This window comes from Gambusia affinis, linkage group LG09 (genome assembly GCF_019740435.1).
Source record: "Gambusia affinis linkage group LG09, SWU_Gaff_1.0, whole genome shotgun sequence".
Classification (NCBI taxonomy): domain Eukaryota; kingdom Metazoa; phylum Chordata; class Actinopteri; order Cyprinodontiformes; family Poeciliidae; genus Gambusia; species Gambusia affinis.
The window spans coordinates 1,061,947-1,195,000 of record NC_057876.1 but is presented as its reverse complement, the minus strand read 5'-3'; the positions used below and the strand labels follow the sequence as shown (position 1 = coordinate 1,195,000).

Genomic DNA, 133,054 nt, shown 5'->3' with positions numbered 1-133,054 from the left:
CTGTGAGATTTTCTCAGAGCCTTGTGGACTATTCCACCAGTAGGTTTCCCCTCAAAGCGGTTCCGGCGTTCTGTAACTCAGAAAAATGATGTAACTTACCGGCCGGCTTTCCGTCTTCTTTCAGTTTTACAGAGAGAAGAAGCCGCGTGAAGGGGAACATTAGAAAGTTTTAGCTGAATTAAATAACTCAGTTTTGTCAAAAATAGTGAAAAGACGAAAGGCTTTTTTAGTGCAGCTCCCGACAGTTCAGAATGAATTCAGCTCGTCGTTATTCCGCTTTGTTCAGCCAAATATGCGTTTCATCAGTGGGGGGACAACCAGCCCGGACACCGCTTCCCCCGGCTGGGTCAGACACTACTGGAACCCGCTGTTGTCACATTGGCCCCAGAGGAAGGGGAGTCAGAAGAACCGGTGGCCCGCTGAAGCCGGGTGCCGCAGCCAGCACCATAACAGCACCAGGTACCACTCTCTGTTTTCAGTAACATGTCACCAAGAAACTTTGACCTATCAACACGCCGCGACGTGGCGTCTTCATGAGTCAAACTGTGGGTTCCGGGTTGGTGGTACCCCGCGAGGCCCCCGACGTGTCACCTCCTTCTCTATGTTACTATGGCAACCGAACTGAGAACTTGCTGTCTACTTCGCCTCATTAGAGACGAGCAAATTAAAACTACAATCTAAAAACCAACAAGACTTTCATCTTTTTTAGTGTCAATCTGGTATATTTATTTCTTGTTCCAGATGATCATTATGGCCAAAGTGAGTAGAATGGGAAAGTAACGTCTTCAAGCCATACATTGTGGCTTGAAAACCGCTTCGTTGTAAATATTCTAACATATCTGCCTTCAACAGAACCTAATTATTTCAAACATATTTAAGTAATATTTTGCTATGAAGTTCACAGACCTGTTCCCTGTTTACTGATACTTTTTATAGCTGTAGCAGACCACATAAAGTGTGCTGAACTGATAAGAAATCAGCAAAAAAAGTGAAAATACAGAGTACCCTGCCTGTACATTTTCTTGCTCTTTGTTTGCTCTGACATCCACATATTTACTTTTAGCATTGTCAAATACTTCTGACCTTATTTTATGAACATTTAACAAGCTTATTATCTTCTTTGAGTTGTACATACTTTAGACCCAAAAACATCAATCAACCAATAAAGTTTAATTATAAAACACATTTCAGCAACAAGGCAGTTTAAATTCGCATCATAAAAAAACATACAGTGGACAATTGAAAAACCAGGGACAAACATTACATTTTGATGATAGCCATCATCAAAATCATCAGTACATGCCGAAAATATTGGTCAATGTTCCATTTATTAAGGTTCAAAAGAAACTCTATACAGGTGGGGCTTTAGCCTTAAGTTAAAAGAACTCAGTGTTTCAGCTGTTTTGCAGTTTTCTGGAAGTTTGCTCCAGATTGGTGGTGCATAAGCTGAATGCCGCTTCTCCATGTTTGGTTCTGGTTCTGAGAATCCATAGACTCTTCTGAAATATTTACACAAATAACAGGTGTGGGATGTATGGTAAACCCCAAAATTATTCATGAGCCTGGTGGATTAAGATTTAAGATTAATTTTATTTAAGCAAATGTGTCTGCCAGGAAATGAAAAATGACCATCTGTCATGATTTTTTTATTAAATAATTTTTTAATACTCTGTAAAACAAAAAAATGTCAAAAACTACTTTTACCTTTCTCAAAAGTCAATCACTAAATCTTTATTGGCTTACCGGCATTCAGACCCTGCTTACAACAGTGTAGGGGCATTTTGAAGATTTAGCCAAAGGGATTAGCTTCAAGATTAGAAAACCTTCTTGCCATTACCCTAATCTTTTACTTCCCCTGCAGATTCTCTGTCAGACTTGAGTTGAGGCAAAACATTAAAATTACTTCCCGTCATAAGAAATGCGTACATAAAATTAAAAAACTTCTTAAAATCCTAATATTCCAGCAGTAGGAGGCATTTTGTGCCTGACTGCATGGTGTGTCATTGTTCTTGCCAAGTCATCTCTATTCCTGCCACCACTAAAACTCTGAGAGCGGATGAACCTTAACCCTGATCCTGATGATCCTCCGGCAGATACCTGAGCCCAATAATCTCCTCCGGCTCATTCTCTCTTTACTTCCGTCTGAATTCCATGACTCTCCACTTCTCTTCTCAGAGTAGCAGTGAATCAGAGCTGCTGACAAATGGCCAGGTCTTCAAATGGTTAAACCAATTCTCCTGGATCCTCCCCTGTAAATGGTTCAAAACTAATACCTTTACTTTTTTTATTTGGGCCTTAGTGTTTTAAAACTGAAATTGTTCAAACATTTCATGCTGATCTTTGCGTTAATAGTCTCAATGTGGCTTATTGTGTAACTGATTTAGGACTTCAGTCAACAGACGATTTACACATGGTGAACTAGATCTAGGTCTGCCTCAGTTTCTGTTCTGATATGTTGAGTGAACTAGATGGGATTGAAGAGCTGAAATCAACAATATGAATAGAAACAATGCATGAAGACAGTCAATGCCCTGCTGATTATGGATCGACAGGGCATGTACTTTGTCCCCTATGCATAAAAATATTTAACTGGCACACAGTACAAATTTACTACAGTAGTGCTGATGAAGGTTTTTACTAGCAATATTTGCCTTATTTGTTGAGTCACCAGGAGCTTGTTGGAAAGTACAGACACCTTGGAGTGGTGGAAGCTAACAGCTGGTTAGTCCAACACTGTTTTAGCTGACTTTTTAGTCTTTTTGTATGACTGCTAATTTCCATATCAAGAGGGCATAACATCCAATGTGGAGATCCACTATCCACACAACCTGAGGGTAAAGATCTGGTCCACTGTTGTGAGACATAAGCTGTATTGCTTCTGAATTCAGTTTATGGCGATGAGTTTAAATCTCCTCTTCAGCGAGCTTTTTCATAGAGTTGGAACACCCTCTCCAATCTTCTTCTTTTTTTTTTTTTTTTAATAAATAAAAAAAAGAGCTCAGATTAAGTTCTGTTAATTTTCTATCAGTCCATTGCACTTCTTCCATGTCTCATTAGAAACCTTGGATCCTATCATTTATGTTGAGTCCTGTGCTATTGGTCCAATGGGATTTACAATGGTTTCTTTTAACAGGATCATTGTCCCTGCCTCAATATCCAAGAGAGTCTGGGTTACCCAGTACCATCTATTCGTTGTTCTATCAGATTCTCTTCCAATAAAAAATATTCCAGCTTTTGCTCCTCATTATTGGAACCTTCAGTGCTCATAGCTGCTAATGGTTCTGTAATTAGTTCCTCGGTGACTCTGTATAAAGCTTTGCTTTTGTTTTCCATCACATGATCTACTGTCATTTCTTTCACATTCCGTATAAGTGAATCTAATTTGTGTTCCCGGTAATTCAGTTAGGGGGGGCATGTGATTGGTGCTGCTGTGGGTTCTCATTCTTCTACAGCTGAATGTGTGCCATCAGGCTGTTCTGGAGTAAATCTGTACTGTCCTGAGACTTCATGCTTAAAATACCAGAAAAAAAGAGGTAATAATGTTCTTTGAGTGATTTGGTTTAGTTGTGTTCCAGTTGGGATGTTGAACTTCTTGTTGTTAGTGACAGTAATATAAACTGCTAGCTATGTTGTGCAGGTTCTGCGTCAGTTCCATATGTTGCACAGTTGGACTGAATATGATAGATGGCTTCAGAATAGTAAAACTATTAGAGTCAAAAGGACAGAGATTAAATTGAGTCATGGGAGTTCAGATTTATCAGGCCTGTTGCCTTTCCACCATGTAGCCTGACGTTCCAGTTGACTGAGCTTCTCATTGCACTTCCTGCTTGGCCTGGTTTGTGTGTGTGCCTGTTTGAGGGAAAACAAGACCATTCTTGTGAGTGAGTCATCGCTTTGTGTCATGATGACTCTGTGCCGTCACTCTGCGACACTCAGAGGAGAAAGACTGGGATGACTGAAGGTCCAACGGAGAGGACGGGTGTAGACAGACAGTTGTTCCGTGGAGATCCTTCAGACTGACTGGAACCGGGTCCACGTGGAATGTAGGTGGTGTAAGTATCAGTTTGTGTTTCTGGTAGAGGCAGGGGATCAGTGGAAAAGAGTTTGACTCTAGCTTTCCCCTGCCACATGTCAAAGCGCCTTTGGACTAGACGGTAAACCTGTAGATACTGCCACCTGTCAGTGTGTGGATTTGTTTAGATGGATAGAAAATACTACACAGGTTCAACCCATTTGGTTTTACAGAGCAGACTAAAGAACTTTGTCTTTAGAACAGACCTGATGTGGTTCCGAGTTCTGGTTTTGAGGGATTGTGATTCAAAACCCTGTGATTATCTGCATGTTTCCTAGATCTCAGCAGTATTTTGCTTCCATACTAGCATTTCTGAAGGTCGTGTAAATCCATCCAACATGACCATCTGTGACAGAATACCTCCAAGACTGAGCTCCATTCATCGTTTAAGGGCACATCTGTCAGTTAGTGTGGTAACTATTCTGGTTGATCTGACTGGTTTTCAGCTCAAATCAGGTGAGAGTCTACACCGGACTTGGCCTAACCGGAGGAGAAGAAGAATGAGAGGTAATGCAAAAGGAAAGCTTTTTTTCTTATTCCAGGGTGGAGTTATTATGTTTTACCTCTCACAGTGCTTACTTTAATGGGCTCACGGATAGATGGAACTGTATCATTACCTGCATTGTCAGGGTTAATGGCAGTAATGTGATGTGAAGGAGTGGTTCAGACCTGAGTCTTCTGTATTTCTGCTCTGTAGTTTCATTTTGGTTTCAAAGATACTGTGGCTGTTTTCACATCCAGACCTCCTAGAAAAAGATGTTGATTAGATCTTATGTTAATTTCACAGCTGGAGGCTCACACCATCACATGTTGGTCACTCCAGTTTGACGTAGATAAACTTTATTCTGAAAGAGATAAAGTTCTAAGGTCTGAGTGTAGAAGTTCTAACGTACACTTTCTATTTCAGCAATAAATAATTTCTTGAGAAAAGCGTTAACATGGTTCTGAACTGTGAGCCTCTGTCTAAACGCACGCAGCTCCTTTCATCTGTTCATCAACCCTCATCTTCATCTCAATTAAAGAGCTGTTCTGGTCTGAGCCTGGCTTAGTGCGTCTCCCAGAGGTTACTCTGTCACCCAGCCAGCAGGAAGGGGAGGGGCCTGATGAGTCAGGGAGGATGAGACGCTAAGCTGAGTCACAGCAGACAGGAAGAAGGGCCGTTCTAGTGCAGGACTATCAGAGAAGGAACTGACAGACTGAGGGACCGTCCTGCTCTGTGGATTCAGATCTGACCAAAGATGGAGGCCTTGGGTAAGACCTTCCTTCCTCCACCTGGTGGTTAGCTGTTGTAGATCACAGATGCTGACTCTCACTACAGCTTAGGAGATTCCCTCAAAGCTGTTTAGTGTAAGACCTGGCAGGGGAGCAGAATCGCCCTTCTCTCAGCTTACTGAAGTCTTGTTTACTGATGTGCTGGTAATTACACTTTGTGGTGCACTTGACCCTGAATGGTCATTTTGTCTTTAGACAACCACATTACCCTACTAGAATTATAGATCAATTTCTGGCCCAGTACATTTATGTACTGTACCTCTGGTGCAGTAGCAGATGTTCACATTTGGGTTCCCAGCTGCAGGAATGTTCTAGATGTTGGGACCGTTGGTACCTGGCTTCCTCCTCTGTTGGATCCATGTGATCCAATTTCTTTAAATCTGTTCTTTTCAAATAGTGAGGTGGTGAGTTGTCTGCCTCTCACTCCCTTTGGTATTCATGTCTTTTATTCATGGGCTGCACAGTGGTGCAGTTGGTAGCATTGTTGCCTTGCAGCAAGAAGGTCCTAGGTTTGAATCCTGGCTCAGGGTCTTTCTTCATGTATGGAGTTTGCATGTTCTCCCTGTGCATACATGGGTTCAAAACCTGACTGTCAAGTTGATTGGTCTCTAAATTTTCCTTAGTTATGCGTGCCTGATGTTGTTCTGTCTGTCTCTGTGTTGCCCTGTGATGGACTGGTGACATGTCCATGGTCACACCCACACACACACCCCTACCCCCCATCCTCCACCCCCTGCCCCCATCCTTAATCCAAGTAGGATTAAGGATGAAAGATGATGGATGGATGGATCTTTTATTCATGTTTGAACCATAAACCAGCCTCTAGTCACTAGGTGGCAGCAGTGCTCAATAGGCTGCTGGTTCAGACAGCAGAAGTAGTTTTCTACTCAGACTGGTGGGGTCATTTAACTTCAACTATTAAGAACTGAGCACAGATCATTTGCACATTTTCACTTTTGAGAATCACTGAGCAGTCTGGATTAAATGTTACAAATTGAATTAATAAACTGAACTGCAATAAATTAATATGTAAACTGTTGCAGCTTATTTATGAGGGGATAAGATGATGTTCACAGCTGCCTTAGATTCAGAACTGAACATTGATCAATATATTTGATGTATGTTTTCTTGATTTTGATGATGACATTTGACAAAATGTAATGTTTATTGTTTGTTTCATAATTATTGACTGTATGATGTTTTATGATGTACATCTGCCTTGTTGCTGAAATGTTCTCTACAAATAAACTGGACTTGACCTTAATTAACAGAACCACGGCTTTACAGGCTGAAGCAAGTCAACGTCAGTGCGGTTCACCGCCACCGTGTTTCACCTTTGACCCCAGCTTCTTGTGACTAATGTGTCTCTGTCCTCCCCCACCACCCCCACCCCCACACAGTTTGTCCAATGGGCAGCAGCAGTAGCAGGTTGTTTGGGACGATGGCCCAGGCGTTGAACAGTTCCTCTCTGGTCCAGCCCGACCCGGACCTGGATCAGGACCAGGACCTGGTGGAGGTGGAGCCAGAGCAGCTGCTCAGAGAGTGTGAGGAGGCGCTGCGGCGGCGCCCGGCCCGGCCTCACCGGGACCTGGTCCTGCCCAGGCTGCTGGCGCCCTGCAGCCACCAGCACAACCCGTCCATACGGGTCCTGCAGTGGAACATCCTGGCCCAAGGTAAGGCTCTGAGTGCTGAGAGGAGCTGTGTTCTGTCAGCTACTGTTTGTTCATGGTGTGAGTTCATGCTGTGTGTGTGTGTGCAGCTCTCGGTGAGGGGAAGGACAGCTTCATCCGCTGCCCCCTAGAGGCTCTCAGCTGGCATGAGAGGAAGTACCAGATCCTGGAGGAGATCCTCACCTACCGACCAGACATCGTGTGTCTCCAGGAAGTTGACCACTACTATGACACTTTCCAGCCCATTATGGCCCGTCTCGGTTACCATGGCAACTTCCTACCCAAACCCTGGTCTCCCTGTCTGGATGTGGAGCACAACAACGGCCCTGACGGCTGTGCGCTGTTCTACCGCCGCTCACGCTTCCACCTGCACTCCACAGTCCACCTGCGACTGTCGGCCATGATGCTGCCCACCAACCAGGTGGCCATCGCCCAGACACTGCGCTGCCTGGCCACGGGCCGCCAGCTGTGTGTGGCCGTCACACACTTGAAGGCCCGCAGCGGCTGGGAGAGGCTGCGGAGCGCGCAAGGCGCCGACCTGCTGCAGAACCTGCAGGGCATCACGGCCCCTGGCTCGGAGGCTGGACCGGGGCCCGTCCCTCTGGTGGTGTGTGGGGACTTCAACGCCGAGCCCTCAGAGGACGTCTACAGGCGCTTTAGCTCCTCCCCTCTGGGCCTGAGCTCGGCCTACAAGCTACTGAGCGGTGATGGGCAGACGGAGCCGGCGTACACCAGCTGGAAGATCCGCCCATCTGGAGAGAGCTGCAGCACTCTGGACTACATCTGGTACAGCGAACGCGCCCTGAGGGTGGAGGCGCTGCTGGACATCCCCACAGAGCAGCAGATCGGACCCGACCGCCTGCCCTCATACCACTACCCCTCAGACCACCTGGCCCTGCTCTGTGACATCAGCTTCAAGGAGGGGCCTCACAGGCTGCTGTAGGCTGTAGGCAGCCAATCACAGCTCCAGCTGAAACTAGGACGGCCACATCAGAGGAACCTGACCTTTGACCTGATGTTGAGCTTGTCTTAAACCTTCCTGTTTGTTTGAAGCTGACTGCTGTAGAATCTCTTCTGGTGGAACTCTGATGGTGAGACTGAACAGCCAGGAAGGGGCCGTAGTGGAGGGGGGAGGGGCTCCTGGGTGTTCTGGCTCTATGAGGACCTGAGGGTTTCATTTTCTGACATTTGATCACTGCAGTTATTTATAAATAGCCTGACTGTCTTAAATTATTCCTTATACTCTGTGAGGTTCTACTGTACTGGGTAGTGATGTGAGTGGAAACTGGGGGGTCGTGTTGTTGTCATGACGACAACAGGACTTCATGATTACTATTGGTAATAAAGTGATTGTTTTTACTCTGAATGGTGTCTACCTGATCCTGCCTTCAATCACTTTCTGTCTCAATCTGCTGGCAGTAAGATTAAAAAAAATGTTTCAATGCAGCAGTAGTGCTTCATTAAGTTACTTATGAACCAGCATTAAATATATATTTAAATAAATATTTGTTGAATTCTTGCAATACTGCAATTTTTGGTGTAAATCCAATACCAGTAGTGCCAGTACCGTTGATACCAACACTTTAGATTTAAGTTTAATATGTCATCAAACTTCTGAACTTAAGGTGTTTTTGTGTTTTTTCCTTTGAATTATTTTGTTGAAATTTGGACAAACATATTAACATAAAAGAAATGTAAAAATTAGAAAAATTGATCATGAAAGCAAATCAAGACAAAGTCTTTTCTGAGGTAGAGTTAAGAGACTACAGTACAAAAACAAAATTACAAGAGAAAATTTAAACTCAAGTATTGACCCAATACTGATACTGATGTGGTATCAATATTTTCCATTCACCTCTGCTCAGCAGATGGATGAAACATTCTTGAGCTCCTTGAGACTCTGAGAATCTTGGAGAATCTGCTCCCTGGATTCCAGCTTAGTTTAATAGTTATAGACAGAACATGTCCAGGCAAGACAAGTCATATTAATTTCTAAAGAAATTCTCAGCAATGGATCCAATATGTAAACCAGTGAGCTGTGAAGAGGAGGTGCTGGAACACGCAGGAGGGAAAATGTGGAGCTGGTTCAACTTTGTGAGTGTAAAGAGGTGGAACGAAGGTGAAGTCAGTCTGACGGGTTAGAAACTGAACACAGAATGCTCTGAAATGAAGACAATGGGACTTATCACTAAGAGGTAAAGCATCAGCAACAGCCAGAGGACAAACAAAGGTTCTGGTGGGTTAAAGAGGAGCGGACATGTCCTGTTTGATTGGATCAAAGGCTTGTTCAGCTGATGAATCATTAATGTACATTAGAGAAGTTGACTCCTAAGTCCTTAGAGATTTCAGCACATTAAGTCTAAACTCAGTTTGACTGAAGTCTAAATCAAGGTGATTATGACTTATTCTTTTGTTGTAGCCATTGTTTCTTCTACTCATCTGTTATTCTCTTACACACATGTGAAAACTTTTCAGGTGAAGCAAACATCAGTCAGTGCATCTCTGACTCAGTTCATGCTGACATCATTCTGTCCTTCTGTTTGTCCAAGCAGACCCACATTCCTTCTCTGTGATCCACGATGAAACCAAAGAAAGTTCTGCTGATTATTTCAGCATCATCGCTGCAGGAGCAACAGAAGTCAACTCTGTCACTTCAGAGGAGGACACAGGGAGACGTTTCATTCTGAGAGACAAGATCTGAAAGTGGACTTCTGAAATTCAGATCTGTAGTCTCATCATCTATAGAATTCTCTTAAATATTGCAGAATTATACAGTTCAGGTGTTTTGGAACCAGCAGGTGGCACAAACCATCACTGATGGACTTCATTTCTGTGCCTCTCCACTCTTCCTGAGGACTGTGGCATCTTGATCTCCAAATGAAATAAAAAATTTACTTTTGTCTGAAATTAAGAGACTTCTGTGTCACATGACCTTGATATGAGTGACTGGGACTTGAAAATCTCCACCAAACTCTTAAACAGCCTTTGCTCTTCTTTTTTTTTTTAACCATACTTTTTTCTTCCATTCAACTTTCCATCAATGTGCTTTTGTCGATCACCATGAACAATCAGCTTCTTTAGCCTTCTGTTCTTTACTCTCCTTGTGGGAGGTATCCGACCTGCTGTTTGACTTTGGGACAATGGTGGTGACAGTGGGAGGAGTTCATCCCTCAATCAATGGGTTGTCAGTTTAATTCCTGCTCTGTCTGCCTGCATCTGTTGTCGTTTACTTGGGCAAGCCAACTTCACCCACCTAGCCTGCTGGTGAAGGTCAGAGGGCCTGGTGGTGTTGGAGCCTGGCAGCTGGCCTCTGGGAGCTGGACAAGTACAAATTCCGTTTTCTTAAACTGACTTTGGGTTTTCACTGACTATAAGCCAGAAGAAATAAAATGAATGAAGATCATCTTCTTTTGGCTTTTTCCTTCATTTGATTTGTTTCAATAAATAACTTCTCCTCAAAGCAGACAGAAGTCACACGTTCTCTACATTACGATGTCACCAAGTGAGTCTGAAGCACCAACCAGATGCTTAGAACAGATACATGTCCGGATGTGCCATAACTTTCTCCAGCTAAACAGAAACAAAACTGAAGTTCTAATTTTTGGACCTAAAGAGGAACAATCTAAAGTCAACACACAGCTGGAATTAACCTGATATGCATGTCTTTGAACTGTTGGAAGGAGCCAGGGTACCTGGAGAGAACCCATGCATGCACAAGAACATGCAAGCTCCATGGCCTCGGCTGGGATTCAAACCCAGGACCTTTTTGTTGCAAGGCAGTAGAGCCTGTACTGTATAGAGCATCCCTTCTCCAAAACACCTGAATAAAACAAACTGCTTCAGCTGCTGGAATGAGGAAGCATCTCAAAGTCTCAGGACAGGAGGGGCTGGATTTGGTCATCCTGGAATAGACTATTACCAGTGGCGCCATCTTCTGGGGAAACCCTGATCGTGCAAAGAAAACCATATGTTCCTGTCACCTATGTACGCCTACAAAGGTTTGTAAAACATTTGATTTTAAGAAAACCAAAAGGCAAAAAACAAAAAAAAACAAAAAAAAAACTTTCAAACCAATTCTGAAAATCTGCAACATTAAGCAAGACTTGCGGTGCTAAAAGGGATAAATTATATCCTACGTTACTGACATTACGTACAGCAGTTGGTAAAGATGCTCCATCTTTTCATTGCTCACAACTAAAGGCTGTGGAGTCATTTCTACACACCTGAATAAAAGAATCACACTGTTTTCTTTCACATTTGTATTTTTTATAATACATATTTCAGTAAAATCTACTTCAATACACTGATAGTACAAGAAAAAAATAGTATATTATGCTTCAAACGCAGGGCTTACTTAGTTCACTGACATGGATGCAGACATCCTATTGTTCCCTTTTAAGGAAGAGTAAAAAAAGAGAAGAAGAGAGACCGACGGCGCTGAGAAAAACCATGGACTGCAGAAGCTGATGTAGCCTCTGATTGGACAATAAAGAGATGAATCCCACAAACCTGTGTTTATGGCCAGCAGGGGGCAGAGTCAGATGAGTTTTTTTCTTCAGTTTGGTCTCTGCTCAGAGTGAGATAAACCTCTCTTCAGGCTTTGCATAGTGTTCTCTGCTCATCACTCTGAAGTCAAGCAGCTGAAGCAGAGGGGCTGTGTGTGTGTGTGTGTGTGTGTGTGTGACCCAGAGGGACGTCTGGAGACTGAACCAACGTCTGATTCCACATTTAAGTTGCTGAGTATCAAAAATGTTTTTACATCACAAAGTCTTTATATCAGGGCTTATTACAAAAAGACAGATTTTCATTTACAATCTAAGGCTGCTTATGTTGTTTGAGCGCTGAGGGAACTGTGTGTTGTGTGTGTGTGTGTGTGTACACAATCGTCCCTTTGATCCTCTGGGGGAGCGCTGTGACGACAGCCAATCATAAAGCAGCTCTCATCTGAAGGTGTAGAGAGAGGATGTGTCCTTCATTTCCTGACAATTCCTACAGTCACTTCCTGCAGTACCCCCATTCCATTGCCCAACCCCCCCAGCTCAGGTCAGGTTTTCAGGACGATGCCTCTGCTGCTGCTGCTGCTGGGCTGGAGAGGGGTGGAGGCTCCGCCCCCTCTGATTGTGCTGCTTGGGGCTGGGGGTGCTGCTGTGTGGGGGTTGTAGGGGGTGCAGGACGAGGCTGGCCCACCTGCAACGAGAGCTGCGGCAGAGCCTGGGCGACTGCGGCCGGTTTGGCCAGGATGAGCTGCGGCGCGGTCCGGCCGGGCGCCAGCTGGACGCCGGCCGGCTTGATGGCGGTTGGAGGCAGCTGGGTGGCCACCGGCTTGGCCTGGATGATCTGAGCCACCTGGCCTGGGGGGTTAGTCTGCATTAGCGTGGCCAGCTGGTTGGCTGGGATGGTGATGATGGTGATCTTTTCTCCGGCCTTGGAGCCGGCGGGCAGCATGGTGGGCAGCGCCTGGATCACCAGCTTGGGCGGAGCGCTGGTGGAGGCCTTCGCTACGGTCACTGGGACGCCTGTGGTGGTGAGGATGGGGGAGGAGTTTAGCGTCATATGGCCTAGAGAGTTGGTCATGACCAGTGGCATGGCTCGGATGGGTCTGTGGGAGAAGAACAGGAGAGGTCAGGGGTCATGAAGCTGAAGCACATCAGCTTCTATCATGTAAGTGAGAAGCATCAGGCAGACTGAGACACACGGTCAGGTCACTTTGGGTCATTGTGGCACCACTAGAGTTACTACTGAGACCCGTTTATACTGAGCCGGTTTTCATTCAGACTGGAACATTTTTGTTGATTTCATACGTCGTTCATATGTCTGCTGGTCAAAGTCTCTGACATGGTCACTGTTTGAAACCAGGACAGAGTGGAACTTTTAAGGACGTCCCACATGGAGATGTGAAAGCAAACAGAACACACAGCTGTAGGGTTTGTTCTAGTCATGAACAAAAACAATTGTGGGCAGCATTGTACTGTGTGCTACTTAACCTGTTCAGTTTAATAACCTCTGATATGGAGCATGTGAGTTATATGAGCACCTGGTTCATCTGAGACTTATTACTGTGTTCTAAATGAGGCGGAAGCTAAAGATCAAAAAGCATTCACCTTTCACTGATGTGCTAAATCACAGTGCCAACTAGTGGCCTGACATGATAACTCAATGTTTTGTCTAAAAACATGAAACTTTTCACCAATCAGCATCTAAAAATACCAGCAGTTCCCAGTCTCATGTAGGAATAGTCTAACGTTCCTTCCTTGTTATGCAGAGTCACTCCAGATTGCTAACATCTTATTAGCTTCTATCCCCGTTGGTTGTTTCTCCACTGGCAGTGTGTTCCTCACTATGTGGCTGTAAGTATGGCAGATCTTGACAGGGTTTGAAAACAGTGGTGGAGATGCTGTTTGTTGACTTATTGGCCAATCAAATAATAATTTATATTATAGATTAGTCAAATTTTCTTTTTCTGAAGATTTCAGATTTGGAACATTGTGATTGTTTTTCACCAATGTACTCCTTGTGCTCCATGTTGTTTTGCCTTAATGTTTTTCAGCTTGTGTTTATTTTGACTTGGTATTCAGATCAAGCCAACATTTCTAAAATCTTTTTAAGAAAATAAAAATTGATTAAATTGATTAAAATCAGAATTCAAATGAAAAAATATATATATTATGGCTATTGCCACACAAGGGTATTGTGGCCACGCCCTAAAGTGAGACAGTGCTGTGTGTCTGACCTGGTGGAGGCGTTGGTGGGGATGACTGTGACGTAGGTCTGCTGGGGCTGGGTGCTAACAGGGGTGCTTAGGCTGGCAGGGCTCTGCTGGTGAACCGGGAGCTGGCCAGACACAATGACCTCGCTGTCCTCCATCTTTATGTCCATGCCTCCCTCGTCGTCGTCGATCACACGGATGTTTTTGGGCATTTCTTTAAACTGGTAGGCAAGTCGCTGACCCTCGACCTTTGCGAGGATCCCTCGCTGGTAGTAATACCTACAACAAAAAGGTCAAATCTAGATTATCAAGAAAATAGATAATTCCAACCAATTAATAAATAAAAAGAAAACGGAAGCAACTTCGTATCAGCCAGTCATAAGTGCCTTGTGTGTGTGTGTGTGTGTGTGTGTGTGTGTGTGTGTGTGTGCGTGTGTGCGTGCGTGTGTGCGTGTGTGTAGCAGGAGCTGACCTCAGGGCGCGGCCCATGGTCTCATAGTTCATGTCGGGCTTGTTCTTGTGCTTCCCCCACAGCCTGGACACGGCCTTGGAGTCCACTAGCTTGAAGATGCCTTTGTCTCTCTGCATCCACTTGATGTACCTGGGACAGGTGTTTTTATCCTGCAGCAGCTCCAGCAGGAACTCCCACAGATATGTGGTGTTTCCTGGAGAGCGCGCGCACACACACACACACACACACACACACACACACACACACACAGAACAGCATGAAAACCAGATGAAAGGAGCATTCCTGCAGAATGAGGCTTAGGATGTGAAACTAGAGCCAACCTTTTCCTTCCCTCGGCCTCTTCTTGATCCCCAGGTCATAGGAGCCGTTGGAGGCAGGCTGCTGCGTTTTGGGTTTACGTCCACCTGCGGTCAACGCACAGTAATATCAGTTTTTATTTCCTCTCTTCTCTCCTCCTGCTGTTGAATGGGGCCTTGAGCAGAATTTGATTTAGGGGCCCTTCTTATTGCTAAGTACATCAGCACCACTAAGAGCATCTCAACATGGATCTAGTGAAATCTTGGAGAAGAGGGCCTAGTTTAATTGGCTGAACAGTCAAATATAATTGTAGTTTACTACGATATATTTGTGAATATATTTGTATTTTTAAAACTCAAAGATTAAACTCACAGTATCAGATTATAGCTGTGGTAGTAAAATAATCTAACTGAAGGTTGTTCTTTGAACCTTTACAAAGTAAACTTGCCAGCTCCTTAAAATATAAAATTTAAATGTTAAACAATTTAAAATTGTTTAACTCAGTGGTTCCCAAATTGAGGGGAACGCAGAAGGATTTAAAAACATCATGTTTTTAAAAACATGATGTAAAACGTCTGGTTTCCTGGAGCTAAACATCCAGAACATTCACACACTGACCTCCTCTCTTCTTCTTGGCTGCAGGCTCACAGTCAGGAGGGATGGGGAAGGAGTCCTCCTCGATGGGCCCACACTCAGTGGAAACCTCCACCACAGTCTCCATCATCACATCCTCTACTGAACACATGAGACACATTCACATGCTTTACCTGCTGCACACCACACACTTCACATTATGACTAGCTCTCAACTCTGATTATTCAAGCAATGTGAGACAAACAACAAAATACAATACTATTTCTGTTTGGAACAATTCAGATAAAACAACCTCTGATTCAACGCAAACCGAGAAAACAACAAAAGACAGAAAGATAGTACAATTTATTTTCCAAACTTCTGCTAATGGATATAATATCGGTGCAATTCTTTGTGAAATGTTTGAATCTATCCTGTAGCAGGATATTCAGACAGCTGGCAGGGTTTACCTGTGCTGCGGTCATTGTGAAGGCCTCCAGGTGATTCCATGTGCAGCAGAGCTTCAGCTGCTTCAAAGGTTTTGTCAAAGCACACCATGTCATGGCCTGACATCTCCACTGCAAACAGAGTAAATAAGAGGAGGTCAAAGCAACAACCCCTTGCTCACTGAACAGAGTCGCTCAGGTCAGACCTGGGCCATCCAGAACCCACTTCCTGACCTATTTGCTGTGGAAACAGCTGAATTCAGGAGCTGCAGCGATGCCAGCCACTATTTTGTAATGTTTACTTCCTGGTCTGAGGTTTGCAGAAGCAGTCTGCTCCTCCCTTCCTGTTTCCTGTAAGTGGGTCTGAATGGCGACACCTGCTTCCTGCCAGCAGAGGGCAGCCTAGGCCAGCAGTCAGAGAGTGGAGGACTCACCGGACTCGGCCGCCTCCGTCACCACCTCCTGCTCCTCAGCCACGTCCTGCATCAGGTATGTCCCGTCGTCGTACACCAGGACCTGGGCCGAGTAGCACTCCTCCACCTGGGCGCTGGGCACCTCCTCCACGATGACGGCCGGAGATCCCTCCTCCTCTTGCAGGATCACTCCCTCCTCCTCCTCTTCCTCCTCCTCCTCCACCATGATCACAGCCTCTCCATCCTGCTGCACCACCTCCTCGTCCTCCTCAGCAGCCTGCTGCACCAGGTTAGACAAAGAAGAGAGCAATGAGAGTCTCCAGAGTTATAATTTCCTTTGGCATGAAGTCCTGACTTCCTGCCGTCCGTCGTGTTTCAGATGCAGGCGATAGATTGTGGAGCTAATCTGGGATCAGCATTTCCTTCCTCTGTGTCAAAGTAAAAAAAGTCTCAACATAAACATATCAGTGTCGCCATGAATATTTACAAGCCACTGTCATCTTAATTTAGGATCGCTTGGAAATCCATGAAAACTTAAAATCTCATTATATTTGGGAGACAACAATGTTCATAGTATTGCTTTACTTGCTGCTGAAATACAACTTTGTCCTTTCTAGCTGTCATGTTAACTCAAAGCGGAAGCAAGAAAGCTGCTTTTCGCTCATACAATTACATCAATGTTCAAGTTTTATGAAAAATCAAAGGTGAATGATATCTGATGACTACCACTGTGAAGCTGCAGCTGACAGAACCAGCAGGAATCTGCAGAAATGCAGATTTTTAGATGAACCTGGGTAAGGATAATAATAACTCCATATTGATGCAGTGATTGGACATAACAGAGACATGTGAGACTGTATTCATCTAGCTGAACACACAACCATTTTCAAAACACACAGAATTTATGTTCTGATGGGTCTCATTTGTCAGAATAAGCAAGTATTAAACATAATGTTAATTAAGGCCAAATTTCTGTTCTTAAAACCAGGTTGTTTTATTGATCTGCTATAATTGGGGCCTGCCCCATAGCAATGCATAAGGAGAGCAGTGACTGACTTGCGAAGCAAGTCAGTCACTGCCTCCATGCATTGCATGGCAGGCACCTATTGTTCTACACCCAATAGAACGCCTCTTTATTATTGGGGCCTGCCCCATAGCAATGCATAAGGAGAGCAGTGACTGACTTGCGAAGCAAGTCAGTCACTGCCTCCATGCATTGCATGGCAGGCACCTATTGTTCTACACCCAATAGAACGCCTCTTTATTGGGGCCTGCCCATAGCAATGCATAAGGAGAGCAGTGACTGACTTGACAAGTCAGTCACTGCCTCCATGCATTGCATGGCAGGCACCTATTGTTCTACACCCAATAGAATGTCTCTTTATTGGGGCCTGCCCCATAGCAATGCATAAGGAGAGCAGTGACTGACTTGCGAAGCAAGTCAGTCACTGCCTCCATGCATTGCATGGCAGGCACCTATTGTTCTACACCCAATAGAACGCCTCTTTATTATATATTTCTTCATCCGTTACCGTTAATGCGGCTCGCACCGCTGCGAGCCCAGCCACAAAAGTGGTATCAAAACGTGCGGCTCGGTCCCGGGAGGGGTGCTATTATTTTTATAAGGAATCGGACTTACGATGGCGACGTAAAAAGCGAAAAACGAGCAAAATTTCCAACCGTCAAACGCAGAGCATAACTGAAACCAACTGACGCTCCAGTAGAGTGAGAATTTAAGCAGATTTTTGACCCCAAAGCGATTTTGAAATCGCTGTCACGCCCACAAATATCGCCCGATTGGTATCAAACTCGGTCATGACATTGATACGCATGCCTGCTCCGGTAAAATGTGTTCGATATTTCTCTAGCATTTACGGTTTTCTGTCAAGGTGCTTCTGAGCGAAATCATGGGACAGGGTAACTGACGCTCTCCCTGATTCACTTCCATGTATTTCTGAAAAGTTTCTGCACAACTTTTTGTCTCATCACTGCAATTACTGTGAATGAGGTAAAAATATGAATTGCGGTACTATCGGAGAAGACAAATAGCCCTCTCATACGCTTCAAACGGTTTTCAAATATGTATTACGGTTCCTGAACGGCAAAGGTTTGTTCGGAGTGCTTTTTCCATATTAATTGGCTGGGTGTCTCACAAAGATAGAATTTTTTTCCCCCCTTTCTGTCTCAAACACACTGACAGTTAGCAGCTGATCCATTACCATAGCAACGGAACACATGAGGCCAGAGCAGCTGACTTATGGGAGGACACTCTGGAATGAGCTGGCCTTTAGAACTACTTGTGTTTTGGGCATTTTATAACAGATTTTAACAAACCATTGTTACACACAGGATTAATGTGTCAATTTTAAATAAAGCTTAATGGAAATTTCCCAATAAAAGCCCCAATATCTCTGTCAGGTGAGTGCAGCGCCGTAAGGCGCTGCAAAAATCTCTGCCTATATTATCTTTTCCTCTCAGGTTATGGCACTGGCTTGCGCAGCAAGCCAGTGCAATGGCATTAACCTTTGACCTAATGATATTAAATAGGACAATCAGAACAATAATGCATCGCCGTAAGGCGATGCAATAATATTAGAATGCTTTATTAGTCTTATCTTAAATAAACTATTAGCTATTTTTCTTACTTATTAGTCATTTTTAATATACTGAATGGAGTAAATCAATTACAGAAAACATTCTAATGATGCAATGGCATTAACCTTTGACCTAATGATAATAAATAGGACGACCAAAACGCCATAGTGTGGGCATTTAATATGATGCTTATGTTTATTTTAAAAAAAAAAAGCCTTCATATTGCCCTCAGGTTAATGCATCGCCGTAAGGCGATGCAATAATATTAGAATGCTTTATATTCTTCTCTCAGGTTAGGGATCTGCCTTGCGCAGCAAGGCAGTCAATTAAGATAAGACTTTTACCTTAAATAAACTATTAGCTATTTTTCTTACTTATTAGTCATTTTAAATATACTGAATTGAGTAAGTCAATTACAGAAAACATTCTAATGATACCCCAAATGCTATTGGCAGCATTTAGGTAAAGATATGTTTGGCCTGCTTTGATCAGAAAAACTAACTGCTTAAAACTATTAGGATTCCATCTCTCCCTGTGTTTCACTCTCATGACAGTTGAGCTGCTCTTTAGAACTACAAAGACTGAAGGTTAGAACTACAACATGGTGGAACTGTCAGTTACTACAGAGGAGGTCTGAGCTGGCCTTTAGAACTACTTGTGTTTTGAGCATTATAGAAACGATTTAACACATTCACTGTTACACATGGGATGAGTTTGACCATTTCTTATGATGCTTACTGAAAATTTCAAAATAAAAGCCTTGGCAATTTTTACATCATATATTTGCTCATTTTTGCTTGACGTGATTGGTTTATCCAAAGCACTCTTAGACACTGGATTAGTGTGGGCATTTAATATGAAGCTTACTGCAAATTTCAAAATAAAAGCCTGAATATGACCCTCAGGTTAATGCATCGCCGTAAGGCGATGCAATAATATTAGAATGCTTTATATTCTTCTCTCAGGTTAGGGAACTGCCTTGCGCAGCAAGGCAGTTCATTAGCATTAGCATTTTATCTTAAATAAGCTATTGGGTATTTTTTTGTCTTTTTAGCCATGTTTAGTATACTTAATGGTGTAAGTCAAGTATAGACAACATGCTAGTGAGCTGATTATCATGCTTAATCGTGCATGTCCATGTTAGTCAACATTCTTGTGATTCTCCACATGGTTCTTTGGAAGTTTTTAAGCTTAGCATTGATGCTAATTGTTAGCATCAGAACGCTGGGTCCAAACCGACGGGCACACTTTGGCAGGCCCCAGTTAAATTTCTTCAGGAATTTTCTAGTTGGGGCCTGCCCCATAGCAATGCATAAGGAGAGCAGTGACTGACTTGCGAAGCAAGTCAGTCACTGCCTCCATGCATTGCATGGCAGGCACCTATTGTTCTACACCCAATAGAACGCCTCTTTATATATTATTATTTATTATTCTTCCGTCAACCGGAATGCGGCTCGCACCGCTGCGAGCCCACCCACAAAAGTGGTATCAAAACGTGCGGCCCGATCCCGGCAGGTGTGCTATTATTTTTATAAGGAATCGGACTTACGATGGCGACGTAAAAAGCGAAAAACGAGCAAAATTTCCAACTGCCGAAACGCAGAGCATAACTGACACCAACTGCCGCTTTTTTAGAGTGAGAATTTAAGCAGATTTTTGACCCCAAAGTGATTTTGAAATCGCTGTCACGCCCACAAATATCGCCCGATTGGTATCAAACTCGGTCATGACATTGATACGCGTGCCTGCTCCGGTAAAATGTGTTCGATATTTCTCTAGCATTTACGGTTTTCTGTCAAGGTGCTTCAGAGTGAAATTATGGGACAGGGTAACTGACGCTCTCCCAGATTGACTTCCATGTATTTCTCAAAAGTTTCTGCACAATTTTTTGTCTCATCACTGCAATTACTGTGAATGAGGTAAAAATATGAATTGCGGTACTATCGGAGAAGACAAATAGCCCTCTTATACGCTTCAAACGGTTTTCAAATATGTATTACGGTTCCTGAACGGCAAAGGTTTGTTCGGAGTGCTTTTTCCATATTAATTGGCTGGGTGTCTCACAAAGATAGAATTTTTTCTCCCCCTTTCTGTCTCACACACACTGACAGTTAGCAGCTGATCCATTACCATAGCAACGGAACACATGAGGCCAGAGCAGCTGATTTATGGGAGGACACTCTGGAATGAGCTGGCCTTTAGAACTACTTGTGTTTTGGGCATTTTATAACTGATTTTAACAAACCATTCTTACACATAGGATTAGTGTGTAATTTTTAAATAAAGCTTAATGGAAATTTCCCAATAAAAGCCCCAATATCTCTGTCAGGTGAGTGCAGCGCCGTAAGGCGCTGAAAAAATCTCTGCCTATATTATCTTTTCCTCTCAGGTTATGGCACTGGCTTGCGCAGCAAGCCAGTGCAATGGCATTAACCTTTGACCTAATGATAATAAATAGGACTATCAGAACACCATATCTGTAGTTCTAACTAACACTCAGTTAAAACAGAGCTTCCAATTAGAACTACTGGCTGTTTAGGCCAGTAAATAAGAGATTTAACTCAAACACTGTTAGCCATTGGATTAGTGTGGGCATTTAATATGAAGCTTATGTTTATATTTCAAAATAAAAGCCTTCTTATTTCCCTCAGGTTAATGCATCGCCGCAAGGCGATGCAATAATATTAGAATGCTTTATATTCTTCTCTCAGGTTAGGGATCTGCCTTGCGCAGCAAGGCAGATCATTAAGATAAGATTTTTACCTTAAATAAACTATTAGCTATTTTACTTACTTATTAGTCATTTTAAATATACTGAATGGAGTAAGTCAATTACAGAAAACATTCTAATGATACCCCACATGCTATTGGCAACACTTAGGTAAAGATGTGTTTGGCCTGCTTTGATCAGAAAACCTAACTGCTTCAAACTATTAGGATTCCATCTCTCCCTGTGTGTTTCATTCTCATGACAGTTGAGCTGCTCTTTAGAACTACAAAGACTGAAGGTTAGAACTACAACATGGTGGAACTGTCAGTTACTACAGAGGAGGACTGAGCTGGCCTTTAGAACTACTTGTGTTTTGAGCATTAAGGAAACGATTTAACACATTCACTGTTACACATGGGATGAGTTTGACCATTTCTTATGATGCTTACTGCAAATTTCAAAATAAAAGCCTCAATATGCCCTTCTGAATAGTGCACCGCTGCAGGCGGTGCAATGATATCATTCTGCATTATCTGGTTCTCTCAGGTTAGGGAGCTGCCTTGCGCAGCAAGGCAGTTCATTAGCATTAGCCTTTTAGCTTAAATAAGCTATAACGTATTTTTCTTACTTATCTGCCATAGTTAGTATTCTGAAGGAATTAAGTAAATTACAGAGAACATTCTAATAATATCCCACATGCTACTGACAGCATTCATGCTAACATTAGCATTTTTGCTCATTTTAGCTAATACACTTAATTTATCATACTGAATGGTGCATGTCCTGTTTACTTAACATTCTTGTGATTGTATTGATTACATTGCAGATTTCTTTAGCATTGATGCTAATTTTTAGTATCAGAACGCTGGGTCCAAACCGACGGGCACACTTTGGCAGGCCCCAGTTAAATTTCTTCAGGAATTTTCTAGTATATTATTTATTATTCTTCCGCCAACCGGAATGCGGCTCAAGACCGCTGCAGCCCACCCACAAAAGTGGTATCAAAACGTGCGGCCCGATCCCGCAGGTGTGCTATTATTTTTATAAGGAATCGGACGTAAAAAGCTTAAAAAGCGAGCAAAATTTCCAACTGCCGAAACGCAGAGCATAACTGACACCAACTGACGCTTTTTTAGAGTGAGAATTTAAGCAGATTTCTGACCCCAAAGCAATTTTTAAATCGCCGTCACTTCCACAAATATCGCCCGATTGGTATCAAACTCGGTCATGACATTGATACGCGTGCCTGCTCCGGTAAAATGTGTTCAATATTTCTCTAGCATTTACGGTTTTCTGTCAAGGTGCTTCAGAGTGAAATTATGGGACAGGGTAACTGACGCTCTCCCTGATTCACTTCCATGTATTTCTGAAAAGTTTCTGCACAATATTTTGTCTCATCACTGCAATTACTGTGAATGAGGTAAAAATATGAATTGCGGTACTATCGGAGAAGACAAATAGCCCTCTTATACGCTTCAAACGGTTTTTGAATATGTATTACGGTTCCTGAACGGCAAAGGTTTGTTCGGAGTGCTTTTTCCATATTAATTGGCTGGGTGTCTCACAAAGATAGAATTTTTTTCCCCCCTTTCTGTCTCACACACATATGACAGTAAGCAGCTGATCCATTACCATAGCAACGGAACACATGAGGCCAGAGCAGCTGATTTATGGGAGGACACTCTGGAATGAGCTGGCCTTTATAACTACTTGTGTTTTGGGCATTTTATAACTGGTTTTAACAAACCATTGTTACACAAAGGATTAGTGTGTAATTTTTAAATAAAGCTTAATGGAAATTTCCCAATAAAAGCCCCAATATCTCTGTCAGGTGAGTGAGATATCTCTGCCTATATTATCTTTTCCTCTCAGGTTATGGCACTGGCTTGCGCAGCAAGCCAGTGCAATGGCATTAACCTTTGACCTAATGATAATAAATAGGACAATCAGAACAATAATGCATCGCCGTAAGGCGATGCAATAATATTAGAATGGTTTATTAGTCTTATCTTAAATAAACTATTAGCTATTTTTCTTACTTATTAGTCATTTTAAATATACTGAATGGAGTAAATCAATTACAGAAAACATTCTAATGATGCAATGGCATTAACCTTTGACCTAATGATAATAAATAGGACGACCAAAACGCCATAGTGTGGGCATTTAATATGATGCTTATGTTTATTTTTTTAAAAAAAAGCCTTCATATTGCCCTCAGGTTAATGCATCGCCGTAAGGCGATGCAATAATATTAGAATGCTTTATATTCTTCTCTCAGGTTAGGGATCTGCCTTGCGCAGCAAGGCAGTCAATTAAGATAAGACTTTTACCTTAAATAAACTATTAGCTATTTTTCTTACTTATTAGTCATTTTAAATATACTGAATTGAGTAAGTCAGTTACAGACAACATTCAAATGATACCCCACATGCTATTGGCAACACTTAGGTAAAGATATGTTTGGCCTGCTTTGATCAGAAAAACTAACTGCTTCAAACTATTAGGATTCCATCTCTCCCTGTGTGTTTCACTCTCATGACAGTTGAGCTGCTCTTTAGAACTACAAAGACTGAAGGTTAGAACTACAACATGGTGGAACTGTCAGTTACTACAGAGGAGGACTGAGCTGGCCTTTAGAACTACTTGTGTTTTGAGCATTATAGAAACGATTTAACACATTCACTGTTACACATGGGATGAGTTTGACCATTTCTTATGATGCTTACTGAAAATTTCAAAATAAAAGCCTTGGCAATTTTTACATCATATATTTGCTCATTTTTGCTTGACGTGATTGGTTTATCCAAAGCACTCTTAGACACTGGATTAGTGTGGGCATTTAATATGAAGCTTACTGCAAATTTCAAAATAAAAGCCTCAATATGACCCTCAGGTTAATGCATCGCCGTAAGGCGATGCAATAATATTAGAATGCTTTATATTCTTCTCTCAGGTTAGGGAACTGCCTTGCGCAGCAAGGCAGATCATTAGCATTAGCATTTTATCTTAAATAAGCTATTGGGTATTTTTTTGTCTTTTTAGCCATGTTTAGTATACTTAATGGTGTAAGTCAAGTATAGACAACATGCTAGTGAGCTGATTATCATGCTGAATCGTGCATGTCCATGTTAGTCAACATTCTTGTGATTCTCCACATGGTTCTTTGGAAGTTTTTAAGCTTAGCATTGATGCTAATTGTTACCATCAGAACGCTGGGTCCAAACCGACGGGCACACTTTGGCAGGCCCCAGTTAAATTTCTTCAGGAATTTTCTAGTCTAGTATTTATTATTCTTCCGTTACCGTTAATGCGGCTCGTACCGCTACGAGCCCACCCACAAAAGTGGTATCAAAACGTGCGGCTCGATCCCGGGAGGGGTGCTATTACTTTTATAAGGAATCGGACTTACGATGGCGACGTAAAAAGCGAAAAACGAGCAAAATTTCCAACTGCCGAAACGCAGAGCATAACTGACACCAACTGACGCTCCAGTAGAGTGAGAATTGAAGCAGATTTTTGACCCCAAAGCGATTTTGAAATCGCCGTCACGCCCACAAATATCGCCCGATTGGTATCAAACTCTGTCATGACATTGATACGCGTGCCTGCTCCGGTAAAATGTGTTCGATATTTCTCTAGCATTTACGGTTTTCTGTCAGGGTGCTTCAGAGCAAAATCATGGGACAGGGTAACTGACGCTCTCCCTGATTCACTTCCATGTATTTCTGAAAAGTTTCTGCACAATTTTTTGTCTCATCACTGCAATTACTGTGAATGAGGTAAAAATATGAATTGCGGTACTATCGGAGAAGACAAATAGCCCTCTTATACGCTTCAAACGGTTTTTGAATATGTATTACGGTTCCTGAACGGCAAAGGTTTGTTCGGAGTGCTTTTTCCATATTAATTGGCTGGGTGTCTCACAAAGATAGAATTTTTTTCCCCCCTTTCTGTCTCACACACAGATGACAGTAAGCAGCTGATCCATTACCATAGCAACGGAACACATGGGGCCAGAGCAGCTGATTTATGGGAGGACACTCTGGAATGAGCTGGCCTTTATAACTACTTGTGTTTTGGGCATTTTATAACATATTTTAACAAACCATTGTTACACATAGGATTATGTGTAATTTTTAAATAAAGCTTAATGGAAATTTCCCAATAAAAGCCCCAATATCTCTGTCAGGTGAGTGCAGCGCCGTAAGGCGCTGCAAAAATCTCTGCCTATATTATCTTTTCCTCTCAGGTTATGGCACTGGCTTGCTGTGCAAGCCAGTGCAATGGCATTAACCTTTGACCTTATGATATTAAATAGGACAACCAAAACACCATATCTGTAGTTCTAACTAACACTCAGTTAAAACAGAGCTTCCATTTAGAACTACTGGCTGTTTAGGCCAGTAAATAAGGAATTTAACCCAAACACTGTTAGGCATTGGATTAGTGTGAGCATTTAATATGATGCTTATGTTTATTTTTCAAAATAAAAGCCTTCATATTGCCCTCAGGTTAATGCATCGCCGCAAGGCGATGCAATAATATTAGAATGCTTTATATTCTTCTCTCAGGTTAGGGATCTGCCTTGCGCAGCAAGGCAGATCATTAAGATAAGACTTTTACCTTAAATAAACTATTAGCTATTTTACTTACTTATTAGTCATTTTAAATATACTGAATTGAGTAAGTAAATTACAGAAAACATTCTAATGATACAGTGCAATGGCATTAACCTTTGACCTAATGATATTAAATAGGACAACCAAAACGCCATATCTTGTAAATCAATTACAGAAAACATTTTAATGATACCCCACATGCTTTTGGCAACACTTAGGTAAAGATATGTTTGGCCTGCTTTGATCAGAAAAACTAACTGCTTCAAACTATTAGGATTCCATCTCTCCCTGTGTGTTTCATTCTCATGACAGTTGAGCTGCTCTTTAGAACTACAAAGACTGAAGGTTAGAACTACAACATGGTGGAACTGTCAGTTACTACAGAGGAGGACTGAGCTGGCCTTTAGAACTACTTGTGTTTTGAGCATTATAGAAACGATTTAACACATTCACTGTTACACATTGGATTAGTTTGACCATTTCTTATGATGCTTACTGAAAATTTCAAAATAAAAGCCTTGGCAATTTTTACATCATATATTTGCTCATTTTTGCTTGAGATTGGTTTATCCAAAGCACTCTTACACACTGGATTAGTGTGGGCATTTAATATGAAGCTTACTGCAAATTTCAAAATAAAAGCCTCAATATGCCCCTCTGAATAGTGCACCGGGCGGTGCAATGATATCATTCTGCATTATCTGTTCTCTCAGGTTAGGGAACTGCCTTGCGTAGCAAGGCAGTTCATTAACATTAACCTTTTAGCTTAAATAAGCTATTTTACCTATTTTCTTACTTATCTGCCATGTTTAGTATTACTGAAGGAATTAAGTAAATTACAGAGAACATTCTAATAATATCCCACATGCTACTGAGAGATTTATGCATTAGCATTTTTGCTCATTTTAGCTAATACACTTACTTTATCATACTGAATGGTGCATGTCCAGTTTACTTAACATTCTTGTGATTCTATTGATTCTATTGATTACATTGCAACTTTCTTTAGCATCGATGCTAATTGTTAGCATCAGAACGCTGGGTCCAAACCGACGGGCACACTTTGGCAGGCCCCAGTTAAATTTCTTCAGGAATTTTCTAGTTGGGGCCTGCCCCATAGCAATGCATAAGGAGAGCAGTGACTGACTTGCGAAGCAAGTCAGTCACTGCCTCCATGCATTGCATGGCAGGCACCTATTATTCTACACCCAATAGAATGCCTCTTTATTGGGGCCTGCCCCATAGCAATGCATAAGGAGAGCAGTGACTGACTTGCGAAGCAAGTCAGTCACTGCCTCCATGCATTGCATGGCAGGCACCTATTATTCTACACCCAATAGAATGCCTCTTTATTATTATTATTATAATTAACTTCTTCTTCCGTCAACCGGAATGCGGCTCGCACCGCTGCGAGCCCACCCACAAAAGTGGTATCAAAACGTGCGGCCCGGTCCCGGCAGGTGTGCTATTATTTTTATAAGGAATCGGACTCACGATGGCGACGTAAAAAGCGAAAAACGAGCAAAATTTCCAACTGCCGAAACGCAGAGCATAACTGACACCAACTGCCACTTTTTTAGAGTGAGAATTTAAGCAGATTTTTGAGCCCAAAGCGATTTTTAAATCGCCGTCACGACCACAAATATCGCCCGATTGGTATCAAACTCGGTCATGACATTGATACGCGTGCCTGCTCCGGTAAAATGTGTTCGATATTTCTCTAGCATTTACGGTTTTCTGTCAAGGTGCTTCAGAGTGAAATCATGGGACAGGGTAACTGACGCTCTCCTAGGTTCACTTCCATGTATTTCTGAAAAGTTTCTGCACAATTTTTTGTCTCATCACTGCAATTACTGTGAATGAGGTAAAAATATGAATTGCGGTACTATCGGAGACGACAAATAGCCCTCTCATACGCTTCAAACGGTTTTCAAATATGTATTACGGTTCCTGAACGGCAAAGGTTTGTTCGGAGTGCTTTTTCCATATTAATTGGCTGGGTGTCTCACAAAGATAGAATTTTTTCCCCCCCTTTCTGTCTCACACACATATGACAGTTAGCAGCTGATCCATTACCATAGCAACGGAACACATGAGGCCAGAGCAGCTGATTTATGGGAGGACACTCTGGAATGAGCTGGCCTTTAGAACTACTTGTGTTTTGGGCATTTTATAACAGATTTTAACAAACCATTGTTACACACAGGATTAATGTGTCAATTTTAAATAAAGCTTAATGGAAATTTCCCAATAAAAGCCCCAATATCTCTGTCAGGTGCTGCAAAAATCTCTGCCTATATTATCTTTTCCTCTCAGGTTATGGCACTGGCTTGCGCAGCAAGTCAGTGCAATGGCATTAACCTTTGACCTAATGATATTAAATAGGACAACCAAAACGCCATAGTGTGGGCATTTAATATGAAGCTTATGTTTATTTTTCAAAAAAAAAGCCTTCATATTGCCCTCTGGTTAATGCATCGCCGTAAGGCGATGCAATAATATTAGAATGCTTTATATTCTTCTCTCAGGTTAGGGATCTGCCTTGCGCAGCAAGGCAGTCAATTAAGATAAGACTTTTACCTTAAATAAACTATTAGCTATTTTTCTTACTTATTAGTCATTTTAAATATACTGAATTGAGTAAGTCAGTTACAGACAACATTCAAATGATACCCCACATGCTATTGGCAGCATTTAGGTAAGGAGATGTTTGGCCTGCTTTGATCAGAAAAACTAACTGCTTCAAACTATTAGGATTCCATCTCTCCCTGTGTTTCACTCTCATGACAGTTGAGCTGCTCTTTAGAACTACAAAGACTGAAGGTTAGAACTACAACATGGTGGAACTGTCAGTTACTACAGAGCTGGCCTTTAGAACTACTTGTGTTTTGAGCATTATAGAAACGATTTAACACATTCACTGTTACACATGGGATGAGTTTGACCATTTCTTATGATGCTTACTGAAAATTTCAAAATAAAAGCCTTGGCAATTTTTACATCATATATTTGCTCATTTTTGCTTGACGTGATTGGTTTATCCAAAGCACTCTTAGACACTGGATTAGTGTGGGCATTTAATATGAAGCTTACTGCAAATTTCAAAATAAAAGCCTGAATATGACCCTCAGGTTAATGCATCGCCGTAAGGCGATGCAATAATATTAGAATGCTTTATATTCTTCTCTCAGGTTAGGGAACTGCCTTGCGCAGCAAGGCAGTTCATTAGCATTAGCATTTTATCTTAAATAAGCTATTGGGTATTTTTTTGTCTTTTTAGCCATGTTTAGTATACTTAATGGTGTAAGTCAAGTATAGACAACATGCTAGTGAGCTGATTATCATGCTTAATCGTGCATGTCCATGTTAGTCAACATTCTTGTGATTCTCCACATGGTTCTTTGGAAGTTTTTAAGCTTAGCATTGATGCAAATTCTTAGCATCAGAACGCTGGGTCCAAACCGACGGGCACACTTTGGCAGGCCCCAGTTAAATTTCTTCAGGAATTTTCTAGTTATTATTATTATAATTAACTTCTTCTTCCGTCAACCGGAATGCGGCTCGCACCGCTGCGAGCCCACCCATAAAAGTGGTATCAAAACGTGCGGCTCGTTCCCGGCAGGTGTGCTATTATTTTTATAAGGAATCGGACTTATGATGGCGACGTAAAAAGCGAATAAAGAGCAAAATTTCCAACTGCCGAAACGCAGAGCATAACTGACACCAACTGCCGCTTTTTTAGAGTGAGAATTTAAGCAGATTTTTGACCCCAAAGCGATTTTGAAATCGCCGTCACGCCCACAAATATCGCCCGATTGGTATCAAACTTGGTCATGACATTGACACGCATGCCTGCTCCGGTAAAATGTGTTCGATATTTCTCTAGCATTTACGGTTTTCTGTCAAGGCGCTTCAGAGTGAAATCATGGGACAGGGTAACTGACGCTCTCCCAGGTTGACTTCCATGTATTTCTGAAAAGTTTCTGCACAATTTTTTGTCTCATCACTGCAATTACTGTGAATGAGGTAAAAATATGAATTGCGGTACAATCGGAGAAGACAAATAGCCCTCTTATACGCTTCAAACGGTTTTTGAATATGTATTACGGTTCCTGAACGGCAAAGGTTTGTTCGGAGTGCTTTTTCCATATTAATTGGCTGGGTGTCTCACAAAGATAGAATTTTTTTCCCCTCTTTCTGTCTCAAACACACTGACAGTTAGCAGCTGATCCATTACCATAGCAACGGAACACATGAGGCCAGAGCAGCTGATTTATGGGAGGACACTCTGGAATGACCTGGCCTTTAGAACTACTTGTGTTTTGGGCATTTTATAACTGGTTTTAACAAACCATTGTTACACAAAGGATTAGTGTCAAAAATCTCTGCCTATATTATCTTTTCCTCTCAGGTTATGGCACTGGCTTGCGCAGCAAGCCAGTGCAATGGCATTAACCTTTGACCTAATGATAATAAATAGGACTATCAGAACACCATATCTGTAGTTCTAACTAACACTCAGTTAAAACAGAGCTTCCATTTAGAACTACTGGCTGTTTAGGCCAGTAAATAAGAGATTTAACCCAAACACTGTTGGATTAGTGTGGGCATTTAATATGAAGCTTATGTTTATTTTTCAAAATAAAAGCCTTCATATTGCCCTCAGGTTAATGCATCGCCGTAAGGCGATGCAATAATATTAGAATGCTTTATATTCTTCTCTCAGGTTATGGCACTGGCTTGCGCAGCAAGCCAGTGCAATGGCATTAACCTTTGACCTAATGATATTAAATAGGACTATCAGAACAATAATGCATCGCCGTCAGGCGATGCAATAATATTAGAATGCTTTATTAGTCTTATCTTAAATAAACTATTAGCTATTTTTCTTACTTATTAATCAGAAAAACTAACTGCTTAAAACTATTAGGATTCCATCTCTCCCTGTATTTCATTCTCATGACAGTTGAGCTGCTCTTTAGAACTACAAAGACTGAAGGTTAGAACTACAACATGGTGGAACTGTCAGTTACTACAGAGGAGGTCTGAGCTGGCCTTTAGAACTACTTGTGTTTTGAGCATTATAGAAACGATTTAACACATTCACTGTTACACATGGGATTAGTTTGACCATTTCTTATGATGCTTACTGAAAATTTCAAAATAAAAGCCTTGGCAATTTTTACATCATATATTTGCTCATTTTTGCTTGACGTGATTGGTTTATCCAAAGCACTCTTAGACACTGGATTAGTGTGGGCATTTAATATGAAGCTTACTGCAAATTTCAAAATAAAAGCCTCAATATGACCCTCAGGTTAATGCATCGCCGTAAGGCGATGCAATAATATTAGAATGCTTTATATTCTTCTCTCAGGTTAGGGAACTGCCTTGCGCAGCAAGGCAGTTCATTAGCATTAGCCTTTTAGCCTAAATAAGCTATTAGCTATTTTTTGGACTTATTACCCATGTTTAGTATACTTAATGGTGTAAGTCAAGTATAAACAACATGCTAGTGAGCTGATTATCATGCTTAATCGTGCATGTCCATGTTAGTCAACATTCTTGTGATTCTCCACATGGTTCTTTGGAAGTTTTTAAGCTTAGCATTGATGCTAATTCTTAGCATCAGAACGCTGGGTCCAAACCGACGGGCACACTTTGGCAGGCCCCAGTTAAATTTCTTCAGGAATTTTCTAGTTGGGGCCTGCCCCATAGCAATGCATAAGGAGAGCAGTGACTGACTTGCGAAGCAAGTCAGTCACTGCCTCCATGCATTGCATGGCAGGCACCTATTGTTCTACACCCAATAGAACGCCTCTTTATTACGTATTATTTATTATTCTTCCGTCACCGTTAATGCGGCTCGTACCGCTGCGAGCCCACCCACAAAAGTGGTATCAAAACGTGCGGCTCGGTCCCGGGAGGGGTGCTATTACTTTTATAAGGAATCGGACTTACGATGGCGACGTAAAAAGCGAAAAACGAGCAAAATTTCCAACTGCCGAAACGCAGAGCATAACTGACACCAACTGCCGCTTTTTTAGAGTGAGAATTTAAGCAGATTTTTGACCCCAAAGCAATTTTGAAATCGCCGTCACGCCCACAAATATCGCCCGATTTGTATCAAACTCGGTCATGACATTGATACGCATGCCTGCTCCGGTAAAATGTGTTCGATATTTCTCTAGCATTTACGGTTTTCTGTCAAGGTGCTTCAGAGTGAAATCATGGGACAGGGTAACTGACGCTCCCCCTGGTTCACTTCCATGTATTTCTGAAAAGTTTCTGCACAATTTTTTGTCTCATCACTGCAATTACTGTGAATGAGGTAAAAATATGAATTATGGTACTACTATCGGAGACGACAAATAGCCCTCTCATACGCTTCAAACGGTTTTCAAATATGTATTACGGTTCCTGAATGGCAAAGGTTTGTTCGGAGTGCTTTTTCCATATTAATTGGCTGGGTGTCTCACAAAGATAGAATTTTTTCCCCCCCTTTCTGTCTCAAACACACTGACAGTTAGCAGCTGATCCATTACCATAGCAACGGAACACATGAGGCCAGAGCAGCTGATTTATGGGAGGACACTCTGGAATGAGCTGGCCTTTAGAACTACTTGTGTTTTGGGCATTTTATAACAGATTTTAACAAACCATTGTTACACACAGGATTATGTGTAATTTTTAAATAAAGCTTAATGGAAATTTCCCAATAAAAGCCCCAATATCTCTGTTAGGTGAGTTCAGCGCCGTAAGGCGCTGCAAAAATCTCTGCCTATATTATCTTTTCCTCTCAGGTTATGGCACTGGCTTGCGCAGCAAGCCAGTGCAATGGCATTAACCTTTGACCTAATGATAATAAATAGGACAATCAAAACGCCATAGTGTGGGCATTTAATATGATGCTTATGTTTATTTTTCAAAATAAAAGCCTTCATATTGCCCTCAGGTTAATGCATCGCCGTAAGGCGATGCAATAATATTAGAATGCTTTATATTCTTCTCTCAGGTTAGGGATCTGCCTTGCGCAGCAAGGCAGTCAATTAAGATAAGACTTTTACCTTAAATAAACTATTAGCTATTTTTCTTACTTATTACTCATTTTAAATATACTGAATGGAGTAAATCAATTACAGAAAACATTCTAATGATACCCCACATGCTATTGGCAACACTTAGGTAAAGATATGTTTGGCCTGCTTTGATCAGAAAAACTAACTGCTTAAAACTATTAGGATTCCATCTCTCCCTGTGTGTTTCACTCTCATGACAGTTGAGCTGCTCTTTAGAACTACAAAGACTGAAGGTTAGAACTACAACATGGTGGAACTGTCAGTTACTACAGAGGAGGACTGAGCTGGCCTTTAGAACTACTTGTGTTTTGAGCATTATAGAAACGATTTAACACATTCACTGTTACACATGGGATTAGTTTGACCATTTCTTATGATGCTTACTGAAAATTTCAAAATAAAAGCCTTGGCAATTTTTACATCATATATTTGCTCATTTTTGCTTGACGTGATTGGTTTATCCAAAGCACTCTTAGACACTGGATTAGTGTGGGCATTTAATATGAAGCTTACTGCAAATTTCAAAATAAAAGCCTGAATATGACCCTCAGGTTAATGCATCGCCGTAAGGCGATGCAATAATATTAGAATGCTTTATATTCTTCTCTCAGGTTAGGGAACTGCCTTGCGCAGCAAGGCAGTTCATTAGCATTAGCATTTTATCTTAAATAAGCTATTGGGTATTTTTTTGTCTTTTTAGCCATGTTTAGTATACTTAATGGTGTAAGTCAAGTATAGACAACATGCTAGTGAGCTGATTATCATGCTGAATCGTGCATGTCCATGTTAGTCAACATTCTTGTGATTCTCCACATGGTTCTTTGGAAGTTTTTAAGCTTAGCATTGATGCTAATTCTTAGCATCAGAACGCTGGGTCCAAACCGACGGGCACACTTTGGCAGGCCCCAGTTAAATTTCTTCAGGAATTTTCTAGTTGGGGCCTGCCCCATAGCAATGCATAAGGAGAGCAGTGACTGACTTGCTTCGCAAGTCAGTCACTGCCTCCATGCATTGCATGGGCAGGAACCTATTGTTCTACACCCAATAGAACGCCTCTTTATTCTTAACTTATTCTTCCGTCACCGTTAATGCGGCTCGTACCGCTGCGAGCCCAGCCACAAAAGTGGTATCAAAACGTGCGGCTCGGTCCCGGGAGGGGAGCTATTATTTTTATAAGGAATCGGACTTATGACGGCGACGTAAAAAGCGAACAAAGAGCAAAATTTCCAACTGCCGAAACGCAGAGCATAACTGAAACCAACTGACGCTCCAGTAGAGTGAGAATTGAAGCAGATTTTTGACCCCAAAGCGATTTTGAAATCGCCGTCACGCCCACAAATATCGCCCGATTGGTATCAAACTCGGTCATGACATTGATACGCGTGCCTGCTCCGGTAAAATGTGTTCGATATTTCTCTAGCATTTACGGTTTTCTGTCAAGGTGCTTCAGAGTGAAATTATGGGACAGGGTAACTGACGCTCTCCCAGATTGACTTCCATGTATTTCTGAAAAGTTTCTGCACAATTTTTTGTCTCATCACTGCAATTACTGTGAATGAGGTAAAAATATGAATTGCGGTACTATCGGAGAAGACAAATAGCCCTCTTATACGCTTCAAACGGTTTTTGAATATGTATTACGGTTCCTGAACGGCAAAGGTTTGTTCGGAGTGCTTTTTCCATATTAATTGGCTGGGTGTCTCACAAAGATAGAATTTTTTTCCCCCCTTTCTGTCTCACACACAGATGACAGTAAGCAGCTGATCCATTACCATAGCAACGGAACACATGGGGCCAGAGCAGCTGATTCATGGGAGGACACTCTGGAATGAGCTGGCCTTTAGAACTACTTGTGTTTTGGGCATTTTATAACTGATTTTAACAAACCATTGTTACACACCGGATTAATGTGTCAATTTTAAATAAAGCTTAATGGAAATTTCCCAATAAAAGCCCCAATATCTCTGTCAGGTGAGTGCAGCGCCGTAAGGCGCTGAAAAAATCTCTGCCTATATTATCTTTTCCTCTCAGGTTATGGCACTGGCGCAGCAAGCCAGTGCAATGGCATTAACCTTTGACCTAATGATATTAAATAGGACTATCAGAACACCATATCTGTAGTTCTAACTAACACTCAGTTAAAACAGAGCTTCCATTTAGAACTACTGGCTGTTTAGGCCAGTAAATAAGAGATTTAACTCAAACACTGTTAGGCATTGGATTAGTGTGAGCATTTAATATGAAGCTTATGTTTATTTTTCAAAATAAAAGCCTTCATATTGCCCTCAGGTTAATGCATCGCCGTAAGGCGATGCAATAATATTAGAATGCTTTATATTCTTCTCTCAGGTTAGGGATCTGCCTTGCGCAGCAAGGCAGATCATTAAGATAAGACTTTTACCTTAAATAAACTATTAGCTATTTTACTTACTTATTAGTCATTTTAAATATACTGAATGGAGTAAATCAATTACAGAAAACACTCTAATGATACCCCACATGCTATTGGCAACACTTAGGTAAAGATATGTTTGGCCTGCTTTGATCAGAAAAAGTAACTGCTTCAAACTATTAGGATTCCATCTCTCCCTGTGTGTTTCATTCTCATGACAGTTGAGCTGCTCTTTAGAACTACAAAGACTGAAGGTTAGAACTACAACATGGTGGAACTGTCAGTTACTACAGAGGAGGACTGAGCTGGCCTTTAGAACTACTTGTGTTTTGAGCATTATAGAAACGATTTAACACATTCACTGTTACACATTGGATTAGTTTGACCATTTCTTATGATGCTTACTGAAAATTTCAAAATAAAAGCCTTGGCAATTTTTACATCATATATTTGCTCATTTTTGCTTGACGAGATTGGTTTATCCAAAGCACTCTTACACACTGGATTAGTGTGGGCATTTATAAAGAAGCTTTCTGCAAATTTCAAAATAAAAGCCTCAATATGACCCTCAGGTTAATGCATCGCCGTAAGGCGATGCAATAATATTAGAATGCTTTATATTCTTCTCTCAGGTTAGGGAACTGCCTTGCATTAGCCTTTTAGCTTAAATAATCTATTAGCTATTTTTCTGACTTATTAGCCATGTTTAGTATACTTAATGGTGTAAGTCAAGTATAGACAACATGCAAGTGAGCTGATTATCATGCTGAATCGTGCATGTCCATGTTAGTCAACATTCTTGTGATTCTCCACATGGTTCTTTGGAAGTTTTTAAGCTTAGCATTGATGCTAATTCTTAGCATCAGAACGCTGGGTCCAAACCGACGGGCACACTTTGGCAGGCCCCAGTTAAATTTCTTCAGGAATTTTCTAGTATATTATTTATTATTCTTCCGTCAACCGGAATGCGGCTCGCACCGCTGCGAGCCCACCCACAAAAGTGGTATCAAAACGTGCGGCCCGTTCCCGGCAGGTGTGCTATTATTTTTATAAGGAATCGGACTTACGATGGCGAAGTAAAAAGTGAAAAACGAGCAAAATTTCCAACTGCCGAAACGCAGAGCATAACTGACACCAACTGCCGTTTTTTTAGAGTGAGAATTTAAGCAGATTTTTGACCCCAAAGTGATTTTGAAATCGCTGTCACGCCCACAAATATCGCCCGATTGGTATCAAACTCGGTCATGACATTGATACGCATGCCTGCTCCGGTAAAATGTGTTCGATATTTCTCTAGCATTTACGGTTTTCTGTCAAGGTGCTTCAGATAGACTTTAAGGGACAGGGTAACTGACGCTCTCCCTGATTCACTTCCATGTATTTCTGAAAAGTTTCTGCACAATATTTTGTCTCATCACTGCAATTACTGTGAATGAGGTAAAAATATGAATTGCGGTACTATCGGAGAAGACAAATAGCCCTCTTATACGCTTCAAACGGTTTTTGAATATGTATTACGGTTCCTGAACGGCAAAGGTTTGTTCGGAGTGCTTTTTCCATATTAATTGGCTGGGTGTCTCACAAAGATAGAATTTTTTTCCCCCCTTTCTGTCTCAAACACACTGACAGTTAGCAGCTGATCCATTACCATAGCAACGGAACACATGAGGCCAGAGCAGCTGATTCATGGGAGGACACTCTGGAATGAGCTGGCCTTTAGAACTACTTGTGTTTTGGGCATTTTATAACAGATTTTAACAAACCATTGTTACACACAGGATTAATGTGTCAATTTTAAATAAAGCTTAATGGAAATTTCCCAATAAAAGCCCCAATATCTCTGTCAGGTGAGTGCAGCGCCGTAATATCTCTGCCTATATTATCTTTTCCTCTCAGGTTATGGCACTGGCTTGCGCAGCAAGCCAGTGCAATGGCATTAACCTTTGACCTAATGATATTAAATAGGACTATCAGAACACCATATCTGTAGTTCTAACTAACACTCAGTTAAAACAGAGCTTCCATTTAGAACTACTGGCTGTTTAGGCCAGTAAATAAGGAATTTAACCCAAACACTGTTAGGCTTTGGATTAGTGTGGGCATTTAATATGAAGCTTATGTTAATTTTTCAAAATAAAAGCCTTCATATTGCCCTCAGGTTAATGCATCGCCGTAAGGCGATGCATCAAAATAAAAGCCTTCATATTGCCCTCAGGTTAATGCATCGCCGTAAGGCGATGCAATAATATTAGAATGCTTTATATTCTTCTCTCAGGTTAGGGATCTGCCTTGCTGCGCAAGGCAGATCGTTAAGATAAGACTTTTACCTTAAATAAACTATTAGCTATTTTTCTTACTTATTAGTCATTTTAAATATACTGAATTGAGTAAGTCAGTTACAGACAACATTCAAATGATACCCCACATGCTATTGGCAACACTTAGGCAAAGATATGTTTGGCCTGCTTTGATCAGAAAAACTAACTGCTTCAAACTATTAGGATTCCATCTCTCCCTGTGTTTCACTCTCATGACAGTTGAGCTGCTCTTTAGAACTACAAAGACTGAAGGTTAGAACTACAACATGGTGGAACTGTCAGTTACTACAGAGGAGGTCTGAGCTGGCCTTTAGAACTACTTGTGTTTTGAGCATTATAGAAACGATTTAACACATTCACTGTTACACATGGGATGAGTTTGACCATTTCTTATGATGCTTACTGAAAATTTCAAAATAAAAGCCTTGGCAATTTTTACATCATATATTTGCTCATTTTTGCTTGACGTGATTGGTTTATCCAAAGCACTCTTAGACACTGGATTAGTGTGGGCATTTAATATGAAGCTTGCTGCAAATTTCAAAATAAAAGCCTGAATATGACCCTCAGGTTAATGCATCGCCGTAAGGCGATGCAATAATATTAGAATGCTTTATATTCTTCTCTCAGGTTAGGGAACTGCCTTGCGCAGCAAGGCAGTTCATTAGCATTAGCATTTTATCTTAAATAAGCTATTGGGTATTTTTTTGTCTTTTTAGCCATGTTTAGTATACTTAATGGTGTAAGTCAAGTATAGACAACATGCTAGTCAGCTGATTATCATGCTTAATCGTGCATTTCCATGTTAGTCAACATTCTTGTGATTCTCCACATGGTTCTTTGGAAGTTTTTAAGCTTATGCTTAAAATTTATGCTTACCCATTTATGCTTACATTAGCATATTTGCTCATTTTAGCTAATACACTTACTTTATCATACTGAATGTTGCATGTCCAGCTTACTTAACATTCTTGTGATTCTCCACATGCTATTGATTATATTGCAGCTTTCTTTAGCATCGATGCTAATTCTTAGCATCAGAACGCTGGGTCCAAACCGACGGGCACACTTTGGCAGGCCCCAGTTAAATTTCTTCAGGAATTTTCTAGTATATTATTTATTATTCTTCCGCCAACCGGAATGCGGCTCGCATCTGAGCCCACCCACAAAAGTGGTATCAAAACGTGCGGCCCGATCCCGGCAGGTGTGCTATTATTTTTATAAGGAATCGGACTTACGATGGCGAAGTAAAAAGCGAAAAACGAGCAAAATTTCCAACTGCCGAAACGCAGAGCATAACTGACTCCAACTGCCGTTTTTTTAGAGTGAGAATTTAAGCAGATTTTTGACCCCAAAGTGATTTTGAAATCGCTGTCACGCCCACAAATATCGCCCGATTGGTATCAAACTCGGTCATGACATTGATACGCATGCCTGCTCCGGTAAAATGTGTTCGATATTTCTCTAGCATTTACGGTTTTCTGTCAAGGTGCTTCAGAGTGAAATTATGGGACAGGGTAACTGACGCTCTCCCAGGTTCACTTCCATGTATTTCTGAAAAGTTTCTGCACAATTTTTTGTCTCATCACTGCAATTACTGTGAATGAGGTAAAAATATGAATTGCGGTACTATCGGAGACGACAAATAGCCCTCTCATACGCTTCAAACGGTTTTCAAATATGTATTACGGTTCCTGAACGGCAAAGGTTTGTTCGGAGTGCTTTTTCCATATTAATTGGCTGGGTGTCTCACAAAGATAGAATTTTTTCCCCCCCTTTCTGTCTCAAACACACTGACAGTTAGCAGCTGATCCATTACCATAGCAACGGAACACATGAGGCCAGAGCAGCTGATTTATGGGAGGACACTCTGGAATGAGCTGGCCTTTAGAACTACTTGTGTTTTGGGCATTTTATAACATATTTTAACAAACCATTGCAAGCCAGTGCAATGGCATTAACCTTTGACCTAATGATATTAAATAGGACAATCAGAACAATAATGCATCGCCGTAAGGCGATGCAATAATATTAGAATGCTTTATTAGTCTTATCTTAAATAAACTATTAGCTATTTTTCTTACTTATTAGTCATTTTAAATATACTGAATGGAGTAAATCAATTACAGAAAACATTCTAATGATGCAATGGCATTAACCTTTGACCTAATGATAATAAATAGGACGACCAAAACGCCATAGTGTGGGCATTTAATATGAAGCTTATGTTTATTTTTCAAAATAAAAGCCTTCATATTGCCCTCAGGTTAATGCATCGCCGTAAGGCGATGCAATAATATTAGAATGCTTTATATTCTTCTCTCAGGTTAGGGATCTGCCTTGCGCAGCAAGGCAGTCAATTAAGATAAGACTTTTACCTTAAATAAACTATTAGCTATTTTTCTTACTTATTAGTCATTTTAAATATACTGAATTGAGTAAGTCAGTTACAGACAACATTCAAATGATACCCCACATGCTATTGGCAGCATTTAGGTAAGGAGATGTTTGGCCTGCTTTGATCAGAAAAACTAACTGCTTCAAACTATTAGGATTCCATCTCTCCCTGTGTTTCATTCTCATGACAGTTGAGCTGCTCTTTAGAACTACAAAGACTGAAGGTTAGAACTACAACATGGTGGAACTGTCAGTTACTACAGAGGAGGACTGAGCTGGCCTTTAGAACTACTTGTGTTTTGAGCATTATAGAAACGATTTAACACATTCACTGTTACACATGGGATGAGTTTGACCATTTCTTATGATGCTTACTGAAAATTTCAAAATAAAAGCCTTGGCAATTTTTACATCATATATTTGCTCATTTTGCTTGACGTGATTGGTTTATCCAAAGCACTCTTAGACACTGGATTAGTGTGGGCATTTAATATGAAGCTTACTGCAAATTTCAAAATAAAAGCCTGAATATGACCTTGGTTAATGCATCGCCGTAAGGCGCATGCAATAATATTAGAATGCTTTATATTCTTCTCTCAGGTTAGGGAACTGCCTTTGCAGCAAGGCAGTTCATTAGCATTAGCATTTTATCTTAAATAAGCTATTGGGTATTTTTTTGTCTTATTAGCCATGTTTAGTATACTTAATGGTGTAAGTCAAGTATAGACAACATGCTAGTGAGCTGATTATCATGCTGAATCGTGCATGTCCATGTTAGTCAACATTCTTGTGATTCTCCACATAGTTCTATTGGAAGTTTTAAGCTTAGCATTGATGCAAATTTAGCATCAGAACGCTGGGTCCAAACCGACGGGCACACTTTGGCAGGCCCCAGTTAAATTTCTTCAGGAATTTTCTAGTTGGGGTTTGCCCATAGCTAATGCATAAGAGAGCAGTGACTGACTTGCAAAAGTCAGTCACTGCCTCCATGCATTGCATGGCAGGCACCTATTGTTCTACACCCAATAGAATGTCTCTTTAAGTATTATTATTTTATTATCTTCCGTCACCCGAATGCGGCTCGACTGCGCCCACCCACAAAAGTGGTATCAAAGCGCTCGATCCCGGGAGGTGTGCTATTACTTCTGGTGGGATTTGGAGTTACCATGGCGTAAAAGCAAAAACCCCAAAATCACTAACGAGCTCACCAGGTGAAATCTCGTCAAGGGGCGAAGCAACCTCTAAATCTTAAAATACCCTATTTTTGAGGATTTTCTGTGTCGTCATAACTTCATGTAGAAACGCCATTCAAACTTCATTTTGTAGATACGTCCGTGATCTCTTTTAAAGTGAAGACAGCACGTCAATATGTATTATGGTTTGTCCACAACTTCTTTCTAAGCGACCCAAAGTATTTTAATTTTGGAAAAAACAGAGTCAGAATGACTCTCCGCTAGAGGGAGAGTCAGAGCGACATTTAGACCCCAAATCATTTTTAACTCGCCTCACGCTCACAAATATTGCATGATTGGTATGAAACTTGGTCATGACATTGATACGTGCCTGCTCGGTCAAATGTTTTCAAAAATTATCTAGCGCTTACAGTTTTCTCTCCAGGTGCTTCAGAGCAAAGTCATGCGCCAGGGTAGCAGACAGATCTCACTGATTCACTTCCATGTATTTCTGAAAAATTTCAGACCTTGGCACACACTTTTTTTATCTCATCGCTGTTAATACTGTGAGTGAGGTAGAGATATGAATGGCGGACTCTGTGAGACAAATAGCCCTCTCATATTCTTCAAAGCGGTTTTCGAATATGTATTACGGTTCCTAACGGAAACAGTTTTTGCAATGCTTTTTAGTCAAACTGGCTGGCTCAAACAGAGAATTGTCTCCCCCTGGATGTCTCACTCACAGCTGGCAGAGAGGATTATTTACCATGGCAACGGAACCCAGAGCAGGGAGAGCAGCTGAGGACTACAAATACGCATCACTGTAGTTCGAACTACTAGTTCAGTTAAAACAGAGGAGGACTGAGCTGGCCTTTACAAAAACTTGCTGCTATGGGCTGTATATAACTAATTTAACCCTGTCACTGTTACACATGGGATGAGTTTGGCCCTTTGAAATGAAGCTTACTGAAAATTTCAAAATAAAAGCCCTTGAAAATTTTTACATCAGGTCATTGCTTTTTTGAGCGTTATATGACTGATTTAATCCAATGACTGTTAAAAAAGGGATGACTTTGACCCTTTCAAATGAAGCTTAACAAAAATTTCAAAATAAAAGCCTTGGGAATTTTTACATCATGTAATTGCTCTTTTTGGCTTTATGTGATTGGTTTATCCAAAGCACTCTTACACATTGGATTAGTGTGGGCATTTAATATGAAGCTTACTGAAAATTTCAAAATAAAAGCCCTTGAAAATTTTTACATCAGGTCATTGCTTTTTTGAGCGTTATATGACTGATTTAATCCAATGACTGTTACACATGGGATGACTTTGACCCTTTCAAATGAAGCTAAATAAAAATTTCAAAATAAAAGCTTTGGCAATTTTTACATCATGTAATTGCTCTTTTTGGCTTTATGTGACTGGTTTATCCAAAGCACTCTTACACATTGGATTAGTGTGGGCATTTAATATGAAGCTTACTGCAAATTTCAAAATAAAAGCCTCAAAATGCCCCTCTGATAGTGCACATGCCGGAGGCGGTGCAGTGATATCATTCTGCATTATCTGTTTATCCGAGGTTAGGGAACTGCCTTGCGCAGCAAGGCAGTTCATTAGCATTAGCCTTTTAGCTTAAATAAGCTATTTTCTATTTTTCAGACTTATTAGCCATGTTTAGTATACTTAATGGAGTAAGTAAATGACAGTAAACATTCTAATGATACCCCACATGGTACTGAAAGTATTTATGCTTACATTAGCATATTTGTTCATTTTAGCTAATACACTTGCTTTATCATACTGAATGTTGCATGTCCAGCTTACTTAACATTCTTGTGATTCTCCACATGCTATTGATTACATTGCAGCTTTCTTTAGCATCGATGCTAATTCTTAGCATCAGAACGCTGGGTCCAAACCGACGGGCACACTTTGGCAGGCCCCAGTTAAATTTCTTCAGGAATTTTCTAGTTATTCTTAACTTCTTCTTCCGTCAACCGGAATGCGGCTCGCACCGCTGCGAGCCCACCCACAAAAGTGGTATCAAAAGCGTCGGCGGCCCGGCAGGTGTGCTATTATTTTTATAAGGAATCGGACTTACGATGGCGACGTAAAAAGCGAAAAACGAGCAAAATTTCCAACTGCCGAAACGCAGAGCATAACTGACACCAACTGACGCTTTTTTAGAGTGAGAATTTAAGCAGATTTTTGACCCCAAAGCGATTTTGAAATCGCCGTCACGCCCACAAATATCGTCCTATCGATATCAAACTCGGTCATGACATTGATACGCATGCCTGCTCCGGTAAAATGTGTTCGGTTTTTGTCTGGCATTTACGGTTTTCTGTCAAGATGCTTCAGAGTGAAATCATGGGACAGGGTAACTGACGCTCTCCCAGATTGACTTCCATGTATTTCTGAAAAGTTTCTGCACAATTTTTTGTCTCATCACTGCAATTATTGTGAATGAGGTAAAAATATGAATTGCGGTACTATCGGAGAAGACAAATAGCCCTCTTATACGCTTCAAGCGGTTTTCAAATATGTATTACGGTTCCTGAGCAGCAAAGGTTTGTTCGAGTGCTTTTCCATATTAATTGGCTGGGTGTCTCACAAAGATAGAATTTTTTCCCCCCTTTCTGTCTCTCACACAGACATGACAGTTAGCAGCTGATCCATTACCATAGCAACGGAACACATGAGGCCAGAGCAGCTGATTTATGGGAGGACTCTCTGGAATGAGCTGGCCTTTAGAACTACTTGTGTTTTGGGCATTTTATAACTGATTTTAACAAGCCATTGTTACACACAGGATTAATGTGTAATTTTAAATAAAGCTTAATGGAAATTTCCCAATAAAAGCCCCAATATCTCTGTCAGGTGAGTGCAGCGCCTATATAAAATCTCTGCCTATATTATCTTTTCCTCTCAGGTTATGGCACTGGCTTGCGCAGCAAGCCAGTGGAATGGCATTAACCTTTGACCTAATGATAATAAATAGGACTATCAGAACACCATATCTGTAGTTCTAACTAACACTCAGTTAAAACAGAGCTTCCATTTAGAACTACTGGCTGTTTAGGCCAGTAAATAAGGAATTTAACCCAAACACTGTTAGGCATTGGATTAGTGTGAGCATATAATATGAAGCTTATGTTTATTTTTCAAAATAAAAGCCTTCGTATTGCCCTCAGGTTAATGCATCGCCCGTGATGCAATAATATTAGAATGCTTTATAGTCTTCTCTCAGGTTAGGGATCTGCCTTGCGCAGCAAGGCAGATCGTTAAGATAAGACTTTTACCTTAAATAAGCTATTAGCTATTTTACTTACTTATTAGTCATTTTAAATATACTGAATTGAGTAAGTCAATTACAGAAAACATCCTAATGATACCCCACATGCTATTGGCAGCATTTAGGTAAAGATATGTTTGGCCTGCTTTGATCAGAAAAACTAACTGCTTCAAACTATTAGGATTCCATCTCTCCCTGTGTTTTTCATTCTCATGACAGTTGAGCTGCTCTTTAGAACTACAAAGACTGAAGGTTAGAACTACAACATGGTGGAACTGTCAGTTACTACAGAGGAGGACTGAGCTGGCCTTTAGAACTACTTGTGTTTTGAGCATTATAGAACCGATTCAACACAATCACTGTTACACAAGGGATGAGTTTGGCCATTCCAATGAAGCTTAACACAAATTTCAAAATAAAAGCCTTGGCAATTTTTACATCATGTATTTGCTCTTTTTGGCTTTATGTGACTGGTTTATCCAAAGCACTCTTACACATTGTATTAGTGTGGGCATTTATAATGAATTTTTCTGCAAATTTCAAAATAAAAGCCTTAACAGCCACAGGCGGTGCAAAAATATGATTCTGCATTATCTGTTTCTCTCAGGTTAGGGAACTGCCTTGCGCAGCAAGGCAGTTCATTAGCATTAGCCTTTTAGCCTAAATAAGCTATTAGCTATTTTTTGGACTTATTACCCATGTTTAGTATACTTAATGGTGTAAGTCAAGTATAGACAACATGCTAGTGAGCTGATTATCATGCTTAATCGTGCATGTCCATGTTAGTCAACATTCTTGTGATTCTCCACATGGTTCTTTGGAAGTTTTTAAGCTTAGCATTGATGCAAATTCTTAGCATCAGAACGCTGGATCCAATCCGACGGGCACACTTTGGCAGGCCCCAGTTAAATTTCTTCAGGAATTTTCTAGTTTTCTAATTAGAAATGTCATGTTTTCATTAACTGTAAGCAGAAACTCATTATAATTAACAGACATAAAAACTTTCAAACATCCATCCGTGTTTACTTAGTCTACACAATGTGTTTCATATGTGATAAAGTTCCTGAAATGACTGTCCAGTGATATTTTAATGTATTGAATGTGTCCACTCTATGTCCACACTGAGCAGATGAGTCTGAGTGAGAGTCAGCAGCTGGAAGCAGCTCTGACCCCCCTGGCTTTCCGTCGTGGGTCACTGGAAGAAAGACTGACCTGTGCTGAGGCTTTGGAGCTCCATGCAAGGAAAACCAACCCACTGTATTAAAACACAACTTGTATGTCCTCAGAGTATTTTAATTATAGCTGGTTCCCAGAGTTCCACCACACTCAAGATGCATTAACAAGGCAAAGACATTTTAAATAATCTAAATAAATAAATAAACAAAACCACAAACAGAATGAATTATGAAGTAATTCAACAAAAAGGGCTAGTTGACACCAAAGAACCAGACTGAAGACTTTTATCATCCAGTTTTTGGTAGAACGAGGGAAAAGAAAAAAACTTATAAAACAATTATTGATCTTTAGGCCTGTCACCATAACAAATTTTGCTGAGCGATTAATTGTCTCAAAAATTATTGCGCTAAACAATAGTATTGTTTGAAGACCTTTTTACACTGATTTAATGGAAATGACGTAATAATGCATGTGATTTCCTGCCAAAGACAAACACACTTTATTTTCAAAATAACACTTAACAATGGAACTGATCAAATAAACAAAACAACCAAAAATAAAAATAAAAATGGATTTTCAGTCTCCATTAACAAAAAACACACTTGAATAAAAAATAAACAACATAAATAAATACTGCATTCAACCAATAGAGTGCAGATTATAAAGTCTGTTTACCATACTGCCCTTCAGTAATCATTAGATTTAAATAGATAAATATTTAAATCTCTATTTAAATATCTATAAATATCTATCTTCTCTATTTAAATATCTAAATAGAGAAGATGGGATGCAATAGTTCACACTACAGCATTTTTTGCCCCAATTTTTCCCTTACGACTTTCTGTGTTCTCTAAGATTGTCAATTGGTGCAGGTATCTCATCTTCTGGCCGCTCTGATCTAAATCCAGATCTAAAACTGGGAGCTTAACGCAGCCTGTTGAATGTGACAGGTAGCCAATCAGAAAGCCGGATTCTCCTCCTGTTTTCTGAGGGGAAATTACCGAGGGGAATCCCAAACAGCTGACAGGCACAACCCAAAGGCCAACGGACATTGGAGATAATATGTGGAAACAACATTAATGTTTATAAAACATTTTGTACAAAGAATATAGAAATGACGAGGGGAGGAGTTGGAGCAAAATCGCTACGTTGATGAACCCGGTAACTTTTCAGCTGTTCTTTGTTAACGTGACATAAATAGATTATAATGGTTTTCATTCAGCCAGGACGTTACGTTGACACTAGAGACACATGCGTTGCAGATAGATTGTAGTAAAGCATTGATTAATGCCTGGTTTTAAAATGCGTTAACTTTACTTGTAGCCATTATTTTGTGTGCATTGTTGGACAACACGGCACGATCGAACCTATCGAACCGTTATACCTAGGATTTCTGTCGGCTAATCTATGATCTCTCAGGTTTTGAAAATGGGCCGACAATCAACCGACAGCTCTAGGATGGTGTCGTGTGCGCTGGGCATTAAACTGAGGAAATGAGGAAGGGAGGGTCAGTGGAGAGCACCGGAGTTGAACCTTTTTTCATTCAGTGTCATCAACAGAAAGAGAAAAAGGCTGGAAGAGACGATAAAGGCGATAATTAAAATGACCTTGATAGTTTTAATTTATTGTTCGATTAATTGATTTATTGTTTATCGTGACAGGCCTACTGATCTTGTTTTAATTTGTGGATGACAAAGACTAGAAGAGGTTTACCTGCTGAGACTCTTCAACCACAGTGACATACTCCACTATGTTTCCTCCTCCATCTGACACCACCACAGAGTTCATCACTCATTCCTGTTAAAGAGAGAGAAGAGCATGCCAGAGGTCAGGAGGTCAACTCAAGCTGAGGGAAGTGTGCCGTTTGTGTTCTGAATGTGCTTGAACAAGACCAATGTCAAGGGAAAGCCTGGGGCTGATGTGAGACAGTAAGGTTACGGTCAAAGCCAACTACCGCTTCAACAACTACAACTACCATTTCATTATCAACAACTCTCATTTTAAGTCAATAATGTCAAGAAAGTAGGACTGCCAACAACTAACTATTATTTTAGTGATCCACTAATCTAAAAATATTTCTACAAATTTTTTTATTTAATCACTTAAAGTGGTTAAATGAATTTTACGAATACATCAAAAAGCAAAACAATTCAATTCTTTTAAGCAAGAAAAACATTTTTTTTTTAATTTTATTTCTTAAAATTTATTTCCCATCCCACTCCTTTAGTGAAAGCTTGATCATTTGTAGCAAAAAATGTATCTGCAGCTAAAAAGCACTTCAATACACTGTAGTAATAATAATAATAATAACAATAATAACTATTTATAAAGCACTTTCATTCAAAGCAGCTAAGGGTTGCAAGGAAATAAAAGACAAAATACAACAGTGCAGGTTAAAAACAGATAAAACACTAAGAATGCAATAAAACAAGGAAGCAGAGTTTGAAGCAGAAACAAGTGGCTCTTTAACTTTAAAACCATCCAGAGACCCAGACTGCCTGGTGTTTAGAGAAAGGTTGTTCCACTGAAAAGGAGCGTAAAAGGAGAAGATACACTCGCCAACAGCTTTTCTTCACACTTAACACATTTTCAAAAGGCTAGGGCTGATCTCTGATCAAGCAATTAATAACTGGAATGCTATTAAGAGGTGCTTAATTTGAAGGGGGGCGGAGTTTGTTTTGCTTTTTTTTTTTTTTACCAAATTTGAGCCAGGTGAAGGAAAAACTGTCACTAGAGGAGTTCCAGGTAGAACAGATTTATAAAGAATGTTTTTATCTAAATGCAAAATGAATAGATGTTTTTGGAGTTTCAGTCTTCCAAGTGGCCTTTTTAGAATCTGTATACTCCAAATAACAATTAGTTGATTATTAAATTAGTCAACTCAATAAATCAATCTATCTGATTAACCCAACTAATTGTTCAGCCCTATAAGAAAGTACATCCTAAGCTTCATCAGCATCAACTCGTTGCACTACAAGCACACAGGGAGCAGAGTGAGAACTGATCCAGAGGTAAGAAGAAGAAGATTAATATCCAGCCATCACACTTCAAGATCAGGTCAACAAGACTCCTAGCATCACATCTTTCTGTCACTCCGACAGCTACAGACAGATCTTAGAGGACAGTCTGTCTTTGGGTTCTTCTGAACACACCAGCTCAGCCTCCCTGCTGTACCCGATCACTACCATGATCACGATAATCATCCGCTACTGCTGGACATCCTGCGTGAACGGACTCCAAACGGTACCAAAGCAAGAATGTGGTCGTTTGCGCTGGTTGTAGCTACAAGTTAATGTTAAGCACAAAATTACCATTTAATGGTTAGTTTGCACGAATCGAGTACCAGCTGAGCCTCCGTGTCCTCTCAGCCTTACTGTAAACAAGGCAGCGATTCTGTAGCTCCGAGGAAACAGCAAAACAACATTTTAGCTGACTGCCTGTCAAGACAAGCTATGCAAAATTAAAACTGTGACTCATTAAACTTTGAAATCCATCAAACCAGAAGACGTTGATGGGTGAGGAACTCTAGTTAGTTCTCCATCTGCAGCTAGTGTTTACTTTCTGAGCGGGATCTGAGCTCAGTGCGACCCGTCTGTCGCTGCAGTCTCCGCGGCTACAGTTAGCGCCTCTCTGCGCTTAGATACCAAGTCTGTTTACTCACTGCTGTTCAGAAAAGAGCATTCAATTTTTAAAAGCAAGTCAACATTCATTTCTGCAGTAAAACACAAAACTAAGGCACACAAATAGCTTGCTGTGGTTATTCTTATTCAGCTCCAGGGAGCTAGCAACTGGTTAGTTGCTAAAACACTGCTACTCTCGTTTTGAGACATTAATCTTTAAGGCTATTCCAGCAAATACATCAACAACAGCGGGAACCGTGAGCTTTCAGAGTGATGTGCCCGTGTTGTGGGTATTCTTCTCTTACCTTGTTTTGCTTTTGCTTGCGGGAAGTGAGCTCCACTGCTAGCAGCAGCTAGGGCCCAAGTTAGCTTGTTAGCCCACTTGACGGGACCAAAACGCTCCTTTCGCTCGCTTCTGCAGGAGTTTCCAAGGCCTCGTTGCCGCGGAAGTCCCTACGCAGGCACCTATTAATGTTCTGGAGATTGAATGTACAGATCGATATGCCACACAGATTTCAAACTCAGGCTTCTATTTCCGATGGAGTTCTGCTACCCGTTAGCTTTCCGGTGTGCCGCCTCTCTGCTACAAATGATCCAACGGGTCATAGCACAGACCGCCTTGACGTCAGACGAACTGACGCAGAAACAAACGCTCCAGATCTGGGCAGCAGCTCAAGCGCCATCTAGTGGAGTGTGAAGAACAACGCTTTAACTTATGGCAAATCTAAGCGTTTTAGGAAGCTTTTTTGAAAGTAAATTATGATCAATTTGACTGCGAAAATCATTTAGAAAATCCCCAGCTGTAGTTACTGCAGTGAGAGTAATGAGGGGGATTTAAAGGAAAGATGTTAACCCTCAAATTTTAGTCTCTTTTCATTGGCACTCTGGGTCAAGTAGACATACCATTACACAAACAACAACACACACTCAATCATACCCAAGAGTAATTTAGAGTACTCAATCAACCTAATAGTCATTGTTTGGACTGTGGGAAAAAGCTAGAGTATCCATCATTCTTCTTCTTTCTGATGATTAAGATCCAATGTCGTTTGAGCCTGTCCCAAACCAGTCCTGTTTTGTCAACATTAAAAGGGACAGAGGATGTTCACACCTCATTGCTACTACTTCTGTTGTCTTCTATCATGGAGTCATTTCAATTCTATTTGAATATTTCAGAAGACTTCAAAGAAGTCCTGGAGAGATCCTAGAAGGTCTTCCAGTGTTTTAGAAAAAGTAAACACACACTTTAACAAGAGCATCAGTCTTTAGAAGTAAACCACAAAGCACTGATGACAAGTTACAATACTCTGTATCTATTAGCTATCACTGGGGAAAGTAACCACGGAAAAGTACTGCTTTGCAGTAACAAGGTCATGGGCTTGAATCTCAAACTGGGTCTTCCTGCAGAGATTGCAAGTTTCATTAAGCAGAGGGAGGGTTTTGAGTTGGGTGGTTTGGAGCACCAATCATTCTACACAAAGATAAAACACTGAACTGAAGCTGAACATGGTTAGTCACCAAGGGTACAACCTGTGGTCCACTCCAACAGATAGGCTACTGTGGTCCAAATTCTTAAGCACTTCATGTTGGTTCTGATAGAATATAGAATACAGAGGGCATCAGTGTGTAGCCACAGAACAGTCAAGGAATTCATTGTGACCCCTTTCCACTGCCAACAATGGGGATGTGAACATTTACCTGAACCTTAGAAAATTGGAAGTAGATGGACCAATTTTATGCTATGTTTTTGTACCTCACATAGTGTGCCAAGTGTGTCTCTGCATGTCACTATCTGTAGAAGGCATGGCCCACACAATGAACTATTGGAACAAGGTAAGCAGCCAGGGGTGGTGTGATGGTTTGGTCTCATCATCCATGTGGAGTTTACTGACATGTCACCTAATTAAGCTTTGTTGAAGACCGTGTAGAGAAAGTATAACAAAATGACTGTGGCTTTCTTAATCAGGAAAACAAAGACTGCTTTGAGGCAGAAATGAGACTGGAGAGTTGATTTGGTCTACAAATCGACGCTCAGGGCTCAGTTTTAGTCAGTGCCTATGCCACTGGATGGGCAAGAATCTCTAATACATGGAGGTCTCAGCTCGCAACGTATTGGAGCCAGATCCCATCCCACACATTCACGCAACGGATTAAAGAAAAATAATAATTAAAACAATTAGGCAGATGGCATTTTGCTTTGTTTTCTGATATATGTTCAAATGTAATAAAAAACACTGCTTTTTCTTTGTGTAAATCCACCACCCTGAAGTGTGGTGGGTAAATATTAAGATGCAATATATTTAATGGTTCACACTTAAAAAATATTAAGCAATGCAATAAATGAAATTCTATTTTCAAATTCTTTATTTTGAAAAATAAGAGTACATTTTCACAGTATCTGCTATTTAATGGTAACCATCTAGAGTCAAAGAGAGAAATCCAACTGAAAGCATAGAGGGCAGTGTATAATATCCCATTTAAAAACATCTATTCTAACAGTTCAGTTTCAGTGATCCCTGCTGCCCTATGAAAGAAAGAAATTCACAACGAGGAAGAAAAATCTGAAGGAAGGAAAACCACAACAGAGTTGTCAAAGCTCTTCACACTGGAAACCTTCCTTCAGAAATACTGAAACATTGAAAATCACAATCCCTTAACATACTGTTTGTCACTTGTTTGAACATGCTGAAAGCCTTTAGGCTCCACTTAATACAGGGTTAACTCTAGAAAAATAGAAAAACAAGACAGGATAGAAACACAAAGAGTGAAAGAACAGGAGGCTGCTTTATTTCCCAATTTAACTCAGTGATTCAATGATGATTCCAGTATGTGTAAAACAGAGATGATACTGACTATAGTTACAGTTCCCTTACTAGTTTTGTTTTTCAATCTTAATCTGTGGCTATAACATCAGGTACCTGGTGCTGATTATTCTTTATTCATATCATTTCCTTGGAGTGTTTTTAAAAATGACCCCATTACAATTTAATGGGACCATTGTGAAGGTAATGGTTTAAGTGCTATGTTGCAGAGCAAGAAACCTAACACTGATTGGATTGCACAGAGCTCTAAAGGGTTGTTTTAAAATGATGTACATGAGGGAAAACAGTGAGGTAGAAGGTCATACTCATGGATTCACGTGTTTGTTCATAAACATAAAGTACAGTCAGAGTGATTCCACCTGGAACCAGAAGTAGCAGAGAAAAAACCCGAGGCTGGTTTCTACAACGCAGTGCTGGTGGATCTAAACTCTCCTCGCTTTGAGAGCTAATACTATGGTGGCAGGGCAGTGCTTGGAGATGCACGATGTCAACATATTCCACTGGAGTGGTTTTTAAAACTTTAACGTGTAACAATAAAAGCTTTGGGATGTTTGAAAGGCTCAGTTTAGTCAAAAGCTGTAAACAGATTGTAGTTCACGGAGGAGACAGGAAATGTTCCTAACAACACAACAAAAACCATATGCCCAAAACAATCTGACAAGAATGCAACAGTTATTCATGTGACAGTTCACAGTAATGGGCTATGTGGGCTCAATAAAGCAGCTGGTGATCTAAACACTGTACCATGACAGTAATGTGTAACCAGTTACTCCCTTTGTATTTCAGAGCTGAAGGATGAAGTATAGGAGAAAGGCACATCCTCCATCTTCTAGTGGAGGACTGAAAATCATCATTTAGGAGTGCTTTACTGCAACAAATAAAAGCAACATGTTAGTTTTGTACAGATGATAAAAACTCCAAAACCTTCCTCTAAGTCTACATCCCTAGAGTGGAAAGTACACACATACAGGAGGAATCTACATTTTACTTGGAAGCACAGTGTTCATAACCTAATCTAAAATAATCCAGATAATTAAAGGCTCAATACCTTTGTTGGATACTACTGCATTTGAATCCTAAGAAGACGTCGCCTACCCTGAACAGCAAAGTTTAAAGAGCTATGTTAATTCTTTTCCAGACCACACTACATGTTGTAAGAAAAAAAATGTAGTAACCCTTTTAATAGTTTAAGGACTACTTAAAAGTAAATTATTAAACGTTTTCTTGTGGATATGCACAGAGCAGAGTTTTAGAAGATGATATTCATTTCAGGTAATTTGATCATTTTTGGCTAACTAGCAGGTCCATTGGTAGGTACAGTAACTTTTATATATACCGGTAGTATTTATATATAAAAGTTAATCTCCCTAAACTTAAGTCTCTCTTCATCTGTTTATCTTATAATAGCACCAAAAAAAACAGTTTTTTCTTAAACACCAATGAAACCAGCGTTCTTGGCTGACGTATTTGATGAAAAGGATTATGAAATCAGACTTTCCAGTATCTGACCTGCCGCTGACCACTGGTTAGAGAAGTTTAGAAAAAATTAGTAAATTTTAATCTCTTGCCAAAGGAGTAATGCATTGCCATTTACTAGTTATAATACTTGCTACTTAAAGCTACTTAAAATTTTACGAACAAATTGTTACCTCAGAGGCAGGGGTACTGTCATCTTCTGGAGCTGGGATGATTCTACCGATCATAGGGCCAACTCCTAGGACCTTGGGTCTTTTCTCTTCTTTGGGTGTTCCTTCCAGGACAACAACAATGTATTCTTTGCTAGAATCTATTAGTGCTGGAGTCTCCTGTATGACTGGAGCAACCTCTGTGGGTGCAGAGGCCTCCTCGACAACCGGTGAAACCTCTGCTCGTGTCAAAGTCTCCTCAACAACTGGCACAACCTCTACAAGTACAGGGCCCTCATCAATAACTGGAGCAACTTCTATGGCTACAGGGGCCTCCTCAACAACTGCCTCAACATCTGCTTGTTTTGAAGTCTCCTCAACAACTGGCACAACCTCTGCTGGTATCAAAGTCTTCTCGACAACTGCTGTAATCTTTATTGGTGCAGGGGCCTCCTCAACAACCGGTGCAACTTCTACGGGTACAGGGGCTTCCTCAACAACTGCTGAAACCTCTATGGGTACAGGGGCCTCCTCAACAACTGCTGAAACATCTATGGGTACAGGGACCTCCTCAACAACTGCTGAAACCTCTATGGGTACAGGGGCCTCCTCAACAACTGCTGAAACCTCTATGGGTACAGGGACCTCCTCAACAACTGCTGAAACCTCTATAGGTACAGGGGCCTCCTCAACAACTGCTGAAACCTCTATGGGTACAGGGACCTCCTCAACAACTGCTGAAACCTCTATAGGTACAGGGGCCTCCTCAACAACTGCTGAAACCTCTATGGGTACAGGGACGTCCTCAACAACTGGTGCAACCTCTGCTGTTGTCAAAGTCTCCTCAACAACTGCTGCAACCTCTGCTGTTGTCAAAGTCTCCTCAACAACTGCTGCAACCTCAATGGTTGTAGGGGCCTCCACTGCTGAAACCTCTATGGGTACAGGGACATCCTCAACTGGTGCAACCTCTCCTGGTGTAGGGAGCACCTCAGCAACTGGTGCAACTTCTGCAAAGGCTGCTGATTCTTCTACTGACACTACCTCTAGTGGTGTAGGAGACTCCGTGGCTGGTGCTACATCTACAGTTCCAGAAACCTTTCCATCTTTCTCTGATGTAACAGTCTCCTCACTAACTGCTACAGCTTTGACTGAAGTATCTCCATCTGATGTCAAGACCTCTGTAACAGTAGGGGTCACTTTTTCAACAGGTGTTTCCACTTCTGTTGGTAGCGGTTCTTGATCGTTGGATGCCAAGTCATCTTTTCCTTCGGCTTTCTTCAGTAACTCTAATGCAGAAGCAGCTGCTAGTGGCACTGCAACACAAAATCCAACCATCTAAACATCACAATTACTCAAGTTGTATTTTCTCCACAATTAGCACACAAGTTGAGGTGATAAAGCAATTTACAGAACATCTGCTTAAGTCTTCCAATGACTCATGATTATGAAGTGGATAGCATTAACAGTGTTAACTGTGAAAAAGGGGATTTGTTTAGCAAAAATTAGATATGGGTTCAATCAAATGGGTTCAGGTTCAAAGACAAACATCATGCAATGTATGCAAACATTTGGTCTCAAGTGTAAATACTGGATAGTGCCAGTTCATTTGTTTATCTTATAATTGCACCAAAAAAAGCATAAATGTAGATTAGAAAAGTATCCGACAAATCAAAGACGGCAGTAAATATTTTAGTTTAACATAAAGCTTTATTGTAGGACCTCATGAAATATCTGTTCACAGTGCTCATTGTCCAGTTATAAGCAAAATAAAAATATGATCACATATGATTTGAATTTGTTTGTAAACTATTAAAATGAATGATTCACAGCATTTCTGACACTAACATTTTTCTAGACAATCTGACATGACAGTTATTACAGAGTTGGAACATAGTTTTGCATTTAGACACCCACACATGTATCACAGTAGGAGATAAACATACATCCATGTACTCTGTGTGATACTTAGAACAGCAGGGCAACATTACAGATGCTTAAAGCAAAGAAAAACAGAGTTTGGTCAAATCAGAAAATAGCATTAAAGGTTTTAGAACAAAATGGTACCATTAATATTACAGTGTCTACTCTGGCTTAACATTTTGTTGTTGGTTTATACTGTTTGAACTTTGGGCTCATATACCTGATGAGGGTTAACGTGAATGAAAAAGGTTTGTATTTGTTGAGTGATCACATTTATTTCACCCATAACTGCAAATGAGCATTGATTGAGAGCTCACAGCCACATGGGGAGGTGCAGATATACTTCAGTTGATAGTTTCTGATGGTGCAAGGCCAGGTAAGAACCTGAACAAAATGAAGACACACAACCATCTACTTGACACACCCCGCAGATTTCAAGTTACTTTTAGCAGCCTCTGCCCGTTCAAACCCGCTCCAATAAATAAAAAAGCAAATATACACTTTCAGGACAACAAGAGAGAATGTGCAGTAAGAGGTGAGGCCAGACACCTGGGGAGAAACAGCTAGCCTTTAGAGGTTCTAGAGACTGGGACAGGTCTTATTGCTCTCTGTGATGTTACATGACTACTGATGTAGTCTTTGCAGTAATCCAGATATAATCAGGTGTGTGTGGTGGTGTGTACGTCTCCCTGCAGTTAATGTGTGTGGCATCAGGTTTCCTCAGATTAAGAGCTCGTACCATCGCTTTGCGTCTCCTCTGCGTCGACAGCAGAAGGTTCGGCCACAGCCTGGGCAGCCTCTTCCACTGCCTCAGCCACTTTGGCTACTTCCTCTGCAGCTGTCTCCACTTCCTGTGCCACCTGGGCGACTGCCTCGGCGGCCTCTGAAACCGCCTCGGCGGCCTCTGCGACCACCTCAGCTGCTTCCTCCACTATGGTTTCTGTCTCATCAGCAGCAAAAGTAGCAGCAGCTTCCTCTTCCCCAGCGTCAGCTTCTCCGTCTGCAACGCACAGAAATATGCACACTGGCTTACTAGAGGAACTCTCCTAATGTTACACAGAGAATCTTTCAGATTAATAAATTAGATCAGAATATACAGGATTGGATCTGAATTTTACTGTAAGATCATGTCGAAGTGATTGGTTTGTATCAATTTGGGCCAAACTGAATTTGCTGTTGATCATTCCGGTTTCAGTCCAAGAGATTTATTATATCTGGATCTTTAGATCTCTGTATATTACTGCTTAATGTATATAATGGATTACTGTAAAGAACATTACACATTGTCATAATTTTGCTCATTGTAGAGCAACACAATTAAGCATTATCCATTTCATCAACTGCCTTGTTGCTGAAATTGTTTTTTACTACAATGTGCCTATGTCGTTTGATTTCAGGTTCAAACTCTTAAAGTTGGGGGCCAGAGGGCAATTTGTGAAAAATGACTTGTCATTGTTCAGGTATAATTACTTATAGTTTACATTTCAGTACAGATTTTTAACAGCGCCCTCTAGAGTCACAATGTTGTCCATGCCTAAAACAGATCTTGATACTGAATGGATTAAACACATCCACATTTCTGTATTATCACTTATTAATGATGATTCAAATCATGCCATCTTGCTGCTAGCATGTTTTCCACTTGCTCTTGGTGTTTAACAGCCTGCAGAGGTTACAACCACTGCTTCAACCTACACTTTAGTTAATAAAAAATACAACTTTCCTGCAATAAACAAAAACAATTGATGAAGGTTAAAAATATTACATCTTTCACCCATGTTTGACTGTCCAACCAAATTACTAGCAACCAAAATAGGCTTAGTTTTTGTTAATGTATCCCAACACATCCTTCATTCTAATTTGCCCATCTTGTCAGTATAAAGCCATTTTTCCTTTTTAACATATTCTTAAAATTTACACAGATCAGCCATTTTGATTTCTGACAGGTGAAGCACAAAAAAAATATCATTGCAATGGGACCCAGAAGTGAATGGGATTTACAATGCAACAAGCAAATTTTTGATATGACTGTGCAGGACAACATTTTAGTCCTTAAGATTTACTGTCCTGCAGGTTATAGATGGAGCCCTGCTCCAACACACCTGAATCAGATGATTTAATTTCCTCTTCAGTATGCCATCAACTTTGGCAAAAGCCTGGTAAAGAGCCATTAATTTGATTCAGGTGTGTTGGAACAGGGATTCATTCCAATCTTGCAGAGTAGCAAATCCTGAGGTCAGGGGATTGAGCCCCCTGGGGTAGGAAGTAGGAACAAGTTGAAGAATCTCAGCAACTTTCACCAGGCCCAAAACATGAGTAGACAGACTCTTCACATCTGTGAACAACTAAATGCTGTTCAAGTTACAGAAACTAGTGAACTGGCAACAAATTGTGAACAATTAAAGTTCACTGATAGGTGTACGGAGTCTATACTGGGCTGTGCTGGTTGTGCTCCTAAATGACCCTTCAACCTTCAACGATCAAAAGAGTTCTTGCCTCTGCAGCTCCAGCTTGTTGTCAAAGCAAAAGGGGAAGGGTGTCACAGGATGGAAACCTTGACACCCTAAGGGTGTCTAAAGGGTAAAACCCAGTTTGATGGATCTACAATATTCAGGAATAACATTATGACAATCTGCCCAATGGCCTGTTGGTCCCTTTTTTGCAACCTAATTAGCCCAGACATGTTGAGGCATTCACTCCCTGTCTTTAACTTCTGGTACCATTATAGGCACTTCTCCACTGGATTGACTTTAACCAGCTCTGTCCCAGTCTGATTCACCTCTATCACCAGATCCTGCACGACTCTTTGCCATTTTTCATATAGTCCAAGCCGCTCAAAGTCAAGGATTACGAGCAAGTAGGCCTGTCACGATAGCAAATTTTGCTGAACGATTGTCTCAAAAAGCTATTGCGATAGACGATAGTATTGTTTGAAGACCTTTTTACACTGATTTAATGGAAATGACGTAATAATGCATGCGATTTCCTGCCAAAGATAGATACACTTTATTTTAAAAAGAACACCCAACACTGGAACTGATAAACAAAATAAACAAAACAACCAAAAATAAAAATAAAATTGATTCTCAGTCTCCAATAACAAAAATGTACTTGAATAAAAACAAAATAACATAAAACCAAAGTGTAAATAAATACTGCATTCAACCAAAAGAGTGCAGATTATGAAGTCTGTTTACTATATTGCCTTTCAGTAATCATTAGATTTAAATAGAGAAGATGGGCACATCGACTACCTGATGCAATAGTTCACACTACACGTTAGTTCACACCTACATTTTCCCCTTATGACAATCTTAGACTTTGATCGTTCTAAGATTGTCTCTTGTGATCATCCTGTAGTGTGTGGTGTGTTACGCTAGATCGTTGTGGCCCCTCTGATCTAAATCAGGGGTTTTCCTTATTGGGAGCTTAACGCAGCCTGTTGAATGTGACAGGTAGCCAATCAGAAAACCGGATTCTGCTCCGCGCTTTCTGAGGGGAAATTACAGAGGGGAATCCCAAACAGCTGACACGGCACAACCCGAAGTCCAGCAGATATTGGAGATGATATGTGGAAACAACATTAATGTTTATAAAACATTTTGTACAAAGAATATAGAAATGACGAGGGGAGGAGTTGGAGCAAAATCGCTACGTTGATGAACCCGGTAACTTTTCAGCTGTTCTTTGTTAACGTGACATAAATAGATTATAATGGTTTTCATTCAGTCAGGATGTTACGTTGACACTAGAGACACATGCGTTGCAGATAGATTGTAGTAAAGCATTGATTAATGCCTGGTTTTAAAACTAGTTAGCTGGACTTGTAGCCATTATGTTGTGCCCACTGTTGGACATCACACGGCACATCGAACCCGATCGATCCATTATACCTAGGATTTCTGTCGGCTAATGTGTGGTCTCAGATTTTGAAAATGGGCCGACAATCGACTGTCAGCACTAAGATGGTGTCGTGTGCGCTGGACATTACACTAAGGAAATGAGGAAGGGAGGGTCAGTGGAGAACACCGGAGTTGAGCCTTTTTTCATTTAGCGTCATCCACAGAAAGAGAAAAAGGCTGGAAGAGACGATAACGGCGATAATTAAAATGACGTAGATAGTTTTAATTTATCGTACGATTAATCGATTTCTTGTTTATCGCGACGGGCCTACGAGCAAGCAATTTGATTGACAGCATTCCCTGACTGGACCAGGATTTACAACATGTCAATCAAACAACATTGAACCTCACAGTGGAGTGGCAGACATGCAGACTGATGCCAAAGAGCTGCTCAGTCTGGAGTGGCGCAATTATGAGTTTAATCTTGAGCGGTGCAGGAGCACACGCACCCACTTATGGCGCAAACCACATCATGGAAGAGTTGACCACAGTATACCCGTCCACACTGACGCCCACAATAGTAGGGAACAGACCACAATGAAGGCGCTTCAAACCGGGGTAGAACAAAACCAGACATTAACCAGATGGAGAGAGACTTGACAATGGAGAAATTAATTTTGCAAGGCTATTTTAGATCCTGCAAGTTGCAAGATGAGGACGCCATAGTTTAGACTTGTTTATCCATGGTTTCTCAGCTGGATTAGGACCTGCTAGCATATAGAGGGCAAGTCAACACTTTAAACTTGTCCAGAACCATCTGTGCTTTGCAATAGGATGCATTACTCTGATGATGAAGCCACAGTCATAGGCCTGCTGCTATGATCCTGTCACCAGTTCACTAGTATCCCTTCCTTGGCTGAGTACTGACCACTGAGTACTGAGAACACCCCAGAGGAGTCAAACACTTCTGCTTTGAGGACAATCCCACCCACTAACAGGTTCCATAATGAAGAGATCAGTGTCAATAATGTTATAGAGTTGTAGGGATTACCTTCCCCTGGTCTTGAATTATTATTTATTGATGACATTTAAAGGTCTGCCTCATCTTCAAAAAATTACCAAGGTAAGCAGATAAAGACATGCACAGAATAAACTGCATGCAAACTCAAAGACAGGAAGGAGGACGACCAAGGCAGAGGGAGAGGAGGGGTAAAGAAGGAGGAGCAGGCAGGGAGTGGGGTTAAGTGCAGGATAAAAAGGGTCAAGTGGAAAGTTGGTTCTTACCATCAAATTAACAAGTTAGGGTTATCTGGAACTGTGAAAGCACGTCTGACAGTGAGACATAGACACTGAGACAGGCCAGGTAGGTTGTGCGTCTTTAATCTGTAACTGAGGAATCCTTCCATTGCTTCACATTAAATCACAAAGTACACAAAACTGTTGGGCACAGCAGGCTTATTCCTTCAGTGAGGACAGTGTGTGAGAACAGCTGTGGGTCTGTTGACTAACAAAGGAAAGGCTTGAACATTTCAGTCTGTTGGCTTGTTGTTCTATGTAGTCATTTTAATAGAAGTCATAAATGAAACAGGCAGAGCTCTGAGGAACAGGGACACTGAACCCTACAGCAGTGTATGCAAAGTGTGTTTGTCTGAATGGCCTTCAATAGCATTTGGTACAACAATGGTCTAGAGTCCCACAACCACAGAGGTTAACAATAGCACAGTCCAGAAAAATCTCTCAAAGTCCTTCAGTTAGATCCATTAGAGACTGTTCCGAAGTTCTCTATGGGAGAGGAGGAAAAGAGGAGGAGGAGGAGGAGGAAGAGGAGAAGGGGTTTCACATCCAGTTCTAGGACGAATATCCAAGCGGCCACAGAGGACCTTAGCTTTAAGCATTATGCTGAAAGAGTAGAGACACAAAGTGTTAGAGAGTTTGGAGGAAATTCTGGTTTTTAAAGAACTACATTCACACATCTTCTCTGTCTAAGTTCATCCAGTCTAGCTGTGGGAATGCAGGTGGAACATGAACAAGGCCTGCTAGGATTGATGATGTCACACAGGGAAGTGAGAACCTGGCCGTCTTACATAGAGAAAACAGAGGGAAGTGGGTGGAACAGAAGGGAGGAGTGTATTAGTGCATCAATAAAGCTTGGATTAAGACCGTGTTTGTTAGAAGGTCAGCTTTTGGCTTAGTTTGTGACAGGGGTGGGCACTCCTGGTCCTGGAGGGCCGGTGTCCTGCAACTCTTAGAGTCTCTGTGGTCAAAACACACCTGATTCCAACAGCTGAATCACCTTCCAAGTGCAGTCAGGTTCTCCAGAGTCCTGCTAATGACCTCATTATTTGACTCAGGTGTGTTGAAGTAGAGATACATCTAAATGTTGCAGGAGACCGGCCCTGCAGGACCAGGAGTGCCCAGGTCATACACTGACATCATGCTAGCCCCTGATTTCTGTACAATCAAGTTTCTTTCCTCTTTTCTACACTCACCGAAACAAAAGGGACCTTTTTGGGATAGAGATTTGGTTTATTACTAAACACACAGTCATGATAAAAACTGGTGTACAACCTCTAAATTCTAAGAATTTTCAAATCAGGACCAAACATTTTTGTTTCCTCAGTCAAAAAAAATTAAAAAATGTTGTTCCAGGTTGACCTGATCAGCTCAGTAGTTAATCATGATGATATGATCCTGATCACTTCAGCTCCTATGAGGCGCTGAAGTGAATATACATTTGAGAAGAACGGTGAGGCACAACTGATACAGTAGTAACAGGTTTGAAAATGTATGTCCAGCATAGAAATATCAACCCAGTCTGACCTCAGAGCAGGCTAACCCTTTGTATCTGTAACTTCAGGTAACAAAAAAGCTGAGCCTGGTGTTCTGCAGTTGAGGCCTGTTGAGGCTCATCCAGACCATTTCATTACCGTCAGAGTCATCTTTTCTCTCACTGAGACAGAGAGCAGACAAGAGGCTGACTGAGAGAGCAGCTGCAGGAATCTGCAGGAATTTAGGCATCCAGCCTGTTCAAGCAGATATTCTGAGCTCAAACAACCCAATTACAGTAAAACTACTAAGATATAATGTTTCCTACTTATTTCAGCACTTAGAAACATAACTGTATTATAAAGGAGACTCATGCTCTGCTTTCAGTGTGGACTTCCTCTTCTGTGGAGGAACCAGATGGATCAGTGGGATTATTTGTGCTGACAGCAGGTTGGTAAAACCAGTTATTTGGTTAAAGTGTGTGCAGCATGTTTACACCCAAGCTCATGTTTCATTCAAGCCATGTGTGAGTTCTCAGGCAGGGACACTACTCACCTTCATCTTGGCCTGCAAACAAACAAAACAAACAGGAAGTTAGAGTTTCGTATGCATCACCATACGCCGACACATTAACACAACTCAGACCTGCTCAATACATCGTGGATTTATCTCCTGTCATGCTTTAATTTATGTCTAGTACAACAACTGATGCTATCAGCCAGAATTTCCACTTGGGTCCATCTAATCTGGTCCATCTACAGCAGCAGACATGGGCTGCTGAAAGTCAGTCAACTGAATATGTAAACAGTCCCAATCAGGGCTGCTGTAGGCAGTGAAGGAGGTTTGTCATGATCCAAGATGAACTAAATGAGGCACATGGTGAAAAACAGAAAGACGTGCATCCATAATGCTGCAGTCTGGATTTCCTAACAAATACCTTCACAGATCTGCATGTGGATCAGTGGTAAGGAACAGTGGATGGGAGCATCACTACATCAGAACCTATTCAGCAAATGTGTTGCCATCTTCCATTTACCGCATTAACTCTTTCAAGAAAGACAAAAACCACCTGAAGTAAGGGTTAAAACTTTTTTGCAAAACTGAGGAAGTTATTTCAAAATTTGTCATTTCCATCAAACTTTTCTAATGTGATGCTTCAAAATCCCCATAAAGCCCACTGAAGGAAACATGACTAGTAAAGTAACTCTGTGTGGATCAGCTGGTGGTCGTTCCCAGTCAGCTGCGTCTAAACGTTGGTTTGATGTTGACAGTCCTGCTCTTTCTGAAATTCAACATTGCTCCTCTATTAACCCTTTAACGTTTTTACCAGCTTTGCACTGACAATTTGCTTGTATAATAAACTCAGGTCAACCTGAGTTTAGAGCTGAATAGGAAAACAGCTGATTCAACTGGCGAACACCAGTTCCACCAGGTGTTTGCTAACTGCTCCTGGCTAGTCTGAAGGAACTGAATGGGAAAGTTGTGGTCTCTGTGAGACAGAAGCTTGGAGACTGCAGCTCCACACAGGAGCTGCATCTCAAAGGTGGGGATAGGTTTTGCACAGTTAATGGTTGCCATGGAGATTAAAGAATTTCTCAAACATGCATGGAAGGACCAAATCCACACTTCATGTATGTTTTTGATGAGGGAATAACACATCATGATATAAATCTCACAAAAGGTTAATTTTACATGATACTGCCCCTTCAAACATTAAGATCCCAGTTACGCTGCAGCTTTGTCTCCTGGCTGCACGGAGTGAACTCCGTTTCTAAGTGTATATTGCCTGATCACACTGATTCTGATTCTCTCACTGAATGAAACACATAACACACATTTCTATACACATCTTAAATTATGTGGTACAAAAGTAATCCGGTTAAAATGTTACTACTGTTGTTTTAAGTGGATCCAAAAGCAAGTAAATTCCTCATGAGGAGCTGAAGATGGGGGGGAAGGACTTGCCTTTAGGTGGCCAAGGTTTAGGTGTCCATTCAGTCTTGGGTCTGGATCTGATTTCATTGATGCGGTCATTAAACCGTTCGTGATCTGAGGTCACAGTCTTATATCCCTATTAGAAAAAAGAAAAAGACAACATCTGTGAGATACAGTTAGAGATCACATCTCTGTTCATGACGTTAACTCAACTGTCTGACAAACCTCTGGTAGAAAGCAGATAACTTACATATGACAGAGCGCCGACCAGAGCTCCACCACACAGCACCGTGTACAGGATGTTCTGCCCAGAGCCTCCAGGGACTGACGACATGGGCCGCCGCTGCACACCTGCACCGGAATTCATGGACACGTTAGATAATTCACCAAGTTTGGTTCATTTTGATCCCAAAATGCTGCATCACCACTCCCCCCCTCCCACCCAGCCATGAGTCAGGCTCTTGCCGACTGGTGGCTGCAGAGCTCAGCAGGGCAGGAATAATGTGTGGACGAGTGCTAAGCTGCAGTTCTGTTAATGTGAAACGGATTTAAAGGGCTCAACTAACTCTGATACACCAAGAGAAAGGATCGTTTCCCATTGTCTTGTGAAGAAATAGCAAGACATGGCTGTCCAGAAGCTTCACCTTCACCATTTCATTCCCTGATGGAATTACTGAGGCATCTCAGTTTCCCAAAACTGACCTAGAAATCAGCATTTATTGGCAGAACTCTACCAAAGAGGAGGCAGCTGTGACTGAGGAAATGCTGAACAACAAGTTAAACAATCAGAATGTTTAATTATCTTCAAAATAGAATTGGTTTTTATATATAGATATTATTTTTCATTTGGACTCTTGGTTTTGTGTCCTGGATAGCAAGCAACTATTTATCCAAAGAGAGAATTAATACTTTTTAAAATATGATTCAATGTAAGTACTGGTGACAGTTCAGTGATATAATTCACATTGTTTTATGTGACTGGTAGCCTAAAGAAGCATATTACAACTGGTTATGTTTTTTGAGATTATTATCTGTGTTCACTGGGCAATGGTTGCTGTACAATATAGTCACAGTTATACAGTTACATAAAAATAAGCAATAGATAATTATTTTGTCATAATTTGGACAAAACATGTCCAAAGTACAAAAGAAAACTGACCGAGGATCAGTGGAAGATAAGCATGAAGGAGTTCAGGTTTGTGTTAACCCTTTTCACATCACAGTATGTGCGTATTGTGCAAAATATACACAAATGAGGCCCAGATAAAGAGCTCCATGTTCTATGCCCCACAGAACATGGAGACAGTGATTCACGCTGTCAAATCATTAACCAGCTGCTGCAGTAGAGACCAAGGTCTGAGGAACCTGGTCCTGTCCAGTGTTAAGGGTATTAACCTGTTCACTTATCCGGAGCTAATCCTACATGCTGGCAAATGACCTCCCAAACCTGTTATTTATACACTCTAATCGGCTCAGGTCTACAAAAGTAGGAGGACATGGGGAGAACATTTCCAAACACTGTAGGGGATGCAGGTCAGAAAATCATTGGATTGGCCTGTTATGCCCTCCTCTATTTAAGTGAGAGGACATTGGAGAAAGGAGCTAAAGAAATTACAGCCTAGGGGTCAATTTGAGTTTCACCAATTAATATTTCCAACATAAAACGTCTCTAGTTGCCATGTTTTTAAGTGCTGTCATTTTCTGTCTAATTCTATGTTGTAGTGTTTGGAAAATGACAGAAAATGTGGATATGTCTAGAAGGACCCGTCACCCTAAATAGTTTTGAACCCAGGGAGTGGGTTAGAGAGACGCTTCCTGAAATACGTCACGTACACACGCAAACTCTGATGGCGGTATTTTTGGCTGGTTGTAAGTCATAATGAACCATTTAAAGCAGAGCTGATGTCACACGCTGACCTTCCTTCCTCTAGCAGCGCGAGCTGCACTGCTTCGACTCGTGCCTCCTTACTCTCTCTCTACATTTGTTCACTGTCACACGCGCACGCCACGTGACTGACTGACAGCGGCAACCATGTTTCCACGTTTGCCCAAACATTCATGAAGGTCATTTTTTAAGAGACTGCGCACTGAACGCGCAGTCCGTCAGTGACGCTCGGCAGAGGTCACTATGGTTCCCATACAGGCCATGCTAGCTGCTAGTCCGACAAGAACATCTGGTAAAAGGACGTTAAAACATCGACTTTGTGCTGCTCCGTGAAACATGGCCACGCTCTAACGTTGTAGTATTAATTACAAACAGTGCAAATGATCAATATTGTCTTGTCACATGGGGAAACACTTAAATGTTCAGTCAACATTCCACAACGGAGTCAAATTATTCTAAAAACTACAGAGCGACAATTTAACATAAACCAAAATTCCATTCTGACAGTCATGCAACATCCTGAGTCATTGCTTTTTACCCAGGTATTGACATTCGCGTGAGCACAGTGTGTCCTATCACGTCTGTTACGACAGAAAGCAGACATTACATCACAAACACACACTGTGGAGAGAAGACAGACATCCAGAGCAGAGCTGCTCCGTAAACTCACCGTCCAGGGGCAGCCTGTAGGCCGCTCTCCGAGCCAGAGGCCCACACCTCTGCCAGGCCGCTCTGCAGGAAAACATCGCTGCAGCTTCAGTAAGTGCTGAGTGGAAGAGAAGCACGGCGTGGTGTAGTCTCAAAAACGTGCAGGGAGGCGGAGACCAGACCTGCCCACTGTGGTGCGCTGTAGAGACAAGTGGATAGAGTACAAGTGAGAAACTGCAGCAGGAATGTATGACGGGCGAGTAATGACAGAGGACAGTGGAGATATATGAGGGATGCTTCCGAACCTGGAGCGCTGTATTCAATTGCTTTTATTAATAAAAAAAAATCTAATATAAGTAGATAGAGGAATTCCCACAAACACCATTATGGTTGCCTGGGGTGGCGATGACCTTTTACAGTGGTCACTAGCTGAAGCTTGACCCAGTCCATCACTGAACAATATAAGCTTTCTCCATTGTCAGGTCTCACTCTAGCTGGTTAATGTCCGTCTCCATTGATAGTGTGGCCCTCACTGTTTTGGCCCCCGAGTAAGGGCAGGAGAAGAAGAAATGAAACTGGAAATAAAGAAGAAATATACTTCTGAAAAGGAATTTAACTATCTGTGTATCTTTCATGCTCTACAGAAACATGTTCTCTGAATACTGATGACATCAAATCTCTCCACACTATAATTCTTCAATCTTGTAGAAGATTGTAAATCTTCTACAATCTGCCTCCATACTGTCTGTTGAATCTGAAGCTCTGTTACCTCACACTGGCACTAATCACCCCCTACAGTCATAGAGCCTAGATGCATCCACACCTGTTCTAGGACACCCAGAGGCAGCAGTGGAGATCATTTATTTGTCATGCTTTAAAGCTCATGTTGAAGTAGTTGAAGTCAAAGCGAACACTTGAATTTTGTTTTCATTTTGGATGACAGTTTCATACATGAAATGTAAACAATCACTGTCAACAAGGAAATTCAAACACTTGCAGGGTGTTCATGTTTTACGCTATAAGAACCACAAACCACATTTTAGATCAATCCAACTCAAAGTCACACAACTGTAAATACAAGTTACACGTGGTTTTCAAAATCTGAAAAGTGTGAAGTGCATTTGAATTCATCCCCATTGAGTCAATACTTTGTTGATCCACCTTTGCTCTCCACTCTCATTTCAAGTAACTGTGAGATGAATTCATGATGTCAGATAAAGTCTTCGTTCAGATAAAAGCTCCCAGCATGCATCATCACAAACATGACTGCATCCTTTAACACAGGACAGTAATAAGAGTGTAAAGTTGATGAATAGAAATATAACAGTGAATACAGGCATAATGTTCTATTATCAGTCAAAGCCTTCTTAATTAATCAGGACTCCACAGATCACACATGACATTTATTTATCTTATTTCATTGTATTTTACAGAGTTCAGGTTGGGGGGGGTTACATGGAGCAGAAGCAGATGTGTCCAACAGAGAGCATCCAAACGCTTCCTGTAAGAAGAGAAACAACACATCATGTTCCTTTCACTGCATCCAGAGGTCCTCACACTGATATAAAGTCAAACGGCAGCATTGACACCATGTCATTGACACCATGCTCACCTGCCTTCTGTGGAGATCACTGAAGGCCTTTTTTCACTTCATACTCATGAACATCTGTGCTGTGTTGTTTGAAGAGCTGTGGGTGAAAGACACAAAGTCATTCACTGAGAAACAAACACTTAACAGGTTCCTTCATCTTCAGAGATTCCTCCCTACATATAACTTTTTTTGCAGTACCAGTATGTTGGAAGTAACTATTTTTAAAAACACATTAACATCCATGAAGTTGTAAGATTTGTGATGAAGTCCAGTGGGGGTGCACCAATAGCAGTCTTCTGACCAATTACCACTCTTTAGACAGCCTGACCCAACGATTATAAATTTTGCAGATAATTTTTTTTTTTTTTTATCTGAAAAGTCTCTAAATATAGCAACAATGTTGTCACGTTAGCAACAGTGGGGCAACTGCTGCTAACCACATAGATGCAGATGTGACCTGGTGGGCAGGTCTGTCAAGGCTCCCACTTACAGTGAGTACGGAAAGTATTCAGAACCCTTTCAATTTTTCACTCTTGGTTTGGTTGAAGCCATTTGCTAAAATCAAAAGACATTATTCACATTATTTATCACGAATGTACACTCAGCATCCAATCTTGATAGAAAATAACAGAAATGTAGACATATTTGCAAATTTATTAAAAAAGAAAAACTGAAATATCATATGGTCATAAGTATTCAAACACAGACACACCTGTCTATATAAGATCTCAAAGCTCACAGTCCAGGTCAGAGCAAATGAGACTCATGAGGTAGAAGGAACTGACCCAGGAGCTCAGAGACAGAACTGTGGCAAGGCACAGATCTGACCATGGTTCCAAAAGAATGTCTGCAGCAAAGGCCTGAAATTCTCTGATTGCAGAGAGAGATGAGATCAGTTTCACATCTAAGTATCGGCCAATCACGCATCTCCTAAAATTAAAGAAATCAGAGCTGATTTATAGGTGCACCCCTACATTTTACTATGTGTACATCACTTTATGACCTGTCTCATTCTCATCTACGGTCACCATCATGTAGCTGCCATGCCAGCTTTTGTCTCTTAGTGCACAAACATCGGTGCTCACCAGGCCCCAGATAAAAGCTGATGTTCCAAACGCAAGACCCACTTGCAGCCAGTTGGGGTTGGCTGTGTCCCTCTTGGAGCTGGTGAAGGCTGATCTGGATCCAGCTGAAATATACACATACACACACACATACTGCTTTTAATGAACAATAAACACTACCATGAAACAGGAAGATAGCACAGGAAAAACATTTTGGGGACAAGGAAAGCAAGACATCTGTAAAATAAGTGTAAACATAGAAGCAACCTGAATGGGGGGGTTGGTTTGACCTTTGTTTTGACCACTATTAAAAATACAGCATTTAAAATGTTAGTAAAAATAGACTGGACAAATGATAAATCAGAGTAGAACCAAATCAGTTCTGAACAATGTAAAGGAGATCAGTGCATACTGTAATAAAATGATCTGTTGATGCCAGGTAATTTATTTTAAGAAGATTTAAACTTAAATTGTGTATGTTTATAGAGGTGCAATCAAATGTGGATGTACGTCCCATCTCTAAATCAGTTCAGAAAATACAATCAGAATTCAACTAAAGTCTAGTTAATGAACCATAACCTAATTCATTAATAACGCAATACATCCTGATCAGTAGATTCTGTAGGTAGTAAATCTGTCTCTAAGCCAGCAGACATGACAGCATATGAAATGAAAGGGAAGCTGTGATAGGATTGAAACAATGCTATGTTCTAGAGGTTAAACTAACTGCAATAAATGCATCACGGTTACCACTAAATTCTCATCTTTGCAGTGAGAAAAGAAGTCACAGGTGAGAAAACGACGCGCTAATGCTAAGCTAAGCTAAGGTCAGGCTGGAAAACAACCTCGGTGTTTTAATTAGGAATAACCACATTAAACTTCAGTCATTTTTAAATACCACTCTGTACCTAACTCACCCCTGTTAATGAGAACAGCTCGGGATAACAAGCGGCTGAACGTCATTTTAGCCCTGACAGCTGCCTCGGTTCTGCGTCTAATACCGACTGCTTGAGACTGACTGTCGACTGCACTGGATTTCAAAGCCTGGAAGGCCTGACTCATAGAGCGCCGAAAACTCGAACAAGCTAGCTAAGAGCTTAATGGACATTTGAAATATCTTGTTTGGTATTGCTGACATTAAAAAAGCAGGAAAATAAAATATTTACTGCGGTATCAAATATTTTACCGAGGTTGCTATTTGTTTTTTGTTTTTTTAAGTAACTTTCTTTCAAGTTATTTGAAAAAAACAAAGAACAGTAAGCACTTGAACATACAAGAAACAATACAAAGTGGCGACAATTTTTTTACCCTCTTAGGACTGTGCATAATTTATAATATAATTTGGCATTTGGAGCTTCTGATGGTTTCAAAACACAAAATATGACATTGCCACAAATATGTATTTGTTGAAGACAAAAAAAGTAAGAGAAAGGTTGATTTCTCTTTTTTTTCATATTTAATAATGCAAAATCTGGAATTGAGAAACAAAAAACAATTTTGTAAATAACTCGAAGTGCTTTTATTGCAGAAAATTTGAAAGTGTTTTATTTTGCCAGTAATTCTTGACTTCTGCTTTGAGCTGTATACCTTTAATTTTAGATTTTGCACTTTCTGTCTAGTGCTGTTGTATAACAGATAGTTTGTTTTCTCCCAAATTTAGCTGTTAGTAAGTTACAACGGTTAGTACAACAGTTATTATAGCAGTTAGTTCGGCACTTTGTTTTTCACTGAGCAAGAAACATTATTTTATGCTGGCAGCCTCTCCGAAGAGTCAAAAGGTGCGTTGATTGTAAAAAGTATTTACTTTTAATATATCTTGTCTGTCAACATGATTATTTGTCATAGTCGTAAAGTAATGTAAATTGAAGCATTGTAAAGTGGATTATAATGCTATGACGAATGGAATGTGCTTTTGAAGAAATTAAATGTCATAAAACCATCAGTAAAGCTTCATCCTTATTCAGAGCGGCATGCTACAGTTTAAAAAATAATAATAATAAAAGCAGGAACGTCATCGTGCCCGTGTAATACAGCTATTTTGACTTTAGGAGGCGCTATTGTGAAGCATCAAAACAGTGAATCACTTCTTGTGATGGTTGTTATCAGAAGTGATGTATCCTCAAGTAAACCCTTATTTAATTCACGCCTTTCTCTCTGCTACATATTTAAAACCAATCACTCTGCATCGAACCATCTCATGTTAGTTGTTTGACATCAGAGTTGGGTCGCAACTAGTTACATTAACTCAACTTCTAACTGTTATGAACAATAGGACTTTCAGGAATATTTTACAGCGCTGAAATGTTTACTTTTACTTGAGTAATTTTATAAGTATCACTACTCTTACTTGAGTAACATTTCAGGATTCTCTACCCACTGTGAGTAACTTCATTGAATGAAGGACAGAGATCTTTTAACCAAAATTCACCAGACAGACACACACAAACACACACCTGCAGTTTTGTAAGAATTTCATCAGTTTTTAATTGAAAGAAACTGATTTGAAAAGCACAGTTCTGTTGAAAAGTACAACGTAAAGGGGAAACAGCGCCACCCGAAGAAGTATGGGGGAATTTTCCTGCCATAATCCAAGAGCACACACGTTCAGTCTAAGAGCAGGACTTCATGTCTTTCTTCTCAAAACTTGTAATAATTGGACTCAAAACGTCTCCTCGCGCTCACACTTAATCTCTGCTCGGAGCAATGAACATGTGTGCTCTTGGATTATGGCAGAAAAATTCCCCCATATATTTATGCCCAGCAGAATTTGTTAAGGCTCAGACTTTTGTAGTCATTCCTGTGCGTCCACGGACCGTTGCTACTATTGAATGCTAGCCGGTCGTTTGACAGTGGGTGCGCACTATTTAAAAATCGGCGTAAAGAGAGGCGCGCCGGGAAGGTGGAGTTTGCATTGAATTTCCATCACACTATCAACACAGATGTATAGGAAGCACACGCTGCTGACAACGACGACCGCATAAACCATACTGTGGATGTGAACAAAATGGGACTGTGTCGATGCCAAAAAGAAACGACTGTTTTAAATGTAATAAATAATTCTGCAGATAAATTCCAGACGCTATAAATATATATGTATAATGTGTTATTATTATTATTATTATTATTATTATTATTATTATTATTATTATTGACGAGCATATAATCTAGAAACTCCTAGTTTTGCCGCTCATCATTTCTTACATTCAGGCTTCACACCGGCTGGCTTGTAAGGAATGAACTCAGAAATTCAACATGACCCGGAGGAGAAGCGAAGCGGCCATTTTGCTCGGAAGGGGGGCCTCGGTTTAAACACGTGAGAAAGAGGAGCCTGAAGGTCCCGATAAAGTCCAGTATTTCTGTTTCTAAAGGAGTTTCGTTCATGTGCAAACCAACAGTGGAGTAGGAAACCACCGCCATGCCCTCAGTGACTCTGCCGCAGAAGGAGAATGCTCTCTTCAAAAGGATTTTGGTAAGCACTTGGCGTTAGCTTATTGCAGTGCTAAGCAGTGGCCCGTTGTAGCACATATAAAGCAGGTAGCTAACTCATCAGGAGCCCTGCAATTATGAAGTCTGTGTTGTTAACCATCAGCTGTGATAGAGCAGGAGAGAAACAGCACCGCTGGATGGTTATTCTGGGAGGCTGCAGATGTCTTTTGACCTGTCAATAGAGCCGAAGTGTATCAATTAACAGTTGACACATGACAGCCATGCCCAAGTTGAAGAGGAAAGCTGCGGCAGTTTGTCCGCTTAAAGTTGGATTGTTGACTCGTGAGTGACGCTGAAGAGCAGCGGGATGTTGTGGTTCTGTTTAGCACTGTTGTCACAGAGAAGTGAAGTCAGTTAAGTTAAACTCCAACTTGATACACTTCCCATAACCAATAGTAAGAAACATTTTAGAGTTTAATTAAAACTCAACAGCAGAGCTGGACCGTTGCTCCAGATGTGCTGACATCTCTGTCCCATCAGGATGAGGACTGTTCATTTGTCAGCAACAGCTGGAGGAAAACTCCTGGAACGGTTTAGCTCATGGCGGCATGGTGCGTTTCTTTTCTCTCTCTCTCTTTCCAGAGGTGTTATGAACACAAACAATACAGAAACGGGCTGAAGTTCTGCAAACAGATCCTGAGCAACCCCAAATTTGCAGAGCATGGAGGTAAGAGAGACCCTCTTCTTTCTTTTCCCTTTAACTCTGAGATTGTCTAAAAGCTTTTAAAAGTTGCAAAGTCATGTTCCATGACAGGTGGCGCACACTGAAAGACAAAACAAACTTTGTTGTTCTTCTGTCAGCCTTCCTGTTATCTACTGCAAGTTTCTTTTTCTGTGGCAGCCAAAATAAACCACAGATGGATCCCGGAGAATCCAGCTTCTTTTTAAAACCTTTGATAGTTTATGTCTTTCTGTATGTGTCTGTCTGTATGTGGTTTTTTAATAACTATGAGACTCGGTTGTACAGTGGCACTGTTGGTAGAAATGTTGTCTTTCAGAAAGAAGATCCAGCCTGGGTCCTCTTTCTGAAAGACCCAGGCTGAAGGGACAGATGTTCTTACTGTGTAAACCCTTCCTACTCTGATCACATCCAGCTGCATGTCATGATGGAAGCTGTTTGAAGGAATACAGAATGAGCGACATGTTAAGGGAACAGAAAGCTAAAATAATGTGTGGAATAGCTTGAAGTCAGGGCTTTGTCCACACGGACAGCGTCTCTCCAGAAGGTAACCTGCTGTGTGTTCATACCTGACATGAGAGCTACAGTAGTAGGATCAGATTGATGGTCGATCTGATCTGCCTCCAAAGGTCTGAAAATCGGCAGCTCTGCTGTTAGAGGCTGACACAGACCTGCCCATCAGGTCATGCTAACAATAGTCACCCACTGTTAACTTAGTGCCTTTGTCACTATACACATTGAAAGTGTGTTGTGACCTCTTAACACCTGAGTGTGTTGGTTATTGAAAAACAAAATCAGCTAGAAAAACCATAACCAAAAAGATAAATATTAAACTTAAATAAGGTAAAATCAGCTTATTTTTCCTTATTTAAATAAAATAAAATAAAACCTTATTCTACACTTTGTTTTGTTTAGAAGGTCGGGACTCTGACTGTTGCACAATGTTTGCTTCTTGGAGATGTGGGCTGTGTTGTAGATTTACATTTTTCCCAGTTGCTAATGTTTGGCCATGACGTATGTCATGTACCAGTTTGACACTCTGAAGCTTACTGGAAATTCCCTGTGTTGTAAACAACCATTCTCCACTGAAGAGCTCTTGTCTAGAACTTGTCAGCTCTTAATGTTAATCTGATATTTGGAAGCTTGACCAACACGGACTGAACAACTTCCTTCACTTCCTCTGCTGCCAGAAAATCAACAACATCGCTCACTTCTTCTTCTGTTCACTGAATGGCCTGTAGGATCTCTACCGTAGGAATATAAGTAAATGGGAGAATTCCCAGACAGATTACTGAAGGGAGATGAGAAGCTAACGGAATTGGGTAAGAAGCTTACTATGCAGACTAGCTTATTTCATGAATTCCCTTCTTTTTATTTACATGGAGGCTAATGGATGTTTGGACCACTGACCGCATCAGACCTGTGAACTGCTGCCGTCATGGTAACAGACCACCAGAGCAGTCAGTTCATTTTAGTCTGTTCAGATATTCAGAGTTCAGTTTAACTTTCAGCTGTGTCTTCTGTCGCTGTTGCTTCATGATGTGGTTTCACGGACATACCACAAACATGTGAATATGTGAATTAGTACTTGGCTATGAAAACATGGCTAGACTCCATCAAATCAAATCTTACTTCACTGTGTGTATTGTTACTGAGGGCCTATGGGCCAATTCATCTGTTGTCATGGTAATATCAGATGTAGTCTGCTTGTTAATTAAACTGTAGTTAACAGACTGAATCGTGCTTCAGTAAGAATGTTTGGGCCGTTTCTCTCTAACCCTGTGATATGACTTGACTCTGGGCTGCAGAGACGCTGGCCATGAAGGGGTTAACCCTCAACTGCCTGGGCAAGAAGGAGGACGCCTACGAGCTGGTGAGACGAGGCCTACGCAACGACCTGAAGAGCCATGTCTGTATCCTTCACCCTGCTGCCCCCCAGAGCGCCTGCTCTCCTCTCACTGACTAACACTCACCAGGGCTCAGTCCTGATCGGTGCTGTTCCTGAACTCAACTCCTTCCAGGCTGGCACGTCTATGGCCTGCTGCAGCGCTCTGATAAGAAATATGACGAGGCCATCAAGTGTTACCGCAATGCTCTGAAGTGGGACAAGGATAACCTGCAGATCCTCAGAGACCTGTCCCTGCTGCAGATCCAGATGAGGGACCTGGAGGGCTACAGGGTGAGAGACAGACACACACACACTGCTCGGAGTCTCATACCTGCAGGTACAAGGAGCTGATGGGTTCATTAGAGATGCTCAGCAGTGGACAGTGTCTAATCTACTTCAAACTGATTGTTAATTTTTAAAGTCAGGCAGTGACAGAGTTCTCTAGTCAGACAGTTCAGATCAAACAATCAGCTGCAGGATGGTAGTATGGAGAGACTACAAACAGAACTCCAGGACCCAGCAGTGAGGGTGGCCTGGTTGGTCAGCTCAGCAGGAGCATGATGTGGTGACCCCCTGCATTTCTCTGTAGGAGACCCGCTACCAGCTGTTGCAGCTGCGTCCTGGCCAACGGGCCTCATGGATCGGCTATGCTGTCGCTTATCACCTCTTGGAAGACTTTGAGATGGCGGCTAAGATCGTGGAGGAGTTCCGGAAAACCCAGCAGGTACGCTAGGGCTGAATGAGCTGCTGGACAGCTGAAGTAAAAATCATGATGATGATGGAGGATTTACTTTGAGCTGCTGTTAGCTCCTGTACAGAGGACAGATGACTCCTCTCCTCCATACTTACGTTATGGAGGAGAGGACTGGTTATGTTACTGGGCCAAGTTTAGTATTATTTTACTCATCGAGTATTCTGCCCATTGTTCTGATGATTAATCCGATTTAAAATATTGCCACATTGTGCAGGTATTTTTTATTAAACCACTTTAATAAAAAGTGTACAACATCAAATAAATAATTCCTGTTTATAATTTAAGAAAACAAACATTTTATTGCCCAAAAGTTAATCACATGATTCCTTTAATGAACACTGAATCATATGCAGCAGAAAGGACTGTATTGATGTTCAGTCCTCTTCACTGGACTGAACATCAATACTACAGCTGATCTGTTGATTATGGATTCATTGATTAATAATTGGATAGCATAAGGTGATTAATTGAAGATTTTTCTCCAAAATCTGAAACATGTGAAGCTAAAACTGCCACTTGGGGAGTTTTGAGTAGAACATATTTACAGAAAAAGAATGTTTATTATATTAAATGAAACATTTGTTGTAGATTTTGGATTCACGTGTTCTTTCTGCAAACAGCCTTTCTTTAGTCTGTGTGCTCCAGTTAACGATTATTTAATTACTAAATTAGTTGACTATTATTTCAATAACTGTTTCATCCCTAAAGTTTAGTTCTGAAAGGTTGACTGAACAGTCACTTTACTTGGACTTGTACATTTCCACATGGTTTACCAGTGTTACTGGGTCTAGTTCATTTGGAACCCTATTTGTAAGGTCAGACACTGATGTTGGGCGAGAAGCATCAGTGTCAACTCTAAATTGTCTTTAGGGTGTTCTGGTGGATTGACAGGTAGAATCATTGCTGCTCAAAGCTGTCCTGTATCTTTACCTGCTGCTTCAGTTTGGTGGCTGGAACCATATTTGTCGTACAGCTGCAGTTACCAGGCAGACATGTTGTCAGAAAGCTGCTGTAGCAATGATCCCAGTCACTGTTATCACTATCATAACCAGTGATCAGGAGGTTCAGTACAGGCTGAAATAGATCCCCTGTGTGTGTGTGTTGGTGTCCAGACGTCTCCAGACAAGGTGGACTATGAGTACAGTGAGCTGCTGCTGTATCAGAACCAGATTCTGAGGGAGGCTGGCCTGCACAAAGAGGCACTGGAGCACCTGAACAGCTATGAGAAGCAGATGTGTGACAAGCTGGCTGTGGAGGAGACCAGAGGTGAGCACGCTGCTTCTGCAGGCTGCAGTGGAGCCATCTGAAGGCTGCTGAGGCTCTTAATGCACAGCTGTGCAGCGTGAACATGTGTGTTTTTGTAGGAGAGCTGCTGTTGAAGCTGGAGAGGCCAGAGGAAGCTTCAGAGATCTACACAAGACTTCTGGAGAGGAACCCAGAGAACTGGGCCTACTACAAGGGCCTGGAGAACGCTTTGAAACCAGGTGCACACAACATATAGCAAGAATTCATTCCCTTTGGAATGAAAAGTCTCTCTGCATGGATAATTGAGGGGCACCACTGAATCGGCTGTGATTTCCTTCATTCTGGTGATTGGCCGATACTTGCATGTAAAACTGATCTTATCTTCCTCCACCAAGGTCTAAAAGTCAGCCACTGTCCTCTTTTGCTCTGCAGTTAGAGAGGATGACTTACAGGCCCACCAGGTCACATCTGCAATCAAGCTGAAAATTGTCCTAGTCCAATCATGCGCCAATTATTCCAGACCTCTCTACTCTTTACAGATCTTTTATTTTGAATCGTAAATCTCTGTCTTGGAATTCTGTTCACATCATATCTCACATCCCTCCAGTTGCTCTAACACCCATATTTCCTCTGGGTCAGCTGGCAACATTGTATATGTTACCAGAGCCGCTACTGGCTAGCAGAGGCAGAGAGCTAGTTAGTCTGGATGTCAGCATGTCATAAAAGCAACCTTCTGCTAATGACATTCTGTTTGTGCCACCTGCCTGAGACTGATCTGAGCGGATATAATTTTGTGAACAAACACTGACATGGTGTTATGCGATTACAATTCACACACGTTTAGCTTGGTGTCATCACCAGCCAATCATCATTATCATCTGAATGATAATGATGATTTTCAGTCAACCAATAAATCAAAACACTGCATCACATAACAAACAGCAGGATTTAGAAAAACAAGAATGGTAACTACTGTAAATAGTTTAACGTTTTATCATCAGAATATTTAGTTAAGCAGACAAACTTACTCATTGTCCATTTTAGATAATATGTCTTTTCATTGATTTTACTTTTAAATGTGACCAGTATTGCATAGTTTACCCACTGGCAGATAACTAAATTAGGATTTAAGTGAACTGAAAAAGAACTACAGTCCTTTAGTAGGTTTTCTCAAGGTAAGCCTGGAAACTGTATTGTATTCTATATATTATAGTCTGACGTTTCCTCACAATTCAGGATAAATCCTCTTGGTGTGTTTCTCGCATGAAAACTACCTTCTGTGCAGTGCTAGAAGCACTTTAATATGAACAGAATCACTCTAAAGATCAAACAGCATTAACATGTTAGCATTAAGTGTCTGTGTGTGTGTCTTCAGGCAGTGTAGAAGAGCACCAGAAGATCTATGAGGAGTCTTGGAGGAAGTTTCCCAGGGGTCTGGTTCCTCGAAGGCTGCCTCTTAACTTCCTCACAGGTAAACATAAGGCAGCCTGCTTCTAGATCCATTAGCATTCTTAGCTCAGCCTTTGGGTCGTACTGATATCAGCATGGCTGCAGCAGCTCCCCCTGTTGGCAACATCAACATTAGCACTACATTAGTAGTGTACTCAGGTGGAGTACAGCAGGAGACTGATCAGGTGGTTAAGTTGAACCAAACATCCTGGCTCCAGGTTCAGTGTGATCTTCTCCTGTGGGAATCAGACATGGTGTGTTATTCTGGCCTGATGACTCCATATTGCCATTCCAGCATCACATTCCTGTCTTCTTCCTGTTTGTTGTGCCGGTCAGGGGAGAAGTTCCGGGATTGTCTGGACATCTACCTGAGGATGAACTTCACTAAAGGCTGCCCTCCTGTCTTCACCACACTCAAATCCTTGTACACAGACAGAGAAAAGGTTAGCAGAACCGTTCTGCTGGAAAGTTTCTGTCGGAGTATGAATGTATTAATGTATTTTGTTAATTTTTCCATTTTAGGTAGAGCTAACTTATTGTTTTTCTTTTGTTTTTTATGTTTTTGGGGTATGCAGGTTACGATAATAGAAGAATTAGTACTTGGCTATGAAAGCTGTTTAAAAAGCAGTCGAATGTTTAGTGAAGATGGTAAGTGTTTAGATGTCCTAATGCTTCACTCTGATTGGTTTCATTCTAGCTGTCTCTAAATGCAGGAGTTGTGTGTGTTACGGGTGTGTGCAGATGATGGGAAGGAGGAGCCTCCGACCACCCTCCTCTGGGTGCAGTACTTCCTGGCCCAGCACTTTGACTTTATCGGCAAGGCCAGCCTGGCGCTGGAGTACATCAACACGGCTATCGACAGCACACCCACACTGATCGAGCTCTTCCTGGTCAAGGCCAAGATCTACAAGGTATGACGACGCACTCAGAGTGACACACAGAACTGAGACGACACAACTTCCTCTGACTGTCCGGCCTGATCTGCAGCATGCCGGCAACATCAAGGAGGCAGCTCGATGGATGGACGAGGCCCAGGCGCTGGACACTGCTGACCGATTCATCAATTCCAAGTGTGCCAAGTACATGCTGAAGGCCGGCCTCATAAAGGAGGCAGAGGAGATGTGCTCCAAGTTTACAAGGGTACACTTACACTGTCCACTGTTTTCCTAAAGGTAGTTAGGCTGGAAGAATTGCCTGTCTCAAGGGATTTAGGGACCAAAACATCCTGACTGCAGAGTGTCCACACATCCTAAAAAGCTTTAGGTTCATGTATCTAAAATGAAGGCCTTAAAATGTCTTGAATCCATGAAAAAGATGCAGGTTGGCCTTAAATACATTAATCACAAATCTTAAATTTTGTCATGGCAGATCTGTTTAATCTCATATAGTGTATGGGGGTTTTGTTTTCTTTCAGGCAAAAGTTTAAGTCACCGTAAACATGATTGTTGTGTTCTGTGACTCAAGGCGGTTCAGGCGCCCAATAATATACCCTTGCTGGTTAGCTAGCTACCTTTATTCCATCCACCACGCAAATGTATCTCCAGCTGGATGTGTGACTTTGGTTTTTGCCACTGGCTCACTTCTGTTTCTAACTCAGGAGCTTTCTGTGCAAAAAAACAACTTTTAGTCTTAGCACTGTGGGGGTTGAGGGTGCAGAGAGCAACATGGAGTGTGAGACACAAACCTACCAAGAGGGTGTGAATGCTGAAGTGGACACATCAAGCAAAATCCACTCTTTAACCCTTAAATAAATTTTTTGTGATCTTTGAGTGTCTGGGATTACCAAAAAAAAACATATATATATTTTCTCCTTGTGCTGCCTATTCTTTTTGGGTTATATTTTTTTCTCTATCTGCTGTAAAATGTTTTCTTGTCTATGATGCCACTGCATTTGTTGTGGAACTTCTAAACAAGGTCATGACTTCCCAGAAAATGATCTAAATGCATTCAGTGATGTTCTTGAGTCCTAAATTGTCAATACTTTGCTTACTTCATTGATTTTGTGGTAGCATTGATATTTCAATAGGCATCTCTCATGCATGGACACTACAGTTAAACTAGTGTAGGTAGTTGGTATGGATGGTCAGGGTGTAAATACACTAGTAAGACCACTGTGATTGTTTTTTCATCTTTATTCTCCTGCTCTGGTGTAATGAAGACTTGTTTGAACTCCTTTTTTCCCATTCACTTTGTAATTTACTGTCTAAAAGGTTTAAAATGTAAAGTTTTTCTATACCACATGGCTAATTAGCGTATCAGAACAATCACACATTTCCACTGGTATTCCTCAAACTTGCAGGTCATAATAGTTGTTACTAATAATATACATACAGTACAAAACTCCTCAGCAGTCTGTCTCTCTGCTCAGCGTTCTAAACACACAAACAGACAGATTTTTAAAAGGAGCAGCAAAAGCTAATGAGGTGTATCAGCAGAGCTGTTGAGTTGTTTCTGCTGCCTGCATATTGAGCTGTTAGCCTGTCATGGTAGTCATGAGACTGTCATACGGCAACACACTTCAGTCAGAGGCTTCTTTAGATTTGCAGCAAGACTGACTGCTACTGGAAATCTTCCTGTCCATTAAGTCACCATCAAAATGACTCTGAACATTTAATATCTCTCTGGGATAAAGTAATTGTGAGTTGAATTGAATCGACTCAGGCCCTTAAAGTTGAGTTGTAAGCTGTTTCTGGTGCAGAGTGTTATTCTGGCCTCAGGGCTGATGCTCTTCTAACAGGCTTCATTCACCTCCTGTGTTTGTGACTCTTGTGTCTCCAGGAGGGGACATCTGCAGTGGAGAACCTGAATGAGATGCAGTGCATGTGGTTCCAGACAGAGTGCGCTTTGGCCTACAAGGCCATGAACAAGTTTGGTGAGGCCCTGAAGAAGTGCCATGAGATTGAGAGGGTACGTTGGCTGCTCACTCTGTCATCACAGGCATCCGTTATTGTGAACAAGTCTAAAACCACCATGCATGTTTAATTTTTGCTTGTTTGCTGTTCATGTTATCCTTGAAGTCAGAATCGCTTCTTTTTCCGGATTGAACAGTTAATTGTTTACATCTATTAACATGTTAATCTGCTGCATTGTTCGGGTTTCTCAGCATGCCAGCTGGATTGATGGAACTCTGAATCTGTTCTCTCCTTGTGTCTCTCAGCATTTTGTGGAGATCACAGACGACCAGTTTGATTTCCACACCTACTGCATGAGGAAGATGACGCTGCGCTCCTACGTGGACCTGCTGAAGCTGGAGGACATCCTGCGACAGCATCCCTTCTACTACAAAGCCGCTCGCACTGCCATCCAGATCTACCTGGACCTACATGACAAGCCACTGACCGATGACAACAAAGAGAGACAGGCAGACGCAGGTCTGATGCCGCGTCTTCGCTGGCTTTCCTAGAGAGCTACATGCTGGGTGTGGAAAAAAACACTTAGAAATGAAACTTTTCTCTTTATGCAGAGAACTTAACAGACAAGGAGCTGAAGAAGCTGCGGAACAAACAACGAAGAGCGCAGAAGAAGGCTCAGTTAGAGGAGGAGAAGAAGAATGCCGAGAAGGAGAAGCAGCTGAAGAACCAGAAAAAGAAAAAGGAGGATGATGATGAGGAAATTGGAGGGCCCAAGGAGGAGCTAATACCAGATAAGTTAGCTAAGGTGGGTTCAGGGGTTCTTGTGTTCTGTCAGCTTGAAGGAACGCTTTAGGAGTTTAAAAAAATAAATAATAAAAACTTTTTCTGATTGTGCATTCCCAGCCGGAGAACCCTTTGGAGGAGGCAGTCAAGTTCCTCATCCCTCTGAAGAACCTGGTGCGCAACAAGATTGAGACTCACCTGTTGGCCTTTGAGATCTACTTCAGGAAAGGTTGGCAGCTCAGAGGAGGGATGGGATCGGTCAGCCACATCTGCTGCCTCATGGCAACTTCTGATTGGCAGTCAGACATTTCTGTTTAAATATGTCTGACTGCTGTGATTAATTCAGACTTTAAACCTTTCTAAGTTTGTTCTGTAATAACTATATAATAGATGGACTGACCTTTTACTGACCTATACCTGCTGACTCTAATTTAAATGAGAAATCTCCAGGATTTGTAAAAATCTGACCTGCTGATACAGTTTTGAACTGATTCCAGATTCTCTTTAGGGAAATCTCTGAGGTTTTACAGGATATGTTCTCATGTGATCAGTTGTTTATTAGCTGTATTAGACCAGAGGTGACATCACAAGGTGAAAGTTTGTGCCAACATGTCTGAGAACAGAGATTGGTTCTGATCGCCAGCTGGTTTCATGGTGCATTGCCGCCCTATCATTTATCCACATGTTAAAGTGTTGCACTAGAAAAGGTTGATGGAAACTGCAGAATTCAAATAACTTTCTCAATTTTGCAACATTTTTACTCTCACATGAATGTAAAAAGGTTTTTGGCTTTCTGAAGTTGAGTTAATGCATTAAGTGCTGATGGAGACACTTTTACAGAATAAGTTCCAATGTGGCAAATTCTCTCATCCACTGCTGGGTTTGTGAAATCTATCTGTTCTGTCTAGTTTACGACCTCACTTCCTGTTTATTACAGCCATACATGTCATCAACATCTGACATAGCCTGGTTGATTTGCTCCAAACCTGTAGATAGGAACACACTGAACTTAAAGGTTTGTCTAAAATGAGCACAATAATTAGATGGAAACTCAGCAACTGATCCAGCCTGTTTTTGTAGAGAAAACCAAAGTTTTTTCCTCCACCATAACTCGTCTGTCCGTTCTTTACCTCCCAGAGAAGTACCTTCTGATGTTGCAGTCGATAAAGAGAGCGGTGGCCATAGAACCCTCCAACCCATGGCTGCACCAGTGTTTAGTACGCTTCTTCAAGAAGGGTGAGAAAGTGACTGCTGGCCATGTTCAGCTCTCGATCCTTCCAGAAGTGACTAAAGCTGTTTGCTGCCTGCAGTGAGTGAGAGTGCAGACCTGGCCGAGGCAGTGAGGACCGTGCTGAAGCAGGAGATCTCCAGGCTGTTTGGAGACAGCAACCCTCAGAGCTTCAACAAGAACTACCTGAGCCAACACTCCAGCTGCATCCCCCACCGGCTGGCTGGTAGGTTCTCCTCAGAGGGAGGAGCGACAGGCTGCACCGTGTTCCTGACTCTGCTCTAGTTACTGATTTAAACATGTGGAGCTCAAGAAAACATTGGGACTGTACAAAATCTAAACTGCTAAAATGAGTAAATACCTGGGAAGCTAAGGGCTAACTCCTTTTAGCTCAACCTGAACACAATAGTCTTTTCCAGTGTCCAATCAGGTCGTTTTTTTAGAGGTTAAAAAAACAAGATCTAAAGTATGATGACTTTGTAGGTAGGACTGTGAAGTAAACCCAAATTAGTTTAACACTGAAAGCTACATTCAGGCTGTCACCCTCAGTGTCAACATGAATGTTAAACTCTCCTCTATATATTCTTTTTTATTAGTTTTTTTTTTTTCATCTATTTTTGTTCATGTGTTCTTGTGCTTCAGTCTTCCCTGAGGAAGATAAACATGATTTGGCCGATTTAAATAAGAAGCATGTATCTGTGATTTAACTCAATCCATTCTGGACTTTCTGTTCTTTGCAACGTTTGCACCAGAAGCACCTCTCAGGCCCGTGTCTCCTTGTGTCTGCAGCTGCTAAGATGATGGTCTACCTGGAGCCGTCCTCTGATAAAATGGCTTGTGAGATTGCAACAGCTCTGGCCAAGCCTCTGTCTGGAAGAAGCATCCAGGTGAGTCATTTGGCCACTGGGGGGCGGCACAGTGAGCGCCATGGTAACTGAAACGACATGCGTTTGTCCCCAGATCTGCTCTGAGGTGCTGGAGGCTCTGAGGAGTGGCCAGCTGGGCGAGGATCAGCAGAAAGCCGCTGAGTCTTACCGTGCCACCTGCCACAAGATCTACCCTTACTCCCTGGCCTTCATGCCCCCTGGTTACCAAGACAACCACACCACAATCAGCGCCAACGGCGACCTGTCGGCAGGAGAGCACGATGACCTCGCACATGAAATGTGAGGAGGGGGGGTTCAATGGGGGGGATCAGAGAGGGAGACTGCTGCCTGACGCCTTAGTTCACCACCATAGCCCCACCCCATCCCACCCCCACTCCCACACATTGCACTGATCTGCTGGACTGAGCGCCCCAGGATGGACGGCAAAGGGAACAGAACCATCAGACTTTTTTTAAACAACACGAAAGGCTCTGCCCAGTTCATGGCATCAGAAAAGAACTGATATATTTACACTGGGAGGCAAAGGATTGTGGGAAGTGTGATCATTGGCTGGCCTGGTGAACACAGTCTAGGTTTTCTAGAACGCCTGTGTTTTCATGCCAAGTCCTTCTTGTAGGTGCATCTGCTTCTCATGTTTTTAAAAGTAATTTATATATTACAAACTGACAGAGGAATTAATAAAACTGTTTGCAAAACCTGTGTGACAGGTGTGTGTGTGTGTGGTGGGAGGTTAGGGGGAGTAAGCTGGCTGACCATGCTCTGCTGCAGGAACAGGAAGCAGTAAGACCAAACGGTCAGTCACGTTGTTGGACAGAATGTTCACTTCCTGTTCCCTCAGCTGCTGCTTCTCCTGTGGCCATTTCTAAGCAAAGTGGTGATGAATTTGTGAGCACTGAAACTGAATTGAACAGCACCTCTAGTGGTGGGAGTGTGTTAGAGCATCACTGTTGCTTTAGTTTTGTTCATCAGTTTTTCATGTTTGCTCAGTTACTCCCTTTGGTTCTGGATGCAGTGCAACTGGAAAGATATCTGCTTTTTATTCTAACTTCCAGTTGTAATGCATAACCATGGCAACAAGGTTTTTACAACAGGTGGCAGCTGATTTGCATCCCCCTGGGCTAGAGATAATACTTGACCTCTGACCCGAAATTCCAGAGGCGTTAAAATGAGGCTTCATGGCTGCAGAGCAGGAGGTCCAAACATCTTCATGGATCAGAACTGGTATGAACTTTAGAATCTTGATCCCATCAGCTTCATTTGGCTCAACATCCTCAGTAAAGACTTAATCCTCCATGTGTCGACATCAGAAAACAGGAACATCCTATTCTGAAGAAAATATAATCCGTTTATTTCTGTAGCACCAATTCACAACAACTACCATCTCAAAACAGATTAAGCTCCGTTTATTGTTCAAATTCTAAACATTTTTTTCTGTAAGAAAACCCAAAAGACTGAATCAAATCATTCACTTTACAGCAATCCCTTATGCTTAACATGCATATAGAGACTGGAGAGGAAAAAACTCCCCTTTAACAGGACGAAACCTCCAGCAGAACCAGAACATTTTATCTCTGGATTAATTTTATGTTGGTAGCCATTATTATTATTGTCCTACAACTGTGTGTTTTAATCTTGTTTAGGTAGGGAAGCCTCTGCTGTCTGGTATCATGCACTGATTATCTAAAGTTCAGTTTTGATAGGATTTAGCCTGTTGTTAGCTCACAGTTAAAGTTGTAGGCGATCACATATTAGTTTGGTATTCACAGTTTTGAGACAGAATCATTGATTAAATATTGTACATTTTAATGTACAGACCTATCACTTTTAGCTAATTTAACCCTTCATGTTGTTTTGCTGTATGAAGAGTCTCACACTGTATTATTGTGGATTTGGAGTCATTTTCTGATTGGTAATTTTGAATCCATAAGCTGGACTAGTAAGTGAAATCTATAGGCACATTTCTCTGAAGGATTTTGTTACACAGAATCAGCTGCATACATGTCACGACTTTTATGTCTGTTGGTTCTCCGTCACTCTGCTCCTGGCTGCCCCTCACAGTTTAGCTCGCTGTCTTCCTATTTCCACTGCCTCCTCCTCCTCCTCTCTCAGGTTCTGGGAGGTGAGAAAAGTGTGGTCCAAGTTCAGGTAAGAGGTGATGAACTCTGGGAAATGTCTCTTCAGAACCACCTCCAGGAACATGTCTGCTGCCGTGTGTAACCTCTGTTCCGCCCTAAAGCAGATAAAACATGATTCAGAGCGATTCAGGTGAAGAAAAGCCCAAGTCCTTCACTGCAGCATGCTTACCTTTCAGACGGACACAGACGGCTGAGTTCAGTGCTGAGCTCCTTGGTGAGTTCAGTGACCAGCTGCCTGCTCACCACCCGGCTGTCATCCTCCAGCCGAGCCTGGTGTCGGATCCACTGCCACACCTGGAACAGCCGTTTGCTAAGTTAAAAGCTGTTCTGCAGAACTAGTTCACCCTACTCAGTCCTGTTTAGTTTCTGTTTAAGAATCATTTTGTCCATAGTTCTGTTTTTTATTTTGGTCCATCTTAATGCCAGTCAGGACCTTCTCAGTAGCAGAAGTAGAACTGTTGGCCTGTAAACTAAGAACTCTGTTAGAGTTCTTCTTTGGTGAGTTCTACTTCATAAAATCAGACAAACAAAAAGTACAAGATATAAACTGTTCATCCACTTTACCCAAAGACTTCTGAGGTCCTGATTGACTTTAGGACATATTGTGGATCTTTTTCAGCTGTCTGTGTCACTGTCCTGTAAATGTCCTGCACCAGGGCTGCAGTTAGTAGAAATTCATTTTGATGTGTGGTCTGTTAGTCTACCTGAGTTTGCAGATCCCTAAAAGAAACAAACATGTTTTATCTGTGTTGCAGTCTGACTGATTCAGTTTATCGTGTGTTTGGCTGAAAGCAGGTTCTGTTGGACATGTCAACCTTCTACCACTCTTTTTTTGTGGTTTAATGTCTGGACTCTGTTCACCTGTGATTTTCTATGTCAAACCATCTGTGATGTAATTACTGAATCGTGAGAGGATCGTCTCTGGAACCTACCTGGGATCTAGAAATCTCTGCGGTGGCTGAGTCTTCCACCTGGCCTCTGTAGAAAAAATGGCCTTTACCTGGAAAACAGCATTATGGTCCTCTTACAGTCCTGTACTCGCTAACATAAAAAAAGTTAATCAGAGTTGCTAAAATTGTTTCACTATGTTAAACAAGTTTTCAGCATCATTTTTAGCAGGAAAAGGGCTTCTGGTGGTTCAGGACTCAACAGAGAACATGGTGCACCTCAGTGAGAGCAAGCATCTCATGTCTTTTGCCCAAAGTGTTGGTGTATGTCTCACCTGATAGCCACGCATTAATAAACAGGACACCCACTGCAATGTTATACTTCAGCCCATAAAGAGTGACTCCTCCCTGAGGAAAAAGACAAAACCAAATCATGCTCTATTGAACTTTCTTGCTACTTTGTTCCAAACAGTCTCCAATCTAACCGCTGATTCCACTAACAGAGGGCATGGACAGCAGGTCCTCAGGAGTCACGCTGACATCGTCCCGGAGCCGGTGGAGCTGGTTGTCACCCTCGGTGTGAAGCTCAAACAGCTGGAGGAAAAGAAACGTCACCACTCATGTTAAAATACCAACTTACTGCAATGGAATAACCTGAAACCATAAAAAAATTATTTCCAACTTTGTTCATCACTGTTGTGACACATGCTGTAAAATTCAAATGAAGCACAAATTCATCTAGAAGGGGGAAGAGTGCAAAGCAGTTTTGGAAGAAAACACAGCCCCCCCTGTAGGTGACCTCACAGAGGTTCTGTCAGATTTGGGTCTGGACTCTACAGGCCAATCCAAAATGTTCTATTCTGCTGATGTTCACTACACTGTAGTTTTTCATTTGACTTGAGTAGTATTACAATGAATTATCGCTGCTCTTACTTGAGTAAAGTTTCTGGATTCTCCACCCAGAGTGAGTAACCCTGTCTGAAGAACAGACAGTCTAACTCTATAGATCTAGAAGGTGCAGTAAGCACCATATGTTGTCACTGGCAGTCCTGTACATTTATATAACACTTACTGCTGTAGCTTCTTAAGTTTTCTGCTCAGTTTTGTAATCATCCTGTTTGTGTCATTTGTTTTACTTTAGTCTTTAAGATAACTGAATTTACAAATAATTTAATATTTCTGTCTGTTAACATTGTGAAATATTAAATCAGACATTCTAATCTGTTAATCAGTACTTAAGTAGCCTTTTCATCAAATGCTTTTTTAGTTTTACCAGTGTCATTTTTTGGGGGACTGCAACTTTTTTCTTTTTTTTTACTTGAGTAAAAATATGTTAAACTGGTGCTACTCTTTGGGTGATGTGCTCTGGATTTTTATGCAGACGTCCCTTTTTGAAATTGCTGAATTAGATTCACTATAATCTCTAGATACTAAATATATTTAGATATGAAAACTAAATGAATTTTCTCTCTTTCAGTTGAATTTGATATGTGGGACATAGACAGGAAATGAAGTTTTGAAATCAAATCATGGTCCTTTTTTATAGAACAAAAACTACTGAGAGCTGCCCCATGCAGTACTAACGCAGTATAATCAGGTACTCACTTCTTGCATGGGTTTAATCAAATTTATGTCATACACCATGAAGCCATCAACACCTGCCTTGATTTCCAATAACTTCAGCCTGAAGAGCAGAAAACAGAAGATATTTACCCAAAAGAAAGAGGAGTTACATTAAAAAGAAAAAAAAACTTTGTATTAAATTTAGAAAGTACTATATAAAAAGAAACGTGGTAAAATCCAGCTCTTCCAACAAAGCACGACATCACATGGAGCAGAAAATGAACCACTGTGTAATCACCTGCACCTGCTTTTTAAGGCTATCAGCTCTGATTTTAACATAACCAAATCATAATTAATGCTGAAATCCTATTGTATAAATAAAATAAATAGCCCAGAATGGGTAAAGTAAGTTTTGGCCATTGTTGTCAGACAGATCCAATAAAGCCAAAATTAGTAACTGTCAGGATTTGTGTGATACAAAACTTTTAGTTTAATAGAAAACTGACTGAAAAACACTGAAAGAGAAAGTAATATTGTGTCACATAAAAAATAATAATTTCCCCTAAAACAAAAATTGTAAAACTGTGTTACAAATAATAACAACATACAGTTACCGTACTTATTTATGGGTTTCTGTCTCAACTGTCCTCACACCTCCTCTTTAAAACCACTCTGTGTGTGTGTGTGTGTGAGCGTGTGTGCGTATGTGTGTGTGTGTGTATTGCATTTTCTCCTGTGTTTGGGACTCCCTGGTGATGCAGCCTCACCCAGAGCCAGAGGAAAGGCCTGAGGTTGTGGTGTTGTGCTATTTGTACCTTTCCACAGAGGCCAGCACTGTGCTGTAGGAGTGTGTGTGCTGGCGGTGAGGCAGCAGCGGAGCAGCCATGCCTCCTGTGGCCAGCGCTCCCCGTCTATGACACGTCTGAACCAGCAGGTCCATGTAGCTCCGCAGAAAGCGTTTCTCCATGTTCACGTACTTGCTGCGGTCTGGCAGCAGGAAGTCCTGACGGTGACCTGGAGGATGTGACCCCTTGTGACCCCTTGTGCTCTGTTGGTTATATTAAAGAAGCAGGCGCCACATGGGGCTCACCAAACTTATTGACGAAGGAAGCAGAGTAATCCCAGATGCCACAGTTGAGCCCTGCTGAGTGTTCCCGCAGCTCATAGAGAATCTCCTCCATTTCAAAAGTTGCCAACACGTTTTCTATCAGCACCGTCGCCTTGATGCAACCCAGTGGAAGACCCAGCTGCACACACACACACACACACACACACACACACGCACATTCATACAGACAACCACAAACCCAGAAGAGAAACATTTCCCTTGAGGTCATTTAGATTTATTCTGTAAAATAATCCTAAAACAACCCAGCTATCGTCTGCACTTCAACACGGAAGATAGCCAGATAGAGTGGAAACAATTTCCTAATTTCTGAAAAATGATTGCCTCTGATTGATGCAAAATATGTTAGATGTTCTTCAAACAATACCATGAATTATTTTTTATCTCACTACCTTACAAATGAAAATCAATCTTGCATCAAGAAAGCCTGTTCTAGTGAATTTGATTTGATGAATTAGCTCTGTGGCCAAGAACTGAGTGTCAGTATGGGATAACCAATCAGATGTTTGAGATTATTCTAACATCTGATATTGATTTCAGGTGTGACTGACACTATTGATGCTCTGTCATTTAGACCAGACCTCTGACTGCTGCTGTATTTCCTGTTCCAATGTCAGATTTGCTCTTATTAAAAATAACATGGATTTACTTTTACACTTTAACCTAACTTATAAAATAGATGAACAATACTCCTAATAACTTATTAAAAGTCATGCTGTGGTGTCAGACCTTCTGTTGAGTCCAGATGAAGATGTTGTTCCACAGCCTGGCCTCCACCAGGTTCTCCACCTGCAAGCCAGGGCAAAACTGAAACATGCAAACATCCCACCAATGAACAGTATGAAGATGTCATTATATGTGGCAAAAGTAAAGTGAAGCAGCAAATAAAAGCAACTGATAAAACATGTTCCTTTAGTATTCCTAAATATACTAATATACATATACCTTTGGTATTAAAGCCACATATGCTGCTAGCTCCTGCAGGAAGCTAGAAAAGGCTGTTTTGTGAAACTCCCATGAATCTTTTTCTTTAAAGGTCCTAAAATTCTTTACGAACCATTGGTTAATTTCTTTTACTGTGTTGCAAACAATTAGGCAGGATGAGTGAGGAGACTTTTTTAACGGTAGATGTAATCAGCAACCATAATAAAGGTTCCTCTTCTGATGACCATCCCTGGAGAAAGTTTTCCAGGTTTAGCAAGTATAATGTCTCTAAGATTACTTTGTATATTGGTTCTGAATTAATCTGAATAAACTTCATACTTGTTGATTTGGGTACAAATACGCTCTAAATAACTGTGGACATGATCAGTACTGCTTTATTTGATATTTATCAATCTAAGACTCAAAGTTACCTTGAATAATTTATAATTCAAGTATTCAGTCGGGCTCTAATTATATATTCCATGTGAATTTATCACTGAGCTACAGAAACTTGATGGATATTATAAATAGCCTCATTGTTAGTGACCTGTTTGCTCCATGAAAATAAAAAGTAAATCCTCTTTTAATGTCATGACTCTCCACCATCACATAATAAACTTTACATTATCTCTTTAAAGTGTTTGCAGTGTTCCAGATGATTTTTATGGGAGGGTGAAGTGCAAAAGTCACAACATAATTCATTTTCGAATTACTATAAACTTGCCTTTTAAACTTTGTTGATCCTTCTGGGCCACCATAGAATTTATTCTGACATCCCTTAGCTTTCCTTTGAAACCAGTCAGATTCATTCAGCAGCTGTAGTTGTTAAAAAGTGCTCCCTTTATGTTGGATAAGTCATTTCAGAGAGGAAACATCCTGAAATGTCCTGATAACAGCCTATTTATGATGGAAGCAGATGAAAATATTTCCTTCCACCTGTAAAGCTGCGTGTGAGATACTGACTTGAAACAGCCACAGGAAGGCTGTTTGTGGCTTTGACTTTACCTTTGACAGGTAGAAAAACGGTCCACTCTGGTGTTCAAGCAACGTCCTTCCACAGTGATACATGAGCAGGCCAAAGTCAAACAGAGGACCAGGAGCTTCCTTTCCCTCCACCTGATGGTTTTGGTTTCAGTAAATATCAACATGAAGACTTCCAAACCCCTCAGCTTTACCGTCTCCATGGCGAACACAATCAGTTAGGTGATTTAAGTGACATCCATGCATCCAAAGTAGCCTTAAGCAGTGTGAATTAACGTAGCAGTAGCATGTTACCATCATGTTGTGCTCCACCATGTTCCAGGCCCGGGGACGCAACATCAGCACCGGGGCCCGGGAGATGTGTGGGGCCCCTGCATTCCCACAAGAAAATCAAAAAACATCAGGACTCATCAGAACAAGTGTTCTGTCTTCTACTCTAACAAATACTGTGATGCAAAATGAACATGGCTGTAAAGTCAGACACTCACCAGGGAGTCGGTTGTTCACTGCCAGAATGATATTGTGAATCCCTTTGATCTGGTTGTGAAACGTTGGGCAGTTCCCATCATCAAAGTCAACCTGAGAAAAGCGAAAAGAAGATTTCATCCAACTAAAGGTTAGAACCAGAGAGATGTTGACAGCTTTAGTTTAAGACAATGCTCATGAACAAAAACATCCCACTTAGAGGACCCATCAGTGAAGTGAGACATCGCTACAATGACATCGCTGAAAACATGTAGTGTGAATTTTACAGAGTTAGAGGCAAGTGAACAAAAAAAATCACACCACACTTTTCAGATTTGAATTTTTTAAAGATAAAAACCATGTATCCTTTCCCTTCCACTTCACATGTGTGTGCTTGTGTCTGTTGGTCTGACCCATAAAATCTGTTATGTCACATTACAACCACAAACCTGACTACACAGTTGAAAACCATGTATGCTGCTTGTGATGGGTGTACATTGTGATTTTATGTTTTAAAAAAAACACAATGTGGAAATAATAATAAAAACTAGATACTGCATACTGGACAAGACATCAAAAATAACAAAGGAACCCTCACTTGCTTAGTGCCATCCTCAATATGTTTCCTAAACCTCACTGCTCTGTGTGATGAAAGCGGTGAAGGTTCTTTACCTGTATGCCCTGTGCTGGAGACTGCAAAGCCCTGATGAAGCGTGAGGTATCACAGGGGGCCATGTCTCCAATGTCTACATGCCTCTTTTGGAGCCTGGGAGGGACTGGGAGCACCCTCCAGTCTGGGTCTGCCCTCATGTGTGCGGTGCTTTCCAGGAAATTTGGGAGTTCACCCGAAAGATCCAGGTGAGCCTTTCTGGACACTCTCAGCTGGAGGATCTGAAGAAGAAGAAGAAGATAAGCTGTTCATTTCTTGAGCCCATAAAGGGCCTGTGGGCTGTTTTACCTTCTCCACCTCCTCATCAAACGTGGAGATCAGCTCATGCAGGAAGTGAAGAGATCCGGTGGTGAAAAGGGCTGCACTCTCAGCTTCTAACCCTGTGGGAGGAGGAGACAGCTCCATGCTGTGTGGATTTACTCCGGTCCTGTCAGAGGGTAAACCTTTGGACTGTCAGGAACCGAACAATATGAGATGTTTGTTAATACGGAAATAACCAGAATCAAAAAGGTGCACTGTGACTTTGCAGAACTACTCTAAAATACACTATCAAATGTAAATGTTCAAAATGATAAAATGCTTAATAAAATTAATACATCACTAACATAAGAACATTGACAACAAGAGGCCCTCTCCTAATAAGAGCAGAGTTATTCTCCACACCACCCTGCTGCATGAAAGGTGGTATTGTATGTAGAAATTGGGTTCTAGATCATTAATAATGTAAAACCAAAAATAGGTTCCAATGAGGGAGTTAAGCCAACAGCTGCTCAAAGCAGAGACAAAGAAGAATCAATCTACATGTAAACTGAGGAAACTTGATGAACTGTAAACATGAACTGAACCAAAGCAGAAACAACAGTAGTTGGAGGTATCAACTCAATGAGTCAGAGCCGTGGAAATTAGCAGGAAGTCTGGACTCCACTCACTTCACAAGTTTTTTTATCTCCACAGTAAAGTTCTCCTGTCCTGAGCCACTGCTGGGCCCCGAAACATCAGCTTACACTCTGATGAACGCTTTACTTTAACCATTATCTAGTAGAAAATTAAACCCAACACACAGTTATATTTAATCTGATTTTAGCTTTTTAATAAAGTTTACTGACATACTTACAAAATCTGTGGAGACAGGCTTGTTGACTGCACTGGTTTGGACTTTGAATGTTTATTCACTGTGAACCCTGTTTGAACAGGAAGAGGTTTAAAGTCCTAGCAGGAAGAATTTAGCATTTCAAATAAATGAGATTTTGCTCATTTATTTTTAGAGAAAGAAGTGGATCATCTGTGACATGATGTACTTCTAAATTGTCAAACATAGATAAGGATGATTTCAAAACACTACTGCTTAATTAAAGTGTAAGAAGTAATCTAACAAATAAAAATCCAACTTTCACGTGAACGTAACCGTTTTACTTGCTGTACACAGATAACTTTATTCTGTTCTACTCAAATTCTTACTGTCTAGTACTTTAAGCAATTCCACTCTTTCTGGCTGCATCCTGCTCCCCTATAAAAGGGAGAGAGACAATAGAATTGGGTGAGACTTTATTGGCTTTATCCTATCCGATGGTCTCTAAACTTTGACTAACTTAATATCTAAATTTTGAACCTGCTTACTCTGTAATTACATATGTTTACCTACAGTATATAAGTCTGTCTTAAAGATTCTTCACTTAACTATCCCAGAGAGGCATATTATAGATAGAACCCCAAAAATACCCATCATAAATTTTACAAAAGCTCAAATGTAGTGTCCTATAGTGCATAATCAACGTCAGCACAATGGCTCTTGATGCTGATCAACAGGAAAGAAATCAGCTTTGAATCTGTTCCCACGATGCTGCCTTAGCCTCATTCTTACCCCTTTGTCAATTTTCCTCTGAGAAAGAGAAAGAAAGAGAACATGAAGCAAAGAAAAAAAGAAATCTTCAAATAAAAGGACAAAGGAGAAAACAGGAGGGAGCAAATAAAAAACCTAAATACAATAGTGTATGGAAAAACTTAGAAAAGTAAATAATTTGATAAAATGTGGTAGTAGTAAAAATTACTTTACCAAGCCATTTATCTATTTCGATGCTTACTGCCAATTTTAGTAGGACCAGTCCTCCGTACAGTAAACCTTCACAGTAGAGTATTTTGTTTTGAAAATACGGAGCGGAAGCTGTCCTTGCGAGCGTTTCCGCCTTTCTCTGTCCAGGCAGGATTTTGACAGCAGTTGTACAGCTCCACGCTGCAGGCGGTGTGATTTGCTTCAGGTAGACCTTCATGAAAAGCCATGGAAGACAAAGCTCAGATCCAGGAGGCCATTAAAGTCCAGGGGGAAGTCGTTCGGAAGCTAAAATCCGAAAAGGCGAGCAAAGAGCAGGTCAGTCTCTACACTTAGCTTTCCCATCATGGCTGAATAGGTTACAACATGCGGTGAAGTTCAGAGCTGAAAGGAAAGGGAGCTCTCCATCAATAACATCAATCACAGAACAGACATTCACTGTCATCAATGTTCAGCCCGGGTGGAAAACAATGCACCAAACACTTATTTTTTTCAACCTTCGCTGTTATTCAACCACGGCCTTCACTGGACAGAATGGCAACTAATTGCATATTTTTGAGTCCATAAGTGCGACAGAAAAGAAAACTCCCGGAACTGTGTACCTGTCTGATAGGAGAAGTGAGCGGAAGAAGCCGGTGTTTTCCCCTAGCTTAAGCTAACCGGCTTACTTCTAGCTGGAGCGGCTAATGCTAACACGGCGACATCTGGGGGATTTAAAGTGACTTCTTGCACTTTAAACTTAAACTCATAATCTATCTTAAAAGTCCGCTTTGATTGTAAACATATGTACTTTAATGAGGCTCAGCTGATGCAATAATATGTGGCTGTTACCGCAGATTTGTCCTCCACCCCTCCCTCACAGCTGCCTGACAACCCTGCAGGTTAATAATGAAACACCAGGACACAAGAACGGCACAATTTCAATCAAATATGAAACAAACATGTCCTCCATGTTGTTGAAGGATAGCCTCCTATCTGCTGCCAAACAATAAAATCTTTTTAACCTCATATTTATGCAACATTTGTATAACTTCTGAAGGTGACATAGTTTCTTGATAATGCTACAAAATGACACTGTGTGCCTGCAAAACACATAATACTGTCCATTTAAATAGATATATTTTTGGAATTCCAACTATTTTATGAGCAATGGAAACGTTGCTAGTGTTGAGGAAGCTGAACTCATGGCAGTTCCATTAAAACTCATGTCAGCTGGGAAAGAAGCAACACTATATTTATGGAAGCAGCATATAAACATGTTTCACTCTTGTTAAGCTGCATTACAGAATATCTAGCAAAAATGATGATTGTGTTACTTTGTCAGGTGGATTTGATTAATTTGCACCCATTCCACTGTAAATCAAATGGTCTTAAATCCTAAACCTTTGTGTCCAATCTACCAAGCCTTAGAGAAGGAATAGATGCATATTAATAAACAGAATCAGAAGCCAGTAAATGTTTGCTGTCTGTAGCTGCTCCAGGATTTTTGAAGATGTTTTGATTTTTGAGTGTTTCTGGGTAGCTGTGGTCAGGCCTGATATAAGTTGTGTGTGCGTGTGTGTGTGTGTGTGTGTGTGTGTGTGTGTGTGTGTGTGGGTGAGTGAGTGTGTACGGGGGCTGCATTTTTGATTGACTTGCTACATCTCATGTTCTGTCCTCCACGCTGTGGTGATGATGATGATGCCTCATGCCCCGCCCTTCCCTAGTGATAGGGTTGCTTACCACTTTTCTCCTGTTCTTCCCGCCTGGCCCTGGATGACCTCTTCCTGCTGGACCCTTGACCTCTACCACCTTCCTCACCACCTGCGGGCAATTGGACCCACCTCACTTCCTCTTGGGAATACTGTTCCCATGACACACTCCTGAACTCTGCCTTTCCCACTCCCTGGAAATTTTTTTTCCCTTCATATTTTTTGTTCCCGTGTCGGATGACCATGCTGGCTCTGTCCTTTGCTCGTGTCTGCTCTGGTCTGGCACCGTTTCGGACTGCACTCCATCTGCAACCGCTCCGTTCTGCCTCTGGCATCACTGTGGCTCAGGTAGGCATGTCTGCATTGCAGAATATTTTAGTTTATTCATTGTGGAACCAGACAAAGGAGTGTAATATGTTCTGCTTTCCATGTATGTTAATGTGTTGTAGATTGATGAAGAAGTAGCCAAACTGCTTGAGCTGAAGGCTCGGCTGGGAGGAGGAGATGATGGCAAACATCAGTTTGTGCTCAAAACACCAAAGGTAAGAGTCTGTGGTTATCCTGAAGCTGTGTGAGCTGAACTATAGGTTGGGCTATAGCGCCACCAACAGCTGGTTCTGATGATTTACAACAGGGTCTGCTACCAGCACAACCACAGTAACTCGTTGGACCTTCCTCCATGACTGTGAATAATTTTGTCTTAAAATTATGAAAAACCAACTAATATTTTTAAATTGAGTTTGAAAAATGCAATAGTAACAGGAAATATTTTATAGTTAGATTTTTCCCATCAGATTGAACAATATGTTCTTATTTACTTCAATATTCCAATATCCTCCATGCTAAAGTCATATTGTTTTCTACATTTAAAAGTAGAAATGAAATGGTTTTTTTTATTACACATATGCAACGGTAGATCTTTTATAAAAAGTGACAAGTTGTATATTTTTTTATAATTTCAAAGTAGACATAAAAATGTGTATTTGTCGAAGTAGAGACAGCTAGACAAAATAGAGGCTGATTTCTGATTTCCTCCAATCAAATGCAGATGACTGTGATTGAAAAATGTCTAAGTTTTATAGCATATAACATTGTTTTATAATTCACCAGAACATAAAACAATAACTAGATTATCCTAGTTGATGACTCACAGCATCCCCCCTTATTATTATCTGGACTTTCTTGAATTTAAAAAAGGCTGGAGTAAATTACAAATTGTTGTTTTGAATGATTGTAGTTCTTGGTTTCTATGAATTCCCTGAAGAAGAGAAACAGGTCTTCAGTGTTCAAAGTAAACCTGGCTGTCTCCAGTTGAACAGAGTCAAATGTGAATCTTGCACATGAAATGTTGACGACATGTTTGGGTGTGATGCAGGGAACCAGGGACTACAACCCAAAGCAGATGGCCATCAGAGAGAGAGTGTTCAACACCATCACCCGCTGCTTCAAACGCCACGGAGCGGAGACCATCGACACACCTGTGTTTGAGCTAAAGGTGTGTGTGTGTCTCAGACTGGAGTCATGATTCTGATCTCATCTTGTTTCCAACATGGAGGTTATTCATACTTGTCTTTGCAGGAAACATTGACGGGGAAGTATGGAGAAGATTCCAAGCTTATCTACGACCTGAAGGACCAGGGAGGAGAACTGCTGTCGCTAAGATACGACCTCACTGTATCCTGACCCCTGAACTCTGCGCTGTCAGGAAGCTAGCAGGCGTTCTGAGCCAATCAGAGGTTTAGGCTGATGAATCAGGTTCAGGTCCTTCACACTCCCTCTTCCAGGTGCCGTTTGCACGTTACCTGGCCATGAACAAGATCACCAACATCAAGCGCTACCACATCGCCAAGGTCTATCGCCGTGACAACCCCGCCATGACACGCGGCCGCTACAGAGAGTTCTATCAGTGTGTGAGTTCTCCTGTTACAGAAGAAGATGTGTGTTGCACTGGTCTGCTGCAGTGCACTGTGTGTTATATTCATGTGTGTGTGTTTCAGGATTTCGACATCGCTGGTCAGTACGACGCCATGATCCCAGACGCAGAGTGTCTGAAGATCGTCCATGAGATCCTCAGTGAGCTGGAGCTCGGAGACTTCCGCATCAAGGTCAGTCTCCGCCTGCAGCTGAACGCCCAGTAGATGTCATTTCCTGATCCCTTACTTCACTTCCAGGTCAATGACCGGCGCATCCTGGATGGGATGTTCGCTGTCTGTGGAGTTCCAGATGACAAGTTCCGCACCATCTGTTCAACGGTAGACAAACTGGATAAGGTGAGAAGGCCTGTAGGCGGAAAACCTCAATCGCATTAATCCATTATTGAAATAATCAACTATTTATTGATTGATTATTTGATGAATTGTTAACTGGACTATACAGAGTCAAAACAGGCCGTTTGCTGTAAAAACAACACACTCAGAGCAGGGATTAAGGCTGGTTAATTATTGCCATGACCTTCTTTGCCACTGGAGGAGTTCTACAAAGTGGGAGTTTGAACTTCACCTGATTCAGATTCTGAACAGAAAATCAAAAATAATCACCAGATCAGCTCTACACTGTCTAGCAGAGTATTGAAAGGATTTTCTTTAGCTGCAGATGCATCCTTTGTTGCAGATGCATGGTGGCTGACAGGTGAAACTACACGCAGCAAAAGGCGAAACAAGCTGCAAACTCCAAAACACAAATGCAACAGAAAAAAGGTGCAAACAAAAAATGCTGCAGTCACAGGAAATAGAAGCAAACCCCCCCTTAAAATATGAGAAACTGTAAACTTACTGCACAAAATGGAAGTACTCCAGACCAGTAGGGGGAGTCTAGCGAAGATAATGTTACCTATGTAAAAATGCAGCTAAAAGTTTTTGTATTTCATTGAAACATTATACATTACATACATTTTCTTTCTCTTGGACATCTCAAATTGTGACATCCTGTCTCTACCAAGGCTCTGTTCCTAGTGTATTTACTGGTTGACTCCCCCTAGTGGTCTGGAGCACTTCTGTTTTGTGGAGCGAGTTTGTAGCGTTTCATACTGGCTGTTTCTACTGTCATAACAAAATGTACAGTTTTGCTCCTATTTCCTGAGCTGCAGTGTTTTTCTGTAGCTTTTGTTCTTTTGTTTATGTTTTGGAGGCAGCATCAGTCATGTGTTTGCAGCTCATTTTGCTGTTTGCTTTGGGTTTGGACCTCTTCTTGACAAAGCATGCGCTGAAGGAATATTATGTTATAGAATTTTAGACAATGAAACGCTTATTTTGTCCTTAAAAATAATTAAATTATTTATTTGCATCTTTTATTGTATTTCTAATATCGTATGAAGGGCTTAAGTGACTAAATGAAAAATCTGCTAAATGTGGCAATTTTTAAATCTGATTTATCATCATCAGCAGAAATGATTACTACAGTTATGGTTAGCCTGCTGCTGTTCTCCTGATAGTAACTATATTTGCATGTAGTGTGTTGCTTTATACCTGATCAAGATGCATATTCAGTCTGTCTGCCATCATTAAGCGCTGATGCATGTGTGCTTCTCCTGCAGTTGCCCTGGCAGGAAGTGAGGAAGGAGATGGTGGATGAGAAGGGATTATCTGAGGAGGCTGCAGACCAGATTGGGGAATACGTCAGCCTGCATGGTGAGTCAGCTAACACCTCCAGCAGGGGGCAGTCTCCACATCCTTAGGAGGCAAACTCTGTTTTTTTGCAGCGATATGTCATTATACAATGGTCATAAAATCTATATTCAATAGTAGAAATTACAGAGACTCATTAGTGACAGTGTTTGCTCTAAAGGAGCAAGAATGTTTGTCTAATGTTAACAAGAGAAGGGTTTCAAGTACAAAACGCATCTTCAATGGTCATGGCTCCAACCTGCCAGACATGGAAGAAAAATGTAGCTGATGAGGAAGAAACACTGAGGGCCGGAGCCCGGGGCCCTGGAGCCCGGGGCCCTGGAGCCCGGGGCCCTGGAGCCCGGGGCCCAGTTGCCATCCTGCAGGAACTCTACCTGAGTGAGGCTGGTTGTGTGTTTCAGGGGGAATGGACCTGGCAGAGCGCCTCCTGCAGGACCCCAGGATGTCTCAGAGTAAGCAGGCCTGCGCCGGCCTGTCTGACATTAAGCTTCTGTTCAGCTACCTGCAGCTCTTCCAGGTCACAGACAAGGTCAGGCATCCCAGAATGCTCTGTTTCTGTCTCTCAGCATCTTGTCTCTGTGGCTGGATTATTCATTTGTATTTCCGTTGTCGTTCCTCAGGTCGTGTTTGATCTCAGTCTGGCCCGGGGGCTGGATTATTACACAGGAGTGATTTATGAGGCAGTGCTGACTCAGGCCGGGGTGGCCCCAGTGGCCCCGGCCTCCAACGACACCCAGAACGGGTCTGAGGAAAGCGTCAGTGTGGGGAGCGTGGCCGGAGGGGGGCGCTACGACGGCCTGGTGGGGATGTTTGACCCCAAGAACAGGAAGGTGCCGTGTGTTGGGGTCAGCATCGGCATTGAGAGGATCTTCTCCATCATGGAGCAGAGGGCTGAGGTGACACCTGCAGCTGGGTGGGCTGGAATGTGCTGATGATGACCGCTTATGCTCACGCTAACTCTGCTGCTAATGTTCAGGCGGCAGCAGAGAAGGTCCGGACCACAGAGGTCCAGGTCCTGGTGGCGTCGGCTCAGAAAAACCTGCTGGAGGAGAGACTGAGGCTGGTCACTGAGCTCTGGAATGCTGGCATTAAGGTGTGTGTGTAGGGGTGTGTGTGTGTGTGTGTGTCATTTGATTTTATGTGCCACACCAAAACCAAGCAGTGCAGGGTGTCTGCTCATCCAATTTGAAGATGTTAAAATGTCTTCATTGGCCTCTAAACATGTTCATCACAAGTCTTACATCTTATATTCCATTCTTTATGGTCTTATGGTCTTAAATTTGAGTTGGTGAAAATGGAGGATGGCTGACCCTTTGAGCTGTTTAACTTCTCCTAGCAGCCTCATGAGTTTTCCTGACAGGAAACTGTGTGTGTTTGTGAGTGTAGGCTGAGGTGATGTACAAGAAGAACCCCAAACTGCTGAGTCAGCTGCAGCTGTGTGAGGAGACGGGGATCCCCCTGGTGGCCATACTGGGAGAGCAGGAGCTGAAGGATGGCGTGGTGAAGCTGCGTGTGGTGGCCAGCAGAGAGGAGGTAGCTACCGTCAGCACAGCCTCTGGCTACAGCTGAACAGCCCTGTCTGTGATTTACCAGCTGCTGTTCCTGTGTCTGCCTCCAGGTGGACGTGTCCCGCTCTGACCTCATCACAGAGATCAAGAGGAGAACCTCTGAGGCCTAGCCGGCGCTCTGCTGTGTACAGAATCTCCACAGATCCTGATGGATGTGAGAGCAGGCCTGGTTAATGTGGGCAGCAGACACACACACTGCTGGAGAGCCTGGACAACATGGCTGACCTGCTGAGGGGACCTCAGGTTGCCATGGAGCTCACATTACATACACTGATTCAGCTTGTATCCAGACATTTACTCACTCTACATGTTTATTGTCCAGCTGTGTGCTCTGGTGAACACGTCCTAGTGAAAGCACCACTGTGGTCTGAAGCTGTTTTTGCAGGAGGAACTCTGCCTAGCAACCAGGAGTTTACTTCCATTCATGTTAGAAGACGACACATTTCCATCAGAACTGCTTCGCTTTGAATAAACATGATTTCATCCTGCTGTCTGCATGCTTCAAATCTCTATTAAAAACATGGAAGTGTTCTAACTGAAACCTGCCAATGAGTTATTGTACTTGTCCACTAGAGGGCAGGATGGCGTCATTCTGTTCAGCAGGTGTTCAGGCCACATCTGGACACATCACTGCTGTGGCTGTGACCGGCAAACCCTATTTTATACTTCCATCCTCATGAATCCATTGAAAATATATTTCAATTATAATCAGGAAAAATATACAGAATGGAGGAAACTTAATTTTGATTAAGAAAAATTCATTATACACATTTACAGCAGGAAGTAAAAAATGCCTACAAATCAGTGTTGCTGGGTGGCTCAGTTGGTACAGTGCAGAGGGTGCAGTCCTCTCTCCACACCCTGCTTCATGTCTAATAATGTTCATTAGAGGTCACTGGTGCAAAAATAAATCTGAAAAAAAAAAACAACCTAAAGGTGTAATTTTCCTGAACTGAGCTCATATTTCTTGTTTAAGGACCGTTTCTGAAAACTGTATGGAATCGAGCAGCTTTTGGTTCTTTTTGTTGGTCTTCTTGGTGTCTCATGTTGCCCCTCCTTGTTCCAGTGGTCAGCTAGACCTCGTTGGGTCAGTCCATCGCTGATCATTGGTTGAGTCTTTACCTGTCTGGTTATTCTGCGATCCATCTGAATGGTGGTGTTCAGTTTCTAATCTCAACCTGTCTTGAAGCGCATGTTAAACTTATAGAACTATTGCACACATAAGGAACATGCTGTTAACACACAACTACTGCAAACTAAAGAGGATGTACATACTGGCTTCTGCAAAATATTCAGGCAACCACATAACCTACTCACCAAGACCACTTTCCTGATCAACTGGTTGTAAAAACCACAAAAATGTACCAAACCTTTTAATCAGCGTTCCTTCAGTATGACCTTAGAGCAGCTGTATAAAGATCATTGTGATGTTCTGATCCCAGCTTTACATTTCATCTGAAACAGGAATGCCCAGTCCTGCAGCTTTTCAATACATCCCTCATGCAACATGCCTGGATCTAATGAACGCCTCCTCACCAGGCCTCTCAGAGCTGGACAAATGTTGATGAGGTTCAGGTGATGGATCTAAACAAGCTCTACAGGACTTCCAGCTGTGGAGAGGCTATTATACTGGGTGTAATGGGAGAAACTATCATGAAGGGTCTGGAAAACATCAAAACTCAAAGCCTGCAGGCCAGACCTGCCTTTCAGTTCAAATGTTTCTGTGGCCCTCTAGACGAGCTTTAACCTTCAAAATAACCCTTGTGTCCTTGAACATTTTATCAGTCAAATCAAATGAGTTGTGTGTACAGTGCCGATGTGAAAGGATGTTAATTTTTAGAAGACCTCATTCAATGCAGAGACAGCTTTAATATCTTAAGTTTTATCAATGCATTCTGCCAAAACCAACCATTTGAAGACTGTCGTGATCTTGATGTGACATGAAAGGAAAATTAATTTGAAACCCTGCTTTGAGGTAAAAAACACAACTTAGGACCTAAAACACCACCCTTTTGTTTTTTTTTAGCAAATCTCTTTTATTAAAATGAGCAACTCAGAACACAGCAAGAATAAAACAATAATTTTTAAAAAAAACATGCAAACAAACTTCTTAAACTCAAACTGGACACACAAGTTAACTAATACTATTAAAAACATGCAGAAAAAAAAGAAATGACAGAATGAAATCTTTTTTTTTTTGTTCAGTAAAACATAGATGTGAAACAGGAACGTTGCAGCTGGAAGCCGGTGGGGTGTTCAGGGCACCTGCTGGTTGTGGAACAACTTCTGCAGCAGCTGCTGGGCGGCGGCCCGCTGAGCCTCCTCCATCATGACCCTGACACTGGGTCCTGGCAGCACCATGACCTTCCCCCTGAAGGCGCTGCTGATGCCAGGGATCAGAACTTTGTAGGTAAATTTGACGAAACCATCCGGTCTGGCCAAACTGTAGTGTAGATCATACAACGGCTGGCCAAACCCGTTGGCCTCGCAAACCTTACGGAGGAGCATCGTCGGAGACGGCGTGCAGACCAGGTGTTGCTGGGGGTGGTGGGAGGCCGGGACGGGGTAACACACGTGTGGGTGCGGGGAGGAGACTGGTTCCCCCACCGCCCTGCAGAACCCTGGAGAGACGGGCGGAGGAGAAGGCTGAGAGACGGCCTGGCTGCAGGGCACGAAGCACGGCTGCAGCAGAATCTTTGGGGCTGGAGAAGAACATGTCTTGCTGGGGTTTGGGTTCTCTCCTGGTTCCCAGTTGATGGAAATCTCCAATAAAAATCGCTTCTTGAATTCTAGACACAGAGTAGAGATGTTTATCTGACTATGCATAGCTTCTCCGTCACACATAGAAAAACCACAAACAGCTCCTTGCAAAAGTATATATACCCATCATAAAACCACAGTTTATTGTGTTTATTGGGATTTTTATGACACAAAGGAAAAGAAGACTGATATTGAAGGAAAATGATTCATTATTTCAGGGAAGAAAAGTCAAAAGTGATCTTGCAAAGTAATGACTTAAGTGGGACTGAATATTAGCCTGGCCATCGCCTTCTTGCTCAATTCTCATTTCCTCTCGGTGCTCTGTCTTGGATTTCTCCCATTGAGCTCAATTTCTCCAATAGAATTTCATCCTGGCCAATCAGCAAATGGAAGGAGAAATTGTAAATGAAGTTACTTTTCTGCCCTGGTTTAGAATCGTGCTCCATCTGTAGTTTGAGCAAAGGCAGCAGGTGAAGTGAAGGAAGCCGTTCAGTTCGTGTTGGACATGCTTGCAAATATTCTGCTATTAAATTTGGAACGAGGAATGTTTGAAGCAATTTATTGCTGGCAAAGATGATTCTCGCTTCACAGTGAGGGTTCATTGGAAATTTACAGCGCCTCACATGACCAAACATTAGTGATTGGGTAAAATCAGACAATCATTTAAAACTTAGCAGAGACCATGCATGCAGGATGTGATGGTTTCTCAATAGCTGAGGGTCCAGATTGTACAAAACCTAGTCAGAACCAGACCCTGGTTTTTACTGGGGTACATGAATAGAAATGGACAGAAAGTTTTTCAGTTTTACATTTGTTAAAACTTATTTAACAATAAGGTAAACTTTTGCAAGTTTACCAGCGAGTATGTGATGATGATTGACAGCGCCCAGCCCCTCCTCCTGGCTCTGATTGGTTGTTTTTGGTTGCTATCACTGCATTTCTTCAGACAGGAAAAATAGCTCAGGGAGAAGATCAGATTTTTCACAGATTATCCATCTTATCACAAACTGTCAGGATATACAGACAGTTTGAACAGGTTCTTTATAAAAGTTGCATAATGGAGTTTTAATAAATAAAAATAGAAGTCATGCATCATTTTCCATCACAATGTGGCACAGTGCTGTGCTGTTCTATCTAAAACAAACTGAAAGATATTAAATGTATTCCTGTAGAATGACAAAATGTGTTAAATTATTAAAAGACCAGAAGTTGGACTGGTCTTTAGATTACCTGCCACTAGATCCTTCTTGGCCATCGACGCAGTATGATGGGAGGAGAAGGCGACCACAGCAGAGACCCCCTCTATTCCAGGACCGGTCTTCAGAGAAACCCTCTCCACCCCCTCCACCAGCCGCCGCAGGACCTTGAAAACACACACACACACACACACACACACACACACACACTTATCAGTCCCACCTACCTTCCAGAAGACGTTGTGTCTTGGTACATAGTTTGAATAAATTCATTTCTGATCACCGCATTCTTGTTCTTCAGTTTTAATAAGTTGTGTAATAAATTCAACATGTCAGTCCCAACAGGCAGACCGAACTAACCTGCTTCAGGTCTTCTTGTTTAGTGGCAGCCGGCAGATTTCCAATACAGAGGTGTCTCTTCTCCGTGCTGCGGCGGACACAGAGGTAGCTCTTGGGCTCCAGCATGTAGCCGTTCAGCTTGAGGACGGCTTCGGTGGCGAGGGCCGGTGTTCCGTATTTAGCATAGGCAAAGCCCCGGTTCTGGCCACTAAAGTTCATCATGAGGCGGAACTCCCAGAGAGGTCCCACAGAGCTGAACAAGGGGATGAGCAGGTCCTCGTAGGCGTCCCGAGGGATGTGGCTGATGAAGACCTCACAGCGCTCGCCTGGGGTTGGACCGTCCCACCCTAAATCAAGAAGACAAGACGGGGGGCTATGAGGCTCAGTGGCAGATGAACTGCCACCAGTCAGGATAAATATGACGATTAGGAACATTTAGCTACATTCCAGAGAGAACTGCACACACAGAAAGAACCGCCTTAACAGGAGGTTATATTCAGCATGTGATCCTATTTCATCAACTTGGGCTATGTTCACACACCAGGAAAAAGCAACCCACATCAGACTTTTTCACAGGAAAATAAACAGCCCAATTTTGATCTTTTGACCCCCAAAAAATTCCACTTGTCAGCTCCAAGGCTGAAAAGCTTTAAAATGCATCCACAGCGTTGTTACCGCCGTAAACAGAGCGCTGACATCCACCTTGTTCTTCATACGGACTTTGGGCTCGCAAACCGCTCAGACCAAAATCTGATTGTGGTTGTATTTAATTAGTCATGATCATGCAAAAAATAAAATTTAAAAAAGTTAGATTTAAAAAAAAAAAAATTTATTTTAATTGAGCATCAAGACTTACTGTGACATTTTCCATACTTGCATATGAAGTTGATCTTATCTACCTTTCCCTCTGGGACTAAAAACATATATTTATTCATTTAGTCATTCATACCTCAGTAAGGGTCGAACAGTCAACCACTGTCTTGTTTTCCTCCAATGTTAGAGGTTTGACTGTCTGACTGACAGACATGTCTGCTGTTTGCAGTTAATAGCTGTTAACTGCAAACTCAATAACTTCCCATTTTTAGAAACATTTTAGACAAAATGTTTGCACTCCAAACGGTTCTCTGTGACAATATTGATTCCTGGTGACAATATAGTAGCAATATATTGTGCAGCCCCTCTTCTGGTTTAAGCAGCTCTGTTTACCTTTCCAGAGGCTGAATTAATAGCAGTGTGACACACTGTGTGGTTGTTCTGCATCTACTGAAGGTCATTCTGCTACTTTTTCTATGAATTCTGTGAGGTCACCACAACACAGCAGATAATCACCACCAATCATAGGAACTGTGTACAACATCACAACACCTTTTTTAAATTTTCATTATCAAACATTTATCAGTGTTTATTTGTGATGTTTACTGCCAAACAAATAAAATATACTTTCTTTTGCTGCTGAGTTTTTATACTAAATACATCATCATTGCTTCCCATGAAAAGAAATAATGAATAGATAATTGTATTATCTCCTACATTACTCATGTTTATGCATTAGACATGCTAAAATTATATCAAATAATACCACACTGTTATGCCATTTGCAAAATATAAAACTATATAACATGGCTCAATTATTTCAATGTAAAAAGAAAAACAACAATTATTCAACAATTATTCCTGCTGTTAAATTCTACCTATATATATATATATATATATATATATATATATATATATATATATATATATATATATATATATATATATACACATCACAACTATAAAATATAGGCCCACCAAATCTAGTATTTCTATATCTGATATGAAGCCAACTGTTATCAATGCAGAATATTAGACCTTTTTATTCTTTCAACAAGTCCAGTAAGCTGACTTTATGTGGAGCTCCTTTAGTTTACACACCATATAACCACATACACTTCCAGACAGACAAATTTATCTTCCTTGTGGGCAAATGAAAAGCACATGGCCTTTCGTTCAGTCAGCTGACCAGCAGTGTGCAGAAGCAGCAGAGGGACAGTTACGTATTTGTTCTCCACAGCCAGACCAACTCTGGCCAGTCAGGTCCATTCATTTCATCAGGAGGACTCTCCTTAAGTATTGAGCAATAAACAAAAATATTTTATTGAGGAACAGAAAATCATAATAACGATAAAAGTCAGCTTTAACATTCTATAAGACAGACCATGCATGAGGCCCACATCGCTCTGCTGCAGCAGCTGAAGGAGAATGAGGGAAATGTTGACATCTTGGAAACAAACAGAAAACCTTGGCAGGTTACTGGAACGGACCCACAATGCTTTCACTTTGTCACGCAAATACTTGAGTTAGTCAAGATAAAGAGTGTCAACCTCCAGTCCTGTAGGGCCGCTGTCCTGCAACATTTAGATGCGTCTCTGCTGCATCACACCTGAATAGAATAATTAGGTCATTAAGGCTCTGGAGAACTGATCCACACAAGGAGGAGGTCATTAAGCCATTTCATTCCAGTGTTTTGTAGCTGTGGTACATCTAAAAACTGCAGGACAGCGACTGGAGGACTGGAGTTTGAGACCTGTGGTCAAGATAAAGATAATCAGAGTAAATATAAGTAGGTTTCAAATGAGGATTTCAGTCATAAAGGGAAAAACAGTCAAAGCCAACCTGTGAAAAGTGAGCTCACTCTCAACCCAAACATCTACAAATGATTATTACCTCATCTGTAGATGTAATTATCTAAATAAACCTCTGTGAGGATCACAAAAAGCAACATCTAAAAAAATCTAAAACAGAAGAACAAAGTCACTCACAGATGGGAAAGGGTTACCAAGGTCTTTTTTTGAATTTCCAACATGTTTATTTATATTACAAACTTAATACACAACAAGACCACACAGAGCATAAAACAATACACTAAATAAAAAAAGTTCCATCCCACATGGATCCATCCAACTGTTCAATCAAGAATCCTATGATCCAAGTTACAGTTCAGTCCCAAGCCCTTCAATGGTTTCCTCCATTTTAGCAGAAACATGTCCGTCATTTCATTAGCTAATGTCCTGGTTTATTGAACAAAGACATTCAGTATTTCAGCTTCCTGTGGAGAAAGACTCATGTCTGACCCGCTTTATCAAAATAACTTTCCTTTGCACCATTAGATGTGTTTGGAAATCTTATTTCTGCTGTATCAGTACGGAAAAAGTCCAGGATCTACCAGCATGTGTTTACTGTACTGATAGTAACACTTTCTGCCCTCCAGAAAACCTGAGTGATGCAACATTCCCTCAGCAACGGAGCCAACAGAGGTCGGTCAACCAAAACGACTCCAAGAGCACATCAATGTTTCAACCTGGAGGTAACAAAACATCATCTAACACTCAGCAGGCCTCACTTTCCTCAGGCAAGGTCAAAGTTCATGACTTGACAATGAGAAAGAGAGACTGGATAAACCAAGGCCAAAACCACAGCTGACCAAAACCACCACAGACATTTTACCAAAAACATCTAGATTCCAAAGATCCATCCATCCATCCATCCATTTTCTAACACTCTTGTCCCTAATGGGGTCAGGAGGGTTGCTGGTGTTTATCTCCAGCTACGTTCCAGGCGAGAGGCGGGGTACATCCTGGACAGGTCGCCAGTCTGTCGCAGGGCAACACAGAGACATAAAGGACACACAACCATTCACACACACACAGTCACACTTAGGGAGAATTTAGAGAGCCCAAATAAACTCCATGCAGAAAGTCCCCGGGCTGGGAATCGAACCCAGGACCTTCTTGCTGCAAGACAACAGCTCTACCAACTGCACCACTGTGCAGCGACTCCAAAGACCTTTAGGGAAATATTCTGAGGAGTGAAAAGACAAAAGTCAATCGTTTTGGAAGATGTGCGTCTGCGGTGTTAAACAAGCAGCATTTCAGAAACAGACCATCATACTGAGAATCAAACACGGTGATAGCATGATGGTTTGGAGCAGTTTTGCTTTCTCATGATCTGGACATCTTGTCATTACTGAGGAATCATGACTTTTGCTCAGTACCAGAACATCCAGCAGTAGAATGTCCAGCCATCAGAACATGGCCTGCAGCTCATTGGTTACGCAGCAGAAGAATGATCCAAAGTATAGCAGCAAGGTCACCTCTGAATGACTCAAAAAGGAAAAAAAACAAATAACAAAATTAAGCTTTCCAAACCCTCCAATATAGCTGAATTTGAACATTTCTGTAAAGGCGAGATGGTCCATACTTCTCAGTAATGTTAAAGACTCATTAACACTCTTGATGTCAGTTGTTGGTGGCACAACTAGTTATACGGTTTAGGTTGTTTGCTTTTTCACGTATGGTCAGGTTTGGCTTGGATAACTTTTTCCCCATATGAATAAAATTCTCATGTAAAAATTTATCTTTTGGTTTAATCATCCCATCTCTGTCTGATTCAAATTTGACAATGTAAAATTTTCAGAAGAGATAAAAACAGCAGCAGAGATCTGCAAAGGGGCAAATAGTTTTTTTTACAGCACTGTCTGCCTAACACAGGGGTGGGCAATCCTGGCCCTGGAGGGCCAATGTCCAGCAGCTCTTGGACGTCTCCCTGGTCCAACACACTTCATTGAAACAGCTGAATCACCTCCCAAGTGCAGTCAGGTTCTCCAGAGTCCTGCTAATGACCTCATTATTAGACTCAGGTGTGTTGAAGTAGAGATGCATCTAAAAGTTGCAGGAGACCGGCCCTCCAGGCCTGGAGTTGCCCCCCCCCTGGCCTAACCTGTTTATATGATGGTGTCCCAGTGTGGCTGTGTGTCTCACCCTCAGGTGGTCCTCCGTACTTCCTCTGCCCGTTAACCTGGGTCAGCTTGGTGTTGGTCATTTCCAGCCAGGCTTCCAGAGCCTGCACTCGCTCTATGTTCTGCACCTGACAGTTAAAACAGAGCAGGACCGCGTTGTTCACAACACCTCAGCAACCAACAGGAAACAGTAACCTCTCTGAGGAAACGAGTTGTCTAAAACTAAGAGACATCCAGTCAGATGCATTCCGACTGCTGCTCATCTCTACACTTGATGAATATTTTTAGAGGTTGAAATGACAAAACTCAGAGTGGTGAGGAAATTGTGTTACAATAAAGAAAGACGTAATCAAAGAGTCGTTCAATTATAATCAATGTTTTCAACAACAGTATCACAATTGGATCATTCCAGATATCATGCAGCCCTAATGTTACTGGAAAATCCCCCTTTAGTGGAAGGAAAAAAGATGGAATACAAATGTGCATAGGAAACATTAATAATGGCAGTCGAGAGGATCGTGGAGAAAACCCTGACCAAGAGTTTACAGCTTGCAGAGTACAGACTGGAGTCAAAACTTCCGGATCCACCTCACACAGACGTAACCAGGACATGTTCTACTGCCGTCACATTCCTGGACCAGACACGACATCAGAAACATCTGACCTGGGATGTTATTTAATAGTCTGAAGTCCTGTTTTCAGATAAAAGTAAAGTTGCTAGCTGAGAGAGGAAGAGAAGTTGTGTTTCTATGGGTCCAGAGTGAAGTTTAAACAGTCAGTGGAGGGGAGCCATGTCACCTGCTGGTTCTGGTCCACTGGGTTTTCTCAGGTCCACAGCCAACACAGCCACTCTAGAGCTCTTCATACTTCCTTCTGTTGACCAGCTTTACGGAGATGCTCATTAGATTTTCTAGCAGGACTTGGTGACAACCCACACAGCCAAAGGTAATGACTCTGGAGGCCAACAATTCAGTCCGACATTAAACCCACAGAGAACTTGTGGGCTGATGGTTAATAAAGTAACAAGGGCCTCCACTACTCAGAGGAGCCACATACAGAACTCTTTCATGTCATGGGCACTGATGGAGAAAGTCATGCAAAGGGAGCCCTGAACCAGTATTTACTTCATGTCTTGCACAGTACCTGGACAGGCTTTCAGCATGCATGCCGATCAATATTAAAAATGACTCCAATTTACTGGATTTTTTGTGTTTTCATTAGCTAAGCAGCTGCACAAAAGCATAACTGTCAGCACTATCAACTAGCAGCAAGAAAGGTTTGGGATTGAACCTCAGCCTGAATTTCTTGTCATGGAGTTAGTATGTTCTCCCCAGACAAGCATGGGTTCTCCAGCTTCATCCAACAGTCCCAAAACATGACGGTGGTCTTTCTAACTGGGCTCAGGTTAACATTTCATATCATCAATATTGACAGAAACATATCGCACTGTGTGGAATAAACCTATAATCAACACAAATTTCCTGTTTAGATTTGAGCTACTAAACTAAGTCTATTTATTTAATCCGATGCACCCGTACACGGAGCGAAAACTTTAAACATGTGGCAGTACCGAAAAATGATCATGAGGTGGCGCCACAGAGCAGCAGCTGGCCGTAATTAAAATCAGGTGTATTTATTCAAACGTCCTATGGAAATTATTTTTATTTTTACAAAGATAGAAACAATCTACACTAAACAGTCAATTTAAAAGACACGGACGATACATTTTACCGCGCTAAACAACAACAATAACAACAACAACAAGACGTGATAGCGATGGTGTGCGGCTAAGCTAGACCTGAAAACACAGAACCCTCTGGAGAATATCAAGGGTGGTTCTGGCGTAATATAAGTGTAAATTTGTGTAAATTCGCTACAATCAACAGCAAATCTACGTATCTAAATAAGTCATCAGACATGTAGTCGGTGAGCGTCTTTAGATTAGAGGCGCAGCAAAACAAGCAAACACTTCAACAACGTAACAGACAAACACGTCCGCGGTATCAATGCGAGTAAACCAAGTGAACTGGGAATGTCCCAGCTTTAAACAATGTAACAACGCTGATAGGCGTCACCGCAGCCCGAACTTTTAATGTTCCCAGTTACGTTCTTGCGGACATTCCGAGTAGCCGCAGACCGCAGCTGAATCAGCGGCCTGCAGAGCGCCAAAACTCACCTGGCTGCACTTGTTTTCCATCTTGTTAATCCTACCGTGGAGAACCACACCACGTGTCTTCCCGTTGCTCACCTGCAGACACTCTGCTGATTGGTGGGTCACTAATATGACGGGGCCTTCACTGCCAGTAAACCCGCAGGACGTTAAAGAGTTAAAGCATACATTATGCACCAAGCAGGGGCCATATCTGTTTGTCTGTTATATGTCCTAGAGTTAATTTATTTGGACTCAGAGCCATGAACTATTATTATCGACACAATTAAAACTGAACAGTAGGATGGGACTTTTGGCTCGTTGAAGAGAACCGAATCTTTAGGGTCCGTTCAATTTGAAGAGCCATTAAAATGATCGATTTTTGAAAATTTGAATTTTTCTAAGAACAGCCATTTTACAGCTTTAAATTAATTTAGAGGAACCTGCCTTTGAGTGACATTCACAAAAAAGAATAACCTGTATTAAATAAACTTAATATTTATTCAAGATTTACAAAATAGAACACAGTGTGTTTTTTGCCCAGTGAGTGAGATGATAAAGGTCTGTGGAAAAGGAACTTCTGTTGAAGTAGAGCAGGAGTCTTCAGATCCAGAACTCCAGGGCCGCTGCTGCACAAGGACTGGATGGATGTGTCCCTGGTTCAACACACTTGGATCACATGACTGAATCACCTCCTCCTGTTTTGGTGGACAAAGCAAAAGAGAGGACAGTAGTGATGGAGGCTGACCCAGAACAGCGAACAGAACCTGAAGCTCCCAGGCTTCAGGCAGAGGACACCAGCTGGGAGTGGAGCCACAGAAGTGGAAAGTGTTATTATCATGTTCAAAATAAAAAATAAAAATAAATAATATTTTAGTACACTACTTCTTTTTATGCTTTAAAGGCTTTAGAATCCACAGGAAAAACATTTCCATGTTCGTTCAGGTGCTGCTGCAAACTTAATCACAGACGAGTAGATTTGGATGTTTCTCCTTGAAGTCCCTCAGTCTGACAGATCAGAGTGCAGTTTGTGGTAATCGGACACATAACTGCTCTTCAGAATAATTCATGGTGCATTTAAATCTGGAGTCAAGACTTTTCCTTACTCTGTTCTTCTTATGCTGTAAAGAGAAAACGTTTTCATCAGGAGTTCAACTGTTCACACTGGATGGGGGCTGAGTTTATCTGTGCAGGCAGCAAATACAGATTACCTCAGATTATATGAACCCCAGGCCTGAAGCAGTGAGGTTCCGATTCTGTCATGATGAGTTTATGGTGACGAACAGAAGCTGCTGTTCACGGTTTGCACCACAAACTCACCGCCAGAAGTTGTTTGCTGATGTCACGCATGTATCCAGTATCCTTAATACTCAAAGGATGACGTACTCGTGTAATGGCTAAACAAAACCACAAGATGTCGGTGTTGAGCCAAAGAAGAAAATTAAAACCTGACGCATAATAAAAGCAGGTTTAGAATTTGCTCTTTGCTATCCATTCCTCACACTGTCATTTCTACAAAGAATGATGGGTAAAATTATTAATCTCTCGTTACTGCTGAATTTGAAAACATCTGACACAGATGCAAATCAAATGCAACAGACTTGTTGGTATTTAAAAAGTAACAGATTACATGAAGCATAATGGTCTAAAAAATGAGTAGAATCAATGTTCGTAGAAGATGTTCATTCAGCTTTAGATTGTAAAAAAACTAACAACAAAAAACAGTTACATGTCGTCTTTTGAGGTCAAATACAGGAAAGATTTATACACGGTGTTTATTTAGTAATTTGAAAACAACAAACTCCTTTGTAGCCTGTGTGCTGCCAGTTTCCTGTCATTCAGTCAGGTACCAGCTCATTACTGAACATTCATTTACATAAATGTGCAGGGGCCTCATGTATAAAGGCTGCGTGCGCACAAAAAATGTTCGGCGCCATATTTTACGCACAAGTCGGCATGTATAAAAATGAACTTTGTGTCAAAATTTTGTGTAAATATACACACACTTTTTCGCTGGCGTGAAAATGTGCGGCAACCACGCAAACTTTTTCTGTGGACAATAACAAACTCCATAGCGTCAAAACTCACCTAAACACACAGAAATCTGACGATATTCGGTGTTATTTACACCAAGAAGCATCAAACCTGATGTTTTTCATACTTTTAATATTTTATTGTTTAAACGTAAGCGATGAAATAGAACCGCATTTATCCTCAGACAATAAGCTAACACGCACACAAAATAAAGAAAACAAAAATAAAAGTATGTGAAAACCTCTCTAGAACGCAAATAGAATTTTTCCTCAGTTTTTGTCTCATAAAGATTTAACGCATTGGTCTATGGATCGAAACGCATAAAATGCACCTATGGGATCATTTCATTCTGACTTAAGGAAGAAAATAGGGTTGGATCATTAGATTAATTCAAACCTGCTGATTAAAAATAATCAACAGGTTTGATTATTTTTAAGGTGATCAAGGTGTGTGTGCAATCACACGTATAAGTAGCTGCGCAAAGGTGAGCCGCGTAGAAGAGGAGCTATTTGGCTCTGATGGAGAACATCGCGATATATCAGTGATCATATTGATCTGCTGGGAAATGTTGATGCTGGTTTAGGAGGGTTTAGATTGCTCAGATCGTGCGGTACCGGTACCGGTCCAGCTGCAGTACCGGTCCAGGAACAGCTGAGGAACACTCAGCTGTTCCTGGTTCTGCAGTCATCCTTCAGTCCAGCCGCCCGCTTCGTGGACATAAAGCATTCTAGTATTTAGAATAAACGTCCACATTCCCACTCAAAGGACTCTTTGACTCTCTGTCTTTAAAACTCGGCTGAACGCGCTACTGTTCAAACAGGCATTTGGATCTCTTTATTTTATTTATTTATTATTTCGATTTTTTTTCTTTAATTTTTTTTTTTATGAGGTAATATTATGTGTCATCAAAGCACCTTTTAATTAAAATATCCAAGTATTGTTATTAGAAATACTAACTACTGCTTCGAACAAAGACGTTGCCATGGTTATTGCTTCACGTGGTGGCAGACTTCCGGGTATTTATACTAATTTACATATGTATTTATGGAGGCGACAGGGCGGACCAGCAGCTGCGCTCTGTTTCCCGCAAATTAGGATTTATAAAGGAAAGATGCGCGGCCACGTGCGTGCGCACGGCTTCATGAATCCGATTTTTTTTGTGCGCCGCAATTTTCTTAATATTTCCGTACACCAAGTTTTAGTGTGAAAACTGTGCACTGTTTTCTGCATTAGTCCCCAGATCTTTGTTTTAGATTCCAGGCTTATATTTTGTCCTCTATATGATAAAACACAGCCATAAATTACAGCAACGTTTTACGGCATAGGCTACTTTACAAAGACAGATGTTTGTATCATATGTGTAAATTGTTTATTTATTTTTTTTACTAAGAAGAAAAACAGCTGAGTGAGTGTCCTTTCTGACTGATGACCTAAGATCTGGAAGTAACTCGGCTTTAGTCCTCTACTGTCTGCTCCTATGTCCAGCAGAAACTCAGATGCGCGGCCATCATGTTTTTTCTGGGCAAAAGTAACTTCTATGCTCCATTCTTTGTCAGAAACTGTTTTTCCCAGTGTGTGCAGAAGATGTTACATCTTCCAGCTCCCAGGCTGAGCACTGGTGGAAAAACAACTGTGTAGTTCACTCCACAGAAAGAGATGGTCCTGTTTGAAAGGAAAACTGCTCAGCAGCAGGTTCCTCACATGTGAGACCATTTTGATGCAAACTGATCATGGCTGTGTGCTTTTCTGACAACACAACAAGCCAAGAATGTAATGCATGTCTGTCCCTCATTTGGAGAAATCAGTCTGCTGATTAGACTGACAGTCATTTCAGACTCACAGCTTCCTTGGTTCGGATGAAGCAACTGGACTGAAATGAAGTTAGCTGATTGTTTTGTGGCAGAAAAAACCCCATAAGAGCAGAAATGTGGTTCAATATGAAGATACTTGTTTAGGTGAGACAGTTTTTATTGTTATGAATAAATCTGCATCAATCACTGGACAAAAACAACATGTCTGCACAGAAACTGCAAACAGTGTGGAACATAAGTTTTGTGTCATTACAGAAACATTATGTAAAAATAATTAAATTAAATTAAATTAAATTAAATTAAATTAAATTAAATTAAATTAAATTAAATTAATCTAATTAAATTTAATTTAATTTATATGGGTCTGGGGAGGAGGATCCATCTGTTAGATGAACTTCACATTCAGGAAGAGCAGTGTGTTCCTGGTTCTGGTACTGGTTGTGGGAAAGTGAAGCAGTTAATCCCAGGGGGAAATACAGTAACATAAAATGATCATAGAAGTAAAATTTATATAAGCAAAGTTTCACAAAGACACTTTGATTTGATTTCTATAGTTGAATTGATACTAGAGAAAAGACACAGATATCACAAACAGCAGAGATCTTTATCAGGAACAACAAGGTGCTTCCCATAGAGCAAAGACTCAAACATGGCTACTCCTGGTGCTGCTAGCATCCAGTGCAACACCTTTGACCCCCGATGATCCAGCTTTTAATTTCACTACACTTATTCTGCATGGGAAAGAAAACCCAGTGTTAGGCTATAACTGTCTTTCACAAAGTGGGATTCCACACTCATTGATGCCACAAATAATATGAATAAAATAAAGGAGACTAATGCAGTTTTTCAATGTTTACACCTGTAACTTTTAGTAGTGAGACTCAATTCAAATTAAAATGTTTAATTGAGTTAATTACAGGGTCTGTAAATAATTAATACCAATCAATTGTGTTTTAATCAAACTATACATCAATATAATAAAAGACATTTTCAATTCTAAAACTATTTTTGGTGCTGTATAACTGTTAAAGATTTTTTTTAAATAGTAAAAACCTTTTACAATGACTGGAAAGACTGAATTTGTATAATAAAATTGTTAATGGAGGCTGGCTTAGATGGCTGCATATTAATGAGAGTCAAAGATCTGAAGACTTATTACACCACTAAGCAGTGATAAACAAGCAAACAAATACAAACTAATCAGCGGCACACGGAAAAGTTTGGCAGCTCTATAAATGTACTTTCAGCTCTTCATCATCTCGGGAGCAGGTTGAGAATATTCATTAGGAAACAGGAGCTCATGATTATTCCAGACTCCGAGAATTCGTCAGCATTTGATAAGACTTGAAAACAGAAACTCCTTTAAGCAACTGACTGCGCATCTGAACTAAAGCTAACTGAAGTCTACAAAGCAGTGGCAACTATAAAAAGATTTCAAAGAGCTCCCAGCTTGCTGTTTCCTCTCTCTCAGATTTCATTAGGAGCTGCATGTCTGCTGAATGGACACAGGAGGAGCTGCAGGAACACTCAGCTGACACGCTGGGATGGCAGCAGTGATGGTTGAACACACAGACAGACAAACATCGCCTGCCGCCTCCTAAGAGCAGCTAACATGTGAAGTTCAGGGAAATTCCGGTGTTTTACAGACAGATGTACACGTGGAGAAGAAATGAGCAGTGTTAGTTGGTCCAGTAAGCATCAGGTCAGTATCACAAATATCAAGCTGTCAGTCCGGACATTGACTTCAGGAAGTGCTTCTCCATGTTGCTGTCTCCAACCGTTCTTAGGAATGTTGTTGGCATGAGAAGTGGTTGATATGATGAGCTCAGCATCATACCAACAATTAGCAAATACCTACACCAGGTGTTTGCTAACTGCTGCTGGCTAGTCTGGAGGAGCTGAGTGGGGAAGCAGCGTTTAGACATCCCCCGTTGGTTGCCACTGGATATTCAAGAATTCCTCAAACATGCAGGAGAGAATCAAAGCAAAACCCCAGGTATGTTTTTAAAGAGGGAATAACTTTATAGCATGATGTAAAGCTTGATTATCACATTTAATTGTCTCTAGTGGTCTTTGTTTGAGAGAAGTCAGACAGGAAAGTAGGGAATGAGAGGAAAGACATGCTGCACAGGTCACCAGGCCGGGACTCGAACCTGTGACAGCTAAGTTGAGGACTAAGGCCTTGTGCTTTCCCCCTGCACTGCCAAAGAGGATTTTCTCTTCAAAACAAAATCCTTACCCTAAAGTGGAGAAGGCCATGCAGAAATCACAGCTTTTACTTCTTTCTGCACTTGCCCCCATGCTGTGGGAGGAGTCATCATTCAGATCAGCTCTTACTCAGGGCTGGGCTATTTACTGGTGTAAATATTTATATTTCCTGCTCTCAGGATAAAAACAGTATATTACTTAAATGTAATTTAAGTTATTTAAGTTAAACACACTTAAACACACAAACTCATTCCAGGCCTGGTACTGCTGGAGGTTTTCTGTTGTTTCTGTCTACTGTTGCCATGTGCTTGATCAGAATAATGGGTTGCTGCAGAATCAAAAACTGAATTCTATGACCGGGATCTCCTTAGACGATACCAGGTCATATTACACGACCCCCTGACCTTAATAGTGCCGCACATCATTACAGTCACTTGTGTCTGACTATTAGGATGGTATTGTACCAGAATGACATGATTTGAAATAAATTTGGATTTTATTTAACTGGATATGAATTGGACCTGTTTGTCAAGTGTCTGGGAATTCATTCATTGTACTCTGGCTCTATATTAAGAGTTGAACTGGTGGCTTCTCAATCACAAGCTTGTGTTGACAATAATCCTTTATTCCAACCCTCTGAACACTCAAACAAACAGTTATGGCAGCACTAAGGAATGAAGGAGTGTTACTTCTGTGACATCTGCAGAGAGAAGGAGCCATGGAACGGAGCTGTTTGTCATAATTTGCAGGCTTGGCTGCAGCACTGCAGGACAACACCAGGCTGCCAGCCTCTGGCCTCTGTTTGCATGATCACCACAGTGTTGGAGGAATGATGACCATTCCCTGCAAAGCCATTCTTCTCTGCAAAGCAGGAAAGCTGGAGGAGATAGGTGCTGGCTTCTTACGCTTTACTGCCTATGAGGCATTCAGCTGTGCAGCAACGCCAGTGATGGATACCAGCATGGATTCTCCCTCTGGTCATGGGGAATAAAACAGAGAGAATGGAACAAGAGAATCCCAAATCAGAAACATGGTTGGAAGAGTGTGGAAAGGTGATCAGAATCATGACATTCTGAACAAGTCAAAAAGAAAAGACTGGACCAGAGATATCTGGGATGTGATAAGTCAACAATGAAGTGAAGGAACAGGAATAACATAACCATGCTCTTCAAAGTTGCTAGTAACTCAGTTCTTTAGTGTTTCTTTTCATTAGTCTCTTTCTATATTGGTCTCGGGTACTTGTGTGCTTGTGTTAAACACATGCCTGTGTGTGTATGTGGTTTGGTCCTGTGTCTCTCTGTGTTGTCCTGTGTTGGACTGTTGACCTGTCCAGGATGGACCTTGTCTATTGCCCCATGAACGTTAAGAGTGTTCATGGGGCAATAGGATCTCTGTATCCTGGAGATCTTCCCAATCTCCAGGATACGGGATGTTGGGTCTAAAGAGCTCATCTGCATCTATTATCACACATTTCCAGGTCAGCAAATGAACAGAGAATGCCAAAACAGGACGGTCAACAGGAGGGGTACTTTGGTAAAATATGCAGTCTAGCTATGAGGAGGTTAAGGAACGAATAGCAACAAATATTTTCAGAGAAAACAAATCATCATTTGGACAAAAACAAAACAAAGGCTGATCAGACGGGATCCTGTTGCTCATAATCAGACTTACTCTCATCACCCGAGTTGTTTAGGTGACCAGCAAAAAAACCCATTTTCTCATTGTTTAATCTTGTGAGAAGGAGACACAACAACTGATAGTTTAAGGATACATTCAGGAAATAAGTAAAGAGCTGCTCTCAGAACAGACCCCAGAATATTATACGACCCTGATGAATCCCTGAAGCATGAAAACTGGGATGATAGTGGAAAAACATCCTGAGCCTTAACTTTTTTCTCTGCCCTGTAGACGGGGAAGGGATGCTATATGTGATACACTTTTAACACATATTATATAAAAATAAGCCTTTTAATCCATGGGTGGTTTATGGTCTTGTGGGCTTCTGGCTACAGATGTATAAAACATTTTTTGTGTATAACCTTCGTCATCCAGACATTATTGTGAAGGGGGAGATCTATGAGTTTTCTCTGGGAGAATGTTTTGGGAAAACAGACCATAACTGATGGATTCTGGTAAACTTTGTGGATACAAATGGACAACAGACAGACCCAACATGAGTTTATGTTACAGTACATTCTTTGGGCAGAGCCCCAGGCTTTAGGGCCCCTGGAGCTCTTAGGCCCCTGAGCCTGGTAGGCTTGCTCAGTAATCCGATCCTATGAATAACAAGTCAATTCACCGCCTGCCTATTGCTCTCACTGTGTTCACAATAAAAGTTACTAACGCTGTTAAGTTGCCAGAAGAAATTAGCTTCCCATTGATCAGTGACAATAAATGACCAAAATGATGGTAACACTTTATTTGAAGGGTGACATGAACATGACATGAACATTAATGACAGTCTTAATGGTCGTCACTGTTGTCATGAAGTGTCTTTGGGTTTTTGTAACGTTTGTTTCCCAAACAGTGTCAGTTTTTACATATGACAGCAGGTCAGCTTTTACTTCCAGCATCAATGCTGAGGCGATGCAGCCTGTATCCTCTTCATGAACTGTCATTCTTACTATTACTGATGTTGAGTGAAAATGTGCCCCGATTTAACTTTTTGGATAAGCTTTTCTTTAACTCTGGTGAGATACCATGTGTGATCACATAATTAGCATGCAGCCTCAAAACAGACAGATGTGTGAGGTCGTTAAGGTCTTGCATAAACCTATGAGTGGAGGAGCCACGTTTTAAATGACAGATCTACACCAGCAATGAAGGAGCAAACACACATTTTTTGCTGAATGAACAGCTGGAGTCAGATTCCTGCCATGACAAAACTTTTTTCCTGCTGGTTGCTAGCACATATAGGTGCCTAATGGTGGATTCACACCAGCCATATTTAACCCGCTTTAATCAAACTCCAGTTTGTTTCCTGGTTCATCTGTGGAGGTGTGAATGTGTAAAGAAACTCTGATGTGGAAAACAGCCTAAAAACCTCACTCTGGGTTCACTTCAAGTGAACTCTAGTGTTGTTCGAATGCACATGTGAATGTCAAGCAGACCTTAGACCGTCCCTACAATACAGGGCATTCTGGGTAAATGCTGACATTACAGACATTTGTGTCTAGTTCTCGCTTTAGAAATGGCTTGTGGTCGTTTGAAAATGTAAACAGAGAAATCCTGCAACTGCTAAAGATTGACACCACTCCATGTTTGTAACAGTTTATGAAGAAGGAAGTTGTGTCTTCTTCTTTTGTGTTGCTTCCTTCAGTGTTTCCTGGTACAGTGCCCCCACAGGTGAGGAGGAGAACAGGGGTTTAGTTTGTTGGACTCAGTGCAGAGTGAAAGAGGACTGCAGCAGCTGAAACTGGAACAAAAGTGGCAATTCTGGTCTGCAGTTGAACCAGACTCATAACAATGCACTTAGATGCTGACGTGTGAATAGATGATTTGCCATTTTTACTACAAGAGAGAAGTTGAAAAACAGCTCAAAGTGACCTGTAGGTCCGATTAGAGACTTGATTAAACAAAGAAGTCGGTTTAGAAAGATCAACTTCACTGTTGATCTTTACTTCAGCAACTTCTGCTCCAAAGCATTCCAATTCATACAGTACCAGATAAAGAAGCATGAAAGCAATTAAGGAAGGCTTTTCAAAACAGGCTAAAGGAAGACAGACGTGTCTCTGATACAGCTGTCCAAATCAATTGATTCTGAAAAAGAAGATGTTTCTGGGGGGATGTGTACAATGTCAGTGCACAGCATATAGATTCCTGTTGATGTGGAGCTGGAGCATCAGCAGCAGAACTGATCCTAGAGGATGGAGCTCTGACCGGCACAGAGGGCCACACGCTATACTGGTAAATACTGTGTGTTTTTAAAGGGGCAGTATTATTTAAAATGGACTTGTATGAGATTTGCATGTTTCATGTTATAACATAATACGCTCATCAAAACATAGCTGGAGTGTTGCTTTAATTCTTTCATGCATGTTTGAGAAATCCTTTAATCACCATGGCAACCATTCAGCTGTGCAAAATGCCTGGATGGACCTAGCTACATATAAATATGGATTTTATCGTATTTGTATGGTAAAATCTTATGAATACTGATGTTTCATTACTTATATGGTAAAACTCTGGCAACCACAACTTGCAGTGTAACATTTTTATAACAACTGAAGTTAACAAAGTTCAGTGATTGTACTATAAAATGGCATTATATACCTGGAAAATACAATACTGCCCCTTTAAATAATATCTACTTGTATGATTCTCTTGTAACCTCACTTTTAGTTATTTTGTTTGGTTATGCCTAATTTTTTTTCTATTAAATTTCACACAGCTTGATTGCATTTTGATGGAATAGTTCAGAGTGGTGTTAGTTTTGGTTTAATGTGGTGTATTCTCCTTATGACATGTGTTCTAATGAAGCATTTAATAAAAATGTTTCATAACCCGGGGCCTGTGCTACAGCGCAGGATTAGTGTCTCAGTGAGGTGATTTACTCCAAGAGAAATCTGGCAGAGATCTGAGACTGCTGCTAATGGGTGAATTACTTTGTTTTCCCTGATAAAATCATTAAAATGGGAAATATTTCATTTTTATTTTCCTAGTCAGCATAAAAGAAGTTTATCATATTCACCAAACTGCATTAAATCATGTTCTTTTCCAAAAGTACATGAACTGACTTTATTATATCTTTTTAATGTTCTTAAACAGTTGAATTGTATTTTTATGGACAGGAAGAATTACAGCATCAGGTTTCTTCTTGCATTGCCAAGTTTAAAACAGAAATGTTTTTTTCAGCCAACAGAACTGACCTGGACTGATCGTTCATCTGAAGAACTCCCCACCTGCGTGTTCATTTAGTAAAACACAGTCTGGATCTTTAGATCTGCTTGTCTTTTGATGATAATGAGTAGGAGTAGTAGCTCATTATCTTCAAAGATCCTTCCTGAAAAGGTGAAGATGCTCAGTCTCATCAAAGTGTGATGTGTTTCCATCCTTCCACCCAGGCTGCAGCTCCTTGCAGCCTCCCAGTCCAGCTTACCTGAATGCTGCTCCTGCGGCTGTGTGTTGCAGGCCCTCCACTACTATTGTCACTTACAACTAAGGACCTCCAAGAACTGAAGCAGATGATTCACAGCTTTTATTGTGTGGGTCCCTGAAAAAAAGAAGCAGGTTATATGACAATATGAAAAAAACCGTTCGACTCCTGGTCCCGACAACCTCTGCCGCATGTCCTCCCCTCTCTCCTCGCCCTCCTTTCTGTCTGCCTACTGTTGCAAAAATACGAGCCACTAGTGCCGCAAAAACTCTTTGGAGAAAAAAAAACCCTGATTATTTGACTCAGGTGTTGATGTAGAGATACATGTAAAGGTTTCAAGACACTGGCCCTCGAGGACCAGGAGTGCCCATCACTGGTCTAGACCATACAGCCTTGTGAAAAAGCATCTGCCTCTTCCTGAGTCCTTTTTTCTTTACATGTTCTTCACACTTCAGTGTTTCAGAGTCAACACAAGTAAACACAATATGCAATTTTCTCCCATGTTTATGCACAAAGGAGAAAAAAAAAATCTACATCTACATGATCCAGTGTGAAAACATGACTGCCCCATGCAACTAATATCTAAGCAAGCAGGGGGTGACAGTGGAGAATATCAACTCCTAGAAACAGAAAGAAACCTCCAGACAGTCAGGGCAAGGAGAGAGTAAATAAATAAATAAATAAATAAATAAATAAATAAATAAATAAATAAATAAATAAAATACAGTAAATACATAAACAACAGGTTTAGAAAGAAAAGAGGGAATGGAGGTCATGATTTCTTTTTGGTTTATTTTGGTGAAAAATAAATCTGAGAATAACTCATGTCAGGTTTATTCAGTAGCGTTTTAAGGATATTTCTGAACATATAGAATGACCAGAACTAAATACAAGTTCTACAAATTAATTTAAAATATAAAACCTCAGAACATTGGGTTCCAACTGGTGCTGGAACCTGTTTGGTTCCAGCTCTTCGGCAGGCCCCGTTTAAATTTCTTCAGGAATTTTCTAGATCCAGGATTACAGTTGACCTCTATGTAAACGCCTCATCAAAACAATCATACTGGAAATATTCATATTTCTTCCCAGTCAGACCTTAAATCTTATCATACATGTAAAACTTTTACTTTCTCTCTTGGAAAAAAAAAAAAAACAACTCTAAGTGCTAATGAAAAGAAAACTTAAGTGTGAAAAGTGCCAAATCGTGCAAGCATGCATTTATGAATGTGTGAAAGATTTTGTGTCTGTATTAATTTCACTTACCATGCATGTAAAAGCTAAAAATATATTTTAAAAATCAAGTTAGATGCTTTCACAAAAGAGTAAGAATTTCCTGAGTCCCCTCAATCTATACACTGAAGGAACAGAAGTTGTCATCCATTTTCTTCATAAAATAAGATTTAAAATAAATAGTAAGACCGTCAACCTTGAAGTTAATTTGTAGAAGTTGTATTTAGTGCAGGTCATTCTATATGTTCAAAAATATCCTTAAAACTCTACTGACTAAACCTGGCATGAGTTATTCTCAGATTTATGTTGCACCAAAACTAACCAAAAAGAGGTCATGACCTCCTTTCCCTCTTTTCTTTCTAAACTTGTTGTTTAAGCATTTTATTTATTTATTTATTTATTTATCCAATGCTGGTTGGAACCCAGTGTTCTGATGCTAAAAATTAGCATCAATGCTAAGCTTAGCTAAAAATGACAAAATAGCATGTGGAGAGTCACAGGAATGTTGACTAACATGGACTTGAACCATTCAGTTTATCAAAATGAGTGCATAAGCTAAAATTAGCCAACATTTTAGCCTGAGTGCTGTCAGTAGAATATGGGTAGCATTAGCATTAGCAATAGCATGTTGTCCTACATGGACTCCTTTCAGTGTGCTAAATATGTCTAATAAGTAAGTAAAATATCTAATATTTTAAAATAATATTATTTTAGGGAAAAGGCTAATGGGGGCCAGTGGAATGCTAATGTTTGTGCTAATAGGCGGTGCACTAACCTGAAAAGAATATTGAGGCTTTTATTTTGAAATTATCAATAAACTTAACTTCCATCCATCCATTTTCTTTACACCCTTCGTCCCTAATGGGGTCAGGAGGGTTGCTGGTTCCTCTCCAGCTGCGTCCCGGGCGAGAGGCGGGGTTCACCCTGGACAGGTCGCCAGTCTGTCGCAGGGCAACACAGAGACATACAGGACACACAACCATTCACACTCACACCTAGGGAGAATTTAGAGAGACCAATTAACCTGACAGTCATGTTTTTGGACTGTGGGAGGAAGCCGGAGAACCCAGAGAGAACCCACCATACACTGGGAGAACATGCAAACTCCATGCAGAAAGACCCCGGGCCGGGAATCGAACCCAGGACCTTCTTGCTGCAAGGCAACAGCTCTACCAACTGCGCCACTGTGCAGCCCATAAACTTAACTTATTAAATATTTTTATAGGTACGGTTTGAAAGCGGAAGAGGAGTCTCAGCAGGGTGTTCATTCTGATGGTTTCAATCTTTCCTACAAGTAAGAGAGGTAGAATCTCCCATCTCATGAAGTCTTTCTTGATCTCGTCCATTAGTTTTCCATAATTAGCTTTGAAAAGTTGTGGTGCCTGAGGAGTTATGAAAATTCTTGCTGCAAACCTTCACTATTTTTATTATGTCAAGCCGGTTATTACAAATTTAGGGGTCAAGATGGATGCTGGTCTTTAGCTGGAAGCCCAAATTAAAGCCATTGTAAAATTCAGCTTTTTCCACTTAAGGCAGCTAGCCAAAGTAAAACCTATTCTCTCCAGACTGGACTTTGAAACCGTGATCCATGCATTTGTGACCACACGGCTGGATTACTGTAATGCACTTTACAGAGGAGTCAATGATTTATATATTTCCCAGCTTCAGAGGGTACAAAATGCTGCTGCACGTCTTTTAAGAGGTACATGAAAATGTGACTATATTTCCCTTATTTTAGCTTCCTTACTCTGGTTGCCAGTACATTTTAGGATTCATTTTAAGAATCCTTTTATTTGTTTTTAGCTCTTAATGGTCTTGCTCCTCCCTATCTGTCTGAGCTGTTACATTCTCACACACCCTCCTGTTCCCTCAGGTCAGCTGATCTGCTGCTCCTGAAGGTACCAAAGACAAAGTCCAAGCTCAGAGGTGACCATACTTTTTCTGTGGCAGCTCCCAAACTATGGAATGATCTTCCTTTGGCCTCTTCACTGGTTGTTTTTAAGTCCCTTAAGACCCATCTTTTTTCTTTGGCTTTTGGCAAGAGGTTACACTTTGTTTTATTGTGTCTGTATGTACTTTATATTTCAATCTTTTCTATTTTATAATCACATTGTATTTTATGATTGTGTATAGCACTTTGGTCCTGTCGGTGTATAAAGTACTTCATAAATAAAGTTGGTATGGTATGGTGTGGTGTGGTGTGGTTTGGTGTGGTGTGGTGTGGTGTGGTGTGGTTTGGTGTGGTGTGGTGTGGTGTGGTTTGGTGTGGTGTGGTGTGGTGTGGTGTGGTTTGGTGTGGTGTGGTTTGGTGTGGTTTGGTGTGGTGTGGTGTGGTTTGGTGTGGTGTGGTTTGGTGTGGTGTGGTGTGTGTGATGTGGTGTGGTTTGGTGTGGTGTGGTGTGGTGTGGTTTGGTGTGGTTTGGTGTGGTGTGGTGTGGTGTGGTTTGGTGTGGTGTGGTTTGGTGTGGTGTGGTGTGTGTGGTGTGGTGTGGTTTGGTGTGTTGTGGTGTGTGTGGTGTGGTTTGGTGTGGTGTGGTTTGGTGTGGTGTGTGTGGTGTGGTGTGGTGTGTGTGGTGTGGTTTGGTGTGGTGTGGTGTGGTGTGGTGTGGTTTGGTGTGGTGTGGTGTGGTTTGGTGTGGTTTGGTGTGGTGTGGTGTGGTGTGGTGTGGTTTGGTGTGGTGTGGTGTGGTGTGGTTTGGTGTGGTGTGGTGTGGTTTGGTGTGGTGTGTGTGGTGTGGTGTGGTGTGGTGTGTGTGGTGTGGTTTGGTGTGGTGTGTGTGGTGTGGTTTGGTGTGGTGTGGTGTGTGTGGTTTGGTGTGGTGTGTGTGGTGTGGTTTGGTGTGGTGTGTGTGGTGTGGTGTGGTTTGGTGTGGTGTGGTTTGGTGTGGTGTGGTGTGTGTGGTGTGGTGTGGTGTGTGTGGTGTGGTTTGGTGTGGTGTGTGTGGTGTGGTGTGGTTTGGTGTGGTGTGGTGTGGTTTGGTGTGGTGTGGTTTGTGTGGTGTGGTTTGGTGTGGTGTGGTTTGGTGTGGTGTGGTGTGTGTGGTGTGTGTGGTGTGGTTTGGTGTGGTGTGGTTTGGTGTGGTGTGGTTTGGTGTGGTTTGGTGTGGTGTGGTGTGGTTTGGTGTGGTGTGTGTGGTTTGGTGTGGTGTGGTTTGGTGTGGTGTGGTGTGGTTTGGTGTGGTGTGGTTTGGTGTGGTGTGGTGTGGTTTGGTGTGGTGTGGTGTGGTTTGGTGTGGTTTGGTGTGGTGTGGTTTGGTGTGGTGTGGTGTGGTTTGGTGTGGTTTGGTGTGGTTTGGTGTGGTGTGGTGTGGTTTGGTGTGGTGTGGTTTGGTGTGGTGTGGTGTGTGTGGTGTGGTTTGGTGTGGTGTGGTGTGTGTGGTGTGGTTTGGTGTGGTGTGTGTGGTGTGGTGTGTGTGGTGTGGTTTGGTGTGGTGTGGTGTGGTTTGGTGTGGTGTGGTTTGGTGTGGTGTGGTGTGGTTTGGTGTGGTGTGGTTTGGTGTGGTGTGGTTTGGTGTGGTGTGGTTTGGTGTGGTTTGGTGTGGTGTGGTGTGGTGTGGTGTGGTTTGGTGTGGTGTGGTGTGGTGTGTGTGGTGTGGTGTGGTGTGATTTGGTGTGGTGTGGTGTGTGTGGTGTGGTGTGTGTGTGGTGTGGTGTGGTTTGATGTGATGTGGTGTGGTTTGGTGTGGTGTGGTGTGGTTTGGTGTGGTTTGGTGTGGTTTGGTTTGGTGTGGTTTGGTGTGGTGTGGTGTGTGTGGTGTGGTTTGGTGTGGTGTGGTGTGGTTTGGTGTGGTGTGGTTTGGTGTGGTGTGGTGTGGTGTGGTGTGGTTTGGTGTGGTGTGGTTTGGTGTGGTGTGGTGTGGTTTGGTGTGGTGTGGTGTGGTTTGGTGTGGTGTGGTGTGGTGTGGTTTGGTGTTGTGTGGTGTGTGTGGTGTGGTTTGGTGTGGTGTGGTTTGTGTGGTGTGGTGTGTGTGGTGTGGTTTGGTGTGGTGTGGTTTGGTGTGGTGTGGTGTGGTTTGGTGTGGTTTGGTTTGGTGTGGTTTGGTGTGGTGTGGTGTGTGTGGTGTGGTTTGGTGTGGTGTGGTGTGTGTGGTGTGGTGTGGTGTGGTTTGGTGTGGTGTGGTGTGTGTGGTGTGGTTTGGTGTTGTGTGGTGTGGTTTGGTGTGGTGTGGTTTGGTGTGGTGTGGTGTGGTGTGGTTTGGTGTGGTGTGGTGTGGTTTGGTGTGGTTTGGTTTGGTGTGGTTTGGTGTGGTGTGTGTGGTGTGGTTTGGTGTGGTGTGGTGTGTGTGGTGTGGTTTGGTGTGGTGTGGTTTGTGTGGTGTGGTGTGTGTGGTGTGGTTTGGTGTGGTGTGGTGTGGTTTGGTGTGGTGTGGTGTGGTTTGGTGTGGTGTGTTTGGTGTGGTTTGGTGTGGTTTGGTTTGGTGTGGTGTGGTGTGTGTGGTGTGGTTTGGTGTGGTGTGTGTGGTGTGGTTTGGTGTGGTGTGGTTTGTGTGGTGTGGTGTGTGTGGTGTGGTGTGGTGTGGTGTGGTGTGGTGTGGTGTGGTGTGGTTTGGTGTGGTGTGGTGTTTGTGGTGTGGTTTGGTGTGGTGTGGTGTGTGTGGTGTGGTTTGGTGTGATGTGGTTTGGTGTGGTGTGGTGTGGTTTGGTGTGGTGTGGTGTGGTGTGGTTTGGTGTGGTGTGGTTTGGTGTGGTTTGGTTTGGTGTGGTTTGGTGTGGTGTGGTGTGTGTGGTGTGGTTTGGTGTGGTGTGTGTGGTGTGGTTTGGTGTGGTGTGGTTTGGTGTGATGTGGTTTGGTGTGGTGTGTGTGGTGTGGTGTGGTTTGGTGTGGTGTGGTGTGGTGTGGTTTGGTGTGGTGTGGTGTGTGTGGTGTGGTGTGGTGTGGTGTGGTGTGGTGTGGTTTGGTGTGGTGTGGTGTGTGTGGTGTGGTTTGGTGTGGTGTGGTGTGTGTGGTGTGGTTTGGTGTGGTGTGGTGTGTGTGGTGTGGTTTGGTGTGGTGTGGTGTGGTTTGGTGTGGTGTGGTGTGGTTTGGTGTGGTGTGGTGTGGTTTGGTGTGGTTTGGTTTGGTGTGGTTTGGTGTGGTGTGTGTGGTGTGGTTTGGTGTGGTGTGTGTGGTGTGGTTTGGTGTGGTGTGGTTTGTGTGGTGTGGTGTGGTGTGGTGTGGTGTGGTTTGGTGTGGTGTTTGTGGTGTGGTTTGGTGTGGTGTGGTGTGTGTGGTGTGGTTTGGTGTGATGTGGTTTGGTGTGGTGTGGTGTGGTTTGGTGTGGTGTGGTGTGTGTGGTGTGGTGTGGTTTGGTGTGGTGTGGTGTGGTGTGGTGTGTGTGGTGTGGTGTGTGTGGTGTGGTGTGGTGTGTGTGGTGTGGTGTGGTGTGGTTTGGTGTGGTGTGGTGTGTGTGGTGTGGTGTGGTTTGGTGTGGTGTGGTGTGGTGTGGTGTGTGTGGTGTGGTGTGTGTGGTGTGGTGTGGTGTGGTGTGGTGTGTGTGGTGTGGTTTGGTGTGGTGTGTGTGGTGTGGTGTGGTGTGGTGTGTGTGGTGTGTGTGGTGTGGTTTGGTGTGGTGTGGTTTGGTGTGGTGTGGTGTGGTTTGGTGTGGTGTGGTTTGGTGTGGTGTGGTGTGGTGTGGTTTGGTGTGGTGTGGTGTGGTGTGGTTTGGTGTGGTGTGGTGTGGTGTGTGTGGTGTGGATTGGTCTGGTGTGGTGTGGTGTGTGTGGTGTGGTTTGGTGTGGTGTGGTGTGTGTGGTGTGGTGTGGTGTGGTGTGGTTTGGTGTGGTGTGGTGTGTGTGGTGTGGTTTGGTCTGGTGTGGTGTGTGTGGTGTGGTGTGGTGTGGTTTGGTGTGGTGTGGTTTGGTGTGGTGTGGTTTGGTGTGGTGTGGTGTGGTGTGGTTTGGTGTGGTGTGGTGTGTGTGGTTTGGTGTGGTTTGGTTTGGTGTGGTTTGGTGTGGTGTGTGTGGTGTGGTTTGGTGTGGTGTGGTGTGTGTGGTGTGGTTTGGTGTGGTGTGGTGTGGTGTGGTTTGTGTGGTGTGGTGTGGTGTGGTGTGGTTTGGTGTGGTGTGGTGTGTGTGGTTTGGTTTGGTGTGTTGTGGTTTGGTGTGGCGTGGTGTGGTTTGGTGTGGTGTGGTGTGTGTGGTGTGGTTTGGTGTGGTGTGGTGTGGTGTGGTTTGGTGTGGTGTGGTGTGTGTGGTGTGGTGTGTGTGGTGTGGTTTGGTGTGGTGTGGTGTGTGTGGTGTGGTGTGGTGTGTGTGGTGTGGTTTGGTGTGATGTGGTTTGGTGTGGTGTGGTGTGGTTTGGTGTGGTGTGGTGTGTGTGGTGTGGTTTGGTGTGGTGTGGTTTGGTGTGGTGTGGTGTGTGTGGTGTGGTGTGGTGTGTGTGGTGTGGTTTGGTGTGGTGTGGTGTGTGTGGTGTGGTGTGGTGTGGTGTGTGTGGTGTGGTGTGGTTTGGTGTGGTGTGGTTTGGTGTGGTTTGGTGTGGTGTGGTTTGGTGTGGTGTGGTGTGGTTTGGTGTGGTGTGGTGTGGTTTGGTGTGGTGTGGTGTGGTGTGTGTGGTGTGGTGTGGTTTGGTGTGGTGTGGTTTGGTGTGGTTTGGTGTGGTGTGGTTTGGTGTGGTGTGGTGTGGTTTGGTGTGGTGTGGTGTGGTTTGGTGTGGTGTGGTTTGGTGTGGTGTGGTGTGGTGTGGTGTGGTTTGGTGTGGTGTGGTGTGGTGTGGTGTGGTTTGGTGTGGTGTGGTTTGGTGTGGTGTGGTGTGGTGTGGTGTGGTTTGGTGTGGTGTGGTGTGGTTTGGTGTGGTGTGGTGTGGTTTGGTGTTGTGTGGTGTGTGTGGTGTGGTTTGGTGTGGTGTGTGTGGTGTGGTTTGGTGTGGTGTGGTGTGTGTGGTGTGGTGTGGTGTGGTGTGGTTTGGTGTGGTGTGGTGTGGTGTGGTGTGGTTTGGTGTTGTGTGGTGTGTGTGGTGTGGTTTGGTGTGGTGTGGTGTGGTTTGGTGTTGTGTGGTGTGTGTGGTGTGGTTTGGTGTGGTGTGGTGTGGTTTGGTGTGGTGTGGTGTGTGTGGTGTGGTTTGGTGTGGTGTGGTATGGTATTGGTGGGAGATTGTAACTGAAGTACACTGCTGTCCGTTCTCCTTGCTGCAAGTAAATCTAAA

General features: G+C 41.7%; 8 protein-coding genes across 22 annotated transcripts in view; 3 read left to right on the top strand and 5 right to left on the bottom strand.

The window, feature by feature from the left end:
• The window catches only part of nocta (nocturnin a), an 8,611-nt gene extending 231 nt beyond the window's left edge, over positions 1-8,380 (top strand). Inside the window, exons 1-3 of one of the 2 annotated variants that reach the window (XM_044126141.1) lie at positions 1-459; positions 6,745-7,017; positions 7,104-8,380. The exon at positions 1-459 is cut by the window's left edge and continues 231 nt beyond it. In XM_044126141.1, coding sequence (XP_043982076.1) covers positions 252-459; positions 6,745-7,017; positions 7,104-7,957 — 1,335 coding nt within the window. In that variant the 5' untranslated portion in view covers positions 1-251 and the 3' untranslated portion in view covers positions 7,958-8,380. Of the gene's footprint in view, positions 460-3,828; positions 4,053-6,744; positions 7,018-7,103 lie in introns of those variants that run through there. The other variant, XM_044126142.1, reaches the window with a different exon arrangement.
• A 3,254-nt stretch (positions 8,381-11,634) lies between these two features.
• Positions 11,635-49,930, bottom strand: elf2a (E74-like factor 2a (ets domain transcription factor)). Of its 2 annotated transcripts, none has more exons than XM_044127064.1 (9): positions 49,606-49,930; positions 47,394-47,477; positions 15,943-16,201; positions 15,533-15,640; positions 15,108-15,224; positions 14,513-14,596; positions 14,193-14,385; positions 13,745-13,999; positions 11,635-12,613 (listed from the first exon to the last, which is right to left on the bottom strand). In XM_044127064.1, the coding sequence occupies exons 2-9, from the start codon at positions 47,466-47,468 to the stop codon at positions 12,067-12,069; spliced, it is 1,638 nt and encodes a 545-aa protein (XP_043982999.1). In that variant the 5' UTR covers positions 47,469-47,477; positions 49,606-49,930; the 3' UTR covers positions 11,635-12,066. The 2 variants fall into 2 exon arrangements, with proteins under 2 accessions (XP_043982999.1, XP_043983000.1); XM_044127065.1 differs by having other exon boundaries at positions 15,943-16,198.
• A 1,711-nt stretch (positions 49,931-51,641) lies between these two features.
• On the bottom strand, positions 51,642-67,008 carry mgarpa (mitochondria localized glutamic acid rich protein a). Of its 4 annotated transcripts, XM_044126179.1 has the most exons (8): positions 66,769-67,005; positions 64,464-64,564; positions 64,244-64,349; positions 62,834-62,845; positions 56,410-56,670; positions 53,772-55,063; positions 53,171-53,218; positions 51,642-52,990 (listed from the first exon to the last, which is right to left on the bottom strand). In XM_044126179.1, exons 1-7 carry the CDS (start codon positions 66,842-66,844, stop codon positions 53,183-53,185), a joined length of 1,884 nt encoding a protein of 627 aa, XP_043982114.1. In that variant the 5' UTR covers positions 66,845-67,005; the 3' UTR covers positions 51,642-52,990; positions 53,171-53,182. The 4 variants fall into 4 exon arrangements, with proteins under 4 accessions (XP_043982114.1, XP_043982115.1, XP_043982116.1 ...); XM_044126180.1 differs by lacking the exon at positions 62,834-62,845 and having other exon boundaries at positions 66,769-67,008; XM_044126181.1 differs by lacking the exon at positions 53,171-53,218.
• A 1,128-nt stretch (positions 67,009-68,136) lies between these two features.
• ndufc1 (NADH:ubiquinone oxidoreductase subunit C1) lies at positions 68,137-70,478 on the bottom strand. Of its 2 annotated transcripts, none has more exons than XM_044126183.1 (4): positions 70,319-70,478; positions 69,423-69,526; positions 68,359-68,434; positions 68,137-68,247 (listed from the first exon to the last, which is right to left on the bottom strand). In XM_044126183.1, exons 1-3 carry the CDS (start codon positions 70,461-70,463, stop codon positions 68,375-68,377), a joined length of 309 nt encoding a protein of 102 aa, XP_043982118.1. In that variant the 5' UTR covers positions 70,464-70,478; the 3' UTR covers positions 68,137-68,247; positions 68,359-68,374. The 2 variants fall into 2 exon arrangements, with proteins under 2 accessions (XP_043982118.1, XP_043982119.1); XM_044126184.1 differs by having other exon boundaries at positions 68,363-68,434.
• Positions 70,479-71,083: 605 nt separating this feature from the next.
• Positions 71,084-85,351, top strand: LOC122837106 (N-alpha-acetyltransferase 15, NatA auxiliary subunit-like). Of its 2 annotated transcripts, XM_044127219.1 has the most exons (22): positions 71,084-71,179; positions 72,609-72,714; positions 72,797-72,870; positions 73,470-73,554; positions 75,375-75,479; positions 75,588-75,745; positions 76,044-76,178; positions 77,321-77,474; positions 77,573-77,692; positions 78,829-78,924; positions 79,239-79,345; positions 79,478-79,550; positions 79,644-79,813; positions 79,890-80,042; positions 81,681-81,809; positions 82,060-82,273; positions 82,366-82,559; positions 82,658-82,766; positions 83,675-83,773; positions 83,848-83,991; positions 84,555-84,652; positions 84,726-85,351. In XM_044127219.1, the coding sequence occupies exons 3-22, from the start codon at positions 72,817-72,819 to the stop codon at positions 84,933-84,935; spliced, it is 2,607 nt and encodes an 868-aa protein (XP_043983154.1). In that variant the 5' UTR covers positions 71,084-71,179; positions 72,609-72,714; positions 72,797-72,816; the 3' UTR covers positions 84,936-85,351. The 2 variants fall into 2 exon arrangements, with proteins under 2 accessions (XP_043983154.1, XP_043983153.1); XM_044127218.1 differs by lacking the exon at positions 72,609-72,714 and having other exon boundaries at positions 71,100-71,179; positions 72,770-72,870.
• A 651-nt stretch (positions 85,352-86,002) lies between these two features.
• On the bottom strand, positions 86,003-95,670 carry mlsl (malate synthase-like). 5 transcript variants are annotated; one of them, XM_044126668.1, is made up of 16 exons: positions 95,457-95,670; positions 94,518-94,522; positions 93,692-93,853; positions 93,406-93,624; positions 92,757-92,847; positions 92,563-92,639; positions 92,293-92,403; positions 91,093-91,152; positions 90,328-90,484; positions 90,053-90,251; positions 89,280-89,358; positions 88,176-88,268; positions 88,010-88,082; positions 87,720-87,787; positions 86,957-87,081; positions 86,003-86,882 (listed from the first exon to the last, which is right to left on the bottom strand). In XM_044126668.1, the coding sequence occupies exons 1-16, from the start codon at positions 95,668-95,670 to the stop codon at positions 86,705-86,707; spliced, it is 1,911 nt and encodes a 636-aa protein (XP_043982603.1). In that variant the 3' UTR covers positions 86,003-86,704. The 5 variants fall into 5 exon arrangements, 4 of the variants coding, with proteins under 4 accessions (XP_043982603.1, XP_043982606.1, XP_043982604.1 ...); XM_044126671.1 differs by having other exon boundaries at positions 93,692-93,830; positions 94,518-95,282; positions 95,457-95,479; XM_044126669.1 differs by having other exon boundaries at positions 94,518-95,282; positions 95,457-95,478.
• On the top strand, positions 95,555-102,873 carry hars (histidyl-tRNA synthetase). 2 transcript variants are annotated; one of them, XM_044126672.1, is made up of 14 exons: positions 95,639-95,768; positions 97,157-97,489; positions 97,591-97,683; positions 98,517-98,636; positions 98,720-98,815; positions 98,926-99,051; positions 99,139-99,246; positions 99,313-99,411; positions 100,674-100,767; positions 101,166-101,293; positions 101,385-101,660; positions 101,741-101,857; positions 102,151-102,297; positions 102,383-102,873. In XM_044126672.1, exons 2-14 carry the CDS (start codon positions 97,379-97,381, stop codon positions 102,440-102,442), a joined length of 1,575 nt encoding a protein of 524 aa, XP_043982607.1. In that variant the 5' UTR covers positions 95,639-95,768; positions 97,157-97,378; the 3' UTR covers positions 102,443-102,873. The 2 variants fall into 2 exon arrangements, with proteins under 2 accessions (XP_043982608.1, XP_043982607.1); XM_044126673.1 differs by lacking the exon at positions 97,157-97,489 and having other exon boundaries at positions 95,555-95,768.
• A 1,305-nt stretch (positions 102,874-104,178) lies between these two features.
• dnd1 (DND microRNA-mediated repression inhibitor 1) lies at positions 104,179-113,713 on the bottom strand. 3 transcript variants are annotated; one of them, XM_044126223.1, is made up of 6 exons: positions 113,581-113,710; positions 112,203-112,358; positions 111,427-111,532; positions 106,649-106,974; positions 106,323-106,455; positions 104,188-105,121 (listed from the first exon to the last, which is right to left on the bottom strand). In XM_044126223.1, the coding sequence occupies exons 3-6, from the start codon at positions 111,485-111,487 to the stop codon at positions 104,589-104,591; spliced, it is 1,053 nt and encodes a 350-aa protein (XP_043982158.1). In that variant the 5' UTR covers positions 111,488-111,532; positions 112,203-112,358; positions 113,581-113,710; the 3' UTR covers positions 104,188-104,588. The 3 variants fall into 3 exon arrangements, with proteins under 3 accessions (XP_043982156.1, XP_043982158.1, XP_043982157.1); XM_044126222.1 differs by having other exon boundaries at positions 112,203-112,288; XM_044126221.1 differs by lacking the exon at positions 112,203-112,358 and having other exon boundaries at positions 104,179-105,121; positions 113,581-113,713.
• Positions 113,714-133,054: the final 19,341 nt, after the last annotated feature.

Bases quoted from the DNA above. Each gene is read 5' to 3' on its own strand.
- elf2a (XM_044127064.1), bottom strand. From the start codon at position 47,468: ATGAACTCTGTGGTGGTGTCAGATGGAGGAGGAAACATAGTGGAGTAT. The intron at 15,641-15,942 runs GTGAGTCCTCCA...CTCTGTTTGCAG, and splicing joins GACGGAGGCGGCCGAGTCCG to TGGAGATGTCAGGCCATGAC. The intron at 14,386-14,512 runs GTTGGCTCTAGT...CGCGCTCTCCAG, and splicing joins GAGGCCGAGGGAAGGAAAAG to GAAACACCACATATCTGTGG.
- mgarpa (XM_044126179.1), bottom strand. From the start codon at position 66,844: ATGTTTTCCTGCAGAGCGGCCTGGCAGAGGTGTGGGCCTCTGGCTCGG. The intron at 64,565-66,768 runs GTGAGTTTACGG...ATTCCGGTGCAG, and splicing joins CTACAGGCTGCCCCTGGACG to GTGTGCAGCGGCGGCCCATG. The intron at 53,219-53,771 runs GTAACAATTTGT...TTTGCTGTTCAG, and splicing joins ACAGTACCCCTGCCTCTGAG to GGTAGGCGACGTCTTCTTAG.
- ndufc1 (XM_044126183.1), bottom strand. From the start codon at position 70,463: ATGAGTCAGGCCTTCCAGGCTTTGAAATCCAGTGCAGTCGACAGTCAG. The intron at 69,527-70,318 runs GTGAGTTAGGTA...TGTATATTTCAG, and splicing joins AGCTGTTCTCATTAACAGGG to CTGGATCCAGATCAGCCTTC. The intron at 68,435-69,422 runs GTGAGCACCGAT...TTTCACCCACAG, and splicing joins CAGCTTTTATCTGGGGCCTG to CTCTTCAAACAACACAGCAC.
- LOC122837106 (XM_044127219.1), top strand. From the start codon at position 72,817: ATGCCCTCAGTGACTCTGCCGCAGAAGGAGAATGCTCTCTTCAAAAGG. The intron at 75,480-75,587 runs GTATCCTTCACC...AACTCCTTCCAG, and splicing joins CGACCTGAAGAGCCATGTCT to GCTGGCACGTCTATGGCCTG. The intron at 77,475-77,572 runs GTGAGCACGCTG...GTGTTTTTGTAG, and splicing joins GGCTGTGGAGGAGACCAGAG to GAGAGCTGCTGTTGAAGCTG.
- mlsl (XM_044126668.1), bottom strand. From the start codon at position 95,670: ATGAAGGTCTACCTGAAGCAAATCACACCGCCTGCAGCGTGGAGCTGT. The intron at 91,153-92,292 runs GTAAAGTCAAAG...CCTGGCTTGCAG, and splicing joins CGTTTTTCTACCTGTCAAAG to GTGGAGAACCTGGTGGAGGC. The intron at 88,269-89,279 runs GTGAGTACCTGA...CTTTTCCTCCAG, and splicing joins TGATTAAACCCATGCAAGAA to CTGTTTGAGCTTCACACCGA.
- hars (XM_044126672.1), top strand. From the start codon at position 97,379: ATGACCATGCTGGCTCTGTCCTTTGCTCGTGTCTGCTCTGGTCTGGCA. The intron at 98,816-98,925 runs GTATCCTGACCC...TCCCTCTTCCAG, and splicing joins CGCTAAGATACGACCTCACT to GTGCCGTTTGCACGTTACCT. The intron at 101,858-102,150 runs GTGTGTGTGTAG...TTGTGAGTGTAG, and splicing joins TCTGGAATGCTGGCATTAAG to GCTGAGGTGATGTACAAGAA.
- dnd1 (XM_044126221.1), bottom strand. From the start codon at position 113,601: ATGGAAAACAAGTGCAGCCAG. The intron at 111,533-113,580 runs GTGAGTTTTGGC...TTTAACTGTCAG, and splicing joins TGGAAAACAAGTGCAGCCAG to GTGCAGAACATAGAGCGAGT. The intron at 105,122-106,322 runs GTAATCTAAAGA...CTCTGTGTCTAG, and splicing joins CAAGAAGGATCTAGTGGCAG to AATTCAAGAAGCGATTTTTA.